At 44.4% G+C, this 116,916-nt stretch overlaps 2 protein-coding genes across 2 annotated transcripts; both read right to left on the bottom strand.

Moving 5' to 3' along the window:
- Positions 1 to 17,634: 17,634 nt before the first annotated feature.
- On the bottom strand, positions 17,635 to 67,167 carry gck (glucokinase (hexokinase 4)). The gene is given in 13 exon segments (XM_055662203.1): positions 17,635 to 20,741; positions 26,677 to 26,910; positions 30,599 to 30,754; positions 40,743 to 40,926; positions 44,605 to 44,704; positions 48,288 to 48,383; positions 48,888 to 49,007; positions 49,998 to 50,152; positions 57,352 to 57,514; positions 59,620 to 59,748; positions 61,649 to 61,742; positions 66,451 to 66,533; positions 67,129 to 67,167. Coding segments are annotated over 13 exon segments (1,800 nt in total). The 3' UTR covers positions 17,635 to 20,494.
- Positions 67,168 to 77,267: 10,100 nt separating this feature from the next.
- Positions 77,268 to 113,802, bottom strand: LOC129713160 (V-type proton ATPase subunit B, brain isoform). Its single transcript, XM_055661998.1, has 14 exons — positions 113,626 to 113,802; positions 108,476 to 108,531; positions 105,327 to 105,425; positions 104,476 to 104,569; positions 102,373 to 102,450; positions 97,157 to 97,296; positions 96,042 to 96,143; positions 93,937 to 94,034; positions 91,702 to 91,825; positions 87,323 to 87,473; positions 85,706 to 85,788; positions 84,700 to 84,804; positions 82,948 to 83,077; positions 77,268 to 78,872 (listed from the first exon to the last, which is right to left on the bottom strand). The coding sequence occupies exons 1-14, from the start codon at positions 113,753 to 113,755 to the stop codon at positions 78,730 to 78,732; spliced, it is 1,533 nt and encodes a 510-aa protein (XP_055517973.1). The 5' UTR covers positions 113,756 to 113,802; the 3' UTR covers positions 77,268 to 78,729.
- Positions 113,803 to 116,916: the final 3,114 nt, after the last annotated feature.

Below are 116,916 nucleotides of genomic sequence, written 5' to 3'. Positions count from 1 at the left end.
ACATTCTGAAACATGTCATGTCCTTGTCGTAAGGTCATGTCATAAGGTCATGTGATAGGAGTAGAATTAGGCCAATTGGCCCATCAAGTCTACTCTGCCATTCAATCATGGCTGATCTATCTCTCCCTCCTAATCCCATTCTCCTGCCTTCTCCCCATAACTTCTGACATCTGTACTAATCAAAAATCTATCCATCTCTGCCTTAATAATATCTACTGACTTGCCCTCTACAGCCTTCTGTGGCAAAGATTTCCAAGATTCACCACCCTCTGACTAACGAAATTTCTCCTCATCTCCTTCCGAAAAGAAAGTCCTTTAATTCTGAGGCTGTGACCTCTAGTCCTAGACTCTAGGAAACATCCTCACCACATCCAATCTATCCAAGCCTTTCACTATTCTGTATGAGGTCCCCACTCATTCTTCTAAACTCCAGCGAGGCCCAGTGCCGACAAACGCTCATCATGGGTTAATCTAGTCATTCCTTGGATCATTCTTGTCGTTTTTGGACTTGGTTTTTATCCATATTTTTGAAGACACACAATGCTCTGCTCCCCTTGCACCAAGCCCATTTCCACATTCTCTTTTAGGCTTGCTGACCACACTGGCTCTCCATTAAGTAACATCTAGATTTTAAACTCTCTCCATAACCTTCAGCCCTCCAACCCTTGAGATACAAAGGGTGGTACAGCACATGACCAGGCCAGATTTAGATGAAGAGAGGCCCTAAGCTGTTCCACTTGTGAGTCCCCCACCGCGTTGGTTTTCAGGGCTGGTGGCGAGGCAGCGACTGGACATGGCGGCCAAATCTCCCACAATTCAAAGCGAGGGAGAAAGTGCCCAGCGCCGACCAGTTGCCGTTGCAGTGCGCATGCGCAGGGCGGCCGATGATGTGCTGGCCATGGTTGTGCGCATGTGTAGCGGGGAGGACGTGCAGGCCTTGTCGTGCTGGTGGATGGAGCGAGCAGTGGCCCGGACCCGGGTAGCGGGGGGAGATGAAGAGAGAGAAAGAGATAGAGAGGGGGGCCGCCCAGAGTTGAACGGCAGGTGTCCTGCCTTGGCTGGAGGGCCCCTAGATTTCGAGGCCCTAAGCTTAAGCTTGCCTAGCTTATAGATAATAATAATAATAATAATAATAATAATAATAATAACAACTTTATTTATAAAGCACTTTAAACAACTGCAGTTGCCACAAAGTGCTGTACATGAGAACTCATGGACAAGAAGTTATTACAAACCATTAAAAACCGTAAAACAAAGGACTATAAAACAGTAAAAATTAAAAGACATTAAAAGCACTAAAAACAGGAACAATGTCTCAGCCAGTGTCGAAAGCCAGAGAATAAAAATGAGTTTTTAGGGAGGATTTAAAGATGGACAGTGAGGGGGCCTGTCTGATGTGCAACGGCAAGGTGTTCCAGAGTGCCGGAGCAGCAACAGAAAAGGCTCTATCCCCTCTGAGCTTCCGCTTAGACCTTGGTACGTCAAGGAGCAGCTGATCAGCTGACCTGAGGCACCGGGCAGGAGCGTATGGGTGGAGCAGCTCAGAGAGGTAAGGCGGGGCGAGCCCATTCAACGATGTAAAAACAAATAAAATAATTTTTAAATGAACTCGAAAGTGCACTGGGAGCCAGTGAAGGGAGGCCAGAATTGGCGTAATGTGCTCCCTCTTTCGAGTTCCGGTTAAGAGGCGAGCGGCAGCATTTTGGACCAGCTGGAGACGAGCCAATGAAGCTCGTGCGACTCCAGAGTAAATCCGGCCCTGCACATGACCAGGCTGTTCGGCCCACAAACTCTATGCCAGGTATGAAACCAAGTTAAACCACTCTTCTGCCTCCATGTGATCCAGATCCCTCCATTCCCTGCATATTCATGTGCCTATCGAAACGCTTCTGTAAACACCGTATCATTTCTGCCACCTCCTCCACTGCACTGGCCACATTACAACCCGGGTATAAACGCTTCACCCTCCCCCTTGACTTAACAACTCGGAGCCAGTCCAGAAAACATGCAATTTCGAGCAGATCAACCGGGTTAAAGAGGCGGCGTTCTCGGCCAGCAATATGGAAACGCTGACCATCCCAAAAACCGACTCCATAAAGTCACTGCCTGGGACCAGTTCTGTCGGCCCACATCTCTATGCCACCTCCATGAAACCAAGTTTTTAAACCACTGCACTGCCTTCACTTGCTGGGAATCTCATGTTCTCTTCATGTGCCTAAACGCGTCTGTAAAAACGCGTATCATGTCTGCCACATCGCGGCTGGGCACCACTCTCAGTCTCTGTGTAAAGAAAAAAACTGTCCACACACACCTCCCCTCCCTCTGCCCTTAATCCAGCTTGCTTTTGCTGGGAATTTTTCATCCTGCAAAAAAGCTGAACCATTTCCATCCTGGTAAACCAGCTCTGACCACAATCAGAGTCCCCCCTCCCGACCACTACCACTGTCATACAAAGTTGTCCAATGCGAATACCCTCTAGATCCCGGACCGAGGGATTCTGTCTCAATAGCCCTTCTGAAGTTTACAGCCATCCATGAGCGAACTTACATGCGCCAAATCGGGTGACCAGCTGAAACGGAGTAGGTCCATCTAGTACACTCGCTGCCAGATAGGTACCACCCCAGGTACTCTGGCGGCTGCTCATGGAGTTACAACCCACCCTATAGACAGCCCCCCCCCCCCCCCCCCCCCCCCCCCCCCCCCCCCCCCCCACCCCCCCCCCCCCCCCCCCCCCCCCCCCCCCCTAATCCCCCCCCCCCCCCCCCCCCCCCCCACCCCCCCCCCCCCCATCCACCCGCCAACCCCCCCCCCCCCCCCCCCCCCCCCCCCCGCCCCCCCCCAATCCCACCCCCCCCCCCCCCCCCCCCCCCCCCCCCCCCCCCCCCCCCCCCCCCCCCCCCCCCCCCCCCCCCCCCCCCCCCCCCCCCCCCCCCCCCCCCCCCCCCCCCCCCCCCCCCCCCCCCCCCCCGCCCACTGGTCAAACCTCTTCTCCCCCCCCCCCACGCCCGTCACACCAGCCCCTTCCAAAGCCTCCAACCACCCCCCCCCCCCCCCCCCCCCCCCCCCCCCCCCCCCCCCCCCCCCCCCCCCCCGACCTGCAATGGGGTGACCAGAACATGTCCTCTTACACTCAGTGCCCCGATAGGTACAAGTGTACTCTGTTATTTCTGCTCATGAGCATTTCTGAAGTTAATTGCCCCAGCACTAAATAGAACCATAGAAAATAGGTGCAGGAGTAGGCCATTCGGCCCTTCAAGCCTGCACCGCCATTCAATATGATCATGGCTGATCATCAAACTCAGTATCCCATCCCTGCCTTCTCTCCATACCCCCTGATCCCTTTAGCCGCAAGGGCCACATCTAACTCCCTCTTAAATATAGCCAATGATCTGGCCTCAACTACCTTCTGTGGCAGAGAATTCCACAGATTCCCCACTCTCTGTGTAAAAAATGATTTTCTCATCTCGGTCCTAAAAGACTTCCCTCTTATCCTTAAATTGTGACCCCTAGTTCTGGACTTCCCCAACATCGGGAATAATCTTCCTGTATCTAGCCTGTCCAACCCCTTAAGAATTTTGTAAGTTTCTATAAGATCCCCTCTCAATCTTCTAAATTCTAGCGTGTACAAGCCGAGTCCATCCAGTCTTTCTTCATATGAAAGTCCTGCTATGCCAGGAATCAGTCTGGTGAACCTTCTCGGTACTCCCTCTTCACCCTATAGCACAAGCTGTGAACCCAGGTAACATCCTGGTGAATCCCTCTTTCCAACTTAATGACATCCTTCCTATGACTGGGCAACCACAACTCCACACTGTACTCCAAGTGTGGTCTCACCATTATAAATTATTTTATTGCGATACTTTTAAATCCATGTAGCCACTGGTATAGGGGATTGCAGTTTGACAATGTCCTGGTATGCTGCAACTCCAGGATTGCAGTAGTAGTTATACTGGTTACTTCTCATTGTCACGAGTGCCGACTTACAGCAAAATTCTTTGTTTTGCATGCAATCCAGTCAAATCATACTAGAAAAAGCACACTCATCCATAAGTAAAAGAGTGCAATGATTGAGTAGATTTCTTCTGAAGCAGAACACAAAGAATCATCATGTCCCCCCCCCCCCCATTCATTGCCCAAGAGTGAAGAAGGCTGCAAAAAGTAGTGAACACCGCCCAGTTCTCCACAGGTTCTGACCTCCCCACCATCCAAGGGATTTACAGGGGTCGCTGCACCAAAAACGCAGCCAGCATCATCAGAGACCCACACCACCCTGGCCACGCTCTCAGTTCACTCCTGCCATCTGGAAGAAGGTACAGGAGCCTGAAAACTGTAACGTCCAGGTTCAGGAGCGGTTTCTTTCCCACGGCTATCACGCTATCAACACTACAACCTCCAAATAGACACTGCAGGAAATAGATCTGGGGGTAGGCACAAAATGCTGGAGTAACTCAGCGGGTGAGGCAGCATCTGTGGAGGGAATGAGTGGGTGATGTTTCGGGTCTGAAGAAGGGTCTGGACCCGAAACGTCACCCATTCATTCTCTCCATAGATGCTGCCTCACCCGCTGAGTTACTCCAGCATTTTCTGTCTTCCTTCGATTTTATCCAGCATCTGCAGTTCTTTCTTGCATATAGATTTGGGGGCATTAGTTTTGTCTTTTTGCATTATCATTGTTTGTTTTTATGTGTGTGTATGTATGTATGTATGTATGTATGTATGTATGTATGTATGTATGTATGTATGTATGTATGTATGTATATGCGTATATATACATACATATACTGTACACACACTGAAATTTTGTTCACTATTATATTGTTTACAACATGTAGCGGCAGAACTTTGTATCGTTCAAGAGATTACTCCCTCTAGCCGCTAAATTGACAGCATAGGAATGTCTCCGTACACATGCGCGCTCACCATCAGAGACCTTCAGAGCTTCTTCACAGATAAGTCTTCCAAAACACAGTCTTTTGATTAATAAATTCTTTATTGTTGATGAAAACAATAAGGTACATCCAAACTTCTTCCGAGTCGTTACTATAATCTTCATCGAACTCCAGCATTGCTTTAAACGTTAGAAAATTCCTCGTGTCTCTGTTACACTTCACAAGTTGAAGAGCAAACCTTCTCCATGCTGGTTCCAAACTAAACTAACAACTAAGCATTTGCGCAAGATACTTAGCCCCAAACACGTCATAAATCCCACCAACAATATAACGGGCAGTCTAAAATTTAAATTTAAAGACACATGCCATCGTTAATGACACACAGAAACAAGCCAAATGGCCACTACACTGAGTACTATATTTACATATTCTGTTGTGCTGCTGCAAGTAAGAATTTTATTGTTCTGTCCTGGACATATGACAATAGAACACTCTCAACTCCAGCACCATCTTGTAGCTTTCAAGTATCAAGTTCGTAAAAATATCGCGTCATATATTGGCCATAAAGGCCTGTTGCCCTGGTGACGGCACCAATATCCCTCCTTTTCCTGCACATCCACATGCCCACCTGAAAGCCTCCTGAATGGCACCACTAGGCCCGCTTCTGCTACCACCCCCTGCAGCACACTCTTGGCACCCACCACAGCTTCATGTTCTCATAGGTATGTGAAGGGAAAGGTGAAATGAATAATGAGGAAAACCTAATTGAATCCTGTAGGATGAGACCATATAACCATATAACATTTACAGCACGGAAACAGGCCATCTCGGCCCTACAAGTCCGTGCCGAACAACTTTTTTTTCCTTAGTCCCACCTGCCTGTACTCATACCATAACCCTCCATTCCCTTCTCATCCATATGCCCATCCAATTTATTTTTAAATGATACCAACGAACCTGCCTCCACCACTTCATCTCATTCCACACCGCTACCACTCTCTGAGTAAAGAAGTTCCCCCTCATGTTACCCCTAAACTTCTGTCCCTTAATTCTGAAGTCATGTCCTCTTGTTTGAATCTTCCCTATTCTCAAAGGGAAAAGCTTGTCCACATCAACTCTGTCTATCCCTCTCATCATTTTAAAGACCTCTATCAAGTCCCCCCTTAACCTTCTGCTCTCCAGAGAATAAAGACCTAACTTATTCAACCTTTCTCTGTAACTTAGTTGTTGAAACCCAGACAACATTCTAGTAAATCTCCTCTGTACTCTCTCTATTTTGTTGACATCCTTCCTATAATTGGGCGACCAAAATTGTACACCATACTCCAGATTTGGTCTCACCAATGCCTTGTACAATTTTAACATTACATCCCAGCTTCTATACTTAATGCTCTGATTTATAAAGGCTAGCATACCAAAAGCTTTCTTTACCACCCTATCTATATGAGATTCCACTGTCAAGGAACTATGCACGGTTATTCCCAGATCCCTCTGTTCAACTGCATTCTTCAATTCCCTACCATTTACCATATACGTCCTATTTTGATTTGTCCCGCCAAGGTTTAGCACCTCACATTTATCAGCATTAAACTCCATCTGCCATCTTTCAGCCCATTCTTCCAAATAGCCTAAATCACTCTGTAGACTTTGGAAATCCTCTTCATTATCCACAACACCCCCTATTTTGGTATCATCTGCATACTTACTAATCCAATTTACACCTTCATCCAGATCATTGATGTACATGACAAACAACAAAGGACCCAACACAGATCCCTGAGGCACCCCACTAGTCACCTGCCTCCAACCCGACAAACAACCATCCACCATTACCCTCTGGCTTCTCCCATTCAGCCACTGTTGAATCCATCTTGCTATTCCTGCATTTATACCCAACAGTTGAACCTTATTAACCATTTGACCTTTTGTTATTGCTACTACTATACGTGGGGCACTGTTTAGATACATTGGAACTGATTACATCAAAAGACCAAGTGATATCTATCCAATTGGTTTTTACAGTTTTCACGATAAAATGATAATGGAGCTGCTGAGAGATAATGAGGCATTTTCACTGTCAGTTGGCGTAACCCTGACCAAGACATGAGACAAGGACAAGAATCACTTCCTGATTCATCATATTTATTTGTTGAAAACGTTAGAAATTTTCCTTTCAACACTAATAGACAATAGAGTTTATAGACACAGCGCAGAACAGGCCCTTCGAGTCCATGCCAATCAGTACACTAGCACTATCCTATACACTGGGGACAATTTACAATTTTACTGAAGCCAAGTAACCTACAAACCTGTATGTCTTTGTAGTGTGGGAGGAAACCAGTGCACCTGGAGAAAACCGACGTGGTGTCAGGGAGAACGTATAAACTCTGTCTAACAAGAATTACAACTAACCTGAGGTTTCAAAACCTGAAATGAATAACATTAACGACATAATGCCACAACAGAAATTGAATCAGACGCAACACATTTTATTTGTGTGTTTATTCCTTCATTTGGCCGCAAGGTAACATTTATATTCATTAATTTGCTCACCATCCAGCTCCAGTTAATGCATGCAGTGCTCCTAGAAATCAGACACAGGATATCCAAAGGCTTTTACGAATAGTTCAATATTTACAATAGACACAAACTGCTGGAGTAACTCAGCGGGACAAGCAGCATCTCTGGAGAGAAGGAATGGGTGACGTTTTGGGTCGACCCGAAACGTCACCCATTCCTTCTCTCCAGAGATGCTGCCTGTCCCACTGAGTTACTCCAGCAGTTTTTGTATATGTTCGATTTAAACCAGCATCTGCAGTTCCTTCCTACACAATATTTGGTTGCCACACCGAATGTAAGGCAACCAACAGCAATTAGCAAGAAATATTCTCACTTCCAATGAGAATATTTTATTAGAAATGGTTTGCATAAGATGGACTAGTATAAAGAACTAAAGAACATGACAATATTCATTAATAAGGTGGTGATTTTATTTTTAAATAATGATGCCACTGCATCACATGATCAGTGATGATTTTTTACCTAAATGACTTCCTATCAAAACTTCTGTATCCTGTTTAAAAAAACTTAATCTTATACAAAATATGTTTTCTTGTATTCCTTCCCCCAAAGCAGAGAGGTTTTCTCTGAAGGCCGACTTCCTTTTATACCGATGGCCTGTAGGATGAATGTGTATGGCTGTGCTTAGTGCTATGTATAAGACTGGCCCTTATCGCACTTCAGGGATGCACGTGGATCCCAGCATGACACCTGTGGAGGCCGGGGCTAAAGACGCAAGGAAGGGCACAAGGAAAATCCTGTTGTCCACTTGGTCCTCTGGGACTACCTGGCTGCAAGGCCCGAGATGATATCCAGGATTAAGAGGCAAAATAAATAGCAGGAGGTCATTTGCCCCTCAGATCAGCTCCGTTAGTCATTAAAAGCGTGGCTGATCCACCTCAGCACCATTTCCCAACACTATCCCTTCGATTCCTTCATGACCCATCTACATCTTGAATGAACAAAATGACTGAGCCTCTGAAACCCTCCAGGCAGGGAATTTCAAAGATGAGATACCCAGGGAGCAGAAGGTGGAGTTGGGCCCGAGACCAGATCCATCCCTTGACCCAAGTGTCCTGCACAACTGTGTACTAATCTCATGCTATGTAGAACTAATGTCAAAGAGGGACGGGTTGCAGCTAAACTAGATGAAGATGAATATCCTAGTGGGCAGATTAGTTAGTGCTACTCGGGAGGGTTTAATGTAAAAATAAGGACATGCAGAACTCAAGACTGTGGAAGTTCAAGGTCTCAAGGTGAATCCCAACTTAAAATATAACCTATCCATGTTCTTCTAAAATGCTGCCCAACCTGCTGAGCTACTGTGACGAACAGTACACTGCAAGGGCCAGGAAGCGAGCGGGCAAGATCATCTCTGACCCCTCTCACCCTGGCCACAAACTCTTTTTTTTTTTTTTTTTTAAATTTAATTTTTATTAGAAGTACGGTAAATTACAATAATACACAACACATATTGTCTTACTACATTTTTTGTACCGCTTCCTTTTTTGAGCTTTGAGAAAAAGATAGAAGTAAAGGAAGTAAAGAAAGTGCGCAAGAGTTGTGAAGGTGCAGGAGAGTGTTAAGAAAAGAAAGCCCCTTAGAAAAGAAGTTACAGAAGGAAGTAAAGAAAGAAAGTAGACCCTAGAAAAGAAGGGAAAAGAAAGGAGAAACAATCGCTCTATTATAACATTAAACTCTGCAGAAAGGGGACTACCAACCAAGTCTGTTGTTTTGTTTTTTATTACCAGATCCTGGAACCTTTTATTTATTTATTTATTTATTTAAAAAATTACTATTGCACCTCATGCTTGTAATAATTCCAAAAACGTAGACCACGTCTTTTGGAAGTGGTCTGGTTTGCCTGCTAAGAGGAATCTCATCTCTTCCAGATGTAGTGTTTCACACATATTTGATATCCACATTTTTATTGTTGGTGTGGGCGCATTTTTCCAGAATTTAAGTATGAGCTTTTTTCCCATTATTAGCCCGTAATTGAGTAAATTCTTCTGAAACGCGTTTAGTTCAGGGTTACCTTCAGATATTCCAAAAATAATCCATTCTGGTTTTGGTACCAGTTTTATTTTAATTAATTTTGTAAATATGTCGAATATTTCATTCCAGAATTTTTGTATTTTTGTACAAAAAACGAAAGAATGCGCTATGGTAGCTTCTTGACACAGGCATTTATCACAGATGGGTGAGACATTAGGGAAGAATTTATTTATTTTAGTTTTTGAATAATATAGTCTATGTAAAGTTTTGAATTGGATGAGAGTATGTCGTACCTTGATCGAACATTTATGCACCTGTAATAAGTAATTATCCCAGCTCTCTTTTAAAATTTCTATAGCTAATTCTTGTTCCCAGTCTCGTCTAATTCCATCAGTTGTGGGTATTTCTATGTTTAAGATGATGTTATATAAGTATGATATTAGATTGGTGAATCTCTGGAACTCTCTGCCGCAGAGGGTAGTCGAGGCCAGTTCATTGGCTATATTTAAGAGGGAGTTAGATGTGGCCCTTGTGGCTAAGGGGATCAGAGGATATGGAGAGAAGGCAGGTACGGGATACTGAGTTGGATGATCAGCCATGATCATATTGAATGGCGGTGCAGGCTCGAAGGGCCGAAAGGCCTACTCCTGCACCTAATTTCTATGTTTCTATGTTTCTATGTTAAGAGGCAAAATAAATAGCAGGAGGTCATTTGCCCCTCAGATCTGCTCTGTTGGTCATTAAAAGCGTGGCTGATCCACCTCAGCACCATTTCCCAACACTATCCCTTTGATTCCTTCATGACCCATCTACATCTTGAATGAACAAAATGACTGAGCCTCTGAAACCCTCCAGGCAGGGAATTTCAAAGATGAGATACCCAGGGAACAGAAGATGGAGTTGGGCCCGAGACCAGATCCATCCCTTGACCCAAGTGTCCTGCACAACTGTGTACTAATCTCATGCTATGTAGAACTAATGTCAAAGAGGGACGGGATGCAGCTTAACTAGATGAGGATAAATATCCTAGTGGGCAGATTAGTTAGTGCTACTCGGGAGGGTTTCATGTAAAAATAAGGACATGCAGAACTCAAGACTGTGGAAGTTCAAGGTCTCAAGGTGAATCCCAACTTAAAATATAACCTATCCATGTTCTTCTAAAATGCTGCCCGACCTGCTGAGCTACTTTGACGAACAGTACACTGCAAGGGCCAGGAAGCGAGAGGGCAAGATCATCTCTGACCCCTCTCACCCTGGCCACAAACTCTTTGAATCACTTCCCTCTAGAAGGCGACTCCGGACTGTCAAAGCTGCCACAGCCAGACATAAAATCTTTTTTCCACGAGTGGTAGCTCTACTCAATAACCAAAAATCTGTAGGCAGGGATTGTAGGCAGGCTAGTTAGATACTATCTAAATGGCGTTGTTGGGAAAAGGGGAAGTACAACGGGATTTGGGGGTCCTTGTACATCAGTCTATGAAAGTAAGCATGCAGGTACAGCAGGCAGTGAAGAAAGCGAATGGCATGTTGGCCTTTATAACACGAGGAATCGAATATAGGAGCAAAGAGGTTCTTCTGCAGTTGTACAGAGCCCTAGTGAGACCCCTAATTTGAGAAAATACATTCTTGCTATTGAGGGAGTGCAGCGTAGGTTTACAAGATTAATTCCCGGGATGGCGGGACTGTCATATGCTGAGAGAATGGAGCAGCTGGGCTTGTACACTCTGGAGTTTAGAAGGATGAGAGGATATATCTCATTGAAACATATAAGATTGTTAAGGGCTTGGACACGCTAGAAGCAGGAAACATGTTCCCGATGTTGGGGGAGTCCAGAACCAGGGGCCACAGTTTAAGAATAAGGAGTAAGCCATCTAGAACGGAGACAAGGAAACACTTTTTCTCACAGAGAGTGGTGAGTCTGTGGAATTCTCTGCCTCAGAGGGCGGTGGAGGCAGGTTCTCTGGATGCTTTCAAGAGAGAGCTAGATAGGGCTCTTAAAAGTAGCGGATTCAGGGGATATGGGAAGAAGGCAGGAACGGGGTACTGATTGGGGATGATCAGCCATGATCACATTGAATGGCGGTGCTGGCTCGAAGGGCCGAATGGCCTACTCCTGCACCTATTGTCTATTGTCTATTGTCTATTGTAGCCTCATTTTGCTCTGGTTGTAAACACTTTTGCTCTGGTTGTTTAATCAATGATGGTTTATTATTAATGTTTAATGTTTTATGTATCATTCCTAACTGTCACTGTATGTCAATTGTCACTTGCGGGCGGAGCACCAAGGCAAATTCCTTGTATGTGAATACTTGGCCAATAAATTTATTCATACTTTAGCACTCTGTGTCTTCTCTCGGGATGGTTTAAACTAGATTGGCAGGGAAGAAGGCACCAAAACAGAATGAGACAGATGAGAGGATGGAAGTTGATACAAAATAAACAGAAGCAAGTTCAGTAGACAACCGCCAGGAGTACAATAGTTAACATGGATAGCTCTCAGATTCAATTGTGTTCATTTCAATGTTAGAGGTCTGACAGGCAGGGCTGATGAACTCTTTCATTTCACTGCACATCTCGTATGTGTATGTGACAAATAAACTTGACTTGACTTGACTTGAACTTAGCGTATGGATAAGTTCCTGGGACTGGGATATTATAGCCATTACAGAACCATGGCATAGAGGGGGGCAGGACTAGCTGCTTAGTGTTCCAGGGTACAGAGGCTGCAGGTAGGATAGAGATAGAGGGGAGTGTGGAGAAGGAGTTGCATTTTTGATTGAGGAGAATATCACAGCTGAAATTACTGTGGGATCATCTAGTGAGGTTCTTTGGGTGGAGCTGAGAAATAAGGAGACAATCATCTTGCGATTGCACTATAGGCCCCCAAATAGTCGGACAGCACAGAAACAGGCCCTTCGGCCCAACGTGTCCGTGTTGCCCACGATGCCCTACACAAGCAAGTCCCATTTATCCAGGCTTGGCCGATATCACTACATTTTTTATCCATGTACTGCTCCAAATGTTATTAGTGTGTCTGCTTCAGCTACTTCATCTGCCAACTTGTTCCATACACCCACTTTGTGAAAATGCTGCCCCTCAGGTTCCTATTTAACGTCATACGAAATAGGAGTAGAATTAGGCCATTCGGCCCATCAGGTTGACTCCGCCACTCAATCATGGCTGATCTATCTCTCCACCTAACCCCATTCTCCTGCCTTCTCCCCATAACCTCTGACACCCGTACTAATCAAGAATCTATCTATCTCTGCCTTAAAAATATCCACTGACTTGGCCTCCACAGCCTTCTGTGGCAAAGAATTCCACAGATTCACCACCCTCTGATTAAAGACATTTCTCCTCATCTCCTTCCTAAAAGAACGTCCTTTAATTCTGAGGCTATGATCTCCAGCCCTGGACTCTCCCACTAGTGAAGACATCCTCTCCACATCCACTCTATCCAAGCCTTTCACTATTCTGTATGTTTCAATGAAGTCCCCCCTCATTCTTCTAAACTCCAGCGAGTGCAGGCCCAGTGCCGACAAGTTCTTGAATCCCCACCTTGAGAAAGGGACTCTACATTTACCCTGTCTATTCCGCTCATGATTTTATACATCTCTATAAGATCACCCATTAAGGGGCTGTCCCACTGCGGCGACCTAATCCGCGAGTTCAGAAGAGTGTCTTCGACCTTCAAGCTCGAGGGCACTGGCCTGAAAAACCTCGGACTGGATCGACCGTCAGCGATGAAACCGCGAGCTGGATCGACCGATCGCACGGACACAAACACATCGCAAAGGCGGGGGCCAGGGAAAGCGGGGGAGCGTTGTCTGCAATTCACACCCGCGATGAAGAGGAAGGTAAAAGACGGCTGCACAGCTGTAAGTCCTCCACAGATAAAGCTGTAAGTTCTTTAGAGAGCGCAGAGGGGGGAGGGGGGGGGGGGGGGGGGTGGGGGGAGAGCGGGGGGGGGGGGGGGAGAGAGAGTGGAGAGAAGGAGAGAGAATGAGAGGAGGGAGAAGGGGAGAGAGAGGGGGAGGAGAAGGGGGGGGGACAAGGAATGGAGACACTTAAGAAGTCAGACAACGTTTAATAAAGTTTAGCGGGCATTTTACATTACTGGTTAGTTTTCCTTGGTCCTGAAAACTCCAATGAGCCAGTTAAAATGCCTGGTCAGTGAAGGAGATTGCCCACGGCTGCCCTCGACTGCCTGTAACTAAATAGCGACCCCACTCCACTGCACTACGAGTTAAAAAGAACCATGCTGACCAAATTTTACTTGCGGAAAATGTTTCAACATGCTGAAATATCTTCCGCGTCCTAGCTGAGGCCACGACTATGCGGGAACTTCCCTCGAGCATGAAGGAGAGCTCCAGTGAACTCCTAGGACTAGGTGTCGACCATGTTGCGAGTTTGAGTCGAGGGCAAACTCTTCTCAACTCGCATATTAGGTTACCGCAGTGGGACAGCCCATTTAGTCTCATGGCTCCAAGAAATAAAGTCCTGGCCTGCCCAACCTCTCCCTATAACTCATGTACTTGAGTCCTGGCAACATCTATAAAGCTAAAAGTTTCATCTTGACCACTTCCTGCCGGCGCTTCAAATTGATTTTAGAAAAAACGCTACCCTACATCGCTATGATTTTTGGCCATCTTACTCATAGTCCTCCTTTGCTGAGGTAACCTCGAGGATTTTTCCAATGAATGAAAAATAAAAAAGTTATGAGTGTTTAAAAAATCTTTTGATCAGCTGATTGGTCCTCTCGCATGTCAATCACGCCCCTTCCGGGGGGCAGGACTATAAAACCAGGGATGCCTGGATGTGAGTCAGTCACTCTGGAAGATCGCGAGGGAGAGGACACAACTGTGATTCTAAGCTGTGAATCAACTGAACTGTGAGTCTGAAATGTACTTGCAATAAATGATTTGTTAGCCCTTAATGACAATGCCATGAGTTGTTTGGCCTGCCCTGCCTGTGCTCGAAACTGCAATGCAAAATTGAAAATGAAATGTCAATGCCATGAGTTGTTTGGCCTGCCCTGCCCGTGCTTAAAACTGCAATTTAAAATTGAAAATGAAATTATAATGCAATGAGTTGCTTGGCCTGCCCTGCCCGTGCTTCAAACTGCAATGTAAAATTGAAAATAAAATGACAATGCCATGAGTTGTTTGGCCTCCCTTGTGCTTGCAATGGATTGACTCGACTTGAAATAGATTGACTTGACTTGAAATGGATTGTTGGCCCTGCACTCACTGTGCTTGACTTGACTTGACCCACAACCACCCATGCTAGCGCTCCAGAAAGCCCCCCCCCCCCCCCCCCCCCCCCCCCCATTGGCCAGCAATATTGGAATTGGTGAAGAGGTGGATATTGTGTTGGGGGACCAGCCCTCCCGTGTGAGGCTGGGACCCAACGGGTCCCACTTAGTCTAGTCCTCATTAAATCTTCTCTGCACTGTTTCCAGTTCAATGGCATCTTTCCTTTAGCAGGGTGACCAAAACTGAAACTAATAGTCCAAGTGGGGCCTCATCAATATCTTGTGCAACTATAACACAACGTTCCAACCTCTATGACAAGGTGGTTATAGTCGGGGATTCTAACCTCCCCAACACCAGGTGCAATGTGTTCCCTTCTTGTGTTGTACTATCCATATACCGTTTCCAAAAGCCCTCCAGGAATCACCTGATAAATTCTGCACTGTCTAAGCCTTTGGCACTGACCAGGTCCCAGTCAATATTGGGAAAGTTAAAGTCACCCACTAAGACTACTTTGTCATCTTGTGGTAATCTTTCTATATTTCTCTTCCTCTATCCCCTGCTTGCTATTCTGGGGTCTATGCTGCAAACCCATAAGACTGCTTGCACTCTCTGAAATTTAAAGCTCTTCCGTGATGGACTGAAGCTGATTGTCAAGAATTATATGTTGATCAGCTGGGCAAATGGGCTGAGGAATGGCAAATGGAGTTTAATTGAGATGAGTGTGAGGTGTTGCATGTTGGGAACTCAAACCAGGGCAGGACCTTTACTGTGAAAGGTGGGATTGTTGTAGAGCAGTGGGATCTAGGAGTACAAGTCGTTTAGTTTCCTGAAAGTGGCGGGTAGATATGATGGTGAAGTCTTTTGGCACATTGGCCTTCATCAGTTAGGGAATCGAGTATAGAAGTTGAGATGTTGTGATACAGTTGCTCAGGACATTGGCCAGGCTGCACTTGGAGAAGTGTGTTCAGTTTTGGTACCATTAATATTGGAAAAAGCACAGAGAAGATTTACTGGGATGTTTCAAAGGTCTTTTTATTGTCACATGTACCAATTAAGGTGCAGTGATATTCGGAGTTGTCAGGACTTGGGGGGGCTGAGCTAAAGGCAGAGGTTGGGTAGGGTGGGGCATTATTTTTTGAAGAGCAGGAGGCTAAGGGGTGATATCAGTAGAGGTGAATCAGACCTGAATAGACAGTGTGAATACACAGGCTTTTTCCCAGGGTCGGGGAGACAAGAATAGAAGGCATTAGTTTAAAGTGAGTGAGGAAAGATTTAAAAGGAACCTGAGAACAACCTTTTCCCATGGAGGGTGGTGGGTTTATGGAACAATCTGCCAGAAGCAGCAGTGGTTGAGGCAGGTACAACAACAACATTTTAAAAGACATTTGGATGGGTACATGGATGGGAAAAAAATTGTGAGATATGGGCCAATCACAATGAAATGGAACTAGCTTAGATTGGGCATCTTGGTCAGCAGGGACGAGTTGGGCCGAAGGGCCTGTTTCCGTGTTGGATGATCCATGACAAATCTATTTTACTAAATGGTCACCAATGTCCTTATCCTTAATTGGCCAAATCAATGCTATTAAACTGTTCATTTTACCTAAATTTCTGTATTTATTTCAGACGATACCAATTTTTATTGCCAAATCTTTCTTTGATATTATAGATTCCACAATTTCTTCATATATATGGCAGAATAAAAACTCCAGACTAAGTAAAAAATACTTACAGAAATCAAAAAAAGATGGTGGTTTGGCATTGCCGAACCTTAGATTCTACTATTGGGCAGTTAATGCTCGCTATCTAACATTTTGGACAAAAGATTTAGTAGATACCCAATGACCAGGATGGATAAATCTTGAACATGATTCCTTACAAAGACTATCATTGGCTTCTATTCTAGGGGCCTCGTTACCTTTTACAATTACGAGATGAATAAATATATGACTAACCCAATAATAAGACACGTTCCGAATATGGTTTCAATTTCGTAAGTTTTTTGGACTAAATGATTTTATCTTATCGAGTCATATCTTATCCAATTTTCTCTTCCAACCTTCCAACATTGCTATGGATGAGGAGATCTGGAGGGACTGTCAGGAACAACAACTCTTGCTGGTTGAAAATAGCTGAAAGTGGGAAGTTAACAGATTGTTTTAAAACAATGGTTTAAAATTACCACCCGTGATTTACAGTTTTCACTGGACAAGAAATTCCGTGCTTCAAGCAAATAACTTGAGGTATCATAATCATACTTTATTAGCCAAGTACGTTTTGCAACATACGAGGAATTTGATTTGCCGTACAAGTCATACCAATAAAAAGCAACAAAACACACAAAACACATTTTAACATAAACATCCACCACAGTGACTCCTCCACATGTGATGGAAGGCGAAAAGCTTCCGGTTTAGGTGGGTTTACAGTAGAATTTTCAAATTTATTGTCTCCCTGGCTATGCAAGGTATTTAAAGAAGCCTTTTTAAGGAATAAATTACCACAATCTTTTTATGAAGCATCTATTCCTTTAATTCTTAAAAAAGATAAAGACCTTACTGAAGTGACATTATATAGACCTATATCAATGTTAAATGTAGATTTCAAAATTCTTTCCAAAATATTAGCTACGAGATTGAACAATATTCTACCACAAATTATCTCTGAAGATCAGACAGGTTTTATTAAAAATCGTTACTCATACTTTAACGTTAGGAGATTAATGAATATTGTATATACAGCGTCAAATAAAACCCCAGAATGTTTAATCACCCTCGATGCCGAGAAGGCGTTGATAGAGTAGAATGGGAATACTTATTCAATACACTTGAAAATTTAAGATTGGTCCAAAATTTATTTCCTGGATCAAGCTGATATATTATATACCTCAGGCTTCTGTATTTACTAATAATCAGAGATCCCCTTTTTTCAGGCTCTTTTGAGGTACTAGACAGGGCTGTCCCTAAGTCCTTTACTATTTGATATTGCTTTGGAACCTTTAGCCACCGCTATTAGGGAATCCCCTAATATTTTTGGTATTGTCCGCGGGAATAAGACACATAAGCTATCTCTTGATGCAGATGATCTGTTATTACTTATTTCTAACCATGAGAAATCTATTCTGGCAATAGTAGCATTACTCAATCAATTTAGTAGTTTTTCTGGTTATAAACTAAATCTTAGTAAGAGTAAGCTTTTTCCATTAAATAATCTTGTTTCGAGTTATGGACAGTTTCCATTTAGATTGACTACCGAAAGTTTTACTTATTTAGGTATTAAGATCACCAAGAAACACAAGGATTTATTTAAAGCTAATTTTATGCCTTTAATTGACCATATTAAACATCAGTTTACTAAATGGTCACCAATGTCCTTATCCTTAATTGGCCAAATCAATGCTATTAAAATGTTCATTTTACCTAAATTTCTGTATTTATTTCAGACGATACCAATTTTTATTGCCAAATCTTTCTTTGATATTATAGATTCCACAATTTCTTCATATATATGGCAGAATAAAAACTCCAGACTAAGTAAAAAATACTTACAGAAATCAAAAAAAGATGGTGGTTTGGCATTGCCGAACCTTAGATTCTACTATTGGGCAGTTAATGCTCGCTATCTAACATTTTGGACAAAAGATTTAGTAGATACCCAATGACCAGGATGGATAAATCTTGAACATGATTCCTTACAAGGGCTATCATTGGCTTCTATTCTAGGGGCCTCGTTACCTTTTACAATTACGAGATTGAATAAATATATGACTAACCCAATAATAAGACATACATTCCGAATATGGTTTCAATTTCGTAAGTTTTTTGGACTAAATGATTTTATCTTATCGAGTCCTATCTTATAGAAATTTCTCTTCCAATCTTCTAGTACTGATCAAGACTTTTTGTTATGGAAGAGGAAGGGATTATCAGCTTTTCGTGATTTGTTTTTGGAGGGTTGTTTTATGTCTTTCGAACGCCTCTCCAATAAATATAATTTACCTAATTCACACTTTTCTATATATTTACAAATTAGACATTTTTTGAAGGCTACTCTATCCCTTTTTCCACTACATAAAACCACAATTTTGGATTTTTTTTAACATTTGAACCCTTATCAGAAAGGATTAATAACGACTATTTATGAGTTGATTTTGAAATTACAATTAGATACATTTGATAAAATTAAGAATGACTGGGAAAAAGAACTCCAAATTTCTCTACCTATAGAGAAATGGGTGAAGATTCTTCAACTAGTCAAATCCTCTTCAATGTGTGCAAGACACGCTCTGATACAATTCAAGGTGGTTCACAGAGCTCATATGTCAAAGGATAAGTTGACTCGTTTTTATGGTCATATAAATCCTCCCTGTGACAGATGTAACTCTGAAGTGGCCTCACTGACCCATATGTTTTGGTCCTGCCCACTTTTGGAAAAATATTGGAAATAAATTTTTGATACTATTTCTGTAGTTTTAGGTATTGATTCACAACCTCATCCTATTACTGCAATTTTTGGGGCTACCAATATTATATTTTATTCATCTGTCCCGTTCCGTCCATCGGTTGATTGCTTTTACCACATTAATCGCCAGAAGATCTATTTTATTGAAATGGAAAGACTCTAATCCTCCGACCACACTCCAGTGGTACTCTGAAACGATATCATGTTTAAATTTAGAAAAAAATCAGGAGTGACATTGTTGAACCCTTGGTTAAATTTGAACACTTTCATACAACATAAATTGCTCCCTTTTTAACCATTATAAAAATTATTTTACCTCTATAGGGTGGAACGGACTTGACGACAAATAGACTTAAATGTTGAAATACTCAGTTCAGATTCTGTTTTGCTTTGCTTTGCTTTTATTTATTTTATTTTCATTTAAATTTTTTTTTCTTCCTTTCTTTTTTCTTCTTTAGTTTAGGGGGGTTTAGTTTTTTCATTTTTTCCTTTTCTTTTTGTCTTTTTACCTTTGTGTTTTTTTTCTACATTTATAAGTTTTCTTTTAAAGATTGAACTATATTTACATAGTAGGTCTATTTTCATTGTGTATTTTGACACTGGTCTCATATTAGGTTATACCTGTTATTAATGTAATCCTGATCCCTATGTATCAATATCATTGTTATGTTTATCATTATTCTTTTTGCTCTGTTCTTTATGTTTTGTTTTTTGGAAAAAAACCAACAAAAAGATTTTAAAAGAAAGGAAGGCGAAACAAAGTTCAATCTCTTCCCTTCTTTGTCCTCCCGCGGTCAGGGGCTTCGAGCCTTCCGTTGTTGGGACAATCTTGACTCCCATGGCCTTCTGTGTCGGGGCAATCAAGCTCCTGCATCAGGGGGAAGTTGGGGGGAGGGGAATCTCAGCCCCCCGCGCCAGGTGATCTACCCTGGGTCGGGGCTGGTTAAAACCTTCTGCGACTGGAGTTTTCCGACATCAGCCTCTACCCGGGACTGCGAGCTCCTCGATGTTGGAATCCGCAGGCCGCGGTTGTAGCGTCGATCCCTAGCAACGGATCGGCTATGATGGTAAATCCACGGCCCCGCGGATGGGCTCAAAGTCAGTCCCGAGCAAGGCCTCCAGCTCCTAGATGTTAGGCCGCAGAGCAACCGGAGATACGATCTGGAAAACAATCGCATCTCCGGCAAGGTAAAGTTGAGAAAAAGTTTCCCCCGACCCTCTCACCCACCCCCCACATAAAACAACCCAGACAACATTAACTTTTAAAACACACTAAAAATAACAAAAAATAAGAAAAAACGGACACCGTTGGCAAGGCTGCCAATGCTGATGGCGTCACCCAATGTTTACCAGTCTTCCCTTTTTTAGGGAATTCACTTTATTCAGACCAAAAAACGACTGCAGTTGTAGCAGAGGGTTGAGTTGTAGAGTTATAAGGATACTGGCTGATCAGCTGCCCAGCTTGCCAGCCACTGCAGAGATTAATGCTGCTCCCAGGCTACTGCCTTCGGTGGACTGAAGGAAAGTGATGTCACAGTCGGGCGCAAGTTCCCTGACCATCGTGTGAAACCTGTGTTTGAATCTGTGGAGAAAAGTGAGAGGAGAGTGAATGGTTAGCACAGCAGGAAGGTAAACTTTCAGCAAGCTTGGATCTCACTAGATTCACAGTGGCTCACTCTCGCACAACCATGTTAGGTCAAGCAAACCGCCCTAGAATGAGATCGTGCATCTCTCTTCACCCTGAGATGGAGTAGATGTTGCCGTGTGTTGTGAACATGACCCTGCCAATTCATGCAAGGTCCAGTGTGGAGAGAGGCAGGAGAAGTGTACAGAGCACACGGTGGCGCAGCGGTAGAGTTGCTGCCTCACAGCACCTGGGTTCGATCCTGACTATGGGCGCTGTCTGTACGGAGTTTGTACGTTCTCCCCGTGACCGCGTGGGTTTTCTCCAGGCGCTTCGGTTTCCTCCCACACTCCAAAGACGTAGTGGTTTGTAGGTTAATTGGCTTTGGTAAATTGTAAATTGTCCCTAGTGTGTGCAGGATAGTATTAGTGTAAGCAAGCAAGCACGTTTATTTATATAACACATTCCAGCAACAAGGCAATTCAAAGTGCTTTGCACAAAGCATTAAAGAGCAATCAAAAGCATTTAAACCAGTCATTGAAATGAACAGAAAATAAAAAAACTAGCTAAATTAAAATAAGACAAGTATAAAATACAAGAATAAAAGTTACAGTGCAGTGTAAGGAATGAAGAATTATTTAATTTAATTTAATTAAAGGCAGTGTTAAACAGAAAAGTGGTGATCTCTGGATGTTTTCAAGAGAGAGCTAGATAGGGCTCTTAAAATTAGGGGAGTCAGGCAGCAGGCAGGAACGGGGTACTGATTGGGGATGATCAACCATGATCATATTGAATGGCGGTGCTGGCTCGAAGGGCCAAATGGCCTACTCCTGCACCTATTGTCCACTGCCTATTGTCTACAATGGTCGGCGTGAACTCGGTGGACCGATGGGCCTGTTCCAGTGCTGTATCTCTAAACTAAACTAAACTAAGATGATTTTTGGAGAACTTGGTATTTTCATAAGTTAGACCTTGCCTTTCCCCACCGATGCTTTGGATTGCAGACATTCTTTTCTTTGAATGGAACCCTGGTTGGCTGGCCAGGAAAAAGGAAGCATTGTCAGGTATAGGCAGCTGGAATTAAGCAAATTCCTTAAGTACATTGATGTAGGAGTACACTCAAGAGGGAGACAAGGAGGACAAGAGATATGAGATAGCTTCGGCAGATAAGGTACAGGAGAACTCTAAGAGATTAAAGGAAACTAAGGAGAAAATAAGTCCCCTTCAGGATCAATCTGGGTGTCTATATGTGGAGCCACAGGTGAGTGAGTTGTGTAAGTGAATATTTCTCCTCTGTATTTACCATGGATAAGGTCATGGAGACTGGGGGATGGATTAAAGGAAATGAATAGTGATTTAACCATATAACCATATAACAATTACAGCACGGAAACAGGCCATCTTGACCCTTCTAGTCCGTGCCGAACACATATTCTCCCCTAGTCCCATATACCTGCGCTCAGACCATAACCCTCCATTCCCTTCCCGTCCATATAACTATCCAATTTATTTTTAAATGATAAAAACGAACCTGCCTCCACCACCTTCACTGGAAGCTCATTCCACACAGCTACCACGCTCTGAGTAAAGAAGTTCCCCCTCATGTTACCCCTAAACTTCTGTCCCTTAATTCTCAAGTCATGTCCCCTTGTTTGAATCTTCCCTACTCTCAGTGGGAAAAGCTTTTCCACGTCAACTCTGTCTATCCCTCTCATCATTTTAAAAACCTCTATCAATTCCCCCCTTAACCTTCTGCGCTCCAAAGAATAAAGCCCTAACTTGTTCATTGATTTATTGGAGGAGGTGCTGGCAGTCTTTAAGCACATTAGTATGGCTTCATCAAGTGTATTCCAGGACTTTGTGGGAAGAAACTGCATGGATTGTTAGGATGGCTTTGTGCATGGGAAATTACAGCACCCAAATTTAAATGAGTTTTTTTAAAGAGGTGACCAAGATAATTGACTAAGGCAAGGCAGTGCATGTTTGCAAGGTCTTGACTAAGGTCATAAGAATAGAATTAGAATTAGGCCATTCAGCCCATCAAGTCTACTCCATGGCTGACCTATCTCTCCCTCCTAATCCCATTCTCCTGCCTTCTCCCCACAACCTATGATACCCGTACTAATCAAGAATTGAACTAGGTCCCGTATGGTAGGATAGCTTGGAAGTTTAGATCGTATGGGGTCCAGGATGAAGTGGCCAAATGAACATGTAAAATAGACTGTATAGAACATAGTATGTTACCGAACAGGAACATGCCTTTTGTAACAATGTCTGTACCAAACGGGATGCCAAATTAAACTGTTCTCCATATCCCTCCAAATCCATCCATATGCCTATCTAACAGTCTCTTAATAGGCACTATCAAACATGCCCCAAACATCTCAGAAGGATGAGAGGGCATCTTATTGAAACATATAAGATTATTAAGGGTTTGGACATGCTGGAAGCAGGAAACATGTTCCCGATGTTGGGGGAGTCCAGAACCAGGGGCCACAGTTTAAGAATAAGGGGTAAGCCATTTGTACCAGAGATGAGGAAATACTTTTTCACACAGAGAGTTATGAGTCTGTGGAATTCTCTGCCTCAGATGGCGGTGGAGGCCGGTTCATTCAAGAGAGAGCTTGATAGGGCTCTTAAAGATTGCGGAGTCAGGGGATATGGGTAGAAGGCAGGAACGGGGTACTGATTGTGGATGATCAGCCATGCTCACACATGCTCACGGTGCTGGCTCGAAGGGCTGAATGGCCTACTCCTGCACCTATTGTCTATTTCCTTTAAACTTTGCCCCTCTCAACTTAAACCTACGACTGCTAGTATTTGAGATTTCCACCCTGTGATCAATATTCCGACTATCTACTCCATATGTGCTCTCATAATTTTATACACTTCTACCTGGTCTCCCCTCAGCCTCAGATTCTTGAGTTGTTGACCTGGTGCAAAGACCATTTGCCCGATGTTGGATAGGTCACGATGGGTTTCGTTAGAGAGAAGCTCTTATCATGGAAGACCAGGAAAAAAACACAAAAGCAAAAGATAAAAGGCTTTGGGTCTGATGAAGGGGTGGAGATAATGTGAGGATAAGCAGTTTCTTTAAACATATAGAGTGGTAATGAATTGGGATATGCACAGTTGTTGGAAATAGACCTACTGTAGATTCAATCAGGGCTCTCAGTAGGAAATTGGACATGCAGTAATTTGCGGGGTTATGAGCCAAGACCCACAGAATTGAATGGAATTTCCTGTAAGGAACCCACATGGAATTGCCTTCCTTTGTACGATTAAACTTTGTAAGTACAACTGGCAGGTGCCAGCTTTGTACATGGTTGCCACCAATTTTATTATATAGTCAAGGTGAATATCTGAAAATGTCATGAAGTAGATGGTGATAATGTGAACACAGCCTGGTTTACATCTCTTCTGAATTTTATTTTCATTGAGTTCAGGGATGCAATATGAACTGATGACCTGCTTCGGGGAAGACTTATTCCCATAATAAGTGTCTTATAAGCGCATGTAATTAGAAGAAAGAGAACTTCTGGTGGCGCAGCGGTCGAGTTGCAGCCTTACAGCGAATGCAGCGCCGGAGACCCAGGTCCCATCCCGATACGGGTGCTGTCTGTACGGTGTTTGTACGTTCTCCCCGTGACCTGCGTGGGGTTTTCTCCGAGATCTTCTGTTTCCTCCCACACTCCAAAGACGTGCAGGGTTTGTAGGTTAATTGGCTTGGTAAATGGAAAATTGTCCCTTGTGGGTGTAGGATAGTGTTGATGTGCGGGGATCGCTGGTCAGCATGGACCCGGTGGGCCGAAGGGCCTGTTTCTGTGCTGTATCTCTAAACTAAAGTAAACTAAAACTTAAATAAGAGTGTTCACTGGTAGACTATGGCCTGGTGGAATGATGTTTAGGTCTGTAGCTGATATGTTCCCTGAAAGATAGACACAAAATGCCGGAGTAACTCAGCGGGACAGGCAGCATCACTGGAGAGAAGGAATGGGTGTCGTTTCAGGTCAAGACCCCTCATCAGACCCGACTTGAAACATCACCCATTCCTTCTCATCAAAGATGCTGCCTGTCCCGCTGAGTTACTCCAGCTTGTTGTGTCTATCTTTGGTTTAAACCAGCATAGACATAGAAACATAGAAAATAGGTGCAGGCGTAGGCCATTTGTTGATCATGGCTGATCATCCCACTCAGTATCCCATCCCTACCTTCTCTCCATACCCCCGATCCCTTTAGCCACAAGGGCCACATCTAACTCCCTCTTAAATATAGCCAATGAACTGGCCTCAACTACCTTCTGTGGCAGAGAATTCCACAGATTCACCACTCTCTGTGTAAAAAAAGATTTTCTCATCTCGGTCCTAAAAGACTTCCCTCTTATCCTTAAACTGTGACCCCTAGTTCTGGACTTCCCCAACATCGGGAATAATCTTCCTGCATCTAGCCTGTCCAACCCCTTAAGAATTTTGTAAGTTTCTATAAGATCCCCCCTCAATCTTCTAAATTCTAGCATGTACAAGCCGAGTCTGCAGTTCCTTCTTAGACATGTCCCCTGAAAGATATTGTTCAGGTGTTTGGTGTGGGGAAGTGGTCTAAATAGGCACTAGGAGTGTACATATGTTAAACCCTGTTTACAGATATTGTCGTGAACTGCAACCTTACTAATGCTGAGTCCATTTTTCCTTTCAACATAATTGCTTTTGAGGTACACATTTGTTTTCTATAATATATATTAGACACATTGAAATACCACTGCCCAAAGTACACTTAAACTATGAAAATACGGTACTAAATTCAACAATCAACATTGGAGTGTAATGTTGATTAGGCTCCCAGTATAAAACATAATCAGAGATAGAATTACAGAGGTTAGTGTGTCCAATTCAATATGCTCTTGCACTCTTGATTTGGAAGTTACGAGGTAGAATTTACATGCTTCCAGTGCTTCTGTGAAAACTTTACTAATCCTCTAAATCTTCGATATCTTGTTGAAAGACTGCTCCCTGTATGTTTATTACTACCATTGTCTCACCCAGGTCACGTTGATAGGTGAAGCCAGTAGGTTTTGGCTACAGTGTGTGAAATCTCTGGGTAACACAAGAGTGCCTAGATTTGCATTGATTTCCACTTAAGCAAGTCTCGCTATTTACCAAGAGGATATGAAATCACCAGCCCTGGCCTGCATGGTTTAATAACGCACATAAGCTGGAGTGCAAAACTCCAGGATGGCATCTAGTTTCAAATCAGTGGTCGCTGATTCACGTAAGACCTCTGCAGGCGCTGTTTTGGGCGCTGTTTGCTGCGCGCCAACATCCTCACTAACTCTGCGCGACAATATCCGTGCCATCATTATACCCTTCATGACAAGGTACAAAAAATGCACAGATGTATTAGATACGATTTTGGAACCAAAGTAACATCTAAAGGGTTTGTCACATTTGCACACACCTTCGCTACACCTGATGTGGAAATGAAAATGCAGCACATAATCCCAGCATATAATCCTACCATTATGAGCATTTATTTCATATCTCCAACATCGCCATCCCCCTAAACAAGCACTTACTAGGGATAGACACGAAAAGCTGGAGTAACTCAGCGGGACAGGCAGCATCTCTGGAGAGAAGGAATGCATGACGTTTCGGGTCGAGACCTCTTCTTCAGTCTGAAGAAGGGTCTCGACCCGAAATATCACCCATTCCGTCTTCAGTCTGAAGAAGGGTCTGAACCTGAAACATCACCCATTCCTTCTTCAGGCTGAAGAGTCCCAACCCGAAACGTCACCCATTCCTTCTCTCCAGAGATGCTGCCCGTCCCACTGAGTTACTCCAGTTTTTTGTGTCTATCTTCGGTTTAAACCAGCACCTGCAGTTCCTTCCTGCACACTTACTGGGGATGCAGCTTGTAAACGGATCCGTCAATTCCAACTGTGATGCTCATCGTTTCTTTGCATTTGTTCTCCCACATCCGATTGATAACGCCCGCCAATCCTGCAGCACAGATGTGCGCTGCTCGTGTCGACACACTCTTGCATGCCAAATGGACAATTTCGCAATCGCCTTGGGATGGCACCACACCTAATGTGTTCAGAATATTACAGATTTGCTTCTGGTCAGCTGTGTCACTTAAATAAAAGAAGAAAGATGATGAAAATAGCAAATTGTCTTAAACTGCGTGGTACATGACAACTAACATAGGTGGTGCATTTTTAAAGGAAAATACCACGCTAGCTTCACAGAAACGCAGTCTTTCTTGCCATAACCTGACCCGAGACTCGTGAATGGCAGATCCAGATCTTAGGCCCAGGTTTCCACAGCTAAACTGGAGCACAACTAGGTGGCGATATTTTCAAATGTTGATATCAATAGCAACCAAAGACAAAGTTAAACTGATTCTGTGGGAATGGAACAGAGGATAACTGTGTTGCAATGCATAATTAACTGAACTCATGGGTAACAACATAATCACAAGCTCAAGCGGCAGCAGATGCTCGAATCTGGAGCTAAAACCAAATTGATGGAGGTACTCAGCTGGTCAAGCAGCATCTGCGGGGGTAGAAGAATTGTGAGCATGCAGAAGAACTGTGAATGGAGAGGGAGGATTACCAATATAAGGAGAGGGTGAGGGGGATGAGACAGACTGTAGCTGATAGGTGGACCCATCCAGGGCCAGATTAGATGAAGAGAGGCCCTAGGCTATTCCACTTGTGAGGCCCCTCCCAATCAGCCTATGAAGCCTATGGAGGGGGGGAGGGGAGGGGGTTAATTTATAGACATTAGCTGAACATTGATAAGGTAGGTGATAATGGGAGCTATTAGGGGAAAGAAAGTCTAAAGGGATCAAGGGGTGTGGGGAAAAAGCAGGAACTGCTTTTAGACGATCAGCCATTATCATTTTGAATAGCAGTGCTGGCTCGAATGGCCGAATGGCCTACTCCTGCACCTATTTGTCTATGTTTCTAAGTCAGATAGGGGTGAGCCAGTAGATGCAGTGGGTGGCTGGAACCGGCAGGGGGGTGGGTGATGGGGACCTGGAAAGGTGTTTAATTAAAAAGGGAATTTCGTCACCTTGTCTTCAACTTATTGGGTGGAAGAAATAGGAAAACTTGAGAAAAATACAATATTCCAATTGCGGCCCAACCAATAGAGCTGCATCATGACTTCCTAACTCTTGTATTCAATGCTCCTAGCAATGCAGGCAAGCCTACCATATGCCTTGTTAACCACCCTATCTACATGTGCTGCTAACTGCAGTGAACTATGAACTTTGACTCCAAGATCCCTCTGTACATCAATGATGAGTGTACATCAATAAAGAGGTCCTTCTGCAGTTGTACAGGGCCCTAGTGAGACCACACCTGGAGTATTGTGTGCAGTTTTGGTCCCCTAATTTGAGGAAGGACATTCTTGCTATTGAGGGAGTGCAGCGTAGGTTTACAAGGTTAATTCACAGGATGGCGGGACTACTGTCATATGCTGAGAGAATGGAGCGGCTGGGCTTATACACCCTGGAATTTAGAAGGATGATAGTGGATCTTATTGAAACATGTAAGATTATTAAGGGTTTGGACATGCTAGAGGCAGGAAACATGTTCCCGATACTGGGGGAGTCCAGAAACAGGGGCCACAGTTTAAGAATAAGGGGTAAGCTGTTTAGAACGGAGATGAGGAAACACCTTTTCACACAGAGAGTTGTGAGTCTGTGGAATTCTCTGCCTTGGAGGCCGGTTCTCTGGAGACTTTCAAGAGAGAGCTAGATACCGGAGTCAGGGGATATGGGGAGAAGGCAGGAACGGGGAACTGATTGGGGATGATCAGCCATGATCACATTGAAGCTTGAAGGGCCGAATGGCCTAATCCTGCACCTATTGTCTGTTGTCTATTGTAAAGGATCTTGCAATTAACTGTATCCTTACGTTCAACCTCCCGAAGTGCAAAGTCCTCCATATAAATGATGAAAGGGCTGCTGTTTTCTGGCATTTAACTGGTTTTGATGCTAAAGTGAAGCTTATAGAACATTACAACACAGGAACAGGCTATTCAGCCCATGATGTCTCGGCCAAACAGGATGTCAAATTAACCTACTTGTTTCTTCCTGCACATGAACCATATCCCAACAGTGCCTTGATCTTCATATGTCTATCTAAAAGCCTCTTAAATCCCACTATTGTACCTGCCTCCACCACCACTCCTGGCAGCGCATTCCGGGCGCCTAAAATACTTGTCCCACACATCTCCTTTAAACTTATCCCCCTCTAACCTTGAAGCGATGCCGCCTACTATTTGACATGTCCACCCTGCACAAAAGTGTCCGACTGTGAACCTTAACTATGCCTCTTATAGTAATAATAATAATCATAGTAATAATAATATATTTTATTGTCATTGCACATATGTGCAACAAGATTTGGTATGCAGCTTCCATCCGATATCATAACTTAAACAACTAATAACATTTAGATTTAGATACCCTGAGAAACATGATTTATTAAAAGAACAGTAAAACAGTAAAAACAGACTAAAGTGCGAATGTGTCTGTGCTGGGTCGATATGCGACGTGACCATCCGAGGGAGACAGTTCAAGGGGGGGGTGGGGGGGACTCAGCAGGGCCAGTTCAGAGCAGCTATAACTCTGGGGATGAAACTGTTCCTGAGTCTGGAGGTGCGGGCATCGAAACATAGAAACATAAAAAATAGGTGCAGGAGTAGGTCATTTGGCCCTTCCAGCCTGCACCGCCATTCAATATGATCATGGCTGATCATCCAACTCAGTATCCTGTACCTGCCTTCTCTCCATACCCCCTGATCCCCTTAGCCACAAGGGCCACATCTAACTCCCTCTTAAATATAGCCAATGAACTGGCCTCAACTACCTTCTGTGGCAGAGAATTCCAGAGATTCACCACTCTGTGTAAAAAATGTTTTTTTCATCCCGGTTCCAAAAGATTTCCCCCTTATCCTTAAACTGTGACCCCCTTGTTCTGGACTTCCCCAACATCGGGAACAATCTTCCTGCATCGAGCCTGTCCAACCCCTTAAGAATTTTGTAAGTTTCTATAAGATTCCCCCCTCAATCTTCTAAATTCTGGCGAGTACAAGCCGAGTCTATCCAGTCTTTCTTCGTATAAAAGTCCCGACATCCCAGGAATCAGTCTGGTGAACCTTCTCTGTACTCCCTCTATGGCAAGAATGTCTTTCCTCAGATTAGGAGACCAAAACTGTACGCAATGAAAATAAATCTAAACCTTAAGAATCCTCTCTAATAACTTCCCTATCACTGAGGTGAGGCTCCAATTTCCAGGATAATCGCTATTCCCAGTCTTAAAGGAACAACAAGGGCTAATTTCCAGAGCACATGCAAAGGGGAGAATGCAAGAACTTCTTTCGAAGACTCAGCAATCTCCTCTCCGCCCTCTCCCAATAACTCGGGATACATCCCAACAGGCCCTGGGGACATATCCACCTGAATGCTCTTCAAGAGATCCAATGCCATCTCCACCTTGATTTCATCATGCCCTTGCATATTATATACCTCCAACTGATCTCAGGCATTCCCCAATGCTCACAAGTTACATACTTTGAAACATATTAGTTTGAAAAAAATTAAAGGCATAACACAGAATGCAGACATAAAAAGCAAACTATGAGCATGGGAAATAAAAATAGTCACGTTATATAAGAGAAAGGCAGGATAGAGGTGTTGTTCGATTATCTCTGTACTTCCAGTGCTTTGTGTTTTCACCTGGGTACAAGAGGAAAGTGGAAAGTCACACCTCTTGAATCCTGTACACAAACAGTTAACGTGATCAGTACCTTTCTATCTGTGAGAGGAATCTTGTTTCAAAGCTCCCTCGAGTTTTCAGCTGCTCAGACGCCTCTCCGTTGAAGAGCAGGTTTTGATTTACCAGTTTCAGTAGCACAAGGCGTGTAAGCTCGCCCATATATTTCCCACCAACAATCTTCTCAAATCTAGTTAAGATAAAGGACACATTTAATCATATGCAGTAAATATTATGTCCTTTCCAGGCTCCAAATAGCAGCTTAAAGTATTTCTTTCAGAAAAGAGACAAGCAATAATTAACAAAAAAGTCCCATTGAGATACCCTGATAATTCCCCTTTCTCTTACATTTTATACTAACATTTCCATTTTTTAAGGGCCTGTTCCACTGTACGAGGTAATTCAAGAGTTCTCCCGGGTTTTCCCCTGATTCGAACTCGGAGAATGTCCGTAGGGGGTCGGTAGGAGTTCGTGGATGTCTCGTAGCGGCTCGCGTGAGTAACGGTTGGTACTCGGGAAATCCGGTAAACTCGTGACGTTTTTTCAACACTGTGAAAAATGTCCACGAGTAAAAAAAATACTTGCGATGAAATTTAAAAAAAACTTTTTACTCGTACGAGCCGCTACGAGATCCACGGACTCCTATAGACCCACTGCAGACACTCTCAGAGTTCGAATCAGGGGAAAACTCGGGAGAACTCTCGAATTACCTCCTACAGTGGGACAGGTCCCTAACTATGCCTTCGCAAGACAAACTGCCAAAGTGCTGCTCTCTATTGATGCAAAGATTTTGAACTGCAATAAGTCATTGCCGTGCTAAGCTCGTCTCCTGACACTATCACCACTCTTCTCCCAACTTGGATGTCAAGTCTGGCATTCTGCTAAGATCCCAACTATCACAGAAGGCAGCATTTCCCATCCATTTGATATGTCCATATAACCATATAACCATATAACAATTACAGCACGGAAACAGGCCATCTCGGCCCTACAAGTCCGTGCTGAACAACTTTTTTCCCTTAGTCCCACCTGCCTGCACTCATACCATAACCCTCCATTCCCTTCTCATCCATATGCCTATCCAATTTATTTTTAACTGGACCTATTACAAGTATGAGGTGCAATAGTCAGGACCTGGTAACGGGAGGTAAAACAACAAAAACAGACTTGGTTGGTAGTCCCCTTTCTGCGGAGTTTAATGTTATAATAGAGCGATTGTTTCTATTTTCTCTTTCTTTCTTTTCTAGGGTCTATTTTCTCACTTTACTTCCTTCTCTAACTTCCTTCCTAAGGGGCTTTCTTTTCCCAACACTCTTGCACTTCACGACTCTCTTGCACTTTCTTTACTTTTCTTACTTCTACCTTTTTCTTAAAGCTCGAAAAAATGAAGCGGTACAAAAAATGTATTAAGATATATGTGTTATGTAGGATTGTAATTTACCGTACTTCTAATAAAAATTAAATTAAAAAAAAAAAACAAAAAAAAAAACAATTTATTTTTAAATGATACCAACGAACCTGCCTCCACCACTTCCACTGGAAGCTCATTCCACACCGCTACCACTCCCTGAGTAAAGAAGTTCCCCCTCATGTTACCCCTAAACTTCTGTCCCTTAATTCTGAAGTCGTGTCCTCTTGTTTTAATCTTCCCTATTCTCAAAGGGAAAAGCTTGTCCACAGGTTGTCAGCGAGGTTTTACACAGAAAAGGCAGTGGGACTAGAGAACTTGGCTGTAGCATCAATGAGCTGCACTCTAGACCCACTCCCCTCCAGTCAAGCCTTTGATACAGTAGCATCTGCATGTCCATGCTTAGATTCAGTTCACAAAAGAGCAGGACAAAGCCAACCAGTAGCATTATCATCCAGTCAATCTGCTCTCAATCACCAGTGAAATGATGACATTGCTATCAAACAGCACCCACCCGCTAATGTCCGGCATGGGTGTAACTTGTACCACCCAGCTCCAGACCTCATCTCAGCCTTGCTCCAAATATGCACCAAAGAGGCGAATGCCAGAGGTCAGCTGAGCGCGATTGTGTCAGCCTTTGACCAAGTATAGACAATAGACAATAGGTGTAGGAGTTGGCCATTAAGCAGCTCCAGTAAAGTGGAATCATTAGCATCAAGCAGCAACCACAGCACTGGCTAGAGTCGTACCTTACAGAAAGAAAGATAGTTGTGGACATTTTCAGTCAATGATCCCAGCCCCAGGACATCCCCGCAGGAGTTCCTTGGGCCAAACACCTTAAAGGGCCTGTCCCACTTGTGCGATTTTTTTCGGCGACTTGCCGGCACCCGTCATGGTCGCAGCAGCTTGCCGAAACTTTTCAACATTGAAAATCCAGCGGCAACCAGAAAAAGGTACGACTCTTTGGGCGGCTACTCACCACCAAACAGCAGTCCTGCAGGTAGCTTTCACTCTATAGGAAAGCCAGTGGCCATCTTCAACAAGAGACAGTTTTGACCCACTACTCTTGATATTAAATGGACTTATCCACAATAGCACAGGAATGCATTTGACTGGGAGCTCAACCAAATACAGTGCTCCAGCAGGATAGAGGTTGGGCACCCCGCAATGAGCCACCACCTCCTGATTCCACAAAGCCTGTCCACTATCCCTAAGGCACAAGTCTGGAGTGTGGCTGAATATTGCCCAATTGCCTTGGTGAGCGCATCTCCAACTCAACAAGCTGAACATCATCCAGAACAATACGACTAACTTGCCTCTACTTTGTCCACAGTGGCTGCTTTTTGCATTATCCACAAGTTAAACTCCTTGCCTATACCAATATCAAATCTGTGACCTCTGGTGCTAAAAAGGGCAAAGGCTTCAGATGGGGAACACTGGAGTCAGAGGGTAGTTAATCACTGTACAAATAAAAACAAATATAAGCTAATTTCCATGTTGTCAGCAAAGATCATTGGCCCTTTATATCTTTCTAATCTTATTAGTTAATAAAAAGATAAACATTTCAGCAAAATGATGATCAAAGTTACAAAGGATTTCGATAGGGTAATGGCACTGTCATTATAATCGGTTGACTTCAATCAATCAATCAATCAATCGTTTTATTCGTCACTTGTACATAAAGTGCAAGTGAAATGGATCTGAAATGAAGTTACCATTCACATATTATGTGAACGCATAGGTTTGGCTTTGGGAACAGAATTGAGTGGGTGGGTAGGTGGGGGGAGTTAGGAAATGTGAATAGTTTGTGGCAGGAGATGGTGTTCAGAATGTGGGGTTGGAGGGTGGCTGGAGGTGGAATTCCTGGATGAGCCGGATTTGCATCGGAGCCAGGATCAGGATCGGGATTGGAAACAACAAGGGTCGGGAATGAAGATTGGGTTACATTGAAACTGAAACTGAAATCTACAAGGCAATTAGGTCTTTATTCTCTGGAGCGCAGAAGGTTAAGGGGGGACGATAGAGGTCTTTAAAATGATGAGAGGGATAGACAGAGTTGATGTGGACAAGCTTTTCCCTTTGAGAATAGGGAAGATTCAAACAAGAGGACATGACTTCTCAGAATTAAGGGACAGAAGTTTAGGGGTAACATGAGGGGGAACTTCTTTACTCAGAGAGTGGTAGTGGTGTGAAATGAGCTTCCAGTGGAAGTGGTGGAGGCAGGTTTGTTGGTATCATTTAAAAATAAATTGGATAGGCATATGGATGAGAAGGGAATGGAGGGTAATGGTATGAGTGCAGGCAGGTGGGACTAAGGGATAAAGGTTGTTCGGCACGGACTTGTACGGCAGAGATGGCCTGTTTCCGTGCTGTAATTGTTATATGTTATATGGTTATATGTTATATCCGCGAGGGTTCAACCACGGTATATCAATGTACCTGAACGTCATTGCCTTTAGCTGGGTAATTCTGCACAACTTCATATACAAAGTGAAAACAGGACATTTGCAAAATATAATTGGCATGGTGTTGTGGAAGCAGAAATATGCTTTATGAATCTAATGAGTTATTTGTGGCAATAACCAGAACTTATAAGGTGAAACCATTGATAGTATCTCTCTGGATTTTCAAAAGACCTTCAATGAGGTAGCTACAAACAGTAAAGCAAGGATAGACAAAAAGGCTGGAGAAAATCAGCTGGTGAGGCAGCATCTAAGGAAGGGTCTTGACCCAAAACATTGCCTTTTTCCTTCGCTCCATAGATGCTGCCTCGCCCGCTGAGTTTCTCCAGCATTTTTGTCTACCTTCGATTTTCCAGCACCTGCAGTTCCTTCTTAAACATTCACTAGATGGTGCTATTTCTCAAGCAGGTATCGAGGACAGGTTAAAGAACAGAAAGCAGCAGGAATAAGTGGGTCATTTACGGGTTGCCAGGCCAACAGTTTACAACCCATATTAATAACTTCTATGAAGCGACCAGGTCAAATTTGCTGACAACGCAAAGCTGGTGGGATAAATTGGGTCAGGAATATAATGGAGAGTTTACAACAAGGTGGCAGATGGAGAATGATGATGAAAAATTCACCTTGTGGGATGATTGATTTTATTTTGAAATAGTGGAAAACTATCAAATATTTGTGTTCAAGGGGGTTTTAATATCTAAAACACAAGAAGTTAACATGAAGATGCAGGAAACAGGAAGTATATGGGAAAGAAATAGCATATTGGTCTTTATTGTAAAGGGGCCAGTAACAGAGAAATTATACAGGACTCCACTGTGGCTGAAACCTGTGGGCAGTTGTGGTCTCTTCTCCCCAGAGGATATGCATGGCCATGGATACGATGCTGCTGGATTAGTAGGGATGACGGGGACTCTAAAAAGTATTTGCTGCGGCTTAAAAGAATAAGGATATGATATCTCTAAAATAAGAAGCCTGAAGAAGGGTCTCAACTCGAAACGTCACCCATTCCTTCTCTCCAGAGATGCTGCCTGTCCCGCTGAGTTTCTCCAGCATTCTTGATCTTCCCATCGCTAAAATAAGTATTGGGGAAGTTCGACAATGAGGCATCCAGGAGGCTGGAAAACCTATGGATGATAGGTCTGGAAGCGGAAACTCAGGAGACAGTAGAAGCAAGGAATTGCAGATGTTGATTACAAAAAAAGAACACAAAGTGCTGGAGTAACCAAGTGAGACAGGCAGCATCTCTGTTGGACATGGATAGAGTCATAGACTGATACAGTGTGGAAACAGGCCTTTCGGCCCAACTTGCCCACACCGGCCAACATGGCCCAGCTACACCAGTCCCACCTGCCTGCCATATCCCATTTGGTCCATATCGCCCCAAACCTGCCCTGTCCATGTACTGTTTCTTAAACATTAGGATAGTCTCGGCCTCAACTACCTCCTCCGGCAACTTGTTCCATACACCCACCACCCTTTGTGTGAAAACGTTACATCTCTGATTCCTAATCAATCTTTTCCCCTTCACCTTAAACCTGTGTCCTCTGGTCCTCAATTCACCTACTCTGGACAAGAGACTCTGTGCATCTGCCCGATCTATTCCTCTCATGATTTTATACACAGAATAGGTGACGGTGAAGGTTCAGGTCGGGACCCTTCTTCAAAGTCTGAAGAATGGTCCTGACCCGAAACGTTGCCTATCCATGCTCTCCAGGGATACTGCTTGACCTGCTGAGTTACTCCAGCTGTCATGCCTTTTTTCTGGGTAATTCAGTTTGCCGAACCTGTCTAATTCAGGTTGTGCCTTGTAAACTATAGGGATATGTGCCTACCAAACTCGGTTAGGTGATGTTTCGGTTCGGGAATCTTCTCAGGATAAGCGATTAAGGGCCTGTCCCACTTTTAGGCTATTTTTAGGCGACTGCCGGCCACTGTCATAGTCTTAGCAGATCGCCGAAAAACCGACGACTGGACATAAAATTTGAAATAGAATTATTACTTTAACAACAAAAAAAAACCGAAGTTAGTACCAGCGACAACCGACGTCACCTGGTGACAACTACGACAGCATCGACATCAGGAGAAGTCACGCTACCCTCATTGGCGTCAAACCCACTGTCACCGGCTGTCTCCAAAATTTTTTTTATCATGTTGAAACATAGAAACATAGAAATTAGGTGCAGGAGTAGGCCATTCGGCCCTTCGAGCCTGCACCGCCATTCAATATGATCATGGCTGATCATCCAACTCAGTATCCCGTACCTGCCTTCTCTCCATACCCTCTGATCCCCTTAGCCACAAGGGCCACATCTAACTCCCTCTTAAATATAGCCAATGAACTGGCCTCGACGACCCTCTGCGGCAGAGAGTTCCAGAGATTCACCGCTCTCTGTGTGAAAAAAGTTCTTCTCATCTCGGTTTTAAAGGATTTCCCCCTTTATCCTTAAGCTGTGACCCCTTGTCCTGGACTTCCCCAACATCGGGAACAATCTTCCTGCATCTAGGCTGTCCAACCCCTTAAGAATTTTGTAAGTTTCTATAAGATCCCCTCTCAATCTCTCTAAATTCTAGAGAGTATAAACCAAGTCTATCCAGTCTTTCTTCATATGACAGTCCTGACATCCCAGGAATCAGTCTGGTGAACCTTCTCTGCACTCCCTCTATGGCAATAATGTCCTTCCTCAGATTCCTCAGAAAATCCAGCGGTGACCAGAAAGACGCTACGACTCTTTGGGCGACTGAGGAGGCGACTCACGACCATACAGACGACACCCTCGGCAACCACGTGGTGACAGCCTAGTTGCCTATAGTTGCCTAAAAAATAGCCTAAGTGGGACAGGCCCTTCAGCCTTTTGGAAATGAGATGACATTTCTTCTTTCCAAAGGTTTTGAATCTTAGCAATGGCCTCTTCCTGAGGTGTTACGGATCCTCGGTTGTTAAGAATATACAAGGATGAGATCAGGAGATATTTGGAAGGGACTTACAGGATAGGAGAAGCTGAGGACCAGCTGTAACTTCAGAGAAAGAAAGATCACGACACCTGGATCCCTCAAAAAACACACTGTTACATCTGATTGCATTTTGGAAATCTGATTACAAGTTTTGTGCCATTTAGTTCAGCACTGTGATTTGATTACACTGTGTATGAAAAACACATTCGATGTGACCTTGTGTGGTGATCGTTGCATTATCTAATTGTTTTAAATGCTTTGTATCAATACACATTGATCTTTCATTGACCTATAAATCACTACATGGTTTAGGACCAAAGTATATCACTGACATGCTTCCACTATATAAGCCTTCTAGACCGCTAAGATCTTCTGAGACCAATCTGTTAGTGATTCCCAGAGTAAATACAAAACATGGGAAAGCAGGATTTAGTTACTATGCAACAAATAGCTGGAATAAACTTCCTGAAGATTTAAGACTTGCCTCAACTTTGACCACTTTTAAAACAAGACTGAAAACTTTTATGTTTACTTTAGCTTTCAGCTAAATCTTAACTACATTGCACTTTTAACTTTTGCACTTTTTATAATGCATTTTTAATTTTGCTTTTCTTTTCTTTTAGTTCTATTTTATTTCATTTTATTATTTCATTTTATTGTATGACATGTTTTTATGTGAAGCACTTTGAGTCTGCCTCGTGTATGAAATGTGGTATATAAATAAAGTTGCCTTGCCTTGCCTTGCCTTGCCTTGCCTTGCCTAATTGCTGAAAAAGGCAAAATATTCCAACTGTAAATTGCTGAGGCACGAGAAACGGCAGATTCTGGAATCTTGAGAAAAGCACAGAGTGCTGGAGGAACTCAGCAGGTCAAAGGTTCAGAAAGCAAATGTTCTTCTCCTCACAGTCCTGCCCATTACAAAAGTGAGGCCACATGCAAACTGGAGATACAGCGCCTCTATTCCACTTGGGTAGCTTACAACCCAAGAATATGAACATTGAATTCTCCAGCTTCAAGTAATTCCAACCCCCCCCCTCCCCTCCCCCTCCATTCCCATGACCACCCTAACCCCCCCCCCCCCCCCCCCCCCCCACCATGCAATCAATCGACTTTCTCTCATCTCACATCACCCCAGTCATCCTGCCCCTTTCCACTCCTTTGTAAACTCATCTCCCATCCAGAGTCCCCCCTTTGACTTTTATCCTCCCCCTTTATTCCCCTCCCCTTTCCAGTCTCTGCCCCCCGTCGCCCTCTACCCTCATCTCTCCCTCTAGCTTTACATTTTACTACTTGGCTCCTCATCCAACATCCATTTGTCCCGTCACCTCTAGACTTTATCACCTAGTCAATACATCTTCAAATCAAACCACCACCTATATCCACCCATTACTTGCTCGACTTGTCCCCGACATCCCCCCCTCCCACCTCGCCTCTCTTTTCCAGTCTCCTCTCCACTTCCTGCTACAATCAGTCTGAAGAAGGGTCCTGACCCAAAACAGACACAAAACACTGGAGTAACTCAGCGGGACAGGCGGCGTCTCTGGAGAGAAGGAATGGGTGACGTTTCAGGTCGAGACCCTTCTTCAGATGGTCTGTCGATCACCTCCACAGATGCCGTTGGACCCGCTAGGTTTGTCCAGCAGTGTGTGTGTTTTGCTAAAATTGCTGAGGCTGGGTTGAGCTTCTCCCAAAGTTTGGGGATTGAAAGCTATTGAAGAGCCGGTGAGCTTTGACCCGGTAACTGCAGCAATACTGGGCAAAATTGTAAACAGTTTAATACAGACCCTGTTCACGTTTTAGACATAATCACCCATTAGCTGAATGGGTAATAGCAGTTGCTGCAGATTAGTCTGGTCTGATGGACACAAGCTGCGTAATAACACATCGTTACTCCTGTACAGTTAAGATTTATTGTTGCATTATTGAAAAGTGCCCTTCAAACACCATCAAAACAGCCTGAAGCTGCAAAATGGAGAGGGAGATGATTGCTGTTTTAGATGCAATCTGCTTTGTGTTGTAAATGTTTAGTTAGCTTAGTTAAAACAAGTGCATGACAAACATTACCAAAAAGATGATTGCAGGACCTAAAAAATCAGAACTGATCTTAAAAATCCCGTTGCAATTTGCTGTTCTGTTGCCAAGCTCCCCGTTACTGCACACACCTTCCTGACTGGAAAAATATGTTGTTACTCTTATATCCCAGGAGCAACGATCCTGGACTTGCCAAGTTATAGTGTGATTCTAGCACCATCAGAGCAACAGCTCAATGTGATTTCATCACCATAACCACCACAGCCACCCAAGTGCAAAGAGAGATCAGAGGTAAATGTGGTCCCATCAAAGTGAAACAGGCAAACCTCTGCTCCAGCAATGACATTTCCCAATATGATGACATAATCTACATCATTTCTACAAGAACCCATGATTCATAAGGTTATAATGGTAGAAGAATTAGGCCATTCGGCCCATCAAATCTACTCCGCCATTCAATCATGGCTGATCTATCTCTCTCTCCTAACCCCATTCTCCTGCCTTCTCCCCATCACCTCTGACACCCATACTAATCAAGAATCTATCTATCTCTGCCTTACAAATATCCACTGACCTGGCCTCCACTGCCTTCTGTGGCAAAGAATTCCACAGATTCACCACCCTGTGACTAAAGCCTATTTCCCTCATCTCCTTCCTAAAAGAACGTCCTTTAATTCTGCGGCTATGACCTCTAGTCCTAGACTCTCCCACTAGTGGAAACATCCTCTCCACATCCACTCTATCCTGGCCTTTCACTATTCTGTACGTTTCAATGAGGTCCCCCCTCATTCTTCTAAACTCCAGCGAGTACAGGCCCAGTGCTGTCAATCGCTCATCATAGGTTAACCTACCCGTTCCGACATAAAAACATAGAAAATAGGTGCAGGAGGAGGCCATTTGGCCCTTCGAGCCAGCACCGCCATTCATTGTGATCATGGCTGATCGTCCCCTATCAATAACCCGTGCCTGCCTTCTCCCCATATCCCCTGACTCCACTAGCCCCTAGAGCTCTATCTAACTCTCTCTTAAATCCATCCAGTGACTTGGCCTCCACTGCCCTCTGCGGCAGGGAATTCCATAAATTCACAACTCTCGGGGTGAAAAAGTGTTTTCACACCTCAGTCTTAAATGACCTCCCCTTTATTCTAAGACTGTGGCCCCTGGTTCTGGTCTCGCCCAACACTGGAAACATTTTTCCTGCATCTAACTTGTCCAGTCCTTTTATAATTTTATATCTTTATATGTTCCTGGGGATCATTCTACAATGATGCAACTCTACATAGCAATAGGAATATTGAGTATGGATATTTAGCGTTGGTACTTACAGCTGGTATCCTGGATTGATAGATGTCTCGTCAATAATACAATCATATTCCAGACGGAACTCCTCAAGTTCACCCGTGTCTCCAAACGCACCCCACTCTGTGTTCACGCACATTCTCCCTTCTTCCCCTTCCACTAGCTCCACATTCTTCATTTCCTCCATGTAGCAAGCATTGCAGCCGGTGCCTAGAAGCAGAGGAACAGGTATGTTATTAGATCAAAGTTAAGTTGGCTGGCCCCGCTGTGCAGTGCTGTTCAGTGCCAAAGGCGATTTATTTTCGAGAAGATAGCAAAACCAAACCGCTGGAAACCTGAAGGAAGAAAGCAGAAAATGCTGAAAATACCCAGCATGTCAAGCAGTATCTGTGGTGAGAGAGAAAAAATAAAATTTCAATCTTTGGTGTTTCATCAGAACTTCGACACAAAAAAGCTGGTATAACTCGGTGGGGCAGGCAGCATCTCTGGTGAGAAGGAATGGGTGACGTTTCAGGTCGAGACCCTTCTGCAGACCAAAAACATCATGCATTCCTTCCCTCCAGAGATGCTGCCTGACCCGGTAAGTTACTCCAGCTTTTTGTGTCTATCTTCGGTTTAAACCGGCATCTGCAGTTCCTTCCCACACATATGATATGGGGAGCATATGCCGGTTTCATCATTAAACCATCCTTGTTTAATACTTGCATACTGAACATTTTTAATTTTAAAATAATACATTCACTGGAGTTTTCTGTTATCAGTAACATTTCACCAATTGTGGAATGTTTCAATTTAACCATATAACCATATAACAATTACAACACGTAACAGGCCATCTCGACCCTTCTACTCCATGCCGAACACGTATTCTCCCCTAGTCCCATACACCTGCGTTCAGACCATAACCCTCCATACCTTTCCCGTCCATATAACTATCCAATTTATTTTTAAATGATAAAAACGAACCTGCCTCCACCACCTTCACTGGAAGCTCATTCCACACCGCCACCACTCTCTGAGTAAAGAAGTTCCCCCTCATGTTACCCCTAAACTTCTGTCCCTTAATTCTCAAGTCATGTCCCCTTGTTTGCATCTTCCCTACTCTCAGTGGGAAAAGCTTATCCACGTCAACTCTGTCTATCCCTCTCATCATTTTAAAGACTTCTATCAAGTCCCCCCTTAACCTTCTGCGCTCCAAAGAATAAAGCCCTAACTTGTTCAACCTTGCTCTGTAACTTAGTTGCTGAAACCCAGGCAACACTTGTGGGAATATCATCAAAACCCTGGTGAGGGTTCAACCGACAGCTGCAATTATTGAAGGGCTTACTCCATCTGGCAGTATCAAGAAATTTATCTGAACCTAGAATATAAAAGCAGGGATGTAATGCTGAGGTTTTATAAGACACTGGTCAGACCACTTTGGGGGTATTACGAGCAGTTTGGGGCCCAATATCTGAAAATGCATGTGTTGGCTTTGGAGAGAGTTGAGAGGTCCTGGGGGCGATTGGGGCTAAAGTCTGATGAGCGTTTAATGGCTCTGGGCCTGTACTCGCTTGAGTTTAGAAGGTGGAGTGGGGCTCCCATTGAAACTTACCAAATAGTGAAAGGCCTGGTTAAAGTGGATGTTGAGAGGATGTTTCCATTAGTGGGTAAGTCTTGCACCAGAGAGCACAGCTTCAGAATAAAAGGACGTACCTTTGGAAAGGAGATGAGGAGGAATTTCTTTAGCCAGAGTGTGGTGAATCATTGGAATTCATTGCTACATATAGCTATTGAGGCCAAGTCATTGGATATTTTTAAACGGAGATTGGCAGGTTATTGATTGGTAATTGATGTTGGGGGAGTCCAGAACCAGGGGCCACAGTTTAAGAATGAGTAAGCCATTTAGAATGGAGGCGAGGAAACACATTTTTCTCACAGAGAGTGGTGAGTCTGTGGAATTCACTGCCTCAGAGGGCGGTGGAGGCAGGTTCTCTGGATGCTTTCAAGAGAGAGCTAGATAGGGCTCTTATAAATAGCGGAGTCAGGGGATATGGGGAGAAGGCAGGAACGGGGTACTGATTGGGGATGATCAGCCATGATTACATTGAGTTGCGGTGTTGGCTCGAAGGGCCGAATGGCCTACTCCTGCACCTATTGTCTATTGTCTATTGTAAGGGTGTCAAAGGTTATGGGAAGATGACAGAAGAGTGGGATTGAGAGGGAAAGATAGGATCAGCCATGATTGAATGGCGGAGAAGTCTCGATATGCCGAATGGTCCAATACTGCTCCAATCACTTATGAATATGTATTTCTCAATGTTAATCAGAGATTAACATCTGGTTTTCACTCCTTGATGTTGGTTGCCAATCAAATTCGCTCTTTAATATCCAGAACCTATCCCAACCAGTATTTCATTTGGTACCACGTTTTAGCAACAAGGTAATATCAGTTTCTGTGCTCTGAGCCAAGTTGTTAGAATCATTTCTTTTCTTAATAAATGATACAAAGTGCTGGAGCCACTCAGCAGGTCGGGCAGCAGCTCTGGAGAACATGGATAGGCGATGTTTTGGGTCAGGACACTTGTTCCAATGCAAAACGTTACCGATCCATGTTCTCCTGAGATGCTGCCCGACCTGCTGAGTTACTCCAGCACTTTGTGTCTCTTTTCATTAACCAGCATCTGCAGTTCCTTGTGTCTAGTCTTTACTTCTGCCTGGGGTTGCTGCAATGTCAAGTGAGATGGCAGATTCCATCTGACATTGGATATTCACCATGTTGATGGCCTCAGGCATGAATGTACACGGTGGCATGGGACTGCAGTAGAGGATGCTCTCGCATTCACATCTCCAGCAACACTGGCCTCTGGTGCTGACTGTGTGGAGTTTGCATGACCTTGCTAAGACTGTGTGGCTTTCCTCCAGGTGGTCTGGATTCCTCCCACAATCCAGAGTGCTGGTTGCTGGTTGGTCGATCACCTTCCACTTTTAGTGGGTGGCAGGACGATCAAGGTGGGGTCAAGTCAAGTCAAGAGTCAAGAGCGTTTATTGTCATGTGTCCCAGATAGGACAATGACATTCTAGCTTTTGCTTCAGCATAACAGAACATAGTAGGCATGAGTACAGAACAGATCAGTGTGTCCATATACCATTATATAAATATATACACACATGAATAAATAAACAGATAAAGTGCAAATAAACAGATAATGCACTATTAATGTTCAGAGATTTGTTTCATTTGGAGTTTAATAGCCTGATGGCTGTGGGGAAGAAGCTATTCCTGAGTGGAGGACTTAAGGGCAACATGAGAGAGAATTGGGTACTTAGAAAATAGGTGCAGGAGTAGGCCATTCGGCCCTTCGAGCCTGCACCGCCATTCAATATGATCATGGCTGATCATCCAACTCAGTATCCTGTACCTGCCTTCTCTCCATACCCCCTGATCCCTTTAGCCACAAGGGCCACATCAAACTCCTTCTTAAATATAGCCCATGAACTGGCCTCAACTACCTTCTGTGGCAGAGAGTTCCAGAGATTCACCACTCTCTGTGTGAAAAATGTTTTTCTCATCTCGGTCCTAAAGGATTTCCCCCTTATCCTTAAGCTGTGACCCCTTGTCCTGGACTTCCCCCAACATCTGGAACAATCTTCCTGCATCTAGCCTGTCCAACCCCTTAAGAATGAGAGAATTGGTTATAAATGAGTGTGGGAATGGGATTGACGGAATTGTTGTGAAAGACAACACAGACTTGATGGGCCAAATGGCCTCTTGTGAATAAAATATGAAACTACAGATCATCTCTCTGGTCCCGTGCCCTTGGCTATAGGGTGCATGATCATTCAGACTTCATTCCACATATGTTTCCAATTCTAATATTCTCCAATGGGAGCGGTCTGTTTCCGTACCTACAATCATTCCAACCTCACAGCTGTGGTCTTCATAGTAACAGGAAATCATTGTGGCAACTGTATCATTCACCATGGCAACCACATCCATTTCAAAGTCCTACAATAAAAGAGAAGTATTAAAATACACATTTCATATTCTCCAATTTAATTTAGTTAAGAACAAGGGATAAAACATGTGATTTATGAACCTCACACAATACTTGTAACTGCCCAACTCTGCTTATTCCTTTAGTTATATTGTCCTTTAGATACAGATGCACAACCTTTTATCCGGTGTTCCAGAAACCGAAAACCTCTGAAAACCGGCCATTTTTTCCAGGATGTTGTCTGCACACCAAATCTCGCGTTTGGCGGCAAACCTGACCCGAAACGACCAACGGTTAACCAAGGTCAGTACTACTGTAGCGGCTGCCTGGCTTCCCGGAGAAGCAGGGGGTGACACTTAAACATCTGTAAATCATTGCTTAAATGTTAGTCACTTAGTTTGGAGGGTTTTTATGTGAGGGGAGGGGAGGGGGGGTGAAGGGGGTAAACTTTAATTCTTAGTCCCCTACCTGGTCGGAGAGACGGGGAGCGGTCAATACCTTACCGGGTCGCCGTGCAGTAAGCTCCGCAGCGCTGTGGCCGCCAACTCCCAGCTGGGGCTGCGGGCGGCGCCGGTTGTAGCTCCGACCCCAGAGAACTCTACCCCTGGCTGCGGGCGCTCCAACCTGGCCAGCGCCGCCCGCGTGAATGGACGCCCGTAGAATGTTGTGATCTCGGAGGCGTCGCAGCGCTGGCGTACCAGCGGATAGCGGGTCAATGGCTTTCATCAGCCAGGGTCGCTGTGCGGTAAGATCATGTTGCAGCTGTATAAGAGATTTGTTAGCCAACATTCGCGGTGTTCTGGGGCTGCGGGCCCATGTTATTTGGGAGCGCCTCGCAAGCTGGGTAGAGTTACCGTGAAGTCGGAGCTACAACCGGCGAGGGGCTAGGCTATAAGGGGAGGGAGCCCCAGCTCCGCGATTATTTGGAGTCGCAGGACCAAGTAGAGGGGACTAAGAGAGGTTTAAAAATCCCCCTTCAATAGTTGAAGTACCCCACCCCACCACCACCACCTAAAATCCCTCCAAACTAACTGAATAACATTTATGCAATGATTTACAATGATTTAATAGGTCTCTGGGAGGAGGCAGTCGCTCACAAAGGGTTTCAGTGAATGCCCGCTGCTACCTAGTCTAATCTACGCTTACCAATCTTCCATTCGGAAATACGCAAAAACAGGCCGAAATCCCTTCAAGTCTGTCTGGTCCCACTGGAGGCAGATACAATTGGGGCACCTGTATGGCCAAAAGGGTCGATGAGGGCAGATGATGTTGCACATATGGATTTCAGAAGGCATTCGACAAAGTTCCACAGGGTAGCTGGTTTAACTGGATCAGGTTTGCCAGGGCATGGGATCTAAGGAGAGTTCCTAGCTGAATGGATATTCTAAACGTGGCATTCATGGATACATGACAGGAAGGGGTTTCAACCTGAAGGTTCACATCTCAGACTTGAGGCCTATTACTTGTGTGTGCTCTCAGGGTTTGTTTGCTCTTCACATTGCTGTTTGCATGCTATGTCAGTGATTTATTTAGACCTGTACGTTTCCAAGATAAGCAAGCAATGCAGATCCTCAAAAGTGTTGTGGACAGTGAAGAATGTGTCTAAAGTTGCAGCAATATCAATAGACAGTCAGCAATTGGTGCAGGAGTAGGGTTCGGCCCTTTTAATACACCGCCAGAATGTGATCATGGCTGATCATCCCCAATCAGTACCCCCGTTCCTGCCTTCTCCCCATATCCAGTGAATGGTACTATTTGTAAAGTAGAGGGATCTAGGAGTCTCTCTTGAAAGTGGCATCACAGGTAGATAGGGTGGTCAAAAAGGCTTTTGGCACATTGGCCTCATCAGTCAGAGTATTGAGTATAGAGGTTGGGAGATCATGTTGCAGTTGTATAAGAGATTTGTTAGGCCAAATTTGGTGTATTGTGTTCAGTTTTGGGCACCATGTTATAGGAAAGATATTATTAAGCTGGAAAGTGTGCAGAGAAGATTTACGAGGATGTTGCCAGGACTCGAGGGTCTAGGCTATAGGGGGAGGTTAGCAGACTAGGAATTATTTGGAGTGCAGGAGGAAGAGAGGTGATCTTATAGAGGTTTACAAAATCATGAGAGGAATAGTTGAAGTAAATGCAAGAATGTCCTTTCTCAAATTAGGGGACCAAAACTGCACCCAATACTCCAGGTGTGGTCTCACTAGGGCTCTGTACAACTGCAGAAGGACCTCTTTGCTCCTATATACAGATTGTATACAATCTGTGCATCTGTATGCTCCAATACAGATTGTAATATTAAAAAAGACACACAGTGCTGGAGTAAGTCAGCGGGTCAGGCAGCATCTCTGGGGAATGGGGGTAGGTGACATTTCGGGTCGGGACCCTTCGTCAGAAAGTTGGAACAGAGGAGGGACAGGTTGAAGCCTGGCTGGTAATAGGTTGATATGCAGTTTTGACACGCAGTTGGCTGGACAAAGGCCAGAGATGAGAAGCAGAAGGTTCGAGACAAAATGACTGATGAGTTGCAAAGTTGATTCCAATATGTTCCCTGCCACTGACATGAGTCTAACAAGATCATTGTTTATATCTCTGTTGTTTCTTAAACAGTGGCATCACATTTGATAGCCTCCAATCCATCAGTACTATTTTATCCCATCTCTGATTATTCAAGGATTCGGCCCCCACAACCTCCAGGGCAAGGAATTTCAAAGGCTCACATCAATCGCAAATGTGTTCCTCCTTTTCTGAGACTATGCCCTCTGGTCTTTGACTCTTTCACAAGAGAAAACATTGTCCTGGTAACAACGTTATGTTTCAATTTCACTGAGAGGATAGTGGGGTTTTGGATTGGCAGGAAGGGCAGTGTATTAATAGGTGTTTCAGGGGAAATCATTTTAAGTCTATGAGGAATGAATGGGAAATGGAGTTCTGAAGTTCAGTCTTTCAGTAGCTGACAGATGTCATGGATAGAATGGCCTTTACTCCTACCATACTAATTTTATAGACATTAGACAATAGACAATAGGTGCAGGAGTAGGCCATTTGGCCCTTCGAACCAGCAATGTGATCATGGCTGATCATCCCCAATCAGTACCCCATTCCTGCCTTCTCCCCATATCCCCTGACTACGCTATTTTTAAGAGCCCTATCGAGCTCTCTCTTGAAAGCATCTAGAGAACCTGCCTCCACCGCCCTCTGAGGCAGAGAATTCCACAGACTCACCACTCTCTGTGAGAAAAAATGTTTCCTCGTCTCCATTCTAAATGGCTTACCCTTTATTCTTAAACTGTGGCCCCTGGTTCTGGACTCCCCCAACATCGGGAACATGTTTCCCACCTCTAGCGTGTCCAAGTCCTTAACAATCTTATATGTTTCAATGAGATATCCTCTCATCCTTCTAAACTCCAGAGTGTACAAGCCCAGCTGCTCCATTCCCTCAGCATATGCCAGTCCCGCCATCCCGGGAATTAACCTTGTAAACCTACGCTGCACTCCCTCAATAGCAATATCTGATAGCAATATTATACAATATCTGATTTATTTTGAAACATTGAATGACCAGAGCATCCTACTATGAGATGCAGAGAATGCCAGACTCACCCCTCTCCTTTGAATCGCATCACGGAGTAGTCCAACCACATTGTTCCCCTCTGCTCCAGATGCTTTAAACCCCTTGGTCCAATTCAGAAGGATTCCCTACAAAGAAAAGCCAGTGTGAATACCATGCATTATTTTCCAATGGGGAATCCTCACGATATACTGATCCCTTTGAATTAGCCCAAGCAATCTTTGAAAACATCTATTTGTTTAAGAGGGAACTGCAGATGCTGGAGAATCGAAGGTTACACAAAAAAGCTGGAGAAACTCAGCGGGTGCAGCAGCATCTATGGAGCGAAGGACACAAAAAAGCTGGAGAAGGGTTTCGGCCTGAAACGTTGCCTATTTCCTTCGCTCCATAGATGCTGCTGCACCCGCTGAGTTTCTCCAGCTTTTTTGTGTAACCTTTGAAAACATCTATTTGTTTTCCGAAGCGTGGTTCGAAATGCTGTGCTGCTAATTTAGCTGCCAACTGCATTTTAACTGACATAGTCTGTTTAACCCCTTACATTACAGTTTGTTATAGGTAATGGTTTACTTGAAAGTACTTTTATGCACTATGTGAGTATGAGCGTTGATAATGATATGTTAGAAGGCTCTCACCTTGTCGATTCGCTCGTGACGGACAGGGAATGAAAAGGTAAATCCCAGAGAGAGTTTCTTGTGTTTCATGTTGTGCTGATCCAGGAAGTTGGAAATACACTTCGCAACGTAATCAAAGAGCTGTTAACGACATGAGGGCAATGTTAGTGAGGGTCACTAAAATCACAGAAAACATGACTGCAGAAATGAAGCACTTCATCATTTCAAGTCAAGTCAAGTCAAGTTTATTTGTCACATACACATACGAGATGTGCAGTGAAATGAAAGTGGCAATGCTCGCGGACTTTTGTGCAAAAGACAAACAACAAAACAACCAAACAAATTATAAACACAATCATAACACACATATTCTTTTACATAATAAATAATAGAAGGAAAAACATTCTGTAGAGTTAGTCCCTGGTGAGAAAGGCGTTTACAGTCCGAATTGCCTCTGGGAAGAAACTCCTTCTCAACCTCTCCATTCTCACTGCATGGCAACGGAGGCGTTTGCCTGACCGTAGCGGCTGGAACAGTCCGTTGCAGGGGTGGAAGAGGTCTCTCATGATTTTGTTCAGTAACTATATACTTCTGATATTGCTGTGGAATTAGTGAAAACAAATCAAGAACAAGTTGTACCACCAGGAGATTTTGTTTAAACCGAAGATAGACACAAAACGCTGGAGTAACTCAGCGGGGCAGGCAGCATCTCTGGATGCTGTTTCTTGTTTCGACCCAAAACGTCACCCGTTGCTTCTCTCCAGAGATGCTGCCCATCCCGCTGATTTTTTTGTGTCTATCTTCGGTTTGCACCAGGAGGTTGTTTTATTTTAAACTTATTTCCATTTTTACCAATCTGAAGCAATGGACAAGTTCGTCTCGCTAGAATTTAGGAGATTGAGGGGGGATCTTATGGAAACGTACAAAATTCTTAAGCGGTTGGACAGGCTAGATGCAGGAAGATTGTTCCCGATGTTGGGGAAGTCCAGGACTAGGGGTCACAGTTTAAGGATAAGGGGGAAATCCTTTAGGACCAAGATGAGAAAAACATTTTTCACACAGAGAGTGGTGAATCTCTGGAACTCTCTGCCACAGAAGGTAGTTGAGGCCAGTTTCTATGTCGGTCCTCACCATTTCAGCAGTGCCAGTCATGACGTCAGTCGGGATGGAGTACATTTGGTTGCTGGTTGAGATTTTCCAGCTTCTCTTTTCATCTTCGCCCACTTTTACCAACATTACCCTGAAATTTGTGCCTCCCAGGTCCACTGCCAGGAAATCGCCCACCTCTAGAAGATAAAAAGATAAAACTGACTCTTTTTTTAAAGAAAGGTCAGTTTATAAGTCAGCATTTTCTGATGCAAAGTTCAATCTTGGGAAATTTTAAAAGATAAGTCTCAAGAAGTAGAATTCAAGTTTTCTCACCATATCACTCCTTTGTTTCCTCCTACAACACAATACAATGCAATCAGTTTTATTCGTCACTTGCACATAAGTGCAAGTGCAATGAATTTGCCAGCAGAGGTACAATGAAAAAGAACACACAGAAACACAATAAAAATTTAACACAAACATCCACCACAGCATTCATCACTGGTGGAAGGCACAAAAGTTGGCCAGTCCTCCTCCATTTTCCCCCGTGATCGGGACCTCAACCCTCCGCAGCCATCACTGCGGGCGTCCAGATGTGTAGACACAAGGTAAAAAGTGTCAAGATTTACTCAACGCAAGTTGAATTCAAGTGATTTCAAGCTCTGTTCATCATCTTTGCTTCCCTTCTAAACTCTCAAGCATGTGAATATTCTGGATCATGCGGGTGAAAAACTTACTAACCTTAGTACATAAATCACCTCATTACAAATAGTACCATGTGTGATTACTATTTTGTATCTCACAGGTTTGAAATGCTCCTTTTTTTAATCACGCAGATGGAAATCATTGTGTGGGAAGGAACTGCAGATGCTGGTTTAACCCGAAGATAGACACAAAAAGCTGGAGTAACTCCGTGGGACGGTCAGCATCTCTGGAGAGAAGGAATGGGTGACGTTTCTGGTCGAGACCCTTCATCAGAGATCATTGGTAAGCTCCCTCTACTCATGGCCGAATATGGTCAAAGTTCTAGTATTCTTATCAAATCTAATCAAACTTATTTTTAACACTTACTCACATATGAATACTTACGTACTCATCTATTTATCTGCACCCAGTACTCAAATTCATCTTAAACCATGAGACCAGATTTCTGCTTGCTTGATGCTATTCTCATTTAAGTGTCAACCATTCAAGCTGTTTATTAAAGGTACACAAAAATGCTGGAGAAACTCAGCGGGTGCAGCAGCATCTATGGAGCGAAGGTTTCCTTCGCTCCATAGATGCTGCTGCCCCAGCTGAGTTTCTCCAGCATTTTTGTGTACCTTCATTTTTCCAGCATCTGCAGTTCCTTCTTAAGACCACACCTGGAGTATTGTGAGCGGTTTTGATCTCCTAGTTTGAGGAAGGACATACTTGCTATTGAGGGAGTGCAGCGTAGGTTCATTCCCCGGATGGCGGGACTGACATATGATGAGAGAATGGATCAACTGGGCTTGTATTCATTGGAATTTAGAAGGATGAGAGGGCATCTTATAGTAACATGTCACATTATTAAAGGATTGGACAGGATGCAGGAAAAAATGTTCCTGATGTTGGGGGAGTCCAGAACCAGGAATCACACAGTTTAAGAATAAGGGGTAGGCCATTTAGAACTCAGATGAGGAAACATGTTTTCACCAAGAGAATTGTGAATCTGTGGAATTCTCTGCCACAGAAGTCCAATTCACTGGATGTTTTCAACAGAGAGTTAGATCTAGCTCTTCGGGCTAACGGAATCAGGGATATGGGGTGAAAGCAGGAACGGGGTACTGATTCTGAATGATCCGCCATGATCATATTGAATGGTGGTGCTGGTTCAAAGGGCCGAATGGCCTACTCCTGCACCTATTTTCTATGTTGCTCTTTTCCCTCAAATATCTTTGAATACATTGCAGCCCGTCAAATTCATACCTAAACATAGAAACATAGAAATTAGGTGCAGGAGTAGAGGCCATTCGGCCCTTCAAGCCTGCACCGCCATTCAATATGATCATGGCTGATCATCCAACTCAGTATCCCGTACCTGCCTTCTCTCCATACCCTCTGATCCCCTTAGCCACAAGGGCCACATCTAACTCCCTCTTAAATATAGCCAATGAACTGACCTCGACTACCCTCTGTGGCAGAGAGTTCCAGAGATTCACCACTCTCTGTGTGAAAAAAGTTTTTCTCATCTCGGTTTTAAAGGATTTCCCCCTTATCCTTAAGCTGTGACCCCTTGTCCTGGACTTCCCCAACATCGGGAGCAATCTTCCTGCATCTAGCCTGTCCAACCCCTTAAGAATTTTGTAAGTTTCTATAAGATCCCCTCTCAATCTCTCTCTTAAATTCTAGAGAGTATAAACCAAGTCTATCCAGTCTTTCTTCATAAGACAGTCCTGACATCCCAGGAATCAGTCTGGTGAACCTTCTCTGCACTCCCTCTATGGCAATAATGTCCTTCCTGGCGGTGCAGGCTCGAAGGGCCGAATGGCCTACTCCTGCACCTAATTTCTATGTTTCTATGTTTCTATGTTTCCTAAATTTCCTGGAGTCAGGATTCTTCCCCACCACAGAGTCAAAATAGCTCTGGGTATGTTCACTCAGGACATCTTATATGATTCTGTCGAGGACAATCTAATCCTCTTTGTTCTTTTCAACTTGTCTGCAATTTTTGCCCATCGTTTGTTGCGACCATTGGCCATCCAGTGGAAATGTGCTTATCTAAGCTGTTCCAGCAGAGAATTATCAGCAATGGTTCCTCTGCACTAACTAACAGTAACTGAGTGGGCCAGGCACCATCTCTGGAGGACATGCATAGACGAAATTCAGACTGGAGTCTTCAGAAGGGTCCCGATTTGAAAGCTCACCTGCCCATGTCCACCCGAGACACTGTCTGTCCTGCTGAGTTACGCCAGCAATTTGTGTTCTTTCTTATATTTATGTTATTAGAAGCAATTGTACAAGCATAAAGCAATCGGCATAACAATTATACAATTTCCATACAGCTTCATTTTTAACATTTTATAAATTGATACATGGAAGGAAAAAAGGAAAAAGGAAAGAATGAAGAAAAAGAAGAAAGATACAAAAAAAACATCCCAAGCATCGGTTTTAAATTTGTGTTCAACCATTCTATTGTAAACAATATTCAGTGAAAGGAGACCATGTTTTGGAGAATTGGTCTGATTTGTCAGCCAAAACAAGCCTCATTTTTGTCTAAATGTAGTGTTTCGGTCATTTCAGTGATCCACATCTTCACTGTGGGAACTGTTTTTTTTCCGCAGTTATTAAGCTGTAGTCAAGGAAACGTCTTTGGAGTGTCGTTAACTTAGAACATCCCTCTGACATTCCTAAAATTATTAGTTTTGGATCTGACTCCAGTTTAATTTGAAGTGTTTTAGAGATGATATTTGATTTGAGTTGTGCTGGACAACTATCCCTGGTCTTCACTGACATCTTCAATCTGTCACTGGCCCAGGGTGTTGTCCCCACTTGCCTCAAGACATTTGTGCCAGTGCCCAAACAATCAGCTACAGGGAGTCTCAACAACTTCCGCCCAGTGGCACTCACCCCTGTCATTGCAAAGTGCTTTGAGCGGCTGATCTTGGCTCGTCTCAAAGCCAGCCTCCCCCCCACACTGGACCCCCAAGTTTGCAGGTCTACAGAGGACGCCATATCGGCGGCCCTACACTCTGCCCTGACCCACCTGGACAGCAATAACACCTACATCAGGTTGCTGTTCATTGATTTCAGCTCTGCCTTTAACACTGTCATTCCCACTAGCTTGATCACCAAACCCAGCGGACTTGGCATCTCCACCTCCCTCTGCAACTGGACACTGGATTTCCTCACCAACAGACCACCTCCTCCACTGTAACACTGAACACCGGAGTGCCACAGGGCTGTGTGCTCAGCCCTCTCCTCTACTCCCTCTTCACCCATGACTGCACCCCTAAGAATGGCTCCAACGCCATCATTAAATTTGCTGACGATACCACGGTAGTAGGACTGATCAGCGACAACGATGAGTCAGCCTACAGGGAGGAGGTCCAGCACCTGACAGCCTGGTGTGCCAACAATAACCTCGTCCTCAACTCCAAGAAGACGAAGGAGATTATTGTTGACTTCAGGCAGACCAGAGGAGGCAGTCATATCCCCATCCATATCAACGGGACTGAGGTGGAGCGCGTCTCCAACTACAAATTCCTCGGAGTACATATCTCGGAGGATCTGTCCTGGTCCCTCAACACCTCCAAGCTGATCAAAAAGGCGCAGCAGTGCCTTTACTTCCTGAGGAGGCTCAAGAAAGCTCACCTGTCCCCCCAGATCCTGACCAACTTTTACCGCTGTACCATCGAAAGCGTCCTGACCACCTGCTTCACGGTATGGTACAGCAGCTGCACTGCTGCGGACAGGAAGGCACTACAACGGGTGGTGAAAACCGCGCAGCACATCATCGGTGCCCCGCTCCCTGCAATGGATGCCCTCCACCGAAAATGGTGTCTGAGACGGGCCGGGAAGATCATCAAAGACCCCTCACACCCCAACCATGGACTGTTTGCCCTCCTCCCATCAGGGAGGCGGTACAGGAGCCTCAGGTCACGTACTAGTAGGATGAGGAACAGCTTCTACAACAATACAATCACACTGCTGAACTCGGAGTCCCGCCGATAGATTTCTCCAGTCTCTCCGTATACATTGTTTGCTCTGTATTTTTATTTCTATATTGCACTATTACTATGGACTGACGCTAAACTGCATTTCGTTGTACCCATACTTGTATCTGTGCAATGACAATAAAGTTGAATTTAATTGAATTGAATTGAATTGATTTGATTGCTTTATTGTCATTCAGACCTTTGTCTGAACGAAATTACGTTGCCTGCAGTCATACACAGTAACAATAAATAACAAAACATACAATAAACACAAATTAACATCCACCACAGTCAGTTCACCAAGCACCTCCTCACTGTGATGGAGGCAAAAGTCTTAGTCTCTGTCTCTTCCCTCCTTGTTCTCCCTCAGCACTGAGGCGATCGATCCAGGCCGAAGATGCCGCCCTCCAGTCCAGCGGACCTCCGTGGTGATGTCGCCGCTGCCGAAAGCCGGAACGCCATCTCCGCTCCGAGTCAGCCCGCCACAGCAACAGCTCCGAGTCCCGCAGCCTCAGCTCCGAGTCCCGCAGCCTGAGCTCCGAGTCCCGCAGCCTCAGCTCCGAGTCCCGCAGCAACAGCTCCGAGTCCCGCAGCCTCAGCTCCGAGTCCCGCAGCCACAGCTCCGAGTCCCGCAGCCTCAGCTCCGAGTCCCGCAGCCACAGCTCCGAGTCCCGCTGCATCAGCTCCGAGTCCCGCAGCCACAGTTCCGAGTCCCGCAGCCACAGCTCTGAGTCCCGCTGCCTCAGCTCCGAGTCCCGCAGCCACAGCTCTGAGTCCCGCTGCAACAGCTCCGAGTCCCGCTGCATCAGCTCCGAGTCCCGCAGCCACAGCTCCGAGTCCCGCAGCCACAGCTCCGAGTCCCGCAGCCACAGCTCCGAGTCCCGCTGCAACAGCTCTGAGTCCCGCTGCAACAGCTCCGAGTCCCGCAGCCACAGCTCCGAGTCCCGCAGCCTGAGCTCCGAGTCCCGCTGCAACAGCTCCGAGCCCTGCAGCCTCAGCTCCGAGTCCCGCAGCAACAGCTCCGAGTCCCGCTGCCCCAGAATATCAAATATTCCCATCCAGAACTTTTGTATTTTTATACCGGATGTGAAGGAATGGGTCACACTTTGTGGACAAGCTTTTCCCTTTGAGAATAGGGAAGATTCAAACAAGAGGACATGACTTCAGAATTAAGGGACAGAAGTTTAGGGGTAACATGAGGGGGAACTTCTTTACTCAGAGAGTGGTAGCGGTGTGGAATGAGCTTCCAGTGGAAGTGGTGGAGGCAGGTTCGTTTTATCATTTAAAAATAAATTGGATAGGCATATGGATGAGAAGGGAATGGAGGGTTATGGTATGAGTGCAGGCAGGTGGGACTAAGGGGAAAAAAGTTGTTCGGCACAGACTTGTAGGGCCGAGATGGCCTGTTTCCGTGCTGTAATTATTATATGGTTATATGGTGTTCTTTAAACTACTTTGGCTCTCAGTTCATTTAAAAGTTACCAACTTTGTTTTCCTTGCTGCCTATTTTTTCTTTCTTTATAATATTTTCCCGTTTTCCTCATTATTCTGGGATCTTGTGAACTATAATTTTTAGCAATTCAGCATTGGCATCAATTTGAAAGATTATTGCAAATTAAAGAGAGTATTGGCTATAAAAAGGAATAGAAATGTGAGCAAAATATCCTGTCTTCAAATAAATATATTCCACTAATCTTTTGGGCTATGGAATTAGGAACAGCACTTCATATAGTATTTCACTTGGGCAACTTACAACTCAGCAGAATGAGTATTGATTGTTCTAATTTCAATTGCAACCCTTACATTCCCTCTCTCTCTCCATCCCTCCCCCACTCTAGTCATCACTGTCTGTATCTACTCCTCACAGCCAACAATGGACCATTGTGTGCTCTACCTTGATCATCGTTGCTGGCTTTGATTTGTACTTTTCATATCTTTCATTCATTTGTTCTTTGTACCTTTTCCTACCTCTAGTTTCTCTTTCCCCTGACTCTCAGTCTGAAGAAGGGTCTCGACCCTTCCTTTTCTCCAGAGATGCTGCCTGATCCGCTGAGTTGCTCCAGCATTCTGTGCCTGTCATCATTATTATCAGGCAGCTAAAGCAATGAGTTGTGCAAAGACAAGATTTAATTGTTTTGATGCAGGTGTGGATATTAACGGCAGATTTTTTATACTTTGTTTATCAGGCTAGCACAGCTAATTCTAATGAAACAATAGACAATAGGTGCAGGAATAGGCCATTCGGCCCATTCAATGTGATCATGGCTGATCATCCCCAGTCAGTACCCCGTTCCTGCCTTCTCCCCATATCCCCTGACTCCGCTATTTTTAAGAGCCCTATCTAGCTCTCTCTTGAAAGCATCCAGAGAACTTGCCTCCACCGCCTGAGGCAGAGAATTCCCCAGACTCACCACTCTGTGTGAGAAAAAGTGTTTCCTCGTCTCCATTCTAAATGGCTTACTCCTTATTCCTGGTTCTGGACTCCCCCAACATCGGGAACATGTTTCCTGCCTCTAGCGTGTCCAAGCCCTTAACAATCTTATATGTTTCAATGAGATACCCTCTCACCCTTCTAAACTCCAGAGTGTACAAGCCCAGCTGCTCCATTCTCTCAGCATATGACAGTCCCGCCATCCCGGGAATTAATCTTGTAAATATCTAATAATTATTTGTTTAGAGTGTGCTGACACAGTTATTCAGTAGATGAATTGTTCTACCTGAACCATCCGGAGTTGAAAGTACATAAGTGGGTAACATCTTCACACTGGCTGTTCCATGGGTTTCCAGTCGGAGACCTTTCTCCATCTCCTGCTGTATTCGCCGTTTCACTTCCAGGAGCTCTTCCTTCCGGAGCTGAAATTCCGATAAAATTTGTTGCACCTACGAGAGAACAGACCATGCAGTTAATACAGGAGCAGGTGCAGCATATGCTTATGCACGTGGTACACTACGCCATTCACAAGTTGTGTTAATATGGTATAGGTCCACCACCGATATTCCGGCAACTGGTGGTCCAGCAACTCCAGTAATCCGAACAAATTTACAAGAGAGCAACCAATATCCCCCTTGGAAGCAACGCTGAAAATGTGGCATCTCGGCCGGGTGAGGCGGCCGATCTCGACCTCATTGGGACTTCCACAGCCCGGGCTTCCGATCGGCGGGTTGAATTTGACCCCTGCAGCCGGGGCTCTGGAACTCCGGGCTGGTGGGAGTGGATGGATCCGTTGCCATAGCCGACTGCACAGGTTTGTGTCTATCCTCGGTTGGAACCAGCATCTACAGTTCCTTCCTACACGTTTCACATCCCGGCAGCCTAGGTGGTCCATTCCGGTACTATTGGTACTATCCCTTATGCATTTTCGGCAGATTCGGCAAATCTCCGGTCGGAACGGCGGCAATCCCACTAGGAAAGCAGCGCATCAGCCCCCCGGCGTTAACTGGCACCCGGGCTACCCGTACAAGAAATGCAGGTTTAGCTGTAAAATTAATTTATACTTAATATGTTTTATTTAAGTCTCTAGCAGAGACACCGAAGGATGTAATGTTATCATTTTTACGTGACCTCTGTTGGTCCGGCAACATGGATAATATGGCGAGGCTCTGGAACCAAGGGTGCCAACAAATCGGTGGTGGATCTGTAATTCCCAGAAAGGCACAAAATGCCTATTGTGTGTGTGTGTGCTTTTCTGTAGCAATCTCCATGTTGTTATTCTCAGTGCCATATTATCTGAATGGTGTCAAGTTGGGAAAAGGGGAACTACAGCGGGATCTGGGGGTCCTTGTTCATCACTCACTGAAAGTAAGCATGCCGGTACAGCAGGCAGTGAAGAAAGCGAATGACATGTTGGCCATTATAACTGTTTTGTTATAAAGTCATTGGATAGTTTCCTCTGTTGACCATTCTACTGTCTTGAGGGTTTTGTACATTGGTACGTCCAACTTTATAGCTGCCAATGTAGTTGCAGCCCTAATGGAGTAAGATTTAAATGTTTCCCTTAGTGTCCACTCCAGCCTTTGTTAGGACTTGCTTAACCATTTAGAGATGATCTGGACTGTCACTGTTTTGAGTGGCTATTAGTAGCTGATAAACGTGACATTTCTTCCTCTGATGATCTAGCATACTTCATGTATGATAGTAAATGAGTTATAATACAGCAACGACCATCTGTCGTATAGGCTCTGTACTTTGTTTTTAGGCCTACTGACCCCAGTCTGTTCCGTTTGACCCTATGATAAATGTGGCAGGTTTGATTCCCTGATGAAATCATCATGTTGTCCAGCCTTAGTTTCTGTAGTGACTGGACTCTTTGTGCCGTGACCAAGGCCATCAGCATGACTGTTTACATAGTCAGTTTCTGTAATGACAGAGCTGTAGCTGGAGACCAGTTTCTTAACTTGGTCAGTACAAACTCACATCCCATATATGAATGTACCTAGTTCTTGGGGATTAATTTTAACATGCCCCTAATGAGTTTTGTTACCAGTGTGTGTGCCCCCACAGAATGCCGCTCTGTACCTTCGACAGGTATGTGGACAGAGCACTCCTGGCGCAATTGTGGTACTATGACAAAGCCTCTCATCGTAATGGAGGCTTGCCAGGAATTCCGGAACAGATGGCTGTTCATATATCTGTGGATGATGATAATAGTTATGAACGTACTTCCTATTTCTAGAGGATACCAAGTACTGTTGAATGAGTGGACTGTCTGTGACCCGCTGAAAAAATTCCGCCTATGGTCCGTCAGTCCTAGGTGTAGAAGAGGTGCTTTCAATTCTACAATAAATAGGTTAATATAGATAGTAACATGGGTAACTCTCCATGTTTCTAGAAAGAACCAGTAAGTTTGAATGACGCGTGACTGCGTTCAGTAATTGGAAAATGCCTGATATTATATGGCTGGCACACAGTCCCTATGCCAATCTACTAGCAGTCTGATGGATAGTTTGTTCCCTGCCAGTTTCCATTAAGGCTGTACCATATTTACCAGCAAAGTCAGTGCCATGTGCACTGTGTTAGCAGTGAACCGCAGATGACCTGTAGTTAACACATTTGTGGGTACATCTAATTGGTAATCTAGCCAGCCATCTTGGTACGATGCTCGCCAAATAGTACCCTAGGATCAATACAGAAGCTGACACAAAGTTCCCATCTGAAAGAATATAAGTACGACCAAATGAAGTGGCCACCACCTCTGATTATGATAAGGATATTTAGTACACGAGTTTCTGTGATTCTTATTGGATGTCTCCATAACATCTATAATGTGTGTACGTAGTTTAATAATGCTTCAATTTGTTGCTCCCTTGTCTGAATGACGTTCAGTTCAGTGTATGCTGAACTAAGGAGCAAGTAATGAATACCTCCACATTCTATATCAGTGGTTTGGGAGGTTCCAGGTTTGCATATAAGGCCAGTGCATCCTGGTGAACTAGTGTCATGTCTATTTCTAATAGTGCGGCCGATAAATCCCACTGATAGGACTTTAGAACTTTCTTTCGGTTCAATACCTTGTCCTGTTATGATCCTGGAGGTAAATGTCTTGCCAACACCTCAGCAAAGGTATTGGCTTGTAGGTGATGTGTAGACATGTACTTAATGCTGGCAGCCATCCTGGCCTCTAGATCTTTGCCAGTCTGTTCTTGCTGAAAGTATTGCCCCACCATGTCGAGCAACTTGGTTTCCTCGTCCTCCATATGGGAATGTGGCTCCATCTCTGGTTCAGAATCTAACACAGGCAGCCGTTCAATACCCTCTTCTGAGGAGGATGAAACGTCAAGCAGCCCTTTATGTTAATCTGCTGAGGGACTTACACCTATGCCACTGTGGCTATCGTCCATATCCTGGAGCTTGCCACTCTGGAGAAGTTCCTCCAACAACCGCTCCTGCCGACCTACGTGCTCTTGGGCACTAGTCGCACGCGGTTTTTGCCGCAGCCGGTCCCCATGCCTACGGGCACTGATCGCTCCCGGCCGCCCCATATAATTGTGCCGTTCCTAGCAGTCCCGGTTCACCTGTCGCTGATGGCTGAACATGCTGCAGCCTCTTGTACCGGTTTCCCAGCTCCGCGAAAGTGGCCGCTGCTGGCTGCGCTATATCCTGCAGCTGCTCATCCTTACTCCGGTATCGGTAAGTATTATCCGGAGGCTGTTTCTCCACATCATTTTCGCAGTGATGTACTTTGCGCTTTGCCCTCCCGCCCGGTCTAGGATTTGATTTTCCCGGCGCGGGGTTTAAATCCGGCACAGCTGATGTCTCCCCTCCTTCAGGGTTATGTAAATCTGTGCCTTGGTCAGGGTCTGACCAAAATTGGTCCTGCCCATTCTCCTCCGAGGAGTAAGAGATATTCTGCGGCCCCACACGGAGTACCGCTGTGGGGCTTACCTCTTGCCCACTGTGGCTAGCCTCCACATTTATGGGACTGCCACCATGGAGGAGCTCCTCCACTTCCACCTGTTTTGGTGTGATTTGCACTTTCGGAGATGGTGGTGCTGATTTCTTTCTTTCTTCCACCTTTTTCGCAAATGGTCTCTGTGAAAATTTGTTGTAATTGATGGCCAGTCATGTAATTTATACTGGCTGCCATCCTTGGATCCCAGTCTCCACCATCCAGCAGCTTCTGGATTATGTAATCCTGTGTGGTCAGGGTCTGGCCCATCAGGGTCCTGCCCCCTCTTTTTTAAAGAGTTAGAGATCTCTAGGGGTCCCGCACGGGGTACCCATGTGGGGCTTACCTCCTGCCCACTGTGGCTAGTCTCCACATTCATGTGACTGCCACTGTGAAGGAGCTCCTTTTCCCCTCCGCTGTTCCCGTCCCCCGTACACACGGGCACTGGTTTGCGGGTTTTCCTCGCCCCGCCGCTGACCGCACCGGTCCCGTATGTAGGTCCACCGCTCCACACGGTCCCGGTACTCACAGGCACCTGTGCTGGCTGCTGATCATGCTGCAGCCACTCGTACCGGCTTCCTCCAGCGTGGGCTAGCGGGTCCAACTCGTACTCAGTGCTCTTCGGTACTGACAGCTCGTCGCTATTTTTAGGACATTGCGGAAGTGCCGTTGATGCCCCGTCTCCGCACTCCGCACTTCCAGCGCCTCGGACCCATCTAATACTTTAACCAAAGGATTAACAAACAGATTCTATGAAAACCCCCCATTTTTAGGTCCACACCATTTCCCCCCCCCCCCCCCATACCTATAGTAAGGGTCATAGCAACATAGAAACATAGAAATTAGGTGCAGGAGCAGGCCATTCGGCCCCTCGAGCTTGCACCGCCATTCAATTCAAATTCAATGGGGTCCGTGGGGTTGTACCCGAGTCGTCGGGATTTTTGCTGTGTAGCCGGTCAAACCGGCTCCAACACTCTCAGCGCTCCTGGCTGCTCGTTTATCTCAGACCGCTGGGACCGACCCCGGTACTGGTCCCTCGTGGTCGTTTGCAGCCGGTCAACCCCGCTCCAATGCCCTCAGTTCTGGGCGCTCCCGCTGTTCGTCAGGTTCGAACCGCTGGGACCAACCCCGGTGTTCACGGCACTGGTCCCTCTGCGGTCGTTTTGCAGCCGGTCAGACCGGCTCAAATGCCCTCAGCACTGGCCGCTCCCGGCTGCTTGTAGGGACCCCTCGGACCAACCCCCGGTACTTACAGTCTGAAGAAAGGTTTCGGCCTGAAACGTCCCCACTTCCTTTGCTCCATAGATGCTGCTGCACCCGCTGAGCTTCTCCAGCCCTCCTGTGTACCCCCGGTACTTACAGCACTGGTCCCTCGTTGCTCTCTGTCCTCCAGCCTCGGCGCTGGCCGCTAGCGACTGCTCCAAGCCAGACTCACTTGAGACTGGCATACGGGACGTCTTTGCTTCGCTTCCCGCCCGGCCGAGAAGTGAATTTTGCCGGTGCGGGAGCGAAGTCGGGCACAGGTGTTTCCTCTCTGGAAGATTGGCGTGCCGTTGCTGCTGTTGCCGGCTGCCCGCACTCCGCGGTTCTCCCCCGCCAGCTTTCCGCAGCCTTCATGGATCCGGTCCATGTCTCCACCTAAAAGGTAAGTGGAAGGAACGCAGAGTCTCTTACCTGCTGTTCCCGACTTTCAAATTCTCCCGCTGGGGAACGTCGTTCCCCCTGTGTGACTCGTTGCAATGCGTGTAGCGATATGACATGCATGCGTCGTAAGCGGGGTTCTTCACGTAGTCACTCACGTGACTCCGAAGTAAAACAGGCCTTTGAGCCCACAATGACCATCGATCACCTGTTCACACTAGTTCTATGTTATCCCACTCTCTACATTTTTGTTTCTTACAGAGGCCAATTAACCTAAAAAAATCACACATCTTTGGGATAGGGGAAGAATAACCCAAACACCCGGAGGAGACCAATTTGGTCACGGGGAGCACATGCAAACTCCACACAGACAGTACCTGTGGTCATAATCGAGCCCTGGTGTCTGGTGCTGTAAGACATTAACTCTACCAGCTGCATTACAGTGCTGCCCTAAGTTTGTGTTGTAAAATATCCCACATGGTATGCATAAGATCAGCATGTTCCAATTGACAATAGACAATAGGTCCAGGAGTAGGCCATCCACTTGTTAGGGTGTTGGGGGTAGGGTGTTAACATGGATAGAAAATTGGTTGGCAGACCGGAAGCAAAGAGTAGGAGTGAACGAGTTTGCGGATGACACAAAGCTGGGTGGCAGTGTGAACTGTGAAGAGGATGTTAGGAGGTTGCAGGGTGACCTGGACAGGGTGAATGAGTGGGCAGATGCGTGGCAGATGCAGTATAATATAGATAAATATGAGGTTATCCACTTTGGCGGCAAAAACAAGGGGGCAGATTATTATCTCAATGGGGTTAGGTTAGGTAAGGGGAGGTGCAGCGAGACCAGGGCGTCCTTGTACACTGGCCACTGAAAGTTGGCGTGCAGGTACAGCAGGCAGTGAAGAAAGCTAATGGAATGTTGGCCTTCATAACACGAAGATTTCAGTATAGGAGTAAAGAGGTTCTTCTGCAGTTGTATAGGGCTCTGGTGAGACCACATTTGGAGTATTCTGTACAGTTTTGGTCTCCTAATTTGAGGAAAGACATCCTTGTGATTGAGGCAGTGCAGCATAGGTTCACGAGATTGATCCCTGGGATGGCCGGACTGTCATATGAGGAAAGATTGAAAAGATTAGGCTTGTATTCACTGGAGTTTAGAAGGATGAGGGGGGTTCTTATAGCAACATATACAATTATAAATGGACTGGACAAGCTAGATGCAGGAAAAATGTTCCCAATGTTGGGCGAGTCCAGAACCAGGGGCCACAGTCTTAGAATAAAGGGGAGGTCATTTAAGACTGAGGTGAGAAAAAACTTTTTCACCCAGAGAGTTGTGAATTTATGGAATTCCCTGCCACAGAGGGCAGTGGAGGCCAAGTCACTGGATGGATTTAAGAGAGAGTTAGATAGAGCTCTAGGGGCGAGTGGAGTCAAGGGATATGGGGAGAAGGCAGGCACGGGCCATTGATAGGGGACGATCAGCCATGATCACAATGAATGGCGGTGCTGGCTCGAAGGGCCGAATGGCCTCCTCTTGCACCTATTTTCTATGTTTCTATGTTTCTATGTTAAATAATCAACATCGTAGACAGGTGCTGAATATCTATCTATATTACTAAAAGTCTGTTCTTGACCGGTTTTGGCGATCTGTGATGCGATTTCCGAGAGAATGCCGCCACGTACAGCTGTCATTTTTGGCCACCTCGCTCAGAGCACCCCTCCGCCACATGTGTGCCGAGGATTTTTCCAGTCGATGAAAAATGACAGAGATATTAATGATTTTACAAAATTCCCCATTCTCTCTGCTGCCCCCGCTGGCGGAAGGGGGGATGGACTATAAAACCAGGAAGTGGTGTGCCTCAATTAGTCTGCAAGCTGGAGGAAGGCAGAGGGTCACGTTTCTCTGAGCTGTGAATAACACTGAACACATGTCCACACAACTGTGAGTAAGTACCCTTAATTTGGTTTGAAAATGAAAATATGGTTAAAGTAAAAAAGCACTGCCTGCAAATGGTTTGTTTGGGGGTTTTTGGGGTTTGGGTTGAAACTCCTCTCTCCTCTCCCCCCCCCCCTCTAAAAAGGCACTCTCCCCTCTCCCCCCCCCCCCCCCCCCCCCCCCTCCCCCCCCCCCCCTCCCTCCCCCCCCCGCCCCCCCCCCCCCCCCCCCCCCCCCCCCCCCCCCCCCCCCCCCCCTCCCCCCCCCCCTCTCCCCCCCCCCCCCCCCCCCCCCTCCCCCTCCCCCCCCCCCCCCCCCCCCACCCCCCCCTCTCCCCCCCCCCCTCCTCTCTCCCCCCTCCCCCCCTCCTCTCCCCCCCCCCTCCTCTCCCCTCCCCCCTCTCCTCCCCCCCCTCTCCCCCTCTCCCCCCCCCTCTCTCCCCCCCTCCCCCCCCCCCCCCCCCTCCCCCCCCCCTCCTCCCCCCCTCTCTTCCCCCCCCCTCTCTTCCCCCCCTCTCTTCCCCCCCTCTTCCACCCGCTCCCCCCCCCCTCTCTCTCTTCTCCCCCCTCTCTTCTTCTCCCCCCTCTCCTCTTCCCCCCACTTGGCCTCCCCCTCACCCCCCCCTCTCAGCACCCCTCTCTGTCCCCCTCACTCTCACCCTCTCTCTCTCCTCCCCCACCTTTCCCCCCTCACACACCCTCCCTCTTATCCTCCTCTCCACCCCCCTATCCCTCTTGCCCCTCTCTCTGTGTCTCTGTCTCTCTCTCTGTCTCTGCCCCTTCTCTCTCTGCCCTCACCTCTACCCCTACCCCACCTCTCTAGATATGACTGCAAGTTGGGGGCTATGCGTCAGTAGATAGGGTGGTTATGGGGTAAAAGGAGCAAATTAATAATAATATAATATCAAGGGGGGTAATTAGCGTGAGTGCGGGGGGGGGGGTAGTTAATGTGTGTGATGCTACATGCCGCCCCCGCCCCCCCCCCCCCACCCCCCCCCCACAACTGCACGTTGGGGGAACAGACCCAACGGGTCTGCACTTTGTCTAGTATGCACTAAATATGTGCATGGCCACATGTTAGGTTCAGCATGCCGAGGTAATAGGCACAAGCAGGATTTGCAAGCTATATTGTGTGTGCTGCATGGTGTAGCTGGGACAAGTTGGCCAGGGTGGGCAAGTTGGGCCGAAGGGCCTGTCTCCACACTGTATCACTCTATGACTCCATTCATCACAATCTAGTCTCTGGACAACAGTACGTCTACATATCTTCTGAAATGACTATAATTTATATAGACAATATAATTTTATATCGAATTGGAAATGTATGAATATTAGTTAGCAACTGTGGACAAAATTAATTTACAGGGAAATTAAAGGAAAATGAAAAGCGGAGACTTTGCAGGATTGCTTCAAGGGACATTACTGCATGATATCATGGAGAGATGGCTGCAGTTAAATGCCCACCAGTTCTCCGATTTCACAGCAGAATTAGCCGACAGTTTCACTGTGCAGTAAACAACGTTTGTTTTCTGTTAGATACAATACGAAAATATACGATCTTCTACGATTGGTGCCAATTATTTCATTAGTCATACATACATTTTGTTTATGTCAATCTTATTCAACAACAGATGGTTAATACAAGTCAAACGCAATACAAGGGCATCTTGGCATTATTTTATCTCAGCTTTTAGGCGGACTGAGCCATCATCCCCTCTCCGAGCCAATCATAAATCCTCCATTTACTGCAACTTATCTACGCTACTAGCGGTAGGGGGCGTGGGTGTTCGACTGTAACACGCTACTGAGAGAAACAAGCTTCCTTATCTACATCTACTATTTCATGTTTATATTTACCATCCATCCTTCAACACATTCCTAGACAAGAGGTAATACGTTGAATCACACTTTTTGACGATTCGCACGAACATCTTCCACACCTGGTCAACGAGAGATGTCAATTGTCACATCCAAACACCCCTTTCGTTACCTTGTTCAATTCCAATCAAAATGAAGGAAAGTATGTTAATATTTTCTTCCGCAGCAACCTAATACATCTGCGCTTTAATACAAATCAGAGCTTTCTCATATGAATAAAAATGTCATCCCTTTACTGCTCAAAACTGATATGAGTTTTACAAAAGCAGGAAAGAGTATTCATCCCTTCAACGTGTAGGTTTGATGGTAATGGTTGTTCATAGTATATAATGTTGACCTTAAGGGGCAGATTCAATGACCGGACGTCTGTGCATCATTTACCTTCCACTGTGAAGGAAAAATATGCCTCCTCACAGGATGCTAATGCAAAAACACGAGACTAAACTGTAGTGGTTTAAGAAGGCGGTTCACCAACATCTGCTCAATGGCAAATAGAAATTGCAAATGCTGGCCTGACCAGTGATGCCCGCCTTTTTTGAAAATTATTAATGTATGGGACCAAAGGCAACTACAGACTTGGAACTGTCAACAACACACTGTTTGTACTCTCACTTCATTGACTCTGCTCACAATGTTTGTTAATTATCGCAAAATTACCTCAGATACTAGGAACCTCTTGTTTGCACACTTTGACATCATTGGCCATCACCTTGTCCAATTCTTCAATTTCACTGCTGTCCCGTCAATAACTTCACATCATGTGCCCTATGAAATGATGTGATTTGACCTCGTTTCCCTGAAAACCCTTCTTCACAACCATGGTCTGAGGTTTTCATGATGAGCAGCTGAGAATCCCATCAGGTTAATCAATAACAGATTCTTGGAAATCAACTTCACAGCTTTTAGTACCATGGAGTTGTATTTGCACATACGGTTCCTGAGATGCACATCTTTGTACATTGCAGAAACATTGTCAAATTGCAATCTGTCGTTTAACAGGAACGAATTTAAGGTAAGTACACATGGTTTGCATAATACACTGTAGCATAGATGTTTGAAATCTTCCCATATATACTTCAGGAGAGTATATATTAGAATTAGAATATCTCTTCATTTTCATTGCACATGGTACGAAATTTAAAAGTCAATCCCACGGTGCGATTCACAAGAGCATTTTAAATATATAAGAAAAGGTAAAAATATATACATATAAAAAAAAATAATAATAATAAATATGAGTTGAATTTAAATTATTTTATCACTGCCCTTCGTGATAACGTGACTATCTTCAAATTTTGGAAATAGATTTATCAAGTTGCAAGGGGTGGTCACGGTGGCGCAGCGGGAGAGTTGCTGGCTTACAGTGAATGCAGCACCAGAGATGCAGGTTCGATCCTGACTATGGATGCTGTCTGTACGGAGTTTGTACGTTCTCCCCGTGATCTGTGTGGGTTTTCTCCGAGATCTTCGGTTTCCTCCCACACTCCAAAGACGTACAGGTTTGTAGGTGGGCCGAAGGGCCTGTTTCCGCGTTGTATCTCTAAACTCACCTAAACTAAATTAAAGAATAATATCAATACTATGTGTAGGAATGGACTGCAGATGCTGGTTTGAATCAAAGATAGACACAAAATGCTGGAGTAACTTGGTGGACAGGCTGGAGAGAAGGAATGGGTGAAGCAGAGGCTGGACATCCAGACCAACCATCTTACTTAGACTCGTTCCTCCCACACTGTTGAGTGCATTGGGCGGCAAGCTTTCGCCATTCTGTTCGCTCATGTGCGACGTCTTCCACCCTCGATTGGTTAGCGTCCCGGGCTTCCAAATCCTTCTGGAATGTTCTTCTCCATGTGAGTTTTGGTCGGCCTCTTAACCTACCTTCTGTCAGGTTGCCATGTCATTGCTATCTTATGTACATGTTCTGGTGACATTCTGAGTACATGTCCTGCAAATTTCATCTTGCGTCCCTCTATGTCCTGGCTTTATGAGGCTTTGTTTCCCAGTAGATCTCCTTGTTTGTGATGTGGTCTCTGTAGCTAGTCTTCAGGATCCTCTTCAAGCAGCATTGTTGGAACGCATCCAATTTCGTTTTAATCTTCACATTGATTTTCCATGTCTCACTGGCATAGAGGGAGGGCTCTAGGGTGGACTACGGACTGGAAGAGCTTGACTATATAGAATTAGAAGGCATAGTTTTAAGGTGGGAGGGGAAAGATTTAAACGGGATCTGAGAAGCATGTTTTCCCCAGAGAGGGTGGAGGGTCTATGGAACGAACTGCCAGAGGCAGGCTTAAAGGGCCTCTCCCACTGTATGAGCTAATTCAAGAGTTCTCCCGAGTTTCCCCTGATTCTAACTCGGAGAATTACGGTATCAGCCGCTCGGGGCTCTCGTGGACATTTTTCAACATGTTTCATGTTGAACATTTTGAAAAATCTTCACGAGTCTTCACGAGCTTTCCCGAGTATTGCCGTTAGCGTTACGAGCGGCTAAGTGACGTCCCGAGCTCCGACGTACCCGCTGCGTACATTCTACGTGCTTACCACAAATTTGATTTATTTTTTTTAACTCGGGAGAGCTCTTAGATGAACTCGTACAGTGGGACAGGGCCTTTAATGGTTGTTGGGGAGGTACGTGGATAGGAAAGGGTTGGATGGATGTGGGCTAAACACAGACAAGTGGGTCAAGCTCAGAAAAGCACCTTGTTTGGCATGGACAAGATGGTCCAAATGGCCGGTTTCTGTGTTGTATAACTCTATGACTCTATTACACCACAAGGCACAATATTAAGACATTACTACAGAACTGATACATTATGCAATGGTCAAAGCTGCAGAGTTCATCTGTTTATAAAACCTGCAAATGTAATAGTCTGTAACATCAGATTCAGATTCAATTTTAATTGTCATTGTCAGTGTACAGTACAGAGACAACGAAATGCATTAGACAACGAAATGCATTATATAGTGATATTACATATATAGTGATATTACAATTTACAATATGTAATATCATTACGGTTTGTAACATATCATCATTATGCTCGAGGTCTCGACCCGAAGCGTCACCCATTCTTTCTCTCCAGAGATGCTGCCTGGCCCGCTGAGACACCAGCATTTGTGTCCATCTACAGTATGTGTCTTTAGTTGCTGCATGGCCTGTAATCAGTGTAAAATTCAGGCTCTATAGTACGGTATGGTGCAAGGACAAATACACGGAAAACATTGTCACCCCGTGGCACTTGCCACAAATCCAATAGATAGTCCCAAAAGTGAAAAAGTAAGTGAGAGTTATGATCAGTTTAGGTGCTTTATATGAGACCATCAGCAACTATCTGATATGATGAGCAGTCATCAGACATACTGTATCATCCGATATAGACAATAGGTGCAGGAGTAGGCCATTCGGCCCTTCGAGCCAGCACCGCCATTCAATATGATCATGGCTGATCATCCCAAATCAGTACCCCGTTCCTGCCTTCCCCCATATCCCCTGTCTACGCTATCTTTAAGAGCCCTATCTAGCTCTCTCTTGAAAGTATCCAGAGAACCGGCCTCCACCACCCTCCGAGGCAGAGAATTCCACAGACTCACAACTCTCTGTGTGAAAAAGTGTTTCCTCGTCTCCATCATAAATGGTTTACCCCTTGTTCTTAAACTGTGGCCCCTGGACTCCCCCAACATTGGGAACATGTTTCCTGCCTCTCACGTGTCCAAACCCTTAATAATCTTGTATGTTTCAATAAGATCCCCTCTCATCCTTCTAAACTCCAGAGTGCACAAGCCCAGCTGCTCCATTCTCTCAGCATATGACAGTCCCGCCAGCCCAGGAATTAACCTTGTGAACCTATGCTGCACTCCCTCAATAGCAAGAATGTTCTTCCTCAAATTAGGGGACCAAAACTGCACACAATACTCCAGGTGTGGTCTCACTAGGGCCCTGTACAACTGCAGAAGGACCTCTTTGCTCCTATACTCAACTCTTCTTGTTCTGAAGGTCAACATGCCATTCGCTTTCTTCACTGCCTGCTGTACCTGCATGCTTGCTTTATTTGACTGATGAACAAGGACCCCCAGATCCCATTGTACTTCCCCTTTACCCAATTACATGGCTGAACAAACTTAGCAGGACAGTAAAGTTGCTGATGATCAAAATAACTTGAAGTTATAGTGTAGACAGTGTTAGAAAAAAAACAAGGATCATTGAAATGGAAATCTTGAGGCTTTTAAAAAAAATACTAGCTTGAGAGAAATACTGTACTGTTTGGCAGATAATTAGCTCCTAAGTTTGTTTACACTGTTATATTTGTTGGAAATGTACTGGGTGCAATTAGCAGCGTCGCCAATGTTCGTTAACCTTTCTCGGGTTAATTCCTTCCAGAGGACTAATTTATTTAAAAAAGTTTTTAATTTAATTTCCTTCCCAAAATCCTAGCCCAATGCTGCAGCTCGTGAGGATTTTGTGAGCCATCAATCTTTTGAAATCATGTTGTCTGCTCCAAAATGTCATCTGATATCAGAACCAGAGTAACTTTTCACAATCAAGGAGCACACCTTTTCCACAGGTAATTTTAATCTAGTTTCCATTATTGGTTTGTCCTTTAAGTACGTCTGTTGTGCTGCTGCAAATAAGAATGTCATTGTTGTTTGGGACATCTGACAATAAAACACTCTTGACAGGAAATTGGAAGTTGTTAGTGTATCTGATTAATTAGAGTATTATGCAGTGTGCCACAAAGTTACTGATGTACAAGACACAATGACAGAATAGGTTTCATTTATTTCCAATGCAGGCAAAGTGAATATACACGAGGTGTGTTTGTTGGGTTGAGAAGTGTGAAGATTACTTTTCGTGCAAGTTAGAGATTAGAATATAAGAATTATATCTATGTTGTAGATATTCTGATCTATGTTGGCAGTTTGGGGTTCGTTGCTTAATCACCTAAACAACTTGTATTGATTGCTCCAAAAATAAAGCAGCAAATGCTGCATACACTTAGCAAGTCTGTGGAATCAGAAACAAAGTTAACATTACAGGTCAAAGCCCCTTCATCAGAAGCACAGCTCTATATTAGAAATCAGGAATATCGACCTCATTTTAAATAGGTTCATGTGTATTGAAAATATTCATGCGCTGTGTGTTTTGATCAAATTCTTTCATTGATTAATAGATAATTCAGTGATAGCAAGATTCATTATTATTGCTTATTCCTATATGTCTTTGAAAAGTTTATGGGGGAACTCTAAGTGATTGAGGATCATAGATGCTGCTGCACCCGCTGAGTTTCTCCAGCATTTTTGTGTACCTTCTAAGTGATTGAGGTTTGGGAAATTATGTCAAAGAAGCATTATCGAATTGCTCCAGTGTTTAATTTTAGACGGGAGTCATTGCAGCCATCAGTGGTCGAGGGAACGAACTGGTGAATGGAATAAGATGGGATGTAGAGTGTACTCCATCCGACACCTAACATGCGTTGAAATTAGCGCAAGGCTCGGAAATAATATAATTACATTGAAAAACACTCAGTCTGACATGCTTCTTTAGCTTCTGGGTCTGAAGAAGGGTCTTGACCCAAAACATCGCCCATTCCTTCTCTCCAGAGATGTTGCCTGCTGAGTTACTCCAACTTTTGGTGTTTATCTATGCTTCTTTGGCTAGTAAACTGTTATAACAGTGCCCTGTACTGGAGAAAATTAAATTGCCCAGTTATACCCTTGGAACAAATCAAAATATAGAACAAACCCAGCCTAATTACAGTATCATAAATCTACTCCCAATCATAAATTGATGAAAGACATTGTCAATAACATTATTGATATGAAGAGAATAATTTTATTCCCTATGTATCATCGAAGATCTTCACAGGATTGGGTTTTAGGAGAAATCAATTTTAATTGAGCTCATTGAGAAGGGTTTACTTGAGCAGTTTACATCCCAGCGTTATGAACATTGACTTCTCTGCCTCAGAGGGCGGTGGAGGCAGGTTCTCTGGATACTTTCAAGAGAGTTAGATAGGGCTCTTAAAGATAGCGGAGTCAGGGAATATGGGGAGAAGGCAGGAACGGGGTACTGATTGGGGATGATCAGCCATGATCACAATGAATGGCGGTGCTGGCTCGAAGGGCCAAATGGCCAGCTCCTGCACCTATTGTCTATTGTTCTTCCATTTTAAAGCCTGAACTCAAGATGTTTGCTGGTGATTGTACTGTTCACTTCTACCTGTTAGAATATAAATAATAAAGCGATCCTTGATGCCAAGGAACTGGAACCTTGGAGCTGTTACAATTTGAGTTGTTTGGTGATGAATAACTTCTGCAAAACAATGACCAACTTCAACAACAGTAATTCTAATCACCTCCCATTCAGTCTAAAACCTGTGTGATAAAGTAGATGACTACCTTAACTCATATCAGTTTCTAAAGCCATCGTTAGAAGAGCATGTCAGATTGAGTTTTACAATGGAATTACTCTATTGATGAACCTTGCACTACCTTAAAAGCATATTGGGTGTGGGGTGGACTACACTACATCCCATTTTACTCCATTCACCAATCCGTTCCCTCAATGACTGTGATGAATACAATGTCCCATCTAAAGTTTGCACTAGAGCAAATCTCTAATACTTCTTTAGACAACATTTCTCAAATCTCTATCATCTAGAGTCCCACGATAGCCTTTTTCAAAGGTATTTAGGACCAGGCAGTAATTGCAAATAATGCTATTTCTGTCGAGACAATATTTAAAAATAAGATCAAAACAGATGTACCCAGGCTAGTGGAGAAACAAATGCCTTTTGTCCTGCAATTAGGATCTTCCCAGAGCAGATAGCCAGTGCACTCATCCAGTTATCAAATGGAATTAATCAAATTGGTCAACATTTGGTATCTGTGAATGTGGTTATCTGAGAAGTCCAAGATCAAACGTTTGTGTGATAGACTCCACAATTTCCCCTCCAATGAGTTCATTAATTTTCAACCAGCTATCTGGACTGGATGTAGTGGAAGCACAGCATATATTGGAACTTGAGTGCTTTGAACTGATTTGTGGTTGTGTCAAATCTCTTTAGATTTACATATAACACACAGTTTTTTTCTGATTGGCATATAGTCCTATGTGGCAGCATCACAGGTTAGCTCATTTTAATCTATATCTGGTGTTATTCCACCACACCAATGTTCTTTTGTACTTTTCAATGAATGGCATTGGTTTCCTGACTTGCTGGGATTGGTAGAATGAGACATGCATGCCGTAGATTACAGATTCTACGGTGAAATGCTCAACTTTCTTTGAACTATTACGAGGTTGCACGGTGGCGCAGCGGTAGAGTTGCTGCCTTACAGCGTTTGCAGCGCCAGAGACCCGGGTTCGATCCCAACTACGACTGCTGTCTGTACGGAGTTTGTACGTTCTCCCCGCTGCGTGGGTTTTCCCCAAGATCTTCGGGTTCCTCCCACACTCCAAAGACGTTCATGGCGGTTTGTCGGTTAATTGGCATGGGTTTGGATACTTGGTATAAGTATAAATTGTCCATAGTGTGTGTAGGATAGTGTTAGTGTGCGGGGATCGCTGGTCCGTACGGATTCGGTGGGTCAAAGGGCCTGTTTCCGCGCTGTATCTCTAAACTAAACTATCAAATCTTATCCAACTATATCCATACAGGGCAGTTGGAGAGCCCTGACACTAACTGGCATCTCTCTTCACCTTCATGATTCATAGCAAAAGGATTTGAGTATAGGAGCAGGGAGGTTCTACTGCAGTTGTACAGGGTCTTGGTGAGACCACACCTGGAGTATTGCGTACAGTTTTGGTCTCCAAATCTGAGGAAGGACATTATTGCCATAGAGGGAGTGCAGAGAAGGTTCACCAGACTGATTCCTGGGATGTCAGGACTGTCTTATGAAGAAAGACTGGATAGACTTGGTTTATACTCTCTAGAATTTAGGAGATTAAAAGGGGATCTTATAGAAACGTACAAAATTCTTAAGGGGTTGGACAGGTTAGATGCAGGAAGATTGCTCCCGATGTTGGGGAAGGCCAGGACAAGGGGTCACAGCTTAAGGATAAGGGGGAAATCCTTTAAAACCGAGATGAGAAGAACTTTTTTCACACAGAGAGTGGTGAATCTCTGGAACTCTCTGCCGCAGAGGGTAGTCGAGGCCAGTTCATTGGCTATATTTAAGAGGGAGTTAAATGTGGCCCTTGTGGCTAAGGGGATCAGAGGGTATGGAGAGAAGGCAGGTACGGGATACTGAGTTGGATGATCAGCCATGATGATATTGAATGGCGGTGCAGGTTCGAAGGGCCGAATGGCCTACTCCTGCACCTAATTTCTATGTTTCAAACAATTCACCCCCTTATGGCCACAACCCATGATGAGTAGCATTATAACTAATCCATCTCTAATTCTGAAAGAGCAAACTTGTCAAAACAACTTACAGTGCAAATTAAATTACAACCTGTTTATCAGGAACTCAAGGGGGAAAACATTAAATTTCTAAACATAATAAATTTAAAGAACTCATTATTACCTTCTTCATCATGTTAACTTTCCTGAGAGTGGAATAGTTTTGAGAGATTTATAGCTTCAGATTTAAATTCCCGGGGAGAAAATCCACAGGTACCCCCCAAAAAGTTGTGACCATCTCACAAAGAACCGAGCAACATTTTACTTCAATCCCAAAAACTATAGCACAGCAATAACCCGGAAATCTTTCTGCAAACTGGACCTGAAGGTTTAGTCTTTGCACAATGTCACGGTACAAAGGATGGTTTTACCTTCTGCATCCTCCCGTACTCTATCCTGCCTCTGTTGCTCGGCATCAGTGATGTTTCGTGTCACTCGTCCTCAAAACTGTGGAGAATTATTCCCCCTCCCCAAACTTTTTGAAGGTATCTTTTTACATCCCTCCCTGCCAATCCAATGAGTACGGTGCTTCCCCTTGTTGCCGAAGTCCTCTCTATCGGGGAGGTGGCTCTTGTGCCTCTGCTGAGGCTGCTGCTGCTGCTCCTTAAGTACTTTCAGCCGGCCGTATCCATGGAAACCGGGCCTGCCCCAACTTTCTTGCAGAGCAGCCCACCTCCCACCAAACGGGCCTCAGTGCCAGGGGTAGCGGCAGTGCTTGGGTCGGTGAGGCCGTCAAATAAAGCTGGGCAATGCTTCCAACACACAGTAAGAAACGCAACACAAAAAAAAAGAAAAATCGCAAGCAAGACTGTCAGTCTTCAACAAACAGCCATTTACAGTGACAGATGTTGACGCCTATCAGCAACCCAGTTTGTTTTAGATTAAGGTCAGTCAGTCACAAACATTGCCAGATAATTGATGTGAGCGGTAACAAGGGCTGTGGTGTTATTCCGACTCACCGTTAAAACTTAGACAAACAAAAGCAGGTACTGAGAACAATGTCGCAGTCTTGTTGATACCTACAGAAGAGGGATAACATTAGGTGAATGGCAATACTGAACACATCGCCAACTCTCTAGTCTTGAGCATCAAAATGTAGACCAATACTCCAGAGCAGTGCTCTGCAACTGCTGAACTTGCCAAGGATACAAAACAAAAGCTCCTTCTGGTTAATGCAAAAGATCCCAAGGTGCTATCTGAAGAGCTGTGAAATTCTCTTGTGGCCTGGCCAATAATTTCCCTTCAAGTCATGAAAGCTAATCGGATGTAACTTGATCTTCTATTTTGATTCCTAATTTGAGGAGGGACATCCTTGTGATTGAGGCAGTGCAGCAGCGTAGGTTCACAAGATTGATCCCTGGGATGGCGGGACTGTCGTATGAGGAAAGATTGAAAAGACTAGGCTTGTATTCACTGGAGTTTAGAAGGATGAGGGGATATCTTATAGAAGCATATAAAATTATAAAAGGACTTGACAAGCTAGATGCAGGAAAAATGTTCCCAATGTTGGGTGAGTCCAGAACCAGGGGCCACAGTCTTAGAATAAAGGGGGGGGGGGTCATTAAAGACTGAGGTGAGAAACAAACTTTTTCACCCAGAGAGTTGTGAATTCATGGAATTCCCTGCCACAGAGGGCAGTGGAGGTCAAGTCACTGGATGGATTTAAGATAGTTAGATAGAGCTCTAGGGGCTAGTGGAGTCATGGGATAGGGGAGAAGGCAGGCACGGGTTATTGATCAGCCATGATAACAATGAACAACCATGATAATAATGCATTTCGTTGTCTCTGTACTGTACACTGCCAATGACAATTAAATTGAATCTGAATCTGAATGGCGGTACTGGCTCGAAGGGCCGAATGGCCTCCTCCTGCACTTATTTTCTATGTTTCTATGTTATTTTGTTCCTTTTTTTTTTTAAAGAAAGGTCCTGACCCAAAATGTTCGCCAAGAATGCTGCCTGACGCAATGACTCCAGCACTTTGCGTCTTTTTCAGTTCCTTGTTTCTTGTGTCATCTTCAGTTCCTGGTTTCGACTTTATTCTTGTTTTTCCTCTGGCATATGGTCTCGTCAAAAGGTTGATCTATTGTGCAATTCTAAAACAAGAACATATAACCTTGTGTATGATAAAGATTCAAATGCAAGTGCATAATACTCCTAATTTCTAGACTGCAAATACCTGATGCCTTAGCACTCACAGAAATCTTGATGTAGTCTCTCAAAATAGTAGTCCTCAACATGATGAACTTCATTTGTGGAAGGGCTTGTGCTTTGTAAAATGCAATATTTTCCTCAAAGCTCAAATAAAACACCAAAAGGTGGATAGATGATTTGAATTAAATTTTCGGCTCTCAAACCTCAACCAATCAAAAATGTACATTGAGAGACAACGCATTGTTCTATTAACATTTATTAATATATTACTGATAATTTCAATTTTAAACCAAACGATCGATTGATTATACACAGGATTGTGGAATGCATGGAACAATTTAAATTTTACTTATAACATCTTACAACAAAACAATTTGTACATCTCATTGAGCAAATGCAAGGAGATAAATCAAAATAGGTGCACAACAACCAGTCAGATGTGACCAAAGCTACCACCACTACCACCTGCACTCATAAGGGCTTTAATAGAACACCACTATCAATACATGACAATGTTGAGGCAATGTGAGAACAATATATAGACAGTAGTCAATGTGCCATGCAGGAAATGTAAAAGACAAACATTTTCCATACAAACAACCAGCAAGCTAAGGAGACAGATGACACTAATTGCAATTGGCTTGAAACACCCACAACTGATTAGAATCCGAACTCCAACCTGATCCAGATAAAGACTTGGACAGCCGGTTGGAATTGGAAAGTATCTGTCCTTTACACTGTAAATGACGTCACATTTTGAAAACATGTGCTATTAACACAAATGAGAGACAAATATATGCACCCAGCCAACATTTTAAAGGGAAAACTCAGTCCAAAAGTCAGTTCCAATCCCCAGTACAAAGAAGATGGGGCAGATATTAAAATAATTGCAAAGTCTGGCGAGCACACCAAAAGCCGTCAGCTAATATTATTTTACTATGGATGATGATGATGGATACTAATAGTGATGGACATTGCACCATCTGAACACTCCATAACTGGACAGCACAGTCAATGACATTAGAAATGAAGAATATTTGATTAATATACAAAGGGCCTCCTGTACACGTCTTTAAAGTGAGGGAGTTGCCATACCTTACCCCCAGATAAACAAAACCACCAAGTTGAAGAGGGTTATTTCCTATTTATACCCAACACCAGTGAGTAGTATTAGAAAAGCCTCTTGCCAAGTAAGCATTTAACACCCTTCAAATCTCTACCATTTGGCTTACCATCCCGAGAAAAAGACGTACAAATTGGACACACAGCAGTTCAAGCAGAGGAAAGCAGACATTGTCATAAGAATGTCACCGATATAATTGTCTTGACTATTTGCTAGTTTATCACTACTTGCAGGATGATTCAATAAAGCGTTCATTTGTGAGTTATCATTTAAGTTGTTAACAGCTTGAGTAATCTAAATTAATATTCATCACAGATTTGAAATAACAAAGGCAATGGCAAGTACTCTCAAAATAGCTTCTCTAAAATCTTTATGAATGCGGGTTTGTGCGGGAAGTGCATATCACAGGGACCTAAACTAGGCGGTTCTGATTGTGGTCCTCGTGGGGCATCTCAAAATAAAACACCATTGACACAAATATCCACTTTGCCAAAACACAACTTTCCACGAGTTTAAACACAAGTGAAAATAAATAAATGAAGTGACACAATAAAGAGCACACTAACACGTGGTGAGGCGTTAATGCTTTCCACCAGAGTCCCGTGGGTAGAACTCAGCCACGATAGACTGCGGGATTCGTTTTAGCATTTCCTTGGGGAAGATACGCAGTAACTGCCAGCCAATATCCAAGGTCTCGTACACAGTGCGGTTTTCATAATCGCCTGAAGAAATAAAATAAGAACACTTGATCAGAAACCGTTCCAAGCCTTTAGGTACATGCTTCAAAGTTATGAGGTCAATAGAATACAAAAAAAGCAAATATGTCGCCATCTATCCATGAGTGTCTAAGAGTTTTAACATTGTTCAATTAATGAAATAAAACAAACTTTCACATTTCCCAAAACAGAGGCTAGATGACAGTACATAGATCACTATATTCACGACTGCTGCTTACCCAAAGTGGGGGCACGTCCAATGGAGTGAATGCTGGAAGAAATGGGAGATTTCTGGTGCAGTGAGACGGGCCTCACTGCACCAGATACCCAGTTAAATCCCAGCTTTGTGTGCCTGCTGCAGCAAATTTGCATATTCTGCCTGCTATGATCATGTGGGTTTCTTCTGCTTTCACAGTCATACTGCATGGAAATGCCATTCGGCCCGCCATGTCCACCACAAACATCGGGCACCCATGCCATCTTTCAATACTTGAGTTGTAACCTTCAATGACATAGTGCTTCTCTCTCAAATACTGTTAGTGACTCTGCTTTCACCACCCTCTCCAAGAGTACACTCTATGGGTGACAAAGACCCTGCTTGGATCCCTTGCAATCTCTTACCATTACTCCAAGTCCTCTAGTTTTATTCCCTCTATTAAGAGGAAAATATTCCTTGTCTACCCTGTCTATACGCCTCAATTGTATACTAGTCCTAGTCTATCCTGTCTATACGCCTCAATAATATCCTCTCTTAACCTATTTCACTCCACAGTAAATAGACCCAGCCTCTCTAGTCTCTTGTGTATAGGAAGGAACAGCAGATGCTGGTTTAAACCGAAGAGACCGAACCATCCATTCACAAAAATAACCCTATCGCATCATCTTTGCCCACATGCACTCCACTGCCCTTTATGAAAAGGACAATGCCACTTGCCGACCCTGTAGTCATCTGGTACCTCGCTAATGGGCAACAAAGAAGTAAAACTCTCAGCCCCAGCAATCTCTTCTCTCACCTTTCCATACCTGTGTGGGATAATGGGCGGTCACGGTGGTGCGGCCTTACAGCGAATGCAGCGCCAGAGACCCGGGTTCGATCCTGACTACGGGCGCTGTCTGTACCGTGTTTGTACGTTTTCCCCGTGACCTGCGTGGGTTTTCACCGAGATCTTCGGTTTCCTCCCACACTCCAAAGACGTGCAGGTTTGTAGGATAATTGGCTTGGTAAATGTAAAAATTGTCCCTAGTGGTTGTGGGATAGTGTTGATGTGCGGGGATCGCTGGTTGGCACGGACCCGGCGGGCCGAAGGGCCTGTCTCTGCGTTGTATCTCTAAACTAAACTAAACCTGGGGAACTACCCCAATTCCTCCATGCATCAAATATCCCCTCATTATTTATGGAGACTTGAACACTTGCTGAATTCAACAAGAAAATCTATTTTTTACAGGCTAATTGACTGCTATAATTTACCCATCGTGTGTCGAGTGGATGAGTAAATGGGATAACAGAACTGATGTGAACAGTTGATCAATGGTCATGTGGACTCGGTGGGCCAAAGGGTCTGTTTCCATGCTGTATCTAAACTAACTTATAAGGTATTCATTTAAGACCTTACCAACCTACGCCTTCAGGCTCCATGTACTCTTATTGTCCCTAATGGGCCCTTACATACTTATAGAATGCCTTCAGATTTACCTTAATACTACCTGCCAGTGATATTTCACAACCCCTCTTTGCATTGCTAATATTCATTTGTATCATCTCTCAACATTTTTTAAATCTCTGGGTTGTTAGTTCCCTTCACCTATGTTGCAGATGTAGACTCGTCCAGAAGTAGATGCTCACAATCTCCCTTTACCAGGCTCTGACTTATTATAATGAAATTGGCCTTCTCCTAATTTAAGACCTTGATTCCTATCCATTTCCATAACCATTTTGAAGTATATGGAGTTAGAGTCACTACCTCCAAAATGCCCCTGACCGGCTATGTTCCCGAAGATAAGATCCAGTCATGTTCCCTCTCTCATAGGTCTATTTACTCACTGTGTCAAAAGGCCGTCTTGGACACACCTCAGAAATTTTATCCTCTCAGCGTTTATACTGAGGCAATCAGTTTACCTTTGGGATCTGAAATCCCCAAATATTATAAAATCACATCTCATTGAGTCATACAGCATGGAGGCAGGCCCTACGGCCCAACTTGCCCATGCCAGCCAAGATACCCCATCTGCACTAGTCCCACCTGCATTTGGCCCAGATCCCGCTAAACCCTTCCCCATCCTTGTATCCAAACACTATGTTGACAGCTACATTGCGACACTGTGCTGCACCCACACAAGAAATATTTAATTTAATTAACTTTCCCACCATGCTCTCAAATTCTCGTGGACTAGCTCTGACATCTATCTTTTTAAAAAAAATCTCTGTCCTCATTTCAGGTGACAAACTATCCTCAGATATCTACTGCAAACCCACAGACACCTTGACTTTGCCTCCTCCTAACCTGCGCTTTTCCAGGACACCATCCCTTTCCCCCTGTGTCTCTGTCTCTGCTGCATCTCCTCCCAATATGAGGTTTTCCACTCCAGGATATCTGAGTTGCCTTCTTGCTTCCGTCACCAGAGTTAAAGGTGGAGCCTTCACCCATGTCTCCTATTTTGCCCCAGTTCTGCTCTTGTTCCCCCCCCCCCCCATACATAGAGTTCCCCTGATGCTTAACTTTCACCCCTCCAGACTCCACATCCAACACATCATTGTCTAACCTTTTCACCTTCAACACAATCCAAACGACATCTTCCCATTCCTCAACTCTTTCCGCAGAGAGCTCTTTTGAGATTCCTGAGACCATTCATCCCTGCCCACACAACTGCCCCCCTCATCGGGCTCTTTCCTGCAGCCACAGGAGATCCAACACCTGTTTAGCCTCCAACCTTCCCTCGCCTCCATTCAGGGAACCCGTCGTCTCTTCAACGTGCACCCCCCTCCAGCCACGTTCAGCACTCAGTGCTTTTGATATGGCCTCCTCTACGTCGGCAAGACCAAGCATTGTCAAGCTGACCATGCCACCAAATAGTTGCACTCTGTCTGCCATCGCCAACGCCAACTGGAGCTCCCGGCTGCTGATTATTTTAACTCCCCTTCCCACTGCCAGAGTGAGGTCACGTGCAAACTGGAAGAACAGCATCTCGCGTTTCATTTGGGTAACTTACAATCCAACGGCAATGAATTCTCCAAGTCGAGATAATCCCTACCCTCCTTCCCACTCCACACACAGCTTTATTTCCCCACTCCCTGCACCACCCAGTTCTTTACCCCTCCTCCTCCTCCATCCATTTCTCACTCCTCTCTACTCCCAAGACCTCATTTTCCTATTTCTCACTACCCCTCTACTGTCCCCTTCCACCCATCATCCCTCCCTGGGGTTCTACATTTCACCCCCCATCTTCCTTCCTTATCAGAAGCCACACCTGAAACCTTTTGACCCCACTTCACCTCCAGCCTTGGATTCTATCACAACCCATCTGCCAAGCACACTCCTAACCTGAATCAACATCATGTGCAAGTTCCTGCCCCACCACCTCCCCTCACCTCCCTTCCCCTCACCAGCTTTCTCCCCTCTACTCCATCAGTCTGAAGAAGGGTCCCAACCTGAAATGTCATCAGCCATGTCAACAATACACATAACTAGATACATTTATACTTAAGAAATTCATACATAAATGAATGAAAATTGTTTTTTTTTTAACATATGAAAATATTTCCAACTCTGGTCGAAATTCATTCAAACAAATTTTTTTGTCCTGCACAGATGCTGCCTGACCTGCTGGGTTCATCCACAACTTTGCTTTTGCACATCTGCTTCTTCAGCTGAGGAAGGTAATTTAAATACTAATTATACCAGGCTTTTCATGGACCGACTCAAACTAATTGGAAGTTTAAAGTTGTCATTTGAGACCACTCTTTTTAAGGAGGACAATGGAACAATTGTTTAAGACTATCGAAGGAAGATGAGCTGATAAAACCGTGATGTGACACAAATAAACCTGGAGCATTGCCGAACTCTGGTGTTGAATGAAACATTACCCTGAGCAATAAAGTTCTTCTCAAATTTCTGTAGGAATTCCAGAAACAGCAGATCATCGGGAGTAAGAGCTTCCTCTCCAACCACGGCTTTCATGGCCTGGACATCCTTACCAATGGCATAGCACGCATACTGCAAAGAGAGAAAAAACACTGCTGCATAACCTTTACTTGGCAAAAAGATCTGTTTTATTAACTTAAAATAAACACTAGCACAATCAACAGTCAAGTAGCTAATAGAAATAATTATGATGGCTGAACTATGATTGTAGTTACTCAGAGAGAAATGATGAATGCAACTGTTGTAGATTAATGGATCTAAAGAATATGTTCCCAGGTACCCTTCTCCACGTTCAGGTTCAAGCTATGCTGTTAGGAACGACTTGGTCACACAAAGGATTATTGTAACCAGGACATTCTCCTCACAGTCTGAGACCAGGTCAATTCAAGTTTGAAAAACTTGACTTTCATTAGAGTAAAAAGAGCGATGGAATGGCCCAACTGATCCACGAACGCATGTTTTAGGCAGGTACATGGATAGGAAAGGGATATGGGCCAAACAAAGGCTGGTGGGACGAGTGCAAATAGGGCGTCTTGGTTGGCATGGGCAGGTTGGGTTGAAGGGCCTGTTTCTGTGCGGTGTGAATCTGCGAATACTAAAACCGAGTGAATCAAATAAGTGAGATCAGCCACAATCTAATTACAACAAGCTCAAACGGTACAGTTCTGGGCACCGTGTTATAGGAAAGATGTTGTCAAGCTGGAAAGGGTACAGAGAATATTGACGAGGTTGTTGCCAGGACTAGATTGTGGCTCGGAGGCTCCAGCAACGCAGCCGCAGGTCCGGTGAACTGGGGACATCGGGAGCTCGCGGGTCCGGGGGGAGAGAGACCGCTTCCCGGAGCTCCCGCAACGCGACTTCTCCAGCCCGTGTCGTGGGGTTGGAACGACCCGGACCGGGACCGTACATCACCTGGCGCGGCTTCATGGCCGTGAGGCTCACCATCGCCCGTGGGGGTTCCAAACTTGTACTTTCAGACCGGGAGCGGGGCCGTAAATCGCCCCGCGCGGCCTAAAATAGCCGTGGGACTTATCATCACCCGCTTGGGGCTTGGACATCGGGAGAGAAATTGAGAGCAGGAGAGAGAAAAGACTTTGCCTTCCATCACAGTGCGTTCACTGTTATGGATGTTTGTGTGAATTTAATTGTGTGTATGTCTGTAGGACATTGTCTTTGTTTGTATGGCTGTGTAAACAAAATTTCGTTTGAGGCTCACTGCGGCTCAAATGACAATAAATTTGTATTGTATTGTATTGTAGAGGGTCTGAGCTGTAGGCATAGGTTGAGTAGGCTGGGACTCTATTCCTTGGAGCGCAAGAGGATGAAGGGTGATCTTGTAGAGGTGTATAAGATCATGAATAGATGCACAGTCTCTTGCCCAGAGAAGGTGAATCGAGGACCAGAGGACATAGGTTTAAGGTGAAGGGGAAAATATTTAATAGGAATCTGAGGGGTAACATTTTCACACAAAGAGTAGTTGATGTATGGAACAAGCTGTCAGAGTAGTTGTGAGGCAGGGACTATCCCAACAATTAAACAGGCACATGGATAGGACAGGCTTGGAGGGATATGGACCAAATGCTGGCAGATGGGATTAGTGTAGTTGGGACATGTTGGCCGGTGTGGGCAAGTTGGGCTGAAGGGCCTGTTTCCACACTGTATCACTCTATGACTCTGTGGCAGTTGTTCCTCACCAGCTGGTTGGAAACATCCGCATGATCCTTCCTCGTCATTCCCTCTCCGATTGCAGACTTCATCAACCTCGACAGTGAAGGAAGCACATTAATTGGTGGATAGATCTATGGAGCGGCAGAAAACAAAAGCAAAACCATAAATACAAAAGTACTCAAACCAAGAAGGGCTTCCTTAAAATAAAACCTACAAACCTTCTCAAACCAAATAACGAGATGTTGGAGATCTAAAAATGTTACATTGAAATGTTGAAAATACATACATCAGGCTGTATGTATGTGAGGAGACACAGTTAAGGGGCTGTCCCACTTACGCAATATTTTCGGCAACTTGTCGGCGCCCGTCATAGTTGCAGCTGGTCGCCGAAATGTTCAAAATGTTGAAAATCCAGCAGCGACTAGAAAAAGGCACGACTCTTTGGGCGACTACTCACGACCATACAGGCATCACATGTCAACATGTCTGTCTGGTCGTGAGTAGTCACCCAAAGAGTCGTACCTTGTTCTGGTCGCTGCTGGATTTTGAACATTTTCACATTTTTCGGTGATCTGCTGCGACTATGATGGGTGCCGGACAGTCGCCGAAAGAAATCATGTAAGTGGGACTGTTTCAGATTGAAGATCCTTCATCAGTTTTGGTAAGGAGAAAAGCTGGTTGAGCTGCAGGGACAGTGGGATGTCACTGATAGGATCAAAACTAGGGTGATGGTGGGGGATAAACTGAAAACAAAGTTACCTGGTCACTGAGTGAATGGGAGCAATTAGAGGGCGAGAACATAGATAATGTACGAGTTGCAAAATGTAGAGGAGTCAGTTACACGTTGAAGTTTCATAAATCACTGTTCACATATCCTTCATCAAATATTACAATCCAAATTAAAACCATTACTTTTTGTCACAGAACTTGGAGCCTTAGTAAGGGAAAATTGGCAATCATAACATTTTGTTTACAGTTAATGGCGTGATTGGGGTGCTTGTGACTCCAAACAGAAGAGTTGCAAAGACTCACTTGTCTGTTGTGCAGCTGGCGGTCTACATAGATCTGTCCTTCAGTGATGTAGCCAGTCAGATCAGGGATGGGGTGAGTTATATCTATAAAACAGCAGAAGATCATTGCAAACCATCACCTCCAGCCGTACACAATGTTAGATTCATCACATGGGGCAGCATAAATCCTTCATTGTTGGAAGTGAACAGCTTGATCCAATTGGATTTACTTTTAGATAATTTGCCTGGTCTTAGCCTGTTGGGCCGATCTAGCTTGCAGTAGCCGTTTACAGAGCCGTTTACAGAGTGTTGAACGAGCAATTAATTAACATAACCTCTGTGATGATGATACCATGCTTGTGGGGTCAAGGAAAGAGCGTTCACGTCGCGGCCCTGTTTTCACCAATCTTCCCACCACCACGCACAAGGAGCGCAAGGCAGACACCATTGTATACCGATGCCGGGAAGTGTGGTCAGCTCTGGCTGAACAACTAATCTTGTGTGTCGACTCGATAAGAAGAACCACCTAGCTACAGTGAAATTATTTGATTTTGCACATAATGGACACAAGAGTCAAAACAAAGGCAGGAACATAGTTACAAAAAGTGCTTGTCCGTTCTTAGTTCCCCCCCCCCCCCCCCCCCCCCAGATCCCCTTTGTTCTTGGCAGCCCCCCCCCCCCAACGTCGGATCCCTCTTTGTTCTTGGCGATGAGGTCCATCCATCTGGGCCCGACCTTGAGACTTTGACCTTGGCCCAGTATTTACTGTGCAGTAAGTGTCCCAATTTTGTCTTCACTTAACATGAAAGTAATAGCTATACCTAGAAATATCGCTCCACCTATACTTTGAATTACAGGGGATTCGTACTTTAGTTTAGTTTAGTGTTACAGCGTGAAAACAGGCCTCATGGAGTCCAAGTCAACCACCAGTCACCCAGTCGCACAAGTTCGTTGTTGTCCCACTTTCACACCCACTCCCTACACATTAGGGGCAACTTTAGAGGTCGGTTAACCTACAAACTGGCAGGTCTTTGGAATGTGGGATGAAAACAGACAGCACCAGAGGTCAGGATCGAACCCAGGTCTCTGGCTCTGTGAGGTAGTGGCTCTACCAGCTGCTCCACTGTGCCATCCTACGAAACAACCTTTGGGGACAAGATGCACTAATATTGTAAACTAATAGAAACTTTTCCAAGGACCAAGTACGGCAATAATTTAACATCAAAGATAGAGTGAGATAATTCTATGAGAAAAGACTATTATACAATTTCTGATATAATTGGTTGGAGTTACAGAAATTGTTTGCAAATGCCTGTTTGGGGGGAAAGAACATCAATAAAGTAAATGCCTTTCTCACTTATTCCACAATTTGATGAAACTGTGGGTGAAACAGTTTCATCCAATTCACCCCACAAAGATAACAATTTTCCTTGATCAGTTTTGCTCGTTTCCTTTCAATGTAACTTACCACCTTTCAATCCACTCGGTTATTAGACTTTGACACCTGACAAGAAGGATCTCGACCCGAAACGTCACCCATTCCTTCTCTCCAGAGATGCTGCCTGTCCCGCTGAGTTACTCCAGCTTTCTGAGTGTCTAAGTGATAGCAACAGCAGATATCTTCATTGATAATGCTCACCATCATTAGGCATGGTCAGGATGGGGATCTGTGTGATGGAACCATTTCTGCCCTCTACACGGCCAGCTCTCTCGTAAATGGTGGCCAGATCAGTGTACATGTAACCGGGGAAACCACGACGGCCAGGCACTTCCTCTCGAGCCGCTGAAACCTGCCGGCATTAAACAACGGGTTCATATATTTTAGGCATGACCAGCCAGACAGAAGTTTAGCAGTATTAATGAGCTTGTCAGCTCAGTTCAATCCAGGACTGGAGTACTAGTCACCTTAGTACGCTAAGCACAACAACAAAAATAACATCATACATAGGTCTGTTCATTTTATACATCCATTCATTTCATTGATTAAAAAACAAATATAGCATTTCCAAATGTTTAAGAGAGAACTGCAGATGCTGGAAAAATCGAAGGTAGACAAAAATGCTGGAGAAATTCAGCGGGTGAGGCAGCATCTATGGAGCGAAGGAATTAGGCAATGTTTCAGGTCGAGACCCTTCTTTAATCTGACATCGCCTATTTGCTTTGCTCCATAGATGCTGCCTCATCTGCTGAGTTTCTCCAGCATTTTTGTCTACCTAGCACTTACAAATGGTCATTTTAGTCCTGGAAAATGGCTTTGAAGATATAGGAAAGGTGTATATAAAGGCCAAATAGGGATACTAAATCTATATAAAAACACGGTTACACAAAAAAGCTGGAGAAACTCAGCGGGTGCAGCAGCATCTATGGAGCGAAGGAAATAGGCAACGTTTCGGGCCGAAACCCTTCTTCAGACATTAAACACTATATAAAAACACATTAGGTTGATATTAGATGCAGCAATTCAATAGTAGCTATCAACTAAGTTACAGAGAAAGGTTGAACAAGTTAGGGCTTTATTCTTTGGAGCGCAGAAGGTTAAAGGGGGTACTTGATAGAGGTTTTTAAAATGATGAGAGGGATAGACAGAGTTGACGTGGAAAAGCTTTTCCCACTGAGAGTAGGGAAGATTCAAACAAGGGGACATGACATGAGAATTAAGGGACTGAAGTTTAGGGGTAACATGAGGGGGAACTTCTTTACTCAGAGAGTGGTAGCTGTGTGGAATGAGCTTCCAGTGAAGGTGGTGGAGGCAGGTTTGTTTTTATCATTTAAAAATAAATTGGATAGTTATATGGATGGGAAGGGAATGGAGGGTTATGGTCTGAGCGCAGGTATATGGGACTAGGGGAGATTATGTGTTTGGCACGGACTAGAAGGGTCGAGATGGCCTGTTTCCGTGCTGTAATTGTTATATGGTTATATGGTTAATATGGAATCCAATAATATTTGGAGGACAAATTAAACATCTAGATACAGATTGAACTGTAAAATAGCCATTGTAGATCTGACGGTGCACGGCTGCCCCCAATAGATTCAAACAATAACAATATCCTTTAACAATAATCTAAACCCAATCTTAAAAGCTTAAAGTCAATAGAGGTCAGAGTGATACAGCAAGGAAATGGACGCTTCAGTCCAACTCACCCATGCCGACCAAAATACTTCATCTAAAATAATCCCATTTGTCTCCATTTGGACAAATCCCTCTCAACTTTTCCTATCCATGTACCTGTCCAAATCGGTTTTAAATGCTGTTATTGTACCCGACTCAACTACTATTACTGGCAGCTCATCCCATATACACAGCATCCACTGTGTGGAAAAATTGCCCCCCAGGTTTTTAATTATATCTTATCCCACTCACCCTTAAATCTATGCCCTCGAGTTCTTGATACCCCTACGGTGGGAAAAAGATTCCGTGCATTCACCCGATCCATGCTCAAGATTTCATACGCCTCTATAAGATCACCCCACAGGCTCCTGTGCCCCAAGGAATAAAGTCCTAGTCTGTCCAACCTTTTCCTATAACTCCGGCCCTCAAGTCTTGGCAACATCTTAGATAACTTTAACATAACATCCCAATCCCTGACAGTTGAAGGTCAGCATGCTAAAAGCCTTCTTCTTCACCCCATCTACCTGTGACGTGACTTTTAGGGAACTATGTGCTTGGACTCTTAGACCTGTCTGCTCTACAACATTCTCCAGGGCTCTGCCATTCACTATGAAGCTCCTGTCCTAGTTTGACATTCCACTTCACACTTATCTGATGTAAACTCCATTTGCCATTCCTCAGCCCACTTGCCCAGAAGTTCAAGAGAGTTTATTGTCATGTGTCCCAGATAGGACAATGAAATTCTTGCTTTGCTTCAGCACAACAGAATATTGTAGGCATGAACAGATCACGAGCCTCCTGTACGTCCTGATAATCATCTTCACTATTTATGATACCACGTTTTTAGTGTCATCTGCAGCCATATTAATCACGCCTTCTAATTTCCCATTCAAATCAATAATATAAATCACAAACAGCAAAAAGTGCACCACACCACGAGTCACAGGCTTCCAACCCAAAAAACAAACTACTTCCATCGCCCTCTGCTTTCTAACATTAAACCGATTCACAATGTGTCCAATTAACTAGCTCAGCCTGGAGCCACAGATGACCACTTTGATACTCAAGGGGCTATATTCTCTATGTAAGAGGGAACTGCAGATGCTGGTTTAAACCGAAGATGGACACAAAATGCTGGAGTAACCAAGCAGGATAGGCAGCATCTCAGGATAGAAGTTTCGGGTCGAGACCCTTCTTCAGATTGAGTCAGGGGAGGGGGAAGATACAAAGCTAAGGAAGTGTAAGGTGTGAAAACGAGACAATGGGGACAGAGATCAAGGAAAAAGTAAAATAGATCAGTGTTAGCTAGGAGAAGGTGACAACAAAGCAAACAGGGATAAAATTGAATCAAGGACAGTCACACTGGTTGGAGAACTGGGAAGCGGGGCACGATGGAGAGAGAGGGAAAGCAGGGGTCACTTGAAGTCAGAGGTCAATATTCATACTGCTGGTGAGTAAGCTGCCCAAGCAAAATATGAAGTGCTGTTGCTCCAAGTTGCGCTGGGCCTCACTCTGACAATGGAGCAAGAAAGGACAGTGTGGGAATGGGAGGAGGAGTTAGTGTTTAGCAACCGGTAGATCAGGTGGGTTTAGGCAACTTAGCGGAGGTGTTTAGCAGAGTGCGCAGAGGTATTCTCTCCTCAGTCATCCTTTTCTCTTAACATATCTATAATATCTCCTTGGATTCTTCTTAATCATATCTACCAGTGCTATCACATGCCCCTTTAATATCCCTCCTGATTTCCTTCTTCAGTTTGCTCCTCAATCCTGAGGAGTAATTTTGAGTGAGCATTCTTAATCTGCAGAGTCAAACGGTATCAAACATTAGCACGAGGTGCCCAAGATTCAGCAGTTTCACATTTTGGACTTTTCAAGAAACAGCTATTGGCAATGGAATCCAACGTGTGGTGAGGTCCACAAAGATTAGGAAATGCAAGACTAATGTTGGAATTTTGAACAAAAAAAAAAAAACGAGATACTGGGAAAACTCAGTGGATTAGGCAACATCTGTGGCGGGAATGGACAGCAGATGCTTCTGGTCAGGATCTTTCTTCAGATGTCTGAAATGTCAGGACCTTTCTTCAGATGTCCATTTCCCCAGATGCTGCCTGATCTGCCCAGGTCCGAGGATCTTATGACAATGAGTTTTTTTTAAATGAGTCTTAATACTTGGGAGTCTGCCCTCCCAGTCATTTTGGTTCCCTTGACACGATACGATAGAACTTTATTAATCCTAGGAGGGAAATTGATCTGCCAACATTCATAAAACACAAAATACATGAAGCATGAAATTAAAGTGATGAGTAGAAAGGATTGGGGATGTGCAAAGATTGGGGAGGGGGGTTGGGGTGAGTCAGTCTACTCCATGACAGAAGGTGGAGGAGTTGTATGGTTTGATAGCCACAGGGAAGAAGGATCTCCTGTGGCGTTCTGTGCTGCATCTTGGTGGAACCAGTCTGTTGCTGAAGGTGCTCCTCAGGTTGACCAGTGTGTCATGGAGGGTGTGAGCTGTATTGTCCAGGATGCTCCGCAGTTTGAGGAGCATCGTCCCCTCCAAGACCAACCTCCCATGAATCCAACTGCAGCTCCACGCACAGGACGGAGCCAGCCTTCCTGATAAGTTTGTTAATCCTGCATGAAGACCTCCTCTGTTAAACATATGTGGTGGCTGGTGTACAAAATGTAACCCACATTAAAGGAAACCACAGGCAGGCACACGATGATGATAGCACCTAGAATACCAAGACCCCCACGGACAATCACAACAGCAACAGACCCAGCCGGTTACGTTCTGCTCCACAAAGATTATATACTTTTCCCAAACTACTATAGAAACCAATAAAGACTATTCCATGAGGTTATCGAGCAACATTTAAAAAAAACATTTAAAGTCTGTCTGAATTTACCTCTCGAAGTGCCTCTGCATAAGAGCTCATGTCAGTCAGAATAACCAGCACATGCTTCTCACACTGGTAGGCCAGAAACTCAGCGGTTGTTAGAGCAAGTCGAGGAGTGATGATACGTTCAATACTGCAGGAGATAAGTTAACAGTTCAATTGTCAGTTATCAATGTTTTCAGTAAATTAAATAGCCAATTTGAGCAATCAGCCCATTCATAGAAACATAGAAATTAGGTGCAGGAGTAGGCCATTCGGCCCTTCGAGCCTGCACCGCCATTCAATATGATCATGGCTGATCATCCAACTCAGTATCCCGTACCTGCCTTCTCTCCATACCCTCTGATCTCCACAAGGGCCACATCTAACTCCCTCTTAAATATAGCCAATGAACTTGCCTTGACTACCCTCTGTGGCAGAGAGTTCCAGAGATTCACCACTCTCTGTGTGAAAAAAGTTCTTCTCATCTCAGTTTTAAAGAATTTCCCCCTTATCCTTACGCTGTGACCCCTTGTCCTGGACTTCCCCAACATCGGGAGCAATCTTCCTGCATCCAGCCTGTCCAACCCATTCAATTTGCTGTGAGCTTTTCTTTCAGCAAGAAACATCCGACCATCGATAGATAAGACGCACAATGCTGGAGTAACTCAGCAGGACAGGCAGCATCTCTGGAGAGAAGGAATGGGTGATGTTTTGGTTTGAGACCCTTCTTCAGACTGATGTTAGGAGAGAGGGTGATACATAGATAAGGAGGTATCAGGGTATGAAAACAAGACAAAGGGAATGGAGGCCAAGGAAAATATGGAGTAGATCATTGTTAGCATCATATCAAAGAAAACAGGGATAAAATGTTTTCAAGAAAATGTGGTTGGAGACAGTAAGACTGGTCAGAGAACAGGGAAGGGGGAGGGATGGAGAGTGAGGGAAAGCAAGGGTTACTTGAAATTAAAAGACCATCGATAATCAGTTTAACTTTCTAATTTACAACATGCCTCTGGATAGCAAAATTTCCTCCCCATCTTCAAAATATCAATTAAATCACTTCTTCAACAAAATAAACTGAGCACATGTAATCTAGAATTTTTATAAGCACAACATAATCAATCAAATTTTCAGCTTCAACCTCAATAAACTGAAATGGGGTAAACTTGAACTCTCTACAAAAGGGTCAGCTCATTTACAGTGCCCTCCATAATGTTTGGGACAAAGACCCATCATTTATTTATTTGCCTCTGTATTCCATAATTTTAGATTTATAATAGAAAAAAATATATCACATGTGGTTAAAGTGCACATTGTCAGATTTTAATAAAGGCTGTTTTTACACATTTTGGTTTCACCATGTACAAATTACAGCAGTGTACATAGTTCCCCCATTTCAGGGCACCATAATGTTTGGGACACAGCAATCTCATGTAAATGAAAGTAGTCATGTTTAGTATTTTGTTGCATATCCTTTGCATGCAATGGCTGCTTGAAGTCTGCGATTCATGGACATCACCAGTTGCTGGGTGTCTTCTCTGGTGATGCTCTGCCAGGCCTGTATTGCAGCCTCTGTATTTCTTGAGAGAATTCTTCTGTCATCAGCTATGGAGGTCTTCCTTGGTCTGCCAGTCCTTTTGCGATCAGTAAGCTCACCAGTGCTTTCTTTCTTCTTAATGATGTTCCAAACAGTTGATTTTGGTAAGCCTAAGGTTTAGCTGATGACTAACAGTTTTATTCTTGTTTCCCAGTCTCATAATGGCTTATTTGACTTTCATTGGCACAACTTTGGTCCTCATGTTGATAAACAGCAATAAAAGTTTCCAAAGGTGATGGAAAGACTAGAGGAAAGACTAGATGCTGAGAGCTCTCTTATACCTGCATTAAGGAGGCATTTAAACACACCTGAGCAATTACAAACACCTGTGAAGCCATGTGTCCCAAACATTATGGTGTCCAGAAATGGGGGGGACTATGTACACACACTGCTGTAATTTCTACATGGTGAAACCAAAATGCATAAAAATACCCTTTAATAAAATCTGACAATGTGCACTTTAATCACATGTAATTTTTTCTATTACAAATCTCAAACTGTGAAGTACAGAGGCAAATAAATAAATGATGGGTCTTTGTCCCAAACATTATGGAGGGCGCTGTAAGCGCCAGAACTCTTGTTAAACAAGTTTCAATGTTGTGATGTATACTATATAGCATTGGAAAGTTTGACTATTTTCCATTAGGGCATCAGTGAAAACTTACGTTGGGTCATTGGCCAAATTCAGAAACAGACACACATTATCCATCGAACCGTTCTCCTCAAAATCAGACTTGAAGAACCTGGCTGTCTCCATGTTTACCTGGAAGTAGTAAAATGGTCATACATTTCAACTGCAGTGTCGTTCCAAATTTTGTAAATGGCCTGTCCCACTTACACAACTTTTTCGGCGACTGCCGGCACCCGTCATAGGTTGCCGAAAATGTTCAACATGTTGAAAATTCAGCGGGGACCAGAAAGACGCTATGACTGGGAGACACCCTGGCAACATGTCGCGGGGTGAAGCCGGTATAGTCGTGAGTAGTCGCCCAAAGAGTCATACCTTGTTCTGGTCGCCACTGGATTTTCAACATTTTGAAAATGTTCGTCAACCAGTAACGACCTATGACGGGTGCCTGCAGTAGCCGGAAAAGTTGTGTAAGTGGGACAGGCCCTTCACTATGGTAAAAACTTACATCACACAACGCCACGTTACACAGAATATAGAACAACACAGCAAAGGAACTGGCCCTTCTGCTCATAATGGCTTTGCCAAACATGACTCCAAGTTAAACTAATCTCCTCTGCCTGCAAGTAATTCATATCCCTCCATTCCGTGCATATCTATGTCTACCTAAAAGCCTTTTAAATGCCACTATCCGATATGCCTCCACCAGCATCCTTGGCAGAGCATTCCAGGCACCCACCACTCGTATTTTAAAAAACTGGACCTGCACATCTTTAAAATTTCCCCCTCTGACCTTAATACTACACCCCTCTGGTCATTGACATTTTCACCATGGGAGGTTCTGATTGTCTACACTATCTATGCCATTACATTCCATATTCAGTCTACACAATACGTTGTGGTACATCTCAATCTATGATTATGCTGGTAGCTCCTTCCACCATCCAGGTTAGATTCATTGGCTGACCTGGGACCCACATGTTGGGGGGGGTCAAGATACTGTGCACACAGCCCGCTGATAGCAGCAACCGTTTGCACTGAGTTTAGGAAACTGTAATATTTTGCTAACAATTCTGGATATCATATTCTTTGAAAAATGTCAAGTGTTCAAGTCAAGCAGATGATTTATTTATTTGTGATAATGTGACGAAACAAACATTGGGCTTTCAAGCCAAAATATTCTATTGTATTGTATTGTATTGTATTCAAATGTATTGTCATTGTCTCAATTAGAGACAACGACATTAATTTTCCTTACAGGCAGTATCATAAAAATAAATAAATAATAAATAATAAAACGCAATAAAATTGAAACGCATTAAAAATAAAATTGAATTGAATTTTTAAAAAAAGTCCACGACACAACACAACACAGTGGCACCAAGGTGAGGAAGGCACCATAGTCCAGCCAGCCTCCCCTCCGATCTTCCCAGATGTTCATCCGTGGTCTGGGCCTTCCGAGCACACCGCAGTGGGCTTTCAAGCCCCGCGATGTTAAAGCGCTGTCCCGCGCCGCTGCTGGAGCTCTGGTCGATCACGGACAGGAAAGGGCCGCACCAATCCAGGTAGGTAGGCCGCTGGGGGGGGGGGGGGGGGGGGGGGGGGGTGAGGACGCGACAAAATATCCGATGGATGCAAGACTGATGGGCCTGTCCCACTTACGCGACTTTTTTTCAATATTTCAATATTTTCAAAATGTCAACATGTTGAAAATTCAGCGGCGACCAGAAAGACGTTACGACTCTTTGGGTGACTGAGAGACTACTCATGACCATACAGGCGACACACTGCGACATGTCGTACCATGTTCTGGTCACTGCTGGATTTTCAACATGTTGAACATTTTCGGAGACCTGCTGTGACTATGATGGGTGCCGGTAAGCCGCCAAAAATATCGCGTAAGTGGGACTGGCCCATAAGGGGAGATTTCACCATTTGACACTGCTCATCAACATTCTTGTCTCTTGGACAGTACTGAACAAAGCTCTAGACTTTCCCAAGGGTGTGTTCAATGCAATTGTTTCCTCCTGTGGAAGCAACAGACTATCCCAGCACAATCTTGCGTGTCTCCACTTTCTTCTACACCGGGCTATAATTAAGAAAACAATGGATACAGAGGGTGATGACATGATGAACACTTACACCCATTGCAGCAAATACAATGGCAAAGTTCTCTTCAGTGTAGTCTAGAACATCCTTTGATTTCCTTACGAGACCGGCTTGACGACAGATCTGGGCAGCAATCTGCAGACAAATCAGGAATATACCCATGTTAAATATGCTGCAATCTTTAGAGCACAGAGCACCTAGTGAGAAAGTGAAACTTTCCCCTTCAACATACATGCTTGCTGTGGCCTTGCATTGCCCTGCATGTTAACATGTTGGTTTTACAGTCACTGCAATAGCAACTAGAATCTTTCAAGAAAATATTAGTTTGTTAAGGAAGCATGATGGGGTACATGCTCCAATCAGCATCAATGGTACCAAACAGGAAATGATTGAGAGCTTCAAGTTCCTTGGCGTGAATATTACCAATGACATGTTGTGGACCAACCACATTGAAGCTACAGCCAGAAAAGTACACCAAAGCCTCTACTTCAACAGGAGATCAGCAAATTTGTCATGTCTCCAACAACTCTTAGAAATGTCTATAGATGTACAGCTACTTCTATAGATGGGTTGCATCACGCCTTGGTTTGGGAACAGCTCTGCGCAAGAAATTGGAGAGTTTAGGATATAGCCCACTCCATCACACAAACCTGACTCGCCACCATTGATTCTATCTCCACTTCATGCTGCCTCAGGATAGCAACCAACGTAATGAAGGACCGTTCCCACGCTGGCCATTCTTTCTTCTCCCCGCTCTCTTGGCCAGAAGATACAGTAATTTGGAATTGCCTACCATTAGACTCAGGAATAGCTTCTCCCCCTCCATTTTCAGATTTCTAATGATCTTTCCATAAGCTAGGGTACAATCCCAAATTTCCAACCTACATGGTGGACATTGGAAATGTTCTCTGAAACTGCGATCCTGCAATGCTGAGAAACTATATTCTGCACTCTGAGATTTTTCTCTTCACTTCACCTTTTGAGTTTGGCTTAATTGTATTCATGTTTAGTATTATTGGATTGGATAGCACACAATCAAATGCTTTTCATTGTACCTCACTTCACACAACCTAAACCTAATATTCAATTGGCACTTAATATTTTCATCCATATTTGCTTTGTGGAGGGATTGACAAACTACGACATACTTCGTTGTGTGGTAAACCCGCTGCCGAAAAGATGGGGATTTTCTGTCCTCTTGCAATGCTGTTCATGCCATCGATAGCAGAGATTCCAGTCTGAATCATCTCCTCGGGATAGATGCGACACTGAGGATTTATGGGCTGACCTGAGAAACAGCAACAGCAGAAAATATATAATTAACTGTGATCAGGTGCAGGACTTGAGTTCAGGTGTTGTTGCAGCAGGGCAACTTGGAGTGCGAGCTGTACCAGCGGCACACTCAGCATGTGCTCACGGGCACAACACCGTTGCATGAATCAGTTGAAAACAAGAGTCATTGTAGAATAATTACTGACAATACTTTTTCACCAGTACACCATCAATGAGAGCTTTATTGTAGATCTCTTTGTTGTAGGTATCAGTTACTAAACAGTGAATATATTCACAGTACAATGTTTACTTGCTAGAATGAACTCAGACATATCCGAACAACGGCAGAAGGAGGCTACAGCTATGGAGAGCATTTGGAGAATTGCACCAGGCTATGGCTCTCTTTAAAGGAAAAATATAGTTAACTCAAAGATAGACACAATATATAATATATAACAATTACAGCACGGAAACAGGCCATCTCGGCCCTACAAGTCCGTGCCGAACAAATTTTTTTCCCCTTAGTCCCACCTGCCTGCACTCATACCATAACCCTCCATTCCCTTCTCATCCATATGCCTATCCAATTTATTTTTAAATGATACCAATGAACCTGCCTCCACCACTTCCACTGGAAGCTCATTCCACACCGATACCACTCTCTGAGTAAAGAAGTTCCCCCTCATATTACCCCTAAACTTCTGTCTCTTAATTCTGAAGTCATGTCCTCTTGTTTGAATCTTCCCTATTCTCAAAGGGAAAAGCTTGTCCACATCAACTCTGTCTATCCCTCTCATCATTTTAAAGACCTCTATCAAGTCCCCCCTTAACCTTCTGCGCTCCAGAGAATAAAGACCTAACTTATTCAACCTATCTCTGTAACTTAGTTGTTGAAACCCAGGCAACATTCTAGTAAATCTCCTCTGTACTCTCTCTATTTTGTTGACATCCTTCCTATAATTGGGAGACCAAAATTGTACACCATACTCCAGATTTGGTCTCACCAATGCCTTGTACAATTTTAACATTACATCCCAGCTTCTATACTCAATGCTCTAATTTATAAAATTCATTTTGGTATAAAGGCTAGCATACCAAAAGCTTTCTTTACCACCCTGTCTATATGAGATTCCACCTTCAAGGAACTATGCACGGTTATACCCAGTTATACCCAAAAAGCTGGAGTAACTCAGCAGGACAGGCAGCATCTCTGGAAAGAAGAAATGGGTGAAGTTTCGGATCGAGACTCTTCTTCAGACTGATGTCAGTGCAGTGAGCGGTACAGTGATGGGAAGTGTATGGATAGGGAAGTGTAGGGTGAGAAAACAGGACAAAGGGAATGGAGATCAAGGAAAATGTAGAATAGATCACTGTTAGTTGGGAGAAGGTAACAACAAAGCAAACAGAGATAAAATGTAGTTGGAGGCAGTAAGACTGGTTGGAGAACTGGAGAGGGGAGGGGATGGAGAGAGAGAGGGAAAGCAAGGGTTAACTGACTTGTTTGCCTTCCACTCAGAATATTTCTCCATTGCAAGAGTTAGTGGCGAGTGCAATACTCTTCAAAGAGCTGCACTCCCATTCGGGGTCATTTTCAGGAAGGACTGTAGCTCCATTGTTTGCAAAGCCTTACCTCTAAAATTGTTGTATTCAGGTTCCGTTCAAATGGAATGGCTTTTGTTTGAGTATCATTGACCTTCACCTGAACATGGTAGTATTACAATGCAGTGTCATACACAAAGCAAGATCCTATGTCAATACTTCCGGCTCATCACCACAATCCCCAAATCGTTTTAACAGTGCTGCAATTGGAATCCAATGCAAAACGAGCAATAACTACCAGCTAAATGCACATACTTGCAGCTACTGGTGTTTTGGTTATAAGCAAAACATAAAGTGCCGGAGTAACTCAGTGGGCCAGGAAATTTTAGGTTCTCGACCCGAAACGTCACCCATTCCTTCTATCCACAGATGCTGCCTGTTACGCTGTGTTACTCCAGCATGTTGTGTCCATCTTCTTCTGAGAGATGTTTTTGCTATCTTCATCTGTTTATTCACCTGGCACCCTCCCAAGGTTATTATTCTTGGTAAAAGTCACCATCTTTTAATCCACCCAACTTCCTGACAATTTTGCAAATAAGTCTCTACCAAAGGTCGACAAATTTGTAGCTCAAATCAAAAGTAATGACACATACAGTGAAGTACTGATTGAAAGGTAAGACTTCTTCTCTTCAGTCCCCAATTAAAATGGGCTAGACAGCAATGTATTATTGGGCTGCACAGTGGCACACGTGGTAGAGCTAGAGATCCGGGTTCGATCCTGAACTTGTATGTTGCCAGGTTGGGTGAGTGGGCAGATACGTGGCAGATGTAGTTTAATGTGGATAAATGTGAGGTTATCCACTTCGGTGGCAAAAACAGGAAGGCAGATTATTATATAAATGGTGTCAAGTTGGGAAAAAGGGGAAGTACAACGGGATCTGGGGGTCCTTGTTCATCAGTCACTGAAAGTAAGCATGCAGGTACAACAGGCAGGGAAGAAAGCAAATGGCATGTTGGCCTTCATAACAAGAGGAGTTGAGTATAGGAGCAAAGAGGTCCTCCTACTCAGCACCTCATATTCAGTTTGGGGAGTCTGCATCCTGGGGGCATGAACATCGAATTCTCCCAATTTTGTTAGTCCTTGCTGTCTCCTCCCCTTCCTCAGTCCCCCTGCTGTCTCCTCCCATCCCCCAGCCTTCGGGCTCCTCCTCCTTTTTCCTTTCTTGTTCCCGCCCACCCCCACCCCCGATCAGTCTGAAGAAGGGTTTCGGCCCGAAACGTTGCCTATTTCCTTCGCTCCATAGATGCTGCCGCACCCGCTGAGTTTCTCCAGCTTTTTTGTGTACCTGAGGTCCTCCTACTGTTGTACAGGGCCCTAGTGAGACTACACCTGGAGTATTGTGTGCAGTTTTGGTCTCCAAACTTGAGGAAGGATATTCTTGCTATTGAGGGAGTGCAGCGTAGGTTCACGAGGTTAATTCCTGGGATGGCGGGACTGTCATATGCTGAGAGAATGAAGCAGCCTTGTATACTCTGGAATTTAGAAGGATGAGAGGGTACCTTATTGAAACATTGAGATTATTAAGGGTTTGGACATGCTAGAGGCATGAAACATGTTCCCGATGTTGGGGGAGTCCAGAACCAGGGGCCACAATAAATAAGCCTTTATTAAGGCTTTATTAGCCTTAATAAATGGCTTACCCCTGATTAAGAATAAGACGCAAGCCATTTAGAATGGAGACAAGGATAAACTTTTTCACACAGAGAGTGTGTGGAATTCTCTGCCTCAGAGGGCGGTGGAGGCTGGTTCTCAGGATGCTTTCAAGAGAGAGTTAGATAGAGCTCTTATGGATAGCAGAATTAAGGGATATGGAGAGAAGGCAGGAACGGGGTACTGATTGTGGGTGATCAGCTATGATCACATTGAATGGTGGTGTTGGCTCGAAGGGCCGAATGGCTTATCTATTGTCTAAAGCAGTATACTGGTACATTTAGTTGATCCGAATTGCTCACCTCAAACATCTCGAAATCAAACAAAACAATTTGTTCTCAGAAGCCGTTGTGAATTTGCATATTGTATTTGCATTGACTAAGTGTCAAGTAAAATACCACACGCATGGCCTGGGTTTCACTAATATAACGTGCTCTCAGTGTCCAAGAGTACGTGGATGGCTAGAATAATGTTTCAAAAGTTAACCGCTAAGCTGGTAAGTTACAAAAAACTGTATTTATGTATTGTATTTTATGTATTTTTTATATAAATATTTTTTAAATTGCATTTTATATATTTTGTTATCAATTTATTTCCTTTGGGACAAAGAGACTACAAAGCAATATACTAGTACATTTAGTTGATCCTAATTGCTCATCTCAAACATCTTGCTCAAGGTACAATGTAGTGGTGATGAGATGAAGGCAAACACACATTTGGGATCTCAATGAGCAACAGGATGAATAACACAAGGTTATCCACTTCGGAGTTTCTCTAGAAGATTGCGCAACTCCCTGGTTAACTCATCCCTTCCCACTCAAACCACTCCCTCCCCAGGTAGCTTCCCCTGCAACCGCAGAAGATGCAACACCTGTCGCTATACCTCCTCCCTCGACTCTGGCCAGGGACCCCGACAGTCCAGGGACCCCGACAGCTACTACTGCATCCGCTGCTCTAGATGTCAGCTGATTTACATCGGGGAGACTAAGCGGCGGTTGGGCGATCGTTTCGCCGAACACCTCCGCTCAGTCCGCAATAACCTACCTGAACTCCCGGTGGCTCAGCACTTCAACTTCCCCTCCCATTCCCAATCCGACCTCTCTGTCCTGGGTCTCCTCCATTGCCAGAGTGAGCAACACCGGAAATTGGAGGAACAGCACCTCATATTCCGCCTGGGCAGTTTGCATCCTGATGGCATGAATGTTGAATTCTCCCAATTTTGCTAGCCCTAGCTGTCTCCTCCCCTTCCTTAACCCTCGAGCTGTCTCCTCCCATTCCCCCGCCCTCGGGCTCCTCCTCCTCCCCTTTTTCCTTCCTTCTTCCCTCCCACCCCCCCCCATCAGTCTGAAGAAGGGTTTCGGCCCTCTGAAATGTAGTTGCCTATTTTCTTCGCTGCACCCGCTGAGTTTCTCCAGCAATTTTGTGTACCACTGAAAGTAAGCATGCAGGTACAGCAGGCAGTGAAGAAAGCGAATGGCACGTTGGCCTTCATAACAAGAGGAGTTTAGTATACAGGAGCAAAGAAGTCCTCCTGCAGTTGTGCAGGGAACTAGTGAGACTACACCTGGAGTATTGGGTGCAGTTTTGGTTGTTTGTTCTGTGACAGGAGATTAAGACAGTATTAAGACAGTAATACTGTCTTGAGTTTAGAAGAATTGGAGATGGCTTCTTCAGGGTTTGACAGAGTAGCTGCGAAGATGATGTTTTGCCTTGCTGAATTCTCTGGACCCAAGGTTGACAAACAAATGTTTACAAGCATAAATCCTTTCAAGATTGGATGTTTGAGGATTTAATATTTCCAACAATTAAAAGTACAATATTCAGAACAGAATATGTCCATACCCATAATGTCCAAGTAATCCTCAGCAAGGACAGTGGGACCTCTGTCTATTGGCTTTCCAGATCCGTTAAACACACGGCCTGCAATGAAAACATTTCAATTTTTCAATACCCGCGGCAACGTAACAGGCACTGGATGCTATCCAATATTTATAGGTTCTAGAGCAGCATCTGGCGCTTTCAAAAATAATCTAGAATGGGCTCAGAAGCATTAATTTCAAATCCAATCTAAAAGGTTATAGGTTGTCCTTCACTGATGAGGACAGTTTTCGCATCAGTGTTTTTGCAATCTCCTTTGTTCTTATCCATGGCTTTCTTCCTTACTTAATGACTGTGTCTTGTCCTTTTGCTGAACTAATCTGGGACAGCAGAGTAGCACAGCTGGTTGAGCAACTGTTTCACAGCACCAGAGACCTGGGTTCGATCCTGACCTCGGGTGTTTTCCTCACACGCCCCAAAGAAGCAAGGGTTCGTCGGTTAAGTGGCCTCTAAATTGTCCTTCTAAATGTAGGGAGTGGATAAGTGGAAAGTGGGATAACATAGAACTGGTGTGAACGGGTGATTGATGGTCAATGAGGACCAATAGGCCTGTTTTCATGCAGTGTCCTTCAATTCAATTTCTCCTGTCTCTCTCCTCCCGTCTCATGTAAGAAAGGTGTAGGAGGGAACTGCACTAAAGATAGACACAAAATGCTGGTGTAACTCAGCGGGTCAGGCAGTATCTCTGGAGAGAAGGAATCGAAATCTTTCTTCAGACTCGACCCGAAACGTCACCGATTCCTTCTCTCCAGAGATGCTGCCTGTCCCACTGAGTTACTTCAGCATTTTCTGTCTAACTTTAGTATAAGAACAGGATTTCTTCTTGTCTTTACCTTTCACTCATCAGCATCATATCCAGATCAAAGTTCTGCCATTTTTATTGAGATGCCATCATCTCAACATATCTTCTCCTCCCTTTACAGCATTCAAAATGGGCTGTTCCCTGTGCTCCCACCTGGTTCTCTCCGCCATCTCCAGCAATACCCATTCCGTATCCCACGGCACCTTTTCATGCCACACAGTTCTTATCTTCTTACCATCCAGAAACTGAAATGCCGTCTCAGTAAAGCAGTAATTACAGTAAGTGACTCATATTTACTTCAGCATTTTATGTCTATCTTTGGTGTAAACCAGCATCTGCAGTTCCTTCCTACACAGTGTTTCACTTGTACTTTTTCCAACTTAATATACTCTAATCATCTTCATTTGGTACTGAAGCATACTGAATGAAGGCAATCACTTTCAGCTGCCTGAACCTTAGTTCACCATCTTCTCTTGCTTCTCTGCCTTTGCATTTCTTTGGATCAACATGCAGGCTTCAGGAACACCCATCTCATCCTCTGACCCACTAACATGGAATTCAATCATTTCAAATTCTTTGTTTCCGGTTTGCGTCATGCCTGGCTCATTGCCCATGTTCCTTCCTCACGGATGCCGTCTGACCAGCTGAGTATTACCAGCGTTCTCCAATTTAAGATTCCCAACAACTGCTGTTCTATACTCTCATCGTTCCCACATCACATCACCCCCATCATATCATATCCCCAGCTCTCCTGTATTCTCATTCATCTCCCTCTATTTACACCTCCTCCAGACAGTTCAGTTGCCATTAACAAGCCTTCACCATTTTCTCTCAGCTGGCACCACCACCATTTGCATAGTTTTGCAGGTGCCATCTTCTTATAGACATTCCCTTTCATTCCATATGGACAGAGGAGGTAGTTGAGGCTGGGACTATCCCAACATTTAAGAAACAGTTGGACAGGTACATGGATAGGACAAGTTTGCAGGGATATGGATCAAAGTCAGGCAGTTGGGATTAGTGTAGTTGGGACATGTTGGCCGGTGTGGGAAAGATGGGCCAATTTCCAAGCTGCATGACTCTATGAGAGAGAGATAGAGAACAGACTGAATGCAACATAAATACCCATAGACCTTGCACGTGATCATATTCACACCAAAATTCACTTTCAACTTTGATTAAAACCAATGACAGCTTATAAATGACAAGCTGAGGATCAATAATTGAAGGACATCCCAAATTTAAATATCTGAAATAACACTTACCAAGCATATCTTCAGAGACTGGAGTGCGCAGGATATCTCCAGTAAATTCACAGCTTGTTTTCTTTGCATCAATTCCAGAGGTACCTTCAAATACCTTTTTAATGAGATAGAGAGGAGAATGTACAACTGCACTGTTGATCTCACATTTCACTGACTCAGGCAACCAAGTAAAAATATTACAACCAAGTTAAAATTATTATCAAGTGTATGAAGAAACTGACATTTCTTCAGGAGTACAGTGGGCAATACAGTGGCGTGGCTGGTAGAGCTGTTGCCTCACAGCACCAGAGATCCAGGTTTGATCCTAATCTCGGGTGCTGCCTGTGTGGAGTTTGCACGCTCTCCCTATGACTGCGTGGGTTTTCTCCAGTTTTCACCCACATCGTAAAGGCGTGCGGGTTTGTAGGTTAATTGGCCTCTGTAAAACTTCCGAGTGTGTTGGGAGTGTATGGAAAAGTGAGAGAACAAGAATTAGTGAAAACGGGTGATCAATGGCCAGTGTGGACTTGGACCTGAAGGGCCTGGCTCCATGTATTTCTCAATTCAATTTTAATACAACCATGAAGGAGGAATTTAAGATCTTAGCCATTTCGATATTAATACATAGTGGAAAGAGAAATAGCAGTGGGAAGAATCACTGTTTAGATATCAATAGCAGAAATAAAACAGCAAATATAATATTGGTCAGTCAACCTTGGTGGGGAAAAACTACTTTAGAACCAGACACATGAACCACTTTCAAATGCTGAACAAGCTGTGTGCATGTTCAGTGTTACAATTTATCTCATAACCTGCTGCCTTGAATGCTATCTTTTAAACCGTTAGTATATGAATCGAAGGAGATGTCATACCTGAACCACTGCTTTCGAGCCACTGACCTCCAGTACCTGCCCGCTGCGCTTGGTGCCATCTGGAAGTGTCAGGTGCACAATCTCAGCATACCTGGGAAACTGGAGGAAAAACAAGTTACAATCAGGCTTCTGACAATCCCTTGCATGGAAATATTTTACACAACCACATCCATTACATTGAAATGTCATCATGCAATTCAACCTAATAGGATCATCATTGCCAATTTAACACTAATGTAACTTCCTAGCATAATAAGGGAGGACACTGCAGAGTGAAGAGAAGATTTGTAAGGCTGTTACCAGAACTCGAGGGCATGAGGTAAAGGGAGAGGTTGGGCAGGCGAGGACTTTATTCCCTGGAGCATAAATTATTCCCTGGAGCTTATTAAGAATAAGGAGTAAGTTATTTAGAACGGTCGAGGAAACACTTTTTCTCACAGAGAGTGGTGAGTCTGTGGAATTCTCTGCCTCAGAGGGCGGTGGAGGCAGGTTCTCTGGATGCTTTCAAGAGAGAGCTAGATAGGGCTCTTAAAAATAGCGGAGCCAGGGGATATGGGGAGAAGACAGGAAAGGGGTACTGATTGGGGATGATCAGCCATGATCACATTGAATGGCGTTGCTGGCTTGACGGGCCAAATGGCCTACTCCTGCACCTATTGTCTATATGTGACTGGAGGTAATCTTACAGAGGAGTATAAAATCATGCGGGGAATAGATCGAGTGAATGCACAAGAGTCTTTTAGCTAGGGTAGGGGATTCAAAAGAATCAGAGGACAAGTTTAAGGTGAGTGGGGCAAGATTTAACCTGATTTAGTGGTAACCTGAGGGGCAACATTTTCACTCAGAGGGTGATGGATATATGGATGAGGTGCCTGAGGAAGTAATTGAGTGAGGTAGAAGAGCAACACTTGGAAGGGTACTTGGACAGGAAAGGTTTAGAGGGCTAAGGGCCATATCTGGGCAAATGGGACTATCTTAGACGGAGCTTCCTGGTCTATGACTCTATGACACAAGCACACAAGATTATTAATCATGGTCTCTGGATTATCCCTCCTGTAATTTAGCTGCTGCACTGTTACGCCATTGAATAACATAACACATTGATCATTAAAAGAGTTTTTCTATTTCATCCTATATCTGAGCGTTATCCATGCAAACAAGTCATTTTTCAATGAAAGATCCAATTATCAAGTACGTTCCTACACAAAATAATTCTATCGTACTCTCAGGTAGCAGGAGCTAAACACTGATTACGTTATTTTCCCTTATTTTACGCTGAAACGTTCAATTTTAGAAACATAGGTGCAGGAGTAGAGGCCATTCGGCCCTTCGAGCCTGCACCGCCATTCAATATGATCATGGTTGATCATCCAACTCAGTATCCCATCCCTACCTTCTCTCCATACCCCCTGATCCCTTTATCCACAAGGGCCACATCTAACTCCCTCTTAAATATAGCCAATGAACTGGCCTCAACTACCTTATGTGGCAGAGAATTCCACAGATTCACCACTCTCTGTGTAAAAAATGATTTTCTCATCTCGGTCCTAAGAGACCTCCCTCTTATCCTTAAACTGTGACCCCTAGTACTGGACTTCCCCAACATCGGGAGTAATCTTCCTGCATCTAGCCTGTCCAACCTCTTAAGAATTTTGAGTTACTCTCTTGGGAATCCCCAGAAATTGCTGGGTTCCCAGGAAGAAATGAAAGTTTGTCACCGGCAAGAAGTTGAAACGGGTTGAAAGATTGTTATAATGCATTCAGGGTTTCTTTATTTGTGTAGATTGCTGTGTAGATTGAGAGACCAGCGGTATTCTGAAAAAAACTGGCTTTAATCTGAATGTAACTTGCAAAACAAAAGAGATGTGGAGCCATGGAAACCAAATGATATGAAGCAATAAACACAAAGTAAGCAAAAAGGTATGTAGGTTAATTATACATAACAAATTTAATGAGAAAACTAGCATGGAAAAGGTGGGGTCTAGAGGGTGAAAAATCAATCTGTTACAAGCACTTAAAAAGATTTTATTGAGAGGAAAATAGAAAAATGCAATAGTGCATATATTTAGTGGGGAATGTAAACTCTTATTACGTAGCTTTGGCAAAAAAGGTTAATGATAGAAAGATATTCAGAATCAACGTGGTTAGTGATTAAAATACAGATTTAAAAGATGAATACAAATCAGCGAGAGATTCATAGTTAAAAATTACCATTGTAACACGTTTTAACTAATCACTAGTTAGGTCTGTAAATGGAGAAAAGAACATTAACATTCCTAACATGATACCACTATCGTGATCAACGTGGCAGCATGCTTAAACTGGAAAGGATGCTGATACTTGTTTAGTAGTATTAAAACAGATTAACTGTAGAAATCAATGATGTCTCAACCTCTCAGGACTGATGAGCTTAAGGGCCTGTCCCACTTAGGCGTCATGCAGATGGCGCGTCACCGTCTACGTCACCAAGCACCATGCGCGTGTAATGCGCACCATACGCATATCAGGTACACGTCACGACACACGCGTCGTGCATTGTGATGCGTAAATGATGTTGCGTAAATGACGCCCAAGTGGGTCAGGCCCTTTACTACTACTTCAAATCAAAATAACAATTTGAAGCAGGTTTCTGAATCAGATCCAAGACAGCGGGTTTTGTATAAGTATTGGTTGAGAGGAGCGAGGTGGAAAGACTTGTTGACACAAAGGTCAAAGAAAACTTTTTAAAAGCAGGTTGCAAAGTTGAACCATAAACCACCCAAACGTGAAACTATATTTTCAAGTTTTAGAAAATCAATGCTGTTGAAAACAGAGATTAAAGAGATGATTTGATGAATAAAATTATTGATGCGGCCACAGTGCAGTGGAACAGCCTCTGGTATGTGAGGGTCCAAGACTGAGAGGTGTTAGTCAAAGATTAATTGCAAAAGATTTCAGCCAATATGTACAAAAACACCCTAATCCCAATGAATGATTAGTGAACCATTAGAGCAGGACCGTCAAAATGAGGGATTAAGTTATAAGAACAGGACCAATGTGTGGGATTTGAGATAATACTCACATCAAGGATAAACAACAACAGATAGGATAAGCCAAATGTCTCCTGTGTAACATTTATGTAATTCTACACAGAACACTGAGCTCAGTACCTTTACTTGATCCAGGATTACGAGTGGTCCATTAACACCAGAAACTGTTTTATATGCTGCAAAGAGAAAAAAAGTCTTAATTCTTCTTTTAAATGTTACGAGATGCAGTCTGAAGAAAGGTCTCGACCTGAAACGTCACCCATTCCTTCTCTCCAGAGATGCTGCCTGTCCTGCTGAGTTAGTCCAGCATTTTGTGTCTACCTTCAGTTTAAACCTGCATCTGCAGTTCTTTTTCACACATTACTAGATGCAGTGTTTTGTTGTTGAGTGGCAAAATGCATCTCATAGGATCATGAGTGATAGGAGCAGAATTAGGCCATTCTGTCCATCAAGTCTACTCCGCCATTCAATCATGGCTGATCTATCTCTCCCTCCTAACCCCATTCTCCTGTCTTCTCCCCATAACAACTGACACCCGTATTAATCAGGAATCTATCTATCTCTGCCTTAAATATATCAACTGACTTGGTCTCCACAGGCTTCTGTGACAAAGAATTCCACAGATTCACCATCCTGTATCTGTATAATGTTGCTACTTTGTATATTCTTAAATTACCATTGATGAAATTCAAAAGGAGCATTGTTTACAAATTACCCATGGAATACTGCAGCATGGCATTCCATGCTGGATACAGTCTATATATATCTTACCAACATTCAGAATTGTTCTTTTTAAAATTTGGTGAGTTACATCAGAAATGTTTGGAACATTACTGTGATGCTAATGTCAACTGCAACAAAGACAAATGATTGCCTGTAGACAAAAGTGCTGGAGAAACTCAGCGGGTGCATCAGTATCTATAGAGTGAAGGAAATAGGCGAAGATTGCCTGTAATGACTTAATAACAAAGAGAAATACGCACATAAAAAGACATAAAGTGATGGAGTAGCTCAGCGGGTCAGGCATCATCCCTGGAGGACATGGTTAGGTGACGTTTCAGGTTGGAACCCGTCTTCAGTCCGTCCCGACCGTCTCTTAATCAGTCTGAAGGAGGGTCTCGACCCAAAACATTGCCCATTCCCTTCTCTCTAGAGATGCTGCCTCACCCGCTGAGTTACTCCAGCAATTTGTGTCTGCCTTTGATTTAAACCACCATCTGCAAGTTGCTTAATCATGTTCTCCAGAGATGCTGCCTGCCCTACTGAGTTACTCCAGCTTTTGGTGTCTATCTTCGGTTTAAAGCAGCATCTACAGTTCCTTCCTACACATACTCCAGCACTGTGTCTTTTTTACATCTATGGTTTCTTGTTTCTACACCCTCACTCTACTTTGACAACATTCTCATGGGTACCAAACATAATATCTCATTCTGTGGTCAAGAAGGAACTGCAGATGCTGGAAAATCAAAGGCAGACAAAAGTGCTGGAGAAACTCAGCGGGTGCGGCAGCATCTATGGAGCGAAGGAAATAGGCAACGTTTCGTGCCGAAACGTCTGAGGAATGGTTTTGGTCCGAAACGTTGCATATTTTCATCGATCCATAGATGCTGCCGCACCCGCTGAGTTTCTCCAGCACTTTTGTCTACCTCATTCAGATTCAGATTTAGATTCAATTTTAATTGTCATTGTCAGTGTACAGTACAGAGACAACGAAATGCATTTAGCATTCTGATATCTCATATCTCATTCTGTAATGTTCAATTACGTTTTAATTTTTCTTTTACATTTTTCCCCATTTGTAAAAATAGTACTTAAAATTATCAATACTTGGTACAGGGTTGCTCGTGAGTCTTTCCTCGCTCTCGCAGCGTGAGTGTCCCACTGATGTCCCTGGCAGGCAAGCAATGACAGTGGGACAGCCACAGCTGTTCATTAGTTTTAGGAGCAGTATTAGACCATTTGGCCCATGGAGTCTACTCCGCCATTCAATCATAGCTGATCTATGTTTCCCTCTCAACCCCATTCTCCCCGTAACCCTTATTAATCCTAACAATCTCCATTTTAAAAATGGACTCGGCCTCCACAGCCAATCCCACAGATTCACCACCCAGTTCCCAGTTAAAGGATAATTCCAACCTTGATCTAGCAAAGCCAAATGGACTGCTTCAATGCTGTGCTCACATGATGAACTTACATTTAACTTAGATTTAATGGACAGGATGTTAAATACAACTTACAACAATACCATGGAGTTTATACCAATTTCATTCCGTCCTGTATGATATTTGTAGTATTTTTCAAGAAACACTTCAACTTTTATGCATAATGACGTTTTAAACAGATGTCTTGTGCTGTGACATTTGGTAAATAGATAACTAGTTTGTGTATCCCCTAAATTCTAAAATACAAGATGGCGGTGGATACATTAAAAAGATAGAAACCTATATGGGCAGACACATGGATAGGAAAGTTTGAGGTACATGACCCAAATACATACAAACGGGACCAGCTTAGATGGGGCATCTTGGTTGGCATGGACGGGTTGGGCTGAAAGGCCTGTTTTCCTGCTGTAGGACTCTCCTCCACCACAGCTGCTGCCTGACCTGCTGAGTATTTCCATCACTTTGAGTTATTTTTTCACATTTCCAGCATTTGCAGATGGTCAATTTTGCTACGTTGCGTGTGCCCACCTTTCCCTCATTGAAGGCACAACAGGAGGAGCAAGGGTGATCTGGATGCCCTTCATTCCCATTTCCCCACAGTACAAGATACAGCTACTCCCCGGGTTATGAACAGCAGTATGTGTACAGCCCGTACACATCAGAGGGAGTTGCTGGCTGCTGCAGGCATCTTCTGGCCTGCGGAAATTCAGTTGGCAGCCACATTCCCAATTTGTGAATCATCCAGGTTCACAAGCTGGTCACAGCGATGGAGCCCTGCCATAACCCAAGGATGACTTATGGTAATGCAGTCACAGAGCACTGAAACAGGCCCTTAGGCAACCAGGTTTTATAACTGGGATGACCCCCATTTGCCTGCATTTGGCCCACATCCCATTACATCTTTAGGAAATAAAAACAAAGTGATTGAGTAGCTCAGCAGGCCAGGCAGCACCTGTGGAGTGAAATGGACAGGCACCATTTTGGCTCAGAATCCTTTTTGCTCAAGATTACAGTATCTGGAGTCAAGAGAGTTTTATTGTCATGCGTCCCAGATAGGACAATGAAATTCTTACCTGCTGCACCACAACAGAATATGTAAACATAATACAAAACGGGAGATAAAAGTTCAGTGTGTCTATGGAATTGTATATTCACGGTTTTGATATTAACAGGTCATGTCACTTCCCTAGGATAGAAAGGTTATTGCAGGAAAACATTTTATTTTTAAGGTTATTTTTATATTATAATATATTTATTATGTATATATGGTCTATGGTCATCCCTCTGTGCCAAAGGGGTCATCGCTTTGCTAGCCTACAGCCTCTTCAACAGGCATGCACCCTGTATCAGAATAACCTCCTGTGAGGACATTTGTCAACTGCAAGTAAATACAGGAAGTACTTAGTTCTTCTCCAATCCACCCACAACATCTTGGAGAAATGAAAAACAAACTGCTGGAGAAACTCAGAAGGCCAGGCAGCATCCGTGGAGGGAAATGAACAGACAACATTTTGGGTCAGGATCCTTTTTCAAACTGAAGGGGGTGGGGAGGAGAGGGGGGGGGGGGGGAATGCTAGAAAATAGCACAGTGGAGCAAAGCCCGGTAATTGATAGGTGGATGCAGGTAAGGGGGAGGAGGGCTGATTGGCAGATAGGTGACGTACGTGACAAATTCTCAATAATAGACAATAGGTGCAGGAGGAGGCCATTCAACCCTTCGAGCCAACACCGCCATTCACTGTGATCATGGCTGATCATCCACACTCAGTATCCCGTTCCTGCCTTTTCCCCATATACCCTGACTCCGCTATCTTTAAGAGCTCTATCCAACTCTCTCTTTGAAACATACAGAGAATTGGCTTCCACTGCCTTCTGAGGCAGAGAATTCCACAACCCTCTGTGTTAAATATTTTCAGTGTTTACCAAGCACTTTAGCTGCTGTAGTCCCCTCAATTCTCGCTTCTGTATACCTTCATTTCGCTTCACTTTTGGAATTCTGAAGTTGGGTGCATGTCTCTCACACTTACCCCGACTCCCACAATTTTTTTCAGCGCAAAAATTCAACATTGTGGCGGTTTTTAACAGTTAGGAAAGTACGCGTTTCTAGCATTAATAACACATACCGGAAGTGACGGATGTCTTCCAGTTGGATTTAGCGGCTCCGTGCGTCGAGCCCTATAGAAACAATAGAAATTAGGTGCAGGAGTAGGCCATTCGGCCCTTCGAGCCTGCACCGCCATTCAATATGATCATGGCTGATCATCCAACTCAGTATCCCGTACCTGCCTTCTCTCCATACCCCCTGATCCCCTTAGCCACAAAGGCCACATCTAACTCCCTCTTAAATATAGCAAATGAACTGGCCTCAACTACCCTCTGCGGCAGAGAGTTCCAGAGATTCACCACTCTCTGCGTGAAAAAAGTTCTTCTCATCTCGGTTTTAAAGGATTTCCCCTTTATCCTTAAGCTGTGACCCCTTTGTCCTGGACTTCCCTAACATCGGGAACAATCTTCCTGCATCTAGCCTGTCCAACCCCTTAAGAATTTTGTAAGTTTCTATAAGATCCCCTCTCAATCTTCTATGACCCAGTGACCTTCCGTGCAACCCCTTATACAACCCCAGCCACTCCATTCTATCTACATAGGACAGTTCCGCCATCACTGGATTTAACCTGGTGAACCTACGCTGCACTCCCTCAATAGCAAGAATGTCCTTCCTCAAATTTGGAGACCACAACTGCACACAGTTTCGATGTGGCAAGGGGACTGACGGGTGCCACATCACAGGGGTGAAATGTAAAACCAGAGGAGCGGGGGAAGGGATAAGGATGGAATGGGCTGGGTGGAGGGAAAAGAAGTGAGATAAAAGGGAAATATAGGATAGGAGATGAGTGTATGATGGAGGAGGAGGAAGGAAGCGTCTGTCCATTCCCTCCACAGATGCTGCCCGACACGCTGCGTTCCTCCAGCACTTTGGTTTCTGTTCCAGATTCCAGCATCTGTCGTCTCTCCCCGACTGACAACACTGTCTTGGTGCTGGTGGTGAAGGAATGGCCTCCCGGCCCCGGCCCCCCCTCTCTCTCCCCCCTCTCTCCCCCCGCCACTCACTCAGCCTCGGCTGCGACATGTAATCCCTGCTGACGGCCTGGACATGTTCCCGGGCGGCCATCGGCGACCCCCGGGCCGATATGTCGCCCATGGCTCCGTTCACCATCCGCCCGATCGCCTTCATCGCCATCTTGTCCCTTGCCGTGGCTGCCGCGCACTGCGCATGCGCCCCCCCGCCACTGGGCTGAGTGCGCATGCGCGCGGTGCGGAGCCAGCCAGCAGTCGCCAGCGCGCATGTGCGCTCTCTGCTGCCCCTGGTGCTGAAAGTTGTTCCTGACAGCATTAACGTCATGAGGGATTCGGCCATTCGGCCCATCAAGTCTATTCCGCCATTCAATCATTGCTGATCTATCTCTCTCTCTCTCTCTCTCCTAACCTCATTCTCCTGTCTTGTCCCCCACAACCTCTGACACCCGTACTAATCAATAATTAACAATTAAAGCATGAAATACAAGATACAAGATACAAGATACAAGATACATTTAATTGTCATTTGGACCCCTTGAGGTCCAAACGAAATGCCGTTTCTGCAGCCATACATTACAAACACATAGACCCAAGACACAACATAATTTACATAAACATCCATCACATTGCTGTGATGGAAGGCCAAATAAACTTATCTCTCCACTGCACTCCCCCCCCCCCCCCCCCCTATGTCAGAGTCAAAGTCAAAGCCCCCGGCTGGCGATGGTGATTGTCCCGCGGCCATTAAAGCCACGCCGGGTGGTGCAAGGTCGCACACCGGGTCTTGGTGTTAGAGCCCCCGGCGTGCGCTCGCAGAGTCCCGCGGCCATTCCAAGCCGCGCGGGGCAGTGATGTAGGCCCCGCTCCAGGAGCTCTTCAACCCCCGCAACTCGGGCGGGGAAAGTCGCCGTTGCGAGAGCCCTGAAAAGCGGTCTCCCTCCAGGGACCCGCGGGCTCCCGATGCCGCCGTCCACAGACCTGCCGTTGGAGCCTCCGACTCTCCGGTCGCCGGCCGCAGCAGCAGCAGCAGCAGCAGCAGCGCTCCTCCACCGCTCCACCCGCTCCGGACTCGGCCAGCCCCGCGACGGTGACGGTGAGTCGTAGCACCAGAGTCCCCGGTCTCTTCCTGTTGGAGGCCGCAGCTCCTCGTTGCGGCCCCCAACGACAACGGAAACCCTGGCGACGAGAAAAGGTCGGGTCAGCATCTTACTGCAGGGAGAGATTTAAAAAGTTTCCCCCCCCCCTCCCACCCCCCACCCCCACCCCCCCACACACACACACCAACCAAAAATAAACTCAGCGAGACAGACAGCATCTCTGGAGCGAAGGAATGGGTGATGTTTCGGGTGGGGACCCGAAACTACATAAAACTCACAGACAGAAAATAATAAAACGCGGACAGACTGCAGGGGCCGCTGCTGACCAGAGTCGCGCCACCCACCAAAATTTTTAGACAACCTCTGACATCCGTACTAATCAATAATTAACAATTAAAGCATGAAATAATCTCCACCCTACTATAGTTACCCAACCAGATGCAACTAAATTTAAAGTAGCTCTTTCTTCCCAATAACCCTTTCTGGCTTAATCCCTCCCTTCACCACCTCCAGTTTAAATTCCATTTGGAATATTTTGGAGGACCAAGAAACCAAGAATTAGTATTATTGTAAATGGAAGTTAGACACAAAATGCTCGAGTAACTCAGCGGGCCAGACAGCATCTCTGGAGAGAAGGAATGGGTGACGTTTCGGGTCGAGACCCTTCTCCAGACTGCTGTAGCCTAAGATCTATTGTTGCAGGTCTCAAGAGGGTTTAATTGTCATATACAGCGGTACAATTACATTCTTAATTGCTTTGTAAAAGACCTTTGGGCAGATATATGGAGAGGAAGAGTTTAGAGGGGATAGAGAACCTCGTGTCCTGGTGCGGACACAACAACCTTTCTCTCAATGTGCAGGAAGGAAATGCGGATGCTGGTTTAAACTGAAGATAGACATAAAATGCTGGAGTAACTCAGCGGGCCAGACAGCATCTCTGGAGATATGATAGATAGGACATAACTTAATTTATCTCAGGAGGGAAATTGATCTGCCAGCAGTCATAAAAACACAAAATGCATGAAACATGAAATTAAACTGAGGAGTGGAAAGGATTATGGATGTGCAAAGATTGGGGAGGAAGGGGTGGAGTCAGCCTCAAACTCATTCTTTCCCTCGACAGATAGGGGAGGAGTTGTACAGTTTGATAGCGATTGGGAAGAAGGATCTCCTGCAGCATTCAGTCTTGGTGGAACCAGTTGCTTAAGGTACTGTTGCTTAAGGTAATCTGTTGCTTAAGGTAGTTCTCAGGTTGAGCTGGAGGGGGGTGAGCTATCTATTCTCCAGGATACTCCGCAGTTTGAGGAGCATCCTGGAGAATCTTGGAGCATCCTGGAGAATCAACATCTGCAGCATCTTACTGCAGATGTTGAAGGAGTGGAGCCTTCTCAAAAAGTACAGCCGACTCTGTCCCTTGTACAGGGCCTTAGCATTCCTGGACCCGTCCAGTTTTCTGTCCAGGTACACTTCAAGATATTTGTACTGAAGATAGACACAAAAAGCTGGAGTAACTCAGCGAGACAGACAGCATCTCTGGAGCGAAGGAATGGGTGATGTTTCGGGTGGGGACCCGAAGATTCCTGACCCACTGAGTTACTCCAGCACTTTATGTTTTGCTTATAACCAAAACACCAGTAGCTGCAAGTACTGTATGTGCATTGAGCTTGTAGTTATTGCTAGTTTTGCATTGGACTCCTATTACAGCTAAAGAGATATTACAGATAAAGAACAATGAATGAAATATATGTAAAAAGGTAACAACGATAAAGGAAACAGGCTGTTGTAAGCTATTTGTAGGGAGAAAATGAGAATCTAGTGCAACTTGGGTGGGGGAGGGATAGAGAGAGAGGGAATGCCGGGGCTACCTGAAGTGAGAGAAATCAATATTCATACCACTGGGCTGTAAGTTGCCCAAGCGAAATATGAGGTGCTGTTCCTCCAATTTGCATTTAGCCTCACTCTGACAATGGAGGAGACTGAGGGCAGAAAGGTCTGTGTGGGAATGGGAAGGAGAATTAAAGTGTCCGGCAACCGGGAGATCAGGTTGGTTCATGTTGGCTGAGTGAAGGCGTTCCGCAAAACGATCGCCCAGCCTGCTGTTGGTCTCGTCGATGTATAAGAGTCCACATCTTGAACAACGGATACAGTAGATGAGGTTGAAGGGGGTGCAGGTGAATCTCTGCCTAACCTGAAAGGACTGTCGGGGTCCCTGGAAAAGGTCGAGGGA

This window comes from Leucoraja erinacea, chromosome 35 (assembly GCF_028641065.1).
Source record: "Leucoraja erinacea ecotype New England chromosome 35, Leri_hhj_1, whole genome shotgun sequence".
NCBI classification, from domain to species: Eukaryota; Metazoa; Chordata; class Chondrichthyes; order Rajiformes; family Rajidae; genus Leucoraja; species Leucoraja erinaceus.
The sequence above is the reverse complement of the archived record's forward strand: the minus strand, read 5'-3'. Positions and strand labels throughout refer to the sequence as shown.

Bases quoted from the DNA above. Each gene is read 5' to 3' on its own strand.
- LOC129713160 (XM_055661998.1), bottom strand. From the start codon at position 113,755: ATGGCGATGAAGGCGATCGGGCGGATGGTGAACGGAGCCATGGGCGAC. The intron at 97,297-102,372 runs GTATGGACATAT...GCTGTTTCTCAG, and splicing joins GGATTACTTGGACATTATGG to GTCAGCCCATAAATCCTCAG. The intron at 94,035-96,041 runs GTAAGTGTTCAT...TACTACTTCCAG, and splicing joins TTGTATTTGCTGCAATGGGT to GTAAACATGGAGACAGCCAG.